This window comes from Coloeus monedula, assembly GCF_965178545.1.
Source record: "Coloeus monedula genome assembly, chromosome: 1".
Lineage (NCBI taxonomy): Eukaryota > Metazoa > Chordata > Aves > Passeriformes > Corvidae > Coloeus > Coloeus monedula.
In genome coordinates this window covers 117,055,008-117,199,186 of record NC_138781.1, presented here as the reverse complement: position 1 = coordinate 117,199,186, position 144,179 = coordinate 117,055,008, and the positions used below count along the sequence as shown (strand labels likewise).

The following is a 144,179-nucleotide window of genomic DNA, read 5'->3' as shown; positions in this document are numbered from 1 at the left end:
CAGAAAGACATCTCCAGGGGCATTTTTAAAAATGTCCAGCTACCTGAGTAAGGGCCCACCTGTACCACTGGAAACCTGAATGCTTTAAAGTTCTTCACTTCTCCCCATGTCAATTCCCTACAGGCAAACTTGGGAAGATAACATTTTCCTCCATCCAAAAGTATGTTACAAAGAGAAATGTATTCAAGATTGGGATGTGCTGAAATCCCACAGCAAGGAAGAAAGCTAATAAAGAAGAGAAAATCTGCTTGGCCCTCTATTTCTAAATGCATTCAGGCAACTGTCCATTACACTGACTCAGCTGAACAGCAGGACTTTACTACAGCAAGAAACACAGAATTCCACCCTTATTCTGGAAGAGTGAAAACTGAAGTAAATGCTCCGCATAAGTTCATAGTCATGGCCAACTGTGTCCTAATTTTCCAACAGTTGTGTATATAACAATTGGCCTAGGACCTTAAATCTATCAGTCTCCAGAGACAAAAGACTACTTCTGCATATAAAAAACTATAGGATTTTTATTGCTAGCTGTTCAGCTCTACCCTTTAAACATGTACCTGCCCTACAGAAGATATATGCAAAAATACAGAGAAAGGAAATGGAAAGGACTTCCAGAGTAGTGCTGTAAAATAGAGAAAACTGGGAAAGAAGCCTTTTCTGTCCATATCATTTTTAATTTTAAGATCATTCATACCTCTCTTCAGCCTTTTTCTGTCACATCCAGGTCAGTATCTACTGGCATGAAAACCTGCAGAAAGCATATGTCACTCTTGCCATCCTAAGGAATAAGAGAAAGTATCCAATCTATCCACACAGGATTATGGAAGTCAGCCATGCTGTGAACTTGTCCCAGCTCAATCAGAAACATAATCTTGACAGGCCTCATACCTAGCTGCAAATAAGTAATCAAGAAGCCTGGTGATGCTTACAGAATGGTTAATAATCAACATATAGAGAAAAAATCTGTGAAAGACAGCTTTTTAAAATATGTAAAATAATGGATATGAAAAAAATATGACCTGCTCATGCATATCTCATTTTTATTATATGCCTGCCAATAAAAGATAATGCATCAACTTTGCTCGGAACTCTTTGCTCAATTGTTTGAGCAGGTGAGCAGGTGAGCAGCACCACTGTCAGTATCAGCACTGTCCTACTGTGGGTACAGCCTGCTAAACTCAGCCATGGGGTGAAGGAAGGGATTGCCTAGGCTGTAGTTGTGAAATGTAGGATCCCAGGGTCATACAGTAATTCAGGCTGGAAGGGGCCTCAGAAGGTACAATCAGCTCCTGCGAGGTAAGTCGCTCAGGCATGCCTGCTTTGTACATCTCAGCACCCAAAACTCACAGCTCTGTCCAGCCAGGACACCACTTGGCTGCAGTACAGCACAGTGTGATGCAGAGACAAGGAAAAGTTCTCTCTCAGATCTGGTAGCAAGAAAGCTCCCAGTCCCAGCACATCCCTGAGAAATCTAGGATTCTTCTCAGGAGGATCAGTTAATTTGGTACAATGTGGCAGTGATTGAAATACATTGCTCCTGGATACCGAGTCATTATTGCTTTCTCTGTACTCCATACCTGCAGTGCCCATAAACCCTTACCTCTCAGTACTTCCCCTTCCCATCAATAAAGTCTTCTAGACTGCTCTAAGAACTAAATTTAACCTTTTGACAGCCTCAAACCCTCTAAGGAGACGACTCCTGTAGGTGCCTAAGACAGATAGATGTGTGGGAGTGGGTTAGGTAAATAAGTTCCAAATGAAATCCCACAAACTGTGGCTCAGGACTACTGAAGCATTGTTTTTGATTGCCACTTTATTACCTCCTTTATTGCCTCTCAAATAGATTGCAGAGAGCATGGTATGCCAAGAGAGAAGAATGAGCCTCCCTGTCCTAGTAAAATCGTGGGTTTCTTCCAACTAGAAATCCTAACCCTGATCTCTTTTATATAAATAAAAGCCAGAGCAGGTCTTGCACTGGAGCAATTTCTTACAATGTCATTTTAAAAGTGCTCTGCTGCAAACTTCCCTGCAAATGAAAACAATCAGTCTTCCTAAGGCATCCTGCAGTGTGTGACTTCTCAGGCAAGGTGGGAGTGGGTGATGTTGAAATGAAGATGGAACAGGGTGACACAGTACACCAGGACTTCAAGAGATCTGTTTTCTGCATACTGACCCTTACTAATGAGAAAAAAGCTCTGCTGTGTCTTAAACATCATGAAATCACAGACAAAAACAACTAGCTGGTGATGGCTGCCAACAGCACTTCTGTTCTGTCTCTGTACCTCGACACCTAGCAGTGAGTGCTGGGCTTCAGTAACACATGTAACAGGGACTAAAGACATGGAGCACCCAAGCAGCTCAGCAGCCGATCTGCCAACCTTTGGGTGTTCTGCTGTAATGGTAAGTCCCAACCACACAATGTAGGACAATAATATTTTGTGTTGGAAGATACTGCTGTCATAAAGTTTCCCATGTAAAAAATACTTGAAGGGCACTAAAAGTGGGGAGAGTCACAGGATGAACAGTTTTCATGCTTGCCTGAGTCAGAGCTGATACCAAGGTTCTAGTCAGTCCTAGTGAAAAAAAAAATATTTTGTCCTGGTTTTAATAATAGAGACAAACAGGAAAGCTGCTACCTTTGCACCATAGCTATTCTGCTTTATCTTTCACTCACCCTCACCATCCACCATCATTTTAATGCAATATGTTGAATCTATATATATTTTATATATATACACATAAAGCTGCCGAGAATCTAACAAATAAAATAAAATTTTTAAACATACACCAAACCCATGAATCATATCTGTTCTATACATCTTATGTCACGTCCACATCACTGTGATGAGAAGCATTTCTAACACACAAGCTGAACCAGTGAGCCCTAATGACACCAGTGTCAAGGCTTCACTGTATAACTCACCTAGTGCCCCAGAAGCCTCCATCACCACCAAAACACAACCACTGCCAGTCTGGAAGTCAAGGACTGATTCCAATCTTGCTGCACCGTGGTTACTGTGGGACATAATTATAGGCAAGAACTCTGCAACTACTCCTAGGAAAGAGCATAGTGGCATCTTTAATGTGAGCACAGAGCAGATGGGGACAGGGTGCTGGGCCCTGCAAGGTTGACCGAGCACATGGGTAAGGCTGTGAGCCATGACACGAAGCTTCCAGGAACAGTGGGGGCAGAAAGGATGACAGTGAGTTGTGAGGAGCTGAATTAGGAGTATGGCCCCCTGGCACTGCGAGCCTGTAGGTACCACCATAATGCACACTCACTTGGAAGGCCCTTCCCCTTTGCCAAACTGGGAACAGTATAAATAGGACTCAGGATACAGGGCTTGGAAGAATGAACCATTGTTTTTCTTAAGGCCATGTTAAAAAAAAAAAAAATAGTAATCCCCCTAAGTTTTTCTTCTGCACTTTGCATTCTAGTCAGAATGAATTTTCCTGGGAAAAGCATTATAATAACAGGCAATGTTTAGCATCACATTTGAAGTGAGCACATCCCAGTGATTAAAATCCAGGCAACGGAACTAAACACATCAGCAGGACATGCTGCACAGTACTGAATTGGGACTTCTTTGTTTTATGACTTTCTTGAGCGTTAAATACTGTGTGAGAAAAACATTGTTCATACTTAACCATCTGTATTTGGTTTCTTTTGAGTACATTACAATCATTAGTAAACATTTTAAACCTAGAATCAGAAAACCTGCTTGTACTTGTGGGAGAATAATTGTGACAGTAAAAGGTGTTTTTGTAGCAATAGAATTGTTTTATTTCTTTTTAAAGTGACTTTATTATAAATTTGTTGTTTTTAAATGGGGCTAGTTCATGTTAAAGTGGCATAGTCCATTATGTTGAGCTGAGAGAGACACAATTTCCCTGTAAACAGTTTTCTGCATATCAATATCCCACTTCAAAGTGGGAGGAAAGTTTTAAATTATTGCAATTTTCAAAGCTAAAGACCTGGAGCAAATAAAAAAACCCTGGAGTTCAAGGCCAGCATTTTGCTTTGACAATTTCAAAACATACCTTTTAATGCAACTTCTTAAATATGTTATTAGGTTTAATTTTCAAAACAAAAACTATTTTAAAATGAGAAAGCTGTTCAGTTAGAAACTACCAAAACATTCTGACCGTTCCAAAATTTTATTTCCACAAGAGTTTTCAAGTCAAGATATTCGTGAAAGCCAACTCTTTCCCACAAACAGTCTCAATTTCTGTGAATCAGCATGTTCTGTCTCTGAAGACTTTATTACCAGCATGACACAAAGGCTCCCACCTCACAAGACCTCTTCTCCAAGAGCCTGTTACTCTCCACCCTCCTGGGAGGTGCCACTGCAGCAAGAGTGCAGGGTTTGGCTTCTACCCCTCTCTGAGAGACACCATCCTGCTGCCAGCTGTGGTTCTCAGCATAAGTCTTATGTCCCTGCAGAAGTCTGCTCTCTCTCCAGCCAAACTCCAGAAGATAACAGGAAGAGCACAGGGTAAGAGAAACACTGCACCTGCACGCATCTCCTCACACCTTCCTCTTGGGTAAGCTTCAGATCCTTGAAAGCTCACTTGGAAAAGATGAGCGTGAAGAGGAAGAAGCTGGCCACTCCACCCACAGCTGCTTGAAATCTCACAGTAGCCTGTACAGAAGTACAGCAGTAGCCATCAGGACACAGGGCGGTATCAGAATTATATTGTAATCAGCCATGTTGAAAAGCACTGAAATGGTCTCGCTCATCATTTGTTCTGCCTCACTGGAAAATGCAACTCTGGCTTCCAACTCATCCTCTGGGCCACTCTGGCCAAGCCCATGGTCACAGAATATCTGTTACCCCAGATACATCACCTCAAGGCTCCCGAGCCTCAGCTTCAGCACAGACCCCCTCAGCAGTCCAGCTTACAGCACTGCTGGGATCCTCTCATTCTCCCAGTTCCTGGCTCTCCATACTAGAGTTAGCAGATGCTCTCATTGCTCTTGAGCTCTACTCATGGAAATCCCAGCCCAGGCACAGGGGCTGGAAAAAACTGCCTTGATCCAGGGTAAGACTTTCTGCTCCACTCGTTAAATATACTTGGGTGCTGAACTAGCTGGTTGGATGTGCCAGCATCATTCTGCAGTCTTAGTAGGTTAACCAGCTGAGGCCAGAAAAGGCATGCAGGAGATACAGGCAGTTCCATACCCAAATAGGATAAAATCAAAGCTTGGTTTCTAAACTGTATGCAGAAAGACTGCCCACATGATCCTACTCTTCCTTTCTCTAGCACTCTCAGCATCAGGGGCTTTCTGTGCCTCTTGGATGATTAAAGTCATCCAACCTTTGGCCTCATGCCTTATAACTCCACCCAAGGCATGCTGTAATTTCCTAGAAATGCACTGTTTGTCATGTTCTATTATTTAATTACACTCTGGCCTTATTTGATTTGATACATGTCTGTTTCTTGACTAGCTACATGAGAATTTTAAGCCCTTGAAGCCAAGACTGCGAGCACAGATGCCCTGCAAACCTTGCTGATACCAGAACTGGTGCACTCAGCACCTGTCCTCTTTCATTTGCTGGCCTTGCTCATGCTCCCCCTAGGATAAGCACAGCCCTCCCAACCAGCACAGTGCCAACAGCAAAGTCTACGTTGTTCATATCTCAGAGTGGACGATGTCGTCATGTCATGTTGTACATCCCCAGATTGCCAATTATGAGTTATCCTTTACAACACCTTTGTAATTCCTTAAATAAAGAGAAGTGAGCAAAGGGAGAAAATGAGCACTTATGGGAAAAAATTATCAAGCAGGGAGGTATTTCTCTTCGTAGATTTTTGTCCCAAGAAGTGACAACAACAGATGCCAAGAAGGACTAATGAACAACACACCTAGAATGTTAATCAAAAAAAGAAAAGGGGAAGAAAAGAAGAAGAAAGGTGAGTGATTTGGTCATTCCCAGGTCTAGACATGAATTTTGCTCTTTCTAGAAGTATACAGTCCTTTCCTAGAGGAAAAGCAAAGCACCTTAATGTAGTTTTATTTCTCAAGGCTTGGCCTACCTTAGCACACGCAAAAATCTGTGCTAGTACTAGACAGGCTGACAAGCCATGCAGTACAACAATAATTATTTCCATATCATGAATCTCGAGGTAATAATTCACATGAATTCCCATGGAAGTTAGTTGAGCAAAAGTTTGGAGAATTTCCCCCAACATATGAAAATACCGTAAGGGTATTTACAGTAAATTGCAAAATATAATTAAAGTTGGCTGGTATGCACTAGAATTCCTCTCATTCTCACTAGCCCCACTGATCTTTTCCTCTCTTTTTTTTTCCTCTGTTTTAGCACTTGCTAGAAATATAAGTCATACCTAGCTAAGAAATCCTTCCAAATAGGAAACTGCATATTTGGATGTGCGTAAGGAAGAAGGAATAACAAGCACTGTCTGTAAACATCCCTTACCTACTTTCATTTGCGCTTCCAGATAAGGGAATTTGCCATTTGGAACCAGCAAAGTCTTTTTGTTGCCTCTTTCTGGGTCTCAGTTGATCAGTATTTCCCAAAACACAGCACTGCTGTTTGAGAGTTTCATGTTAGGCACCTTGAGTTCAATAATAACAGAATTCTTTCTGTTTTGGCAGAGCTTGTCTCAGTTTGGAAACTTTCTGCCTGAGTTTGATGTCACTTTAAGCAGTCAATGTGGCCATCCAAAAAAGTAATGCTAAGTAAATAGAGTTACTGCAACCTCTGCTAAAGCAACAGACATCATTATGTGTTTCCAAATTTTTTAGCCCAGGGTTAACAAACAAGAGACACAGATCTTGCTATTTCTATATGCATATATAGATATATATATTTATTTAATTTAACTGATGGATACTCCTAAATTTGTGTAACAGTCAGCTGAAGCACAGGGCAGGCCAATTGTCCTTGCCATTTCTGCCAGAGCCGATGGAATCTATGCTGACATTAAGGAAGTGGTAATAATAATCTAATCCTTCTGGCTAATTCAAATCCTTCAAGTCTGAAACGGCCAAATATCATCCAGGACAATTTTGTGTGTCTGCAGAAGGAGATGCTGAAACAATAATTGACATGGTGTCCCTCCTATGTTAATTGTTAACTCAAAGGACTGCCCCAGGACAATGAAAATGTCCATGTTCTTAACTATTTATTGCACAGGAAGGAGGGGGAGACATGACCCTTCCTCTTCAAACCCTCAGAAGCATGGGAATGAGAAAACAAAGCTAAGGTAACTGTTGATAAACTTCTGGCTAATATGCATGACATTTGCATGACTATATGCCTCTGTTCCCTCACAAGAAAAACTTACTGCTGTTTTTCACCTTGCATCTTCGTTATCTTTCATCCCTAATAAAAATTAACATTGAAATTCGCTGTCTTTAAACTAATGATTTGCACATGAAGTGTCATTTGCCACAAACCAATTTTAAGATTTAGCTTGTAACCTGTAACATAAACCATTATTAAACATCACTCCATACCATTACATGTCAAAAAATCCAGGGATGTGAGCCTGTTTGGTAGATCACAGACAATTTTACATGCTGAGAGATATTGAAATGGCTCTGTAAGGATTGTCAGCTGCTCATTAGACTATTTTCCCAAAAGTTTGATGTTTCGTGGTAGTTATGGAATGACACATCAATAAGAATTCTTTTTAAGTAGGAGGTTGTGAATCCCACAGCTGCGAGGACTTGGAGAATGAACTTGCAATGTGACTTCAAAAAACTTCATTTTTGAGGGGGTAAAGTTTCATTTAGACATTTTGACACTTCTGTCATTCTTTGGGACTGCTGTTTTTAAATTGGATTGGCTTCCTTCCTGTTTTCTGTTTAGTTGTCTGTCCCCTTTCTATTCATTCAGCAGCAGCTTATGTGGAGCCTAGCGCTGCATAACATACAGTCACAGCTGGCTTTCCACCCTATGTGGATTATTTTGCATTTATTAACATAAAATTTCATCTGCTACTTTATAGTTCAGTCTTTAAGTGTTATGAGCTTTCTTCTGTCGACCTGTAAAGGACCTTGCTTCTTGAACAGGCCTACCTTGTCCTTCATCCTCTCATAAATACAATAGCAATAGGCCCACGTATGCAGACTAAACTAGTAAGACTTTAGCAGAAAAATCCCTTTACTCTGCAAAGTCAAATTTTTACTTCTCACATCATTCTGAGAAGGAAACTTTCCCACTTACTGAACAACACCATAATTTTATAAGAGGAATGGTGATGCCTTTAGATCATGTTTCTTGGAGCAGCACACAGCATCCAGCCAGCCTATGTTAACTCCTTCCAAAAAATTGGTAGAATAGCGAGGCAGGGCGAAAAAAACCACAATGTCAATTTTTCAGAATGCATATGCCGGTGCCTTCTCACCTAATCTTTATTACTTAGCTTCTAAAAGTCTGCCTACCACAAAGCCAAAGACTCTAGACTGGTAGCACAACATCCACTTGCCACCCCCAAACAGCTAGGATGCATATTGCAGTTAACAATTTGGCAATTTCATATTTGTGTCATTTAAACTACTCAGTAAGCAGTGCTTTTACTTAAAATAATATAAAAAATATGCTATACTTAGCCTAAAACTATTCTGCCTCAATTAGAATATATTTTCTTTCCTCCCCCCTGAAAAAAAAGTTACAATAGCTGTAAGCTCCTCCATAGTGAGTATCAGTACACTGCTATCACACTTTTATCATATTCCATAGATTTAGAAGTAGAGTTTCAACTTCAAATGTATTTGAGATAGAAAAGTGAATTTATTTACTCTTCCATCTTTCGTAATTTTCTTCAAAATCTTTTTGGTGTACCTTACTATGTTTTGGCATGTATCTTGTGAAAGTTAATTCTTCTTTGTGTGTTCCTTATTTGTAATGACTTTCACATATTCAATTATGTCTTTTTATTTCTTTTATTCTTTTTTGGTCTGTTTAGAAGCTAATTTTCAGAGAAAAAAAGCCCACTACCTCTCAAAAAGACCCTAAACCCACCCCTTATACTTCATGAAATTTCAAGGAATTTAACATTTTGGCTGTTTTAATTTCCTTTCAGAGAGATTTCCTCAGTTTTATCTAACATCTCTATGTCTCTTTCACTCCCACAAGGATGTTGAGCTTCAGTACATGACAATCACTACTGCGTTGACTGTTTGACAGTTACCTTTTGAGTTGTGTCTGGCACAGGAACTCAGACATAAATTTCAAGCTGTTTCTCTTCTTGCTTCTTCTGTGGCCATTTACCCTAATTTCATTCACAGTGTAACAAAAAAAAAGTTCTCTTATGCATCCATATGATGTTTGCACTCCCTATACAGAACCAAAGTTTTTCATTATTATTGTAATTTTTTACCCTCTCTTATCATGCCACTTTCATTATTAGTTGTCCAAGCAAGCGATCAATATTGTAACCACAACACTATAATATTTCTTTTAATTGGAATCCACACCACAGGCACATTGGGGTACAGTTAATTTATTTAGTTTGCTTGAGCATGAATTTCAATGTATCAAGCCACTTATCCACCAGCAACTATTTTGTCACTCCTGTACATTTTCTAATCTAATATTATAGCTATTTTTGTTCCTTCGACCTATTGACATATGTATATTAATATAATTTCTGAGCTTCTAAGTATGCCCAACACTAACAGGATGCTTCCAGAGGGCTGAATAAATTTAGGGTACTTCACTGTAGCTGATGAAGGCCAATGTGCCAACTCTGCCTACATTCCCTAGAAGTGAGAGAGGTCAGGTCCAGCCCCGCAGCCATCCCAGTGGTACCAGCTAGGATAATGTTAGGTCCTTCCCATCTGGAAGGGAAGGCAATTTCACAAGCAAAATCCCATACTAACATTGTTGGCATCATTCAGGAGATCCCTTATTCCTGATTCCTGAACTGACAGTGGAAGCGAAGAAAGGGTGAAGTCTTTGATTTCTGAACAGCAAGGCCTGAGGTCAGGACCTGGACAATTTAAAGAAAAGAGAGGGAAGGAACTTTCCTCACCTACACAACAACCTAAGTCTTTCAACAGTGCTAACTAGCACATTTGAACAATTAGAAGTCATTAACATGGCTGTTTTTCCTGAGGAGAGCCTACTCTTCAGTTAAGAATGAAATACGGCAAAAAACCATAGAGTTTAAATGATTATTATTCTTGTCAAGTTGCAACCCATATTTCACCTATTTGACAGAAAAGTAAGGAGGTATTAGTTACTTTAAAAGAAGCAACTTCCCTTTTTACTTACTGCTTTCCTGTGGTACAACCTAGAAATTCAACAGAAATCACCATCTACATTTGGACCAGCCTCCTGATCACACAGACTGTAACTTCTGGTTGATTTACAGCTCATATCTTTTGGATATCTTGTTTTAAAGGCATCCTTATAGACAATCTACTATACACCTTAGCATTTTTCCACTAACTACTTACCCTTGCACAACTTATTTTTCAGTTTATTCCCAGGTTAAACCTGATTAGCTTTAAATGTCCAGTACTTAGATTTTGTAAGACCACTTTGCCAAAGAGCCCTAAAGTTTCACCTATATTCATTAAGAAACATACTTGAAAAATGGAGACCAAGCCATTTTCAGTATTTTGGTTTTTTCTGCACAGACTGAATTATGATGGTCTCCTGCTGCTGCATTGAGGGAAAGAAGTGAGAAGCTAAAAGAAATCAGAGCATAATCAAAGTGGGAGTGAAGATGAACACTGATTATTCCAGTGTTGATTTTCTCTTGCTTCCCTGAAGCAACTACTGTCCCAGTGTCCCACGACACTGTGAGATGTGGAACACAACCAAACCCTCCAGCTGCTTCACTAAGTCCTTTAGGTATCAAAGCCAAGAACAACATCATGGGTGTGTCAACTTCATTAGCAATGATTAAAACGATCACACAATTGAAGTGTTTTGCGTGACTCAGCAAAGTACTCTTTGACAACTTAAATCCAAATCAAAACCATTTTGTTTTACTGTTAACTGTTTGGCTATTAATAATTGCTTATGTGATTACACCAGTGAATGTAGGGTTTAAAAAATACAAACAGCATAAGACCTACTCTTTACAATGAAACATAATTTTAGCAAAACACCTGCAAAACAGAAATGCTTCTGCATTCAAGGGAATTAGTAATGAACCTGGCAACTTAACAGAGCAGATTCTAGATATAAAAGCAAACACAGAATCTCATTTCCCCCAACCCTACAGCACATGCATTATGTGCACACGTGAAAAGGACATCTCCACATTCCATCATTTGAATAAAGAAGGCACCTTTCACCCACTGAAGCAACACAAAAGGAAAAAAACAATAGTGGACTTGTTTGACTCTGTCCCAAATTACCTTCCTATGCCTCCTTCTTTGGGCTCTGAAAGGAGGGCATGAACTTTGCAGTCTCCCTTTACGGCTCTTCTCATCATGCACGTAGTTCAACGAGACTTCAGTAAGAGCAAGCTCAAAGAGCAGTTCTGGAGGTCCTGATTGGCGATAAAGATTTTGGCATACAATTTGAGGTTGTACCTGGACAAAGAAGCACGGTGATTTCAGCTTCAGTTCTCTGAAAGACAGTGCACACAATATGGCAAAACCCAAGAGGTTTCAACAGAACATCACCTGTTGAAGACATGAAGGCTTTTTTCCAAAGTAAAGACTAAACAGGAACTGCAAGATTGACCCAAGGTGAGAAAAAAAAAAAAAAAAAAACCTAAGAAGAAACTGATGACTATAAAATCTGCAGATTTGGGAGAAAAAAACAGTAAAATAAGGTGGGAGAAAGTGATGAGAATATAAGCAAAATGACAGAAATGTACCACAATAAACAAAATAACCTTACACATGTTCCCAGTAGCAAAAATGTGTTTCCTTCTCTATCAGTAATGCTCCAGCAACCAACAAAACAAAGCAGATAAAATGTCCTATAAGATCTGTACTGATTTATTTCTTTGATTTGTTGTTTTTTAAAAAATAGGCATCCACAAATAAACCCAAATCAAGTCTGTTATTGCTCTTCAGCAGCAGGAGGGCAGACTGTAGGATTGGGAACTTTTCAGATGTTATTTCCCTGCAATGCCGGTGGTCTCAGGTTCCTGGCCTTTTTAAACTCTTTGCGCAAGCCAGACCAGCAAAACAGAGACTGGGAAGAATTAACACCATTACAATAGTAAGAGTCCAGAGCATTATTAGCTAGACTTCAAGAAATGGATCATATTTCCAAGCTACATTGACATATAAGAATATTTCAAGGCAATGTGTAGAATCAGCTTAAATGAAAATCACCAGTCACCATAAAGCATGCTGGTGTTTTCAAAAACTGTAAATTCAGTTAAAAAAATAACACATAAGAACATGAAATTTGGCTAAACAAAAAAGAAACCAAGAAGAAAACATAATCAGGGCTTCTGAAACCGCTCTTTAAGAACAAGATCTAATTTACAGAGCACAGAGATAATACATTCATCTGTTAATTATCTGCTCATGAAAGCTTAATTCTGCTTGGCTTCTGCATATGCAATTCCCAACAAGAGTGGCGAGCTGCAACAATATATTGAGAGGACACTATTGTAAATAAAATGTTGATACAAATGTTCAGTTTTCTAATAATTTCTGCCATCAAGAAACTAAGTTTTATGAACTTCTTTAATTGACTATATTCATTCTTGGATATATGGCAGATTTTAAGGACTGCAAAAATATAAAACTAAGGAAATTAAATTCTTGAGCATAAACCACGTGTGCCAAGGTTGTAAGAATGATATAAAAGATAACCAGTATATACCAATGCCTTACAATATCACCATAACTTCAGGGCTATCATTTGTTTTCTAAGTACATACCTCTTTCTAACAATACATGCAAGTTGTGCTGAAGCAGCACTGCTTATCTTATGTGCATTCTGCAACTCTAAAACTGTCATTTTATCCTGCTTAAAATGCAACGTAAGAAAAATTTATTTTCACACTCTGCACTCCTAGACCTAAAATGATGTGTACTGAAATAAGGACACGCGTTATTACTTCTACATGCAGGGATGTCTTCGAAAAAAGATGAACAAATATTGAAATTATATTGCAAATTCTTGGTATCTTAAACTGTAGTTTCCTTCTCTTCGTTGAACAGGTTTATGTTTTAGGCAGATGGGATTCTGGCTTTCCTATTTCACATCATGAAAACTGCATATTTTACCAGATCTTCAGGTCTTAGGCAAAGATTTGATAAAATGTCAGTGATTTAATTTTGTTAATTATTCACAAGTATTTTAATGAACTTTCATATAGGTGATTACCGTTAGAAAATAATAATCTGACATTTCTCTCATTTAAGATGTAGTTCAAAGTTAAAATACCAGTTCACTAATAATAACCATAATTATAATAACCTCATGCTCATGTTTTCAAAGGCTCTTTAGAGCATATGGCCCAAACAGATATGATTTGGTTTTCCCACCTTGGTCACAGAATACCAGTAACTGATTCACATTTGGAGTTAATCCACTCAGAAATGTACCAGCAAGCCTTCTCAGAATTTTTCTGCTATCCTTATCCCACATAAACATCCTAATCATGATGTATTACTACTAAAAGCTAGACAATGCTGAATTATTTTCTGTCCAACATGTACAAATAGATGACAGACTAATAGTTAAGGCATTCTTAAGTCCTCTCTAAATCAATGCCTGTTTTAAACACAGATTTCCACAGTCAAACTGGGGATCATTTTTCTTGTCTGTGGAAAGCTTCTGTCCATCCACTGTAGGGAGAGTCCAGACGAGTGAGATAAAATAGAAGATAGTGAACTCCCCTGTGGAAGCCGGGGGAATAAAAGCTGTGTTTTGCCATATCAGCCAGAAAACATTGCCGAATCTGGATCTGCGTACGCTACTTTCTCCAAATAAGGTAGTTTCCTCAAAAGGGAGGTTAAGCAGCAAATGCAGAAAGTTGACACAGGAATCAGAATCCTGTGGTCTTCTCTTACATCATCAGCACCAGAAAAAGGGCTTCATAACTGTCCTGTCAAGAATATGAATGAACTATATCTGTACAGTCAGTGGAAGTGAGACTAGCCACGAAAGTGTCAGCAAAATAAGAGAGATTCAGTGGAACTTTATTTCCATAATTTTCCTCAAAACATTTGGGCTTTTTGGAAGTTTCTTGTGTTTTGCTTCTTTTAAACACAAAGAGAAACATGCATCTCATAGAACTGCCTGTTTATCTGATAACAAGAAACCACTGAATTCAGACAACTTCAAATATGCAGTTTTAGTGATCACCTGCATCTAAGCAGGTGTTACCACAGAATCATAAAATATCCTGAGTTGGAAGAGGTCCACAAGGATGATCGAAGTCCAACTCCTGCCCTTGCACAGAACAAGCCCCACGAATCACATCATGTGCCTCAGATCATTATCCAAACGCTTCTTGAACTCTGTCAGGTTTGGTGCTGTCACCACTTTCCTGGGGAGCCTATTCCAGTGCCCAACCACCCTCTGGGCGAAGAACCTTTTCCTGATACTAAATCTAAACCTCTGTGACTTAGCTTAATGCCGTCTCCTCAATTCCTGTCGCTGGCCACAAGAGGGAAGAGATCAGTACCTGCCCCCCCACTTCCCCTAATGGGGAAGTTCCAGACTGCAATGAGGTCTCCCCTCAGTCTCCTCAAGGCTGAGCACACCAAGTGACCTCAGCTGCTTCTTGTATGGCTTCCCCTCCAGACCCTCCACCATCTTCAAAGCCTTCCTTTAGAAGTCTCCGATAGCTTTAAATCTTTTCTTTTACTGTGGCATCCAGACCTGCCCCCAGCACTCGAGGTGAGGCTGCCCCAGTGCAGAGCAGAGCGGGACAATCCCCTCCCTTGCCCAGCTGGCGATGCTGTGCCTGATGCCCCCCAGGACAGGGCTCCTGGCTGCCAGGGCACTGCTGACTCACATTCAACTTTCCACCAACCAGGACCCCCAGGTCCCTTTCCACAGTGCTGCTCTCCAGCATCTCATTCCCCAGTCTGTGTGCGCATCCAGGGTTGCCCCCTCCCAGGTGCACAATCTGGCACTTGTCTTTGTTACACTTCGTACAGTTGCTGATAATCTACTAATTTAGATACATATAAACAATGTTACTCTTATCTTGTCCTCCTTTCTTGGTCAGATGACTAACACCAGACTCCAGTCCCACAAGGAATGGGACTGCCTTTGAGTTTTTCCTTCAGTGTTTACAGCACAGAAAAATTCATTAGAAATTACAATAAAAATTTCATTAAAATCATCTTCCTTACTTCTAAGACACCTCAAGGGGGAAAATACTAAAAATATTGAAATTCAGCATCAGGAAAATGACGTTTTCTTGTTCACATGCAAAGATTCACTAGCTCTCTAAAAAAAAGTGCGTGTCAGAGGTCCTAAGCACCAGCAGAACCACCACAAAACACACCAGCCTGCCAAAGCCCTTGAAGAATACAAGAAAGCAAGAAGCTCCTTGTTCTGCTTTTCATAATCAAGCTTCCTCCTCCTTATTCTTCTGGATACCCAGAATTGGTTTTTTCTGCATTACAACTGGTGAGACAGAGCAGATCTCCCTGAGCTGCCCTGCCCACTGCAGCTGGGGAGCAGCCCCGTGACTCCGTGGTGGGCTTGTGGAGGGCTCACCCAGGGACCAAGGTCTCCCGGGCTGCTGGCCTCTGCCAGTTCTCCAGACGGGCAGCTAAGGCCAGCAGGGCAGACCACACAGGCTGCTGCAAGCACTGCCACAGAAAACATCGCCACTCTTGCAACACACAAGATTCCCATGCCTGGGGAGTTGCTGGTGTAAATAGGCAGTCGCTTTTCATCCCTAGACCCTACCTCAGCACAACATTATTATACATAAAGAAGAGCACACTTAAATACACTGCTATGCTGTGAAGAAATGCATTAAAGTCTTGCTCAATCAAAGATTTACTTAGAAGTAGGTTAAAGTTTCAAACCTTTTGGTTGTTTTTTTTTTTTTTTCTGGAAAGATTAAAACTCAGCAAACAGTGAAAACAGCATAGGGAAAAAAAAAATCCATAAAACTACACAAACCAGAGTATTGCAGTAATTATTTCAATATTGATTGAAATACTTCACTGGATACTGGTAACTGGCGTGAATATGTAGTTGTATGCAGTTGGTCCCATAAGCTTGTCCACGTAAATTAAGCTTTAATTTGTAAAAAATCTGGCTTTTAGGATGAATATCCTAAAAAGCTCTGGTTGTTTTGCAGTCTCAGAATAAATTAGCTCTTCATCTGCCCCAAGTACTCCTTGAACACCTTGGGTGAGCTGAAGGCATGCCTCTTATTTGTTTTTTACTCCGGGCAATTATAAAAGGAGACAAAAATCAAAGTACTGATGCTACTTAGCACTTTACGGTTTTAGTTATAAGAGACTTGAAAGTATTTTATATTTGCTATGTGAACTCTTTCATTTTTATATATTTGTCTTATCATACACCACACATCATTTCATGCCTACAACTGCACATGGAATCCACAATTATCATAAACCATTGCTCTTTGTCTGCAAACTGATGTGTGCCAACTACAGCGTATAAGATAATGAAACACTTCACATATTATTGGCAAAGTATATGAGCTGTTAAATATGGGACCTCACAGTCTTACAGCCAAACACCTGGCAAAGTTGAAATGAATTCCACAGGTTTGGTAAAAGCTCATGTTTTTGTCACTTATTCCGTGTCTACTCAGAGGAATTTTGGTTGTATAAAAGTCAAATATTTATGGTTCAGTGCCTGGAGAGGAGCATCTTTCCCATCAGCCTCCCCAAATAAAAAGCAGTCCAAAAAGCATTGCTTAACATTCTGCCAAAACAAGCCTTCCTTGGAGGCTGAAAAGGTTTGGCAAGAATGGCATCGCACAACCAGCTTTTTCTCTCCTGTTTTTGCCCAGTCACTGAACTCAGCTTGGATCAGCAGAATATGAAAAGGGTCTTTCTAAACTCCTTCTGGTCAAGGCAAGACAGAAAGCTCTGTCATATTTTAACCTGCTCATTGCTTCCTTTCTTCAGTCTGAGAAGTTCAGACAGCCTGGATGAGTCACAGAGAAGTTAATGATGCCTTCTGGGGTATTCAGCCAAATAAATCCCAAATTTCAAGTCCTGAAGCCTAACCTCTTCAATGAGGCTGTTTCTCTAACTTCAGAATGAACATTCCTAGGCTCTTCCATATACATGAGACTGATTTGCAGGATCAAGTGTTTTGAAATTCTCATTTAACCTCAGAAGGCCTGGTGAGTGTTAAATGTATACTAACCTTTGTGAAAAGCACTCTTTTTCCAAACCAAACATTTCCAAGTCAACAGTATATTTTGTCGCACAGGTATTCTCACTCATACCTCACTGTCACCTTGAAAGCAACACACATGTCCATGCCGACAGAATATAATTCCCAGAGATTTCACCTCATCTGCCACTACGGTTGCTTGTACCGCCATCCTGAAAATCCCCTCTTCATAGTTTTATGGTTTTCAGACATAACCTTGAACAGCATAATGCATCCCGTCAAAACTAATATCATAAAGTCTCTTACAGATATAACTCTACTGGTTAGGAGATGCATTGAAGAACTGAGTGGATCCATAGCAATCCAATGAACTCGATGCTCCTGTCTAATCTACTTGAGCTTTGTAGGAGGATAACATCCAGCATATTCTTGGGGGTTATTTAAAGGCCTATTAAGGCAGTGAAAACATATCGTTCAGAAGGATCCAGTCAAAAAACACGTAAGTCAGGCAAGGACAAAGGCATTCAGAACCTCTTTAATCTAGAATATTGGTTAAGATATGGGATAACCCAAGTTATTCCCATCTGACAGCTGTTTATTAGCCCACACAAAATGAAACAGTGGCTTCAGTCAGTTGGCAGACAGATGTTTACAGTATAGCTGGAACTATGTGGCAAGCTCAGCAGAGAAGCCAAGCAGTTTTGCTAGGTTAACACACCAGCAACAACGGAAGAAAGCATCCAAGTCCAATACTGCTCACCCTGACTTGCTGTTCATGGGGTCAGTCCAGGTCACAGCCAAGAAGCTGTGCAGGAAGTGCTTGTGCTTCTGCTATCTGCTCTGATTGCAAATACAGCAGTCCAGACAATACAGCATTCCACACAGATGCTAAATTAGCAATGGTAAGCAATTTTTAAGTAATACAAACCTCTCTCATAAAAAATCCCTAACAACTACACGTGACAATTGTTTACATTCCTTTAGCTCCTAAACAATTTTGTATTGCAAACTGCCTTTGAAATATGAATAATCCCAAAATCTCAGTGGCCTTGGCTTCCTTGAGAGCCAGTCTGGAAGTGTGGTCTAACTGCTCTCGACTTTTTCCCCAATGAATGCACACAGTCAGCCGGCTGTTACAGCACAGGGCTGTGTTCTTCAGACGGTTTTGCTCCAAAAAACCATGCAGTCAATGTATTAGTTCTTTTAAGGAGAATGCTCAATGAGGGAAAACCGAAACACACAAGGTTCAAAAGGGCAACACAGTCAATTGCTACTGAAATTCAACATCCAAGTTACTTGCTGTTTGGTTTTGATTTGTCTTTAAGAAAGATCATTTGAGAGCACCTGTAATGAACAGAGCGCTTGGTTTCAGTCACTGGCACCTACCCCTCTGTCACCATAAGATAACCCCACTGCTGGTGGCTCTGCTCTCCCTGAAGAAGCCTGATGAATCCTGGCCAGTGCCAGGGTCCTGAGTGCTTGAATTTAGTGGCTCACCCAGCCTCATTAGCAGCCACCCCCAACCTGCCTGTAGCCCAGGAGAACCATTTCACCAAGATGATGAGGGGTCTGGAACATCTCTATTATGAGGAGAGACTGTGGGAGCTGGGTCTGTTCAGTCTAGAGAAGACTGAGAGGGGATCTCATTAATGCATGTAAACATCTCAAAGGCAGATATAAAGAGGATGGTGCAAGACTCTTTTCGGTGGTGCCCAGGGGCAGGACTAGGAGCAATGACCATAAACTGCAACAGAGTGTCTGGGCATTGGAACAGGCTCCTCAGGGAAGTGGTAACAGTACCAGCCTGACAGAGTTCAAGAAGCGATTGGACAACACTTTCAGGCACATGGTGTGACTCTTGGGGACGGTGCTGTGCAGGGACAGGGGTTGGACTCGATGGTCCTTGTGGGTCCCTTCCAACTCAGCGTATTCTGTTAACTTCTTTACATTTAGGGTCGCAGGAGATATGGAACAGGCTGCCCATGGAGTCTCCGTCTCTGGAACATTCAAAACCCTCCTGGACGCCTTCCTGTGTCACCTGCTCTAGGGGACACTGCCTTGTCAGGGGGGTTTCGACTGGATGCTCTCGGGAGGCCCCTTCCAACCCCAGCAATTCTGAGGTTCTGTCAGCGGAGCTGGACACGGTGCCTCCTCCGGATAACAGCGGGAGGCAGCGCGGCCGGCTGCGCTGCGCCCCGGGAAGGCGGCACTGCGGCGGCGGGGCCCCGCACAGGCGGCGGGGAGGGCACTCCGCGGGCGGCCGCGCAGGGCCCGGGGCGGCAGCCGCGGCCGCCAAGGCGTTGGGCAGGGCGGCATCTTGCGGCCGCTGCCGGCGCTGCCGCTGCCGCCCCCGCCGGAGGGGCCCGCCCGGCGCCGCCGCGGGCGGCCGGCGGCAGCTCCGGGCCCGGCGGGGGCCGCGGCCCAGGCGCCGGGAGGCGGCGGGCGGGCGTCTGCCGGGAACGGGGGGCGGGAGCAGGTGGCGCCTTTCCGCCCCGTCGGCGCGTTTCGCTCGGGGGTCTCCCGCCAGCCCCGGCTGCTGTCAGGCTGCTCTGGGCCGTAATTCGGCACAAAGCGTAACCCCGGTCCTGTCAATTAACAGCGGCGAGTTAAGAGGTGCGAGCACGGCGCGCGTTCCAGCCGAGGTGCCTGTTGCCAGCTGCGATCTGACCGGCGGCCTCAGCCTTGCTGCTGCCCGCCTGCGCAGCCACAGAATCACGGAATCGCAGAATGGATCAACTTGGAAGGGACCACATGTGGTCCAAACTCCCTCCTCGAGCAGAGTCGTCCTAGAACACATGGCACAGAATTACATCCAGATGGTTCTGGAGTATCTTCAGTGAGGGAGACTGCACGACCTCTCTGGACAATCTGTTCCATTGCATGGTCACTGCACAATAAAGAAGTTCTTCCTCACAGTCAGGTGGAGCTTCCTGTGCCTCAGTTTCTGCCCATTATCTCTTGTCCTATTGCTTGGCACCACCGAGAAGAGCATGGCTCCATCTTCTTGCCCCCCCCTCTTTAGATACTTACAGACATTGAGAAAGAAAGTCACCCCAAGTACCCTTATAGTGAGCACGGCTGCAGCCACCAAATACTGCCACTGGCTCCCTAGCAGATAGCTCTTCTGCTTTTGGCAAGCCAGTCAAGCACTATAGAGTAATGTGTATTTGACAGAAAAATACAGCTATTTTGCAGCCGTGGAAGACACCTCCGGTTCACCAGCCATGCAGTGACTTTGACAAGAAGCAAGGCGGCTGTGTAACAGGGCTCACAGCACCAGGACAGAGAGCAGGGCCAGGAGGGAGGCATGGAACATCTGCCCCTGCAGAGAGGGGCAGCTACAGAGCACAGGCAGCCACCCATGCTAGGGATCAGAGCAGATGCAGGATCTGAAATCCATGCTCTCAAGGAGAAACTGCACGTAACACTTGACAACATCGAATGGTCACGACCCAAGTTTGAAATCTCTTTTGAAGGAACAGCATCTCTACTAATTCAATTCCCACTCTGAGCACACCAGGGCAGTGGTTCAAGGATGACTCGGAGGGAAGGCTGCCATTTCCTGACTCACCATCCCCATTTCCTGTAGCCTGGCCTTTCAAGTCTCCGTCCCGTTACCAGCTCCTGAAGTGAACCCTCTTATCGTGTGAAGTGTGATGAAGTCACATCCCCCCCCAGACTGTGTCTATACATACTCTCCCTCCTCCATGTTTTTGTCTGGGAATTTGTTGCTCATACTGTTAACAAGAACATTTTTCTCACTAAGATCCAAGTAAAATTATTCATAAAATGAATCAGGTTTGCCAGTAACTGCATGGACTATGAAAGTGGATTAAATTATTTTGTACTTAATGATGCACTGATGCTGTGAAAAGGTTTCCTATCAGGCTTTATTCATAGAAAATTGAAAAGTCACCTGGTAGTGCTCCTCCTGTCAAAAACACAAGTAGAATGAAGACAGGTATTCAGTAAAGAAACCTCCCATTAACAACAGCAGTTTTGAGATAGGGACGATACTCCCCAAAGTATTCCTCACTATCTCAGTGATACCATGCATGCTTTATCTTCCTCCTCCAAAAAAAACACAGAAGAACGGACCTGAACAAGAACATACACTGAGAGATTTCACAGTGAGAGGTCACAATCTTATAGCTATAAACTTAACCAATTAGCTGTGTCTGTTTTGGTCTGTTCAGGCAAACCTAATTAACAGCTTCAAGCAGCATTTTGCAAAATTCCAGACCTAATCTTAAAATACATAAATCACATGGGAATACTGCACTTAGCCCCTGATCTGCTCTGTTAATTTCTGCAGAGACCTTTTATGCAGCTCTACTCAGCTTCATTCAAGTCTACAAAACTCTAATAAAAAAGGTGACATTTTCTGGGGTACATGTCACCCCCAGCAAACTGTGAGCTTGCCTTGAGTAGCCTTAAGGAGATGTACTCTGAGCCCAGCGAATGGGCAGGAAAGGCAACCACTCTGACCATACCTGCAGTGCCAGGCAATGGAAATTCAGAGCCCTCTGTTTTAAAAAGAAAGACAGGACCACTCAAAGCTTTGCACAAGTCTGGAAGAATTACCTTGGAACAAGGGAAAACAAGGGGAGATAAAAAGTGATTCATTTTCTATGCCAATATCCTGGCTGTGAAGTAAAGCGAGCAAAATTTCCGGAATTTCTGCAAACAAAAGTATTCTTATGCAAAACAGTCGGTTGCAAGGGTGAAGAAATAATGTCCAACAGAAAAGAAAATAGAAGGGGAAAGGGAAAGGGAAAGAGAAAGAGAAAGGGAAAGGGAAAGGGAAAGGGAGAGGGAAAGGGAAAGGGAAAGGGAAAAGGAAAGGGAGCAGAAATATGGAGAGAAAATACTGCAGTGAAATTCATTGTGGAAAAACGCTCTTAATAAAACTGCATTGCAACTAATATATAACTAATAGGAAATAAAAGGGTGCTGTATGAGAAAGAGCAAATGTTCACAATACTGAAGAGGGAGCCACAAATGAACTATAACCTGGTGGGACATTAAAGGCATCTGGCCTGCAGTACGCAAGAATAGTTTCAGCAGCCTGGCCCTGCTGCTAAGACCTATCTTAGCAATATCCCAAATCCATGCCATGGGCAACTTTAGTGACCACCAACCCTGCACAATAATTTGGACTCATAGGAAGGAAATGCAGACACAGGGGCCAAAAGGGCCCTGCATATCCTCTTGATCTGGCCTCCATCTATGCCAGTGGCTTACTTTTCAGAGAAACGGCCTTACGGAATGCAGATGGAGACACAGGTCTGCTTCCTCTTGAGGTGCTCTGTAAACTCTTCTGGCTTGCAATGCTGCAGTCACCCAACTGGAGATCTCCCTAGTGGTGCTTGCAGCTTTATTTTCCATGCCACACACTGGATGGACCTCATTTTCAACATTTACTGTGGATCTCTTCTTTATTTTCTTTGGTCTTCCATCTCTGTTGCCACCAACATACAAACAATTTAAGAAGAATTCTTTCTGGCTGAGGGAAGCAACATAACAAAGCAGGGAATAATAGATGCAAAATGAACTTCTGTGGCTGAGAAGGTGTCTCGGTTTTGGAGACAAAACTTCAGGAGGAAACACTCTGGAGTCAGTGTCTCCTCCAAAGGGAAAATGGCCTCCCCTTTTCCTCCACCAATAAGACGTGGGTCACAGCAAGTGAGAGTGGAAAAAAAAAACCCAACTGTTTATTAACACACAAACAAAACAGGGTAGAACAAGATTAAAAAACCCTCAAAATACAACAAATTCCCGGAGAGGGAACAGACATGCAGGTTCAGACCAGCCAGGGCCACCCCGCGGGCCTGGCAGGGCTGTCCCCGCAGGCTCCGCGGATCAGCGAGGAGGGAAGTGAGTCAGTGAGGCAAGCGGAAGGAAAGGGAAAAAAGAACAAGAAAAAAAAAAAACCAACAGAACCTTTTCCCAGCTAGCTGGAACACAAAGGAAACCCAAAAAAACCAGCACAGAGCTCCCGGTGCACTCCCTCCCAAGCCCTGCCCAGACCCCCAGAGCCCTGAGCCGCTGGGCTGAGCCGTTCAACTGCCCCGCACTCGGTCCCATGGCCCCGCCCCCGGGGCCATCTTAAAGGCACGGAGTCCTTGGGCATTGAGCGGACGGTTAAGGAATAAAGCAGCTTCATAACATCACCCCAGGACAGAAGGGTTCCATGTTGGGCAGCCATAATAACAGCAGCAAGCAAATACAAAATCAATTAACCCGTACCAAAAAAATTACTGGGGACTACATGGGAAACAAGTTGCAGAGGTACAAAGCTCAGTCTGCCCTAAGAAAGCCAGAAAGGCTGTTGACAAGTAAGTTTATCATTCTGTGTCCTGCCAACCTCCTATTACAGCATCCAGCAACCATCAGCCCACCCAAGTCCTACTGTCAAAAGAGCTGTATGTTCTCGCTGACAAATGTAAAGAGTCGTGGAAAAATACGTCCAAACCCCAAAGCCTCACACACAGCACCTTACAGTTTTTAACTGTTATAAAACCACCCTGAGTAATTTCCAAAATCACAGCCAGACCCTAATGAATAACTTTTCATAACAATGTTGTGGATGTTTCTGTTAACATGTTGAGTGTATAATTTCTAATTTCTTTGTTTGGAGCTGCTCTGTGCTAGCAGACATTATGTTCCTTTCAGGAGACAGCAGACAACAATGTGGCTGTACTCAGGGGGCATCTTCGGGAAGGAGGAGGAAATTGTGCTTTTCCAAGAGCAGTTGAGCAACTGTTCGGGGAAAAAGTTTCTGGAGTACAGAACAAATCTTGACAGAGTGGTGAAACACACAAGGTGTGGGCTTCAGCAGAAGCAGAAGGGAGAGCTCTGAGAGGCAGAGAAGACATCACAACCAAGAGCCCAAGCCGATGCAAATACTTCTCTCAAGATGCTGAGAGGGCATTGTGGAGACTTCCTCACAGTGCAGGAAGCCACTGAAAATTGTGGGCTGAGAAAAAGACCAGAACATAAGGACACATTGCTTAATAGAGGGGAAGGTAGAAATGGGTTAAAAGCCTTGCATTTCCATTGTCCCCAGGTTTCTTCCTTTAAAAAAAAAAAAGAATGTTCTGGCTTATCTTCTAATGAAATCATGGTTTTTTGGCAGCATATATGCTAAAACTTGAGTGATAGAGAGGATTAGCATGATGCCTGCACAAGTCGGTTTGGGGATGAAAAGAAGTCTCCACAGCAGAGCAAAGATACTGATATACTGTAGCAAATCCAGCAGCAGGCCACCAGACTGGTCAGGGGGCTGGAGCACAGGCATATGAGAAGATGCCTAGAGGGCTAAGTCCATTCAGCTTGGAGAAGAGGAGGGTCAGAGAAGACCTGACTGCTGAAACTACCTGGCCTTGGGCTACAGATAAGACAGAGCCAGATTCTCTTGCATGTGTCCAATATAGGCAATGGACTTAAGATGGAGCATGGGAAACTTTAATTAAGTATAAGAAAAATGTTTTACCATAAAGATGGTCAAATACTGGAGTTGGGGATGTGGGCTTTCCATCTTTGAGGGTATAAAGGGCTTGACTAGTCATGGCCTTGAGCTAGCTGATCTAGCTGGACCTCCATGGAGCAGGAGGATGGACTAGATGACCCCCCAGAGGACCCTTCTAATGTAAATTGTTCTGTGATTCTGTGAAACTCAGCTTTCTAGGTTCAAAGAGCTGATGTTTTCGGATGTTCTTCACCTTAAAGACGAGATGTAAGAAAGATCCCTACCAGAGAGACAACCTGCCTAGGCTAATTAAAAAATATCATGTCATTTTTGAGAACAGTGTTTATATTCTATGCTGTGGTTGTAATATTAGAAAAGCAATACTTCTTATTTGTATGTCCTGCAAGACACCGCTGTCTTGGGCACTTGATTCTGTCTGTTTTACCTTTGTGCCTTGCTCTCAGCCCTTAACTTGCACCAACACTTATCCCTATCCTATTGCTTACCCCTTAAGGATTGAAAAGGTTTCTAAAGGTTTCTTATATATATAGTAGTCTGTATAATTGTAGGATAATGAAGGTCCAGATACACATAATTTGTGTCCTCCTCCTTTTGTTTTTTTCTCAAAGGAAATATGTATCCTCATCCAGTGTTTAGCCCTGTCTTCTAAATTACAAATGACAGTTACAAAAGGGTTAGGTTTTTTACCTGCATATATGCACATGCACATGTTCACATCTATACACATGCACACACATACCAGACATATCAAGTCTTGTTTATTTATTTTTTTACATCTCATGCTTACACAGAAAGCATGTGCATTGTAGTGACTCAGCAGTGGTCCCATCCTTTGCTGTGCTGGCCCAGTGTGTCTTAGGAAGGCTTCCAGGATGTGTTCTCAATGAGAGAGAGAGAACTTCTGTCTACAGGACTAGAGTGCCTCCTCCACAGGGGCAGCAGTCCTTACAGTCCTCCCTGTCGCATGGGTGGCTTTGCTCTGTATACCAGGGACTGCCCTATCGCACTAGAAACACTTCTGTGTGGCAAAACTGCCAAAATGTGAGAGGACGTGGGAGTTACACAGCTTGCCATGCCCTCTCTTAGTGCTAGCATTTGGGTTCACTTTGCAAGAAAGAGATTAATACTGAGAAGGAAAGTCAGGATCTCGAAGTTCTTTTAGCTCTGCCACAGACTCACTTTCCAATCCTCAGCAGGCTACTTCCTATCCCCACCTCAGCTCCAGCTGAGATAAGAGAGGCAATTATAGCAACATCACAGCAGAAGTTGTGGGACTTCAGATCTACAGAGCTCTTTGCAAATATAAACTGCACAAAAATACAAATTTGTTTCTGTAATCCTTCAAAACAAAATATGCAGGAGCTGGTAATTCCTCATAATTTCTCAGCTGTTGTGGAGTAAGGAGTAGCCTCAGTGGCAGAATGTTAAGTCTATGATCTATGATCTCAGACAAACAAAATTCACCAGTTTAATAAGTTACTTCAAGTTAGTGAACCATTTCATTGCTTTGGCTCCTCAGAAGTGTCTAGGCATTGATTACAATCACGTAGTGTAAATAATTCTGGTCTGTTCAGTACCTCAAGTAAGCAGCAGTAACTCCTCGTGTGTTTGAACTCTGGTGCTGGCATTCCCATGCCATACCGTGTTAGACATTCAGACAACTGTGCTGATCACATATTTCCTCTTACTTTAATAGGCCTTTCAGGAATGAACAAGCATTCCCTTGTATACTACTATGGTTCCCATCACTTGATGGTCACACTTAATTAAGCACTATTTCAGTAGAGAGCTGGTTACACTTCATTTCATTAAGTGATTTCATGATCACCAGAGGTACACTGACAGCTCTGTTAGCTGAAGCTATGTGAAAAGGGGCAGCGGAGACAACAGTAACATTCTGCAGCACTTCCTCATCAGTGATTTTCCAGGCACTACTCTTGCAGAGCACAGCTACATTTCCATTAACCTTTAGATTTTTGGCTCAAGGCTATCCGAGCCTTGAGGTATGATAGACCATATCTTATTACAAGTACCTTTAGCAATGTTGGTCCCTGAATCCTTAAAGTCATCATTTTTATATAAAGTAGATACAAGAATTTCTTCATCTGTCTTCCCTCCTTTAGGTTTTACGGTTCATAGTCAGCAAATACTTATGATTAAAGGACAAAATCCCATTTAAAAAATGTAAGAAGGAATCAATTGTGAAACAATGTTGGAAAATTCTCCAGTGTGATAAATCAGACAGTTTAAAAACACTGGGCAATTAATTCTAAAGTATGTAAGTATCACATGACAGGAAAAACACAACCAATGTTACATAATGGACATTGCAGGATACCTGTAAAACCATACACTAAAGCTGAGGGCAAAAAAAAAGACTTCTCAAAACAGTTTATGTTCACTCATAGGGATACGTAATGCATAGATGGTTTAGTGTTTCTAATGTGAAGGCAATTTTCCTAATTGAATTGGGAATTTTAAACAACTGTACTTCAATCCTAGATCTAAAGTTCAGTCCACCTGTGCTTTAAGATATGTTTCACTTTAAGAGGGAAAGAAGTGTTAGGAAAACATCATCACTCTCCAGAGTGTGGTGAAAGAGGTATAGATATGTAGTAAAAGCCAAAAATAGTGCCAAAGACTGGAATTTTGTTGTGAAGACCTTTGTTACTGAGGTTTGTGTTAAAAAATTGTGAAAATTGATAAACTGTATCTTATATAAAAATAGCATCTTTATCTAGCCTTTAGTTCAAATTATACGAAGAAATAGCAGAACATTTACCACACACTAAAGCAGACAAGAAGAAAAACAAAAGTATCTTATGCCTAAGAGTCAAATGATACAAGTACTTGTTGCTGTCATTCCCTAGAGACCTGTTCTATATAAAGATCATGAGCATGACATATTAATGAAAAGGTTCCTACCAATTTCACCTCTTTTCACTTTCCTGTTACGTATTAGGCTATTATCATTTGTGATGAGATGAGTTTGTCACTGGAGTCCAGAATATAAAGGAGCCACTCCTTTCAGTCCTGGGAGGAATTCTCTTTTGTGTGTCTTCACAAACACACATACACTACAAAAAAAACCCAAAACAAACAAATGAACAAGCAAAAACCTCTCATCTAGGAATGAACCTATATATATAATAATGTATGGAAAAATGCAGCATGCATGCCCCACCCAGTTCACAGCACAGTTATAAGAAGTTCCATGTAAATTGTGTGAAATTTGCTTAGAAATTACACTTGTACTAAAAGGGGGCGGGGGGGGAAAGGCAACCTCATGTTGACTGGACAGCCCAAAATACTCTTATAAATAGTTTATATTCCTATAATATCTTGCACACATATACTCTTCACAGTGCCTATGGTGGATTCATATCACTGTTGCAGATTTAAAGGCAGAGTAAATGACATGCCAAGCATTTAAGTCACCAGTTCAAAGTTGTGTAATGAGTTACTGTTATCCTGGCTGTCTCATGCTCTCATACTCTGCAAACTACACCCCAACTACAATTTGTACTGAGTAATTTAGCCACAGACACAGTAAGCAAAAAAAAAATTACATTACTCTTAGGAAGGTGATACTTTGTGTACTCAATAAATCAAGGAAAAGGAAATCAGCAATGGGCTTTGAACCAAAAATGCAAATTCATGGCAAGGTTACTCAGATTTCACAATCCCAGAGTCACACAGAATAAGCTGAGTTGGAAAGAACCCACAAGGATCATCAAGTCCAACTCCCAGCCCTGCACAGCACCATCCCCAAGGGTCACACCATGTTCCCAAGAGTAGATTTGGTTATCAAGAGAAGAGGTTCTCACTGCCTTAAGAGGAAATCACTAGGGGTTTCTAGCTAGTTCTGCTATCACACAAACCCTAATTCCTTGAAGAAGAGTTTGGCATTTTCCAGGTAGGTGAGGCATAGCTCAGTAGTGACAATGCTAAAGATTATGAACTGTAACAGGATCTAAATAAACATCTATATCCATATCTCTTGGATGGATGATTTGCAAAGCATTTCTCATCCTGCATATGACATATTTTAAATGACCATTTAAAGAGCCTACCTCATGTACCTCTGGGCATTTTTGGGCTGCCAGTTATATGCATTGACTGGACACTTCAGCGTTAAAGTCTGTGCATTCTCTGTGGTGCTACAAAAACAACATTAATAATAAAGACAAATTCCTAAAAGGAAAACTAGAGAACATCCAAAAAATATTTGATTTATAGGAGAGTCAGAGCTGCATGATTCAAATACCAGAAATTCACTTTCAGGAATTTTGGCAAATTTTTATAACTAATAAATTATTACTAGTTTTCCTTGGTATTCATTATAACATTAATAGTGGTAGATTCATTCATACATGTTTGATTTTAATGTCCAAATCTGTGGGAATCCCTCTGGTATTTAACAGAACAAAATTAAACATCAAAATCATAGGAGGAAATCTAAAACATTTTCCTTTTTAATAGGCAGATACTCAGAGGCTGAAGATTTAGTCTTCACTGAAAGGCTTTGCCAACATAGCTGCTGCTGATGGTTATGATATTTTTTCTTTGAGAGGAATACACACAGCATGACAAAAGCATTCTTGACATCTGTCTTTCACATGTGTTTTTTATATGTCTCCCATAAACACATGAATTCTCGTTTTGTCTCACAAGCATTTAAATTAATGAATTTTGCAATCACCAAGCAGCTGAAGGGACACAGTTCTGGGGTTACAACCCCTCGTGTCAAGATACTACACCTTTTAAGCATCTCTTCTCTGGAAGGAGTCGAGTGGAAAAGCTCTGATTACGTGTTCCTGAAGAAGAACATGGCCTCCAAAAGAAACGACAGAGCCTAAGAATGCATGCATAGCCTTGAATCTAGGGGCTGCTCACTGGCATCAGGGCTCTGTAGTGCCATCTGGAACCTGAGCTTCTCCTCCAGGGGGAAAGGCATCAAGTCCTTCCTGCTGATCACCCCAAACATTTGGTTCTGCTTCTGCAGGATCCAATAAGAATATAGATTCTTCTCTCCCTGCTCCCCATCCTCAGTTATACCTAAAACATCAGGAAATACCATAGTTAAAGAACAACTTTATTTTTTGGTAAACCATCAGGTTCAATCTAAATAAACTATTATGACTGGAATGTACTCAAATTTCACAGACTGGAAAAGCAAAGCTGAGGTCCACTTTCTAAGTCTAAGACTTTTCTAGTCTAAGAGTCTACGTGAAAATAGTCAGTGACCCCAATGTTTATTAAGTTTTAATTTTTTTTTTTATTGCTGCTATCTCATTACACAACCATTTATGACATTCTATAATATTTTGTAGCACATGCTTATAAAAATCAATTCACATAGAAACATAGGCTGCATGGAAGAGGAACAATCACGTGGGTGTGAGAAGAGGGCTTACCAGTACTAAACTCTGGTCACTGAAAACTATGAGGGTTTTAATGGTTTCTTGATAGGAACAGAGCTAAAGATCATTTTATTGTCAGCCAAGCTGGTTTTTATAGAGCATGTAATGTTCACTAAGACTTTATTTTTCCCATAATTCCACAGTATTATTCCTGTGACTTGGACAGTTCTGTCAAACAAGATGTATTAGGCTTCCCAACTGTATGCTCCCCCAGACAAAGGAAGATTGAAACAAAGACATGATAAAATAATATAAATAAATGCACAGCATAGAAGGACACATCTCTTCTCCCTCTCTCATTTGCATAACAGACAAAGCATTCAAAGACATAAGGAGGAAAACAAATTAAAGAGGTTTCCTCTTTCTATACCACATGTAGTTTTCTTGTGGAACTCACCACCACAGGAAATCATTGCACCCAGGAAATTCACAATGGATATTTATATGGATATCACAAACAGAGCTTTCATGAGTGGTAATAACAAGCTGTTGAAAGGGGTACTAAACTTTGTGCTTCAGGGATCCCATCAGGTACCAATATGAAATTTAATTGAGTTCCATAGGTTTCCCATAATAAAAAAGTTGTATGGCCCAGTGGCACAAGCACTAGACTGGACCTTAACTTGAGCTAATTTCTACTGCCACATATGACCATCTCTTGAACTTTGGAAAGCCATGTGTCCTCTCTCCACCTCAGTTTCCCCATTTATTAGAAGCAAACTCTTAAACCAAACTAAATGATGCATATTAGGATCATTATGTCATTTGTAAATTTTCTCTCCTTCTAGCTATTCTCAAAGCAAGGGATTTAGACCAGATGGATCTCAAATGAAGTCTCATCATCTTCACACATGAATAAACGGGAACAGATTTTATATCTTTTTAAAGAAAACCCAACTGAATTAGGCCTCTGACCTGGATTTCTCAGTGTCCCCATCTTGGTTTCAATGACTGGAAATTCACTGGGGCAGAAACTGCATATATTTTTGTTTATAATATATTTATTTTAGGCCTTACTCTGTATACCAAACTTATTATTGCTTTTGGACCCAGTATTTTAGTACAGTATTTAGGAAATAAATGTGGCAATGTCACAGCAGGGATTAAAAAAAAAAGGAAAGGGAAAAGAAATATAGTTTTATTTATAAATTGATGTATAGGCACTGTACTGTAATGGAGTCTAAATCTCAAAAGTGTTGCTTTATATTTGCTTTATAGAACTATAAGAGCCAAATAATGACATTTAAATGATCTATTCCATTAACATTGTATCATTTTGTCAATCTGGAATGTATTTTAATCAAAAGCCCCCTTGAAATGGTCTCCTTTGTTGTATTTTCTTTTTGGCTCATTTTATCAACATCTGTTATGTTTATACAATATGAATTAAAACTTCGGAATGCTGTTTGTACTCAGCTACTTTTGTTGAGAATGTAACGTCCCAGGATTGGCAGTGTTTATGTAAATCAGTGCGGCTGACACAGCCATCATAAACAAATGAGAAAATATAACAAACACATTGTTCATGGAGGAAATGTTTGTTTTTAGAGTTGGCTTCAGTCTTACCAGATTGATGAAGAGTTGCTGATACCGGGGGTCTGTAGTGTAGCGATTCAGCAGCATGGTTGGGCGCAACAGATTGGGCAGCTTCTCCACTGTTATCTGGAACAAGCAAGAACTCATTTCTCTTTCCTTCTGTGCAGCACATTAGAACCCAAGGTTCAGAAGATTCCCAGTTTGACTCCTAACAAAAAGACTCCTAGCAAAGCTACACCAGCAGAACTTGTCCAAACTTCATAAATTCTTTTGCCAATAAGACTTAAATTAGCAACTGAAATTAAAACACTCTTTAGCTACAAATTTTTGTTTTCCTTTACTGTAACTGTATCTCTGTTAAGACAATGTAATTTGTATTGGCTTAGGGGTGAGGTTTTTCATGCTGTTAAAATTCACGCACTAAGTGGTAATTATGTGATAGCATAGTGCAGAAAAATGCAGCAAAACCGGTATCAGCCATCAGCTGAGCTTCAACCATTTTCCATGGGAATACCTATTTGTGTATTGGCACCTCATCATACATAACTGCACTGCTCTTTCTCAACATTGTTTTGCCAGCCACATTCCCATGTGTAGACCAAGTTCAAGTTACATATGATGACTTTCCAGTTGGGCCTGTATAAATTCCTAAAACTACATTACTAGTCTTGCCTTAGTAACTCACAGTTTTCTTCCACTACACTTCACTTAATGTTTACTATTCCTAAAAATCCTTTAGTCATCTATCAAAAGGAAGAATGCTACATGCTTTTCAAGTTTGAAAGCTTTTATAAACACTCATCATTCAGAAAGCTGCTATCCCATACTGAATTAAATATTTTAACAATTCTGCTATCCGTATAGAAGTTGAGAAAGAGAGTACTGGAATGGCCTATCTGAGCAAAGAAATTCTTTACCAGCAGTCTTGCACAACTTCCAGACTCTGAGTGGCATTATAGGTTATGAGAGCTGTCCCTGTAAGATCTCTGGTCATCCTTAAATTTAAATTGCACCTGATCACTTCTTTACCTCAACCACATGTATCACATAATCTCTTCATTGAGTACATAATCTATTCATGGAGTACTCGTCCTAAATCACCCAAATATGCATGCTTATTAAACAAGGCAAGAACTGAAAGAAAAGAGGTTACCTTCTCATAGGAGAGGGGAAGAGAGGGGCGATAAAGACTCATCATTTGTCTCTGGTTCAGAGATGTGCTCATTCTCCAGCACCATGCAAAACCCTAACTCAAAGTTAGAGCAGACAATTACATTCATTATAATGGGCAAATTTTAAACAGCAAGTACACCATGTTTTAGCATCAGAGATATGATGACATCACAAGTACTGTGTGTAGTTTTGGGTTCTTGATATAAGGACAGCAAACTATTAGAATGTGTCCAGAGGAGAGCAACCAATACTGTAAAAGGCCTCAAGGACAAGATGTAGGAGCAGTGGCTGAGGCTGCTTGTTTTGTTCAGCTTGGAGAAGGCTGAGGGGTGGACTCATCTTAGTCCACAACTTCCCCAAGGACAGCCGTGGAGCAGGAGGTGCACCCAACAAGTCAATACCTGTAATAAGCAAATGCGATTGTCTGGATACAAGTAGGTAGACTGTTGTTGCTTTCCTCGTCCTTCTTAAATAACATCTTCATTAAAACAAGATCTACCAAAAAATTATGTCCTATTTTAAATCATCAGTGAAACCTTCTCTCACAGTACTGCACTCAAGTTCATTAAGACATCTAATATTATCGTTGATTTAGTAATGTTAAAATGGATATTTTTATAAATTATTATATAACTTCAAACCTTTCTTTAGAGTTCTACCTTTCTGCATTACACATATGAAGACTTGACAAGCAATATGCTTAAAATTGTCATTTTTATTTTAGTATTTGTTTGCTACACTCACACACACGTACACACACTCCATCCATACTATCCACTTCTCAACTTTTAACTTGTACTTTGATAAGAGACACCTTGGGGACCACCACAGATCTTTTGGTTTGTAACATACTTGACATTGTGTTAGCCCTATTCTGTGATTACAACTAGGAGCTAGCAGCTAATACAGTAGTACAAAGCTGTGCAACACACTGCTACATTATGTGCTTGATGAACTCAGAGGAGAGCAGACATGTAATCCTTATTAGGGCATCAGAAAAAATAAAAACAACATAACAAGTGGCTTTTGTGACTGGAACACCAAGTATAAGCTTGGAAATTTTCAACTGAATATTTCTGTGTCCAAAAATATTGCTTTATTCAAATCAAAATATGTTATAGGAATTTACTAGTTTTAACATAAATGTCTCCGAGGAAAGATTAGTCTGCTTCAAGGTGTTATTAACACTCCACAGCAGAAGACTTACACTGAGGTCTTTAGCAATTTTAATGATTCTGTGACTCTATTATTCTAAGAAAACATGCCTGCCTGATCCAAAAGATCCTAGGGACTGGATATGGATGAACTAGGTTCAAGTCCTTTATTATGAAATACCACTTAAAGCAAGATATTCTGTAAGAATGTACCTCTGCATTTTTGTACAGATCTGGAACACACATTGGAAGAAAACTATCCTATCACCTCTACCTCCCATGAGTTAACATTGGAGAGAAGTCCCCTTTCTCCTGAAATGGTCAGTTGTTTCATCATGTAGTCTTGAAGTCTGCAATTTTTCAATGGCTTTGGTCTCTCATCTAAGGTTCTCAATGGGATTTTTATCAATAAGTATGCCTGTGTGAGTATAACTTGTGGAAAAACATCAGTTCTGAAGGAAATTAGTGGCACAGCCACCAGGAGTCTGTCACCTGCTCCTACCTTTAGCGCTCATCCCGTTCACAGAACGAAGAAGGAATTGGGTATTTTTCCTAACTATCAAAACTTTATTTGTCTCAATTTAATATCTGACTGGCTTTGGTTTTAATAAAACCTCTTCCAGATATTAAGGTAAGTGCAACACTGCAGTGGAGCTAATGGCTGAGAAAACACTTTGCCCTGGGCTCATATCTCCTGAGAAAGTCACTGATCCTCCCAAGCCTCTTACCACACGCATGCCAGCATATGGACATGTAGCATAGACAATTAATGGACTTGGTTTTGAGGACAGTGATGAAAACTCACTAAAAAGGTGTGCTACAACAGGCAAGACTTATTCTGCTCAGACTACATTTGGAGGAGGAAATGTAGGAAAACACAATATACTCACAATATATTCACTGCAGCAGAGGATATAGAGAAGAAACTAATCCAGTCATTCCCTATGAATTACCTTTTGTGCATTACACACTTTGTTCTGTGGGACTCTCTAAAGGTTCACATTCTACAGTCTTTCACAAAAAAAGTCTGTAATCATTCTAAGTGAGACAGATAAATACACAGATCTAAGTTCTGCTACAAGATCATCATGCACAGCTCCAAGAAGTCTACTTCAAGAATGATCACTGGGCCAGGAATACTCCCAAGACTTTAATCCTAACATATATAGACAGCAAGTGTGAAAGTTATGATCCACCCTGATCCTTAGCCAGGCTCTGTATGCTCAGGTCCAAAACACTGTTCAGGTCTGTCTATAGTCCAGACTGCACCATTTTCCACTTGAACATGATGCTGGAATTAAAAAAACAGCAACATTCACCAGGAGCTGAAAGAGCAGAAACATTTGCTCATCACCAGTGGTTTGTTGGCTGGTTTTGGCAGCTTGCAATTTGCTCGGCACCGCTCTTAACTAAACCCAGCAGGGAGTCACTTAACAGAACTTTGAAAAGTGTGAGAGAAATCTGGATAGTCAAAAAAAGCACACACAAACACAATGAAGGAAATCGTTGGAACATTTCTGATAAGAATCCAAGCCTATTAAAAACTGCCATATTCAGGAGAAAAATGAGCATACATTATTTCACTTGGACTTCCAGAAGTCAGGCTTCAGAGGTATAACAACATCATTCTTTGATGTTACATACAACATCCTTCCTATCACATCATCAAGCCTTAGAAAGCAGACCAAACATGTTTCTTGCACTATTTTGTGAGGTTTAACAGGAAGTGCTAGGATTCAGACTTGGACTCTGCAATTGTTCGTTTACTCTTTATTTATTTAAGAAGGAAGAAAACTCTTAAGTAGGGAATCTCATTTCAAAGATACCCTGGCAAGGCATTGCAGTAGTTTCATAGGCTCTATCTGTTATAAAGCATGTATCATGGAGATTCACCTAATTAAGATAACACATTATTATCCCAATATCTATATGTCAGTTTTGGCATGGAATCCAGGAATGAAAAGTATCTGACAGCTGATTGTGTCACTCTTCTTGTCATGATGGCCAATTATCTGAGGAAACTACAAATTCTAAATATTGGGTGAGTGACATAAAAGGAACTGCAGCTCCAAAGTAGCTGCAAATGAACAGAAGGAACATTAAGAGGTGATGCAACTGGTGAAAGCATTCAGGGCAGGACTCTCCTAAACTGAATGGGTAAAATAGCTACACAATGGACAGGGAGAGAAGGAAGGATTAAAGAACCTGAAGCATCATTTTTAGTTTACTTTAGAAAGCTTTAGGCTTATTTCTCCTGCATTAATCAATCAAAAGTACCTGCTGGTTTGGGGGGCTTTTTGTTGGTTTTTTGGATCGTTGTTTGGTTGGGTTTTTTTAAGCAGATTTTATCTGTTGCTTGGCCAATGTCCAATGCAATCATTTGCCTGACTTCAAATAGTGTTGTGCTTTTTTAAACTTGTAAAAAAAAAGTATTCTGCATATGGTGAGCTAGACAGTAGATAGGGACTAGGTCATCACATACCAGGAACTGGTTTAAATCAACCAGTTCTTCGTCTTACACAATAAAATCTCAGGGTTACAAGGTTGTTTCAGGTTAGGCAGACTAAATCATTACTGTTTACTTAATATTTCATTCTTCAAATGAAGAGGGAGCGTTGCATGAATTTTTGGCATTTTACCTAGAAGATGATAAAAAGGTCATTATCAAGTACTGGGCTGAGGTTTTCCAGAGTAAAGATCAAATTCTGTCTATGCCACAGCTTTTCAAAGGACACTGAGCAAATATTTAATCTCTGTACCTCAGTTTTCAAATCTACAATCCAGACATTTCTTCTACCTCAGAAGTTATTACCCATGTTTTGAATTTACTCATTACTTAAGTTGCCAGTGGTCAGGTTTTACAGGCAACATCATGAGGGTGAATGAGCAGACAGGAAGTCCACAGCCTCAACAAGAAAATGCAAAGGCAATTGTTAATAAATTGCAAATGCAAACCTTATTTTTCAAACCTGAAGAAAGGCTGGATTTTAGAAAAGGATGAAGACTTCAAATCAGATTTGTATTTCCCTAAAAGCTGGCTTGCTACTAGGCAGACTTTCAATTTCAGAGGAGCCTACCACACATTTAAACGGCAGGACAAGTATGTGATCAGTCTTTCCATTCACACACCAGTTTTCCCCATGCCTATATTTGATTTCGACATTTAACAACACTCTGCACTTGCCTAAAAGCCACCCACATGCTGCAGTGTGGCTGCATACGTTTTTAATTTGGCTTTTTGGGTTAGCACACAGCCTCTGCAACACTCTGGTTTTCCCTGCAAAGGGCTCCATCACAAAGTCTTACAGCACCTGCACAATTATTTGTAAGGCCAAACAGGCCTACTTATTTTAAAAGTATCATATAATGTTGTTCTTTGGAAGAAACTTTTCACACTTCGGATATGAAATAAAACCACTGCCACAGACTCTATAAACCTTCTGCCATCTGTGTTATTCATGAGCTACAGTGCCCCAGGACCCTGACAATGCATGGGAGGATCATAACGTCCAGGGCTTTTGTTGAAAGTACTGAATTCCATTTATTTTAATAGGCAAGATTACTGTACAGTGTATCATTGAAATTAACTAGAGCAGCTCTTCAAAAGCAGGAGGCTGGACAGTAAAAACAATCAATGTGCTGACAGTTCTCCCTCTAACATGAAAACCAAGTAATCACAAAGGCACTTTGGTATTGCCATCAGATATTGCTGTCAGCTCCCTAGTCTGCACACCTAAAAATAGTTTTCAAGTCCTTAATGTACTTCCCCTCCCCTTTTTATTTCTTTGCTGGCTGAGTTCAGATGAAGCCTTCAAACCACTGCCAAAGGTGTTTCTAGCTTTGATCAGACCTGGTAGAATCACCATTGCCCAGAACTTTCAGCAAAGGCACTGTGAGAAGGAAGAGGGGAAGTTGACCATGATCCTCTGGTAAGAAACAAAACCCCATTTTTATCTCCATTTATTGCATGAACTTTGCAGACTTCTGTGTTTGATTGAGTAACTTTGCATTCTTGTGATCTAAACTTAGCAATCTCTGCACAACAGTGCCAGAAGGAAAAGGCTCTCCAACAACCTTTCAAACCCATATCAGTTGTTTTGAAAGTGCCAGCAGCAAGGCTGTCACAATATTAAGGTAGATATCACTAGCTCAGTAATTAATTTATGAATTAAATGTTTCAGATCTCCACTCATCTTTAGCTTTCCTTTCTCTAAGCTGTTGTACCGCATCACTACGGAAGGCGAGTACCTCTCCTCTTGCTAAGGAAAATAAAAGTATTACCTTATTAAAACAGTGTGTGAGGACTCTCTGAATGCATGTGCATGCACACGCCTTGAGAGCAGCATTTCATTAGTCCCAGCTGGGAGTGCAGATTAAAGAAAAATGCCAGAAAACATACCTACAGTCTGACATATCTATGATATGTTGCAATGCCTGATATGTTCTGTGGGAAAGGAGATCTAAATGTTATGCTCAGTTTCACTGAAGTGCTTGGCAGAAAGCATTCCTTACTCACAACAGTGTCTGCTCACTGGACTGGCCAGAGGCAAGTCATACCTAATAAACTGCCATAAAATACACATACACACACCACTTTGGATCATTGATTTCACTGCTAAAGGATGTTACTGTGTATTACAGCTTTAAGTTTTCAACTTTGTCATATTTTCTAAACTCTGATCTCTTCAATTTACTTTCAGTTATGTGACATTCCCCTTTAGCAGAGCGAAAGCATGCATTAGCTAAACAATGTGGTTTGGATTTAGCGTTCCCATGCATCATTGTGAAAATGTTTGTCTCAGCAATAGTGTCATTATTGTTACTGGGAACAGCTGCTCTACTATGTCTTCTGATTGAGGAGGGCAGAGTATCTCCCTTCCCATACCAACTCACAAGCAGGGAATCTAAAGCAGGACCGTTGAGTAGAAGTAGTTCTCGAGCACACACTGTTCTGTACCTGGCTTCCTTCTACCACAAAGGAAGCAGAAAGTGCAGGAGTGCAGCAAAAAACAGCAGCAAAATAAATATTACAAACAGAAATGAAGTTTGGCTCCCTCCTCTGGCAGTTCTTCTGGATCTGGACCGGGGGCTAACCTGAGGCAGAAATCCTCCTCACTCAGGTGCAGCTTTCTGGCAGTTCAGCTCTATTAGACATGACATCCTTTGAGCGAGAATTGGAGCAGGGAGTTTGCTGCTGATCAAGCGGATGTTTAATATCTCCCTTGAGTTTCTGAAGTGGAAAGATGTAACTCTCAGAGTTCTTGCCAGTGCTCCCAGCCCCACTGAAGTCAGTTTCCACATCCAGCTCTACGATAGCGCTGGAGTCCCACCGGGTTCACTGGGAGCATCCCAGCAGCAGTGCTGTGCTCGGCAGGCCTGAGCAGCTTGGCTCAGGCCAGCTGGACATTTTTAAGGAAAGCTTACAAAACATATTTATGTGATTACACGGAACAGCAGGCTTTAACTCACCTTTCAGAACAAGATCTTCAGAAGTAATTAGGTTTTCTTTTTCGATGGATTGAATCTGTTTTCCAGGTTGTTAGACCTTTTGAAATGTCTTTGAATGAGAAGCCATGTTTTCAGTCAGTAGGCATTTCTGCAAGTCCAGCCTCTTGCAACCTGTTAGCAACATGAAGACCACAGCTTTTGGATATATTTTATCTTTTGAAAGGATCTTGGATTCCCAACTGCGTTCTGAAAATGCAAATTAAGTACTCTGAACACTGCATTTGTATCAAACAAACTTGAGTAAGGCAATTACATAGTCGATACACTCTTACATAGCATATCCATAATGTACAATCATAAAACCATAGAATGGTTTGGATTGCAAGGGACCTTAAAGACAATCTAGTTCCAACCCTGCATAGCATGGACATCTCCCATAGACCAAGTTGCTCAAGGCCCCATCCAGCCTGGCCTTAAATGCTTCCAGGGGTGGGGCATCCAACTGTAATAAAACAGTTCAAACAAACATGGTGAACTACAAGGATTTTTGACAACTTTACCTACAATATTTTTATTTAAATTTCTTTTGGGCCTCAAAGTACCAATTTCAATCAACCACAAATGCTGAAGTTTCAGTAAACTTGATGGGTGGGAAGAGATGGGGTTTCCTAGGTGAAAAAATACACGCAAAAATGCAGACGCGATGCCAAAAATGTCACATCCCCTACAGAAGTAGCATAGAACCAAGTTTTACCCATTTTTGCTTAGACAGTTATATTCTGTACAGTCTGCTTACCATCAGAGATATCGTGGTTTCTGCATAATTACTTTATCCTAGTCAAATTAAATCCAGCAAAAAAAATTTTCCTTCAGCTAAAAGATAGGCAAACAGAATGCAGAGTAATGGCTAACAGCTGTGTAGGTAAGAGTACAGAGGCAAACACAGGGAATCCAACCAAAGCCTGACAAGAGGAGAGGTGCATATTGTACATATCTGAGAGCCTCAGGCGTGAACAAAATGGCTTATTTGTTATGTTAGAATTCCCAAACAGGCTACTCAGTGGTATTTGTCAACCTAGTAGTTTCTCCAGGAAAATTGTCTCACAGCTGTGTTCAAGGCAGAAATTAAGATTGCTGGGCTGCGCTTCAGCTTTTGACTCTCTGCACCATTTTTCCTCAAAGGACACAGAGGGGACAGATCCTGGTCTGACAAGACACCAGCATGCACCTGCTTTACTTCAATGGACACCAGGAGGATTTAACCACAGCACAGAAAAGCTGCTCCCTAATTTTCCTTAGCAAAAGTGGAGGGAAAGGCAAAAAAAGCCACCAACACCAGAACAGTCCCTGGGAGGAATATCATTAGTCACAAATACGCAGGAAACCTACATAAAACAAGGATTAAACAGCATCTCAGAAAAAAAGCACCTAGGTAGAGAGCACACTGTCATCCATTACACATGCCTGTGGAGGGAAGCAATCAGAGGATGCAATGCATGGCAGCAAAGGTGTTGCTGCTGACCATGGAGTATCAACACACTCCATGTTATATCCCAGACATGTCCACAGACAGGGAAAATAAATTCATTACCTACAGCTTTTCTCCTCAAATCCTCCACGTCTTCTGGTTTTACTGTGCTTTACATTATAAAGCAACCTCTGGGAAAGAAGATGGAGTAGCCAAACACAAGTGATGATATGTCTAATCTCTTCATCATGTCAAAGAACCTCTTCATTGCCCCACAATGGCCCTCCACCAGTACATATGTGGAAATGAAAAAATAGCTCTTTTTTCAGATTTGGTCTCACAGAAATTAAGCAGAAGCATAACTCTATCTTTTCACACTGGAGGAGGATCTGGAGCCACAGTCTAGAGCAGCCAAGACAAAAGAGAGCCAAGGGACCTCCCAATGACTCCTCAATATGCATTTACAGCCTCATACTGTTTCTCTGGCAGAAACAGCCTGGGAAGGAAGGCAGTGGTCCTATCCTCAGGTCACTCTGAAGAATTAATTCCACCTAGCCAGGAGGGCATGTCATTGAGGGCATGACATTTATAGCTCTCAGCAAACTCAGCAGACACATTCATAATGGCTCAGCTCAGCTGCAGTCACTGGGGGGCAACAGGGGAGGCATTCCAGCTGCAGTGTGAAAGAATAGCCTGTTTAATTCTGATGTTCAAGTATCATCACTACTGTGGGAGAAATGAAGGGGGCCAGCCAGTCCCTCAACCCTCTGCACTGCACACAGTAAGTCGATCATCCCCCATCAATGCATCAAGTTCACCAGCCACATGTTCCTCAAACTGAGCTCTGCAAGGGTTTCCCAGGCAAGCACAGAGCTCTGACTGTGGCAAAGTGTCAAATGTATTACTCTAAGGAGATCTTTGTTTTGGAAACTTGCTTCTCAGCTACAGCTTGCTTCCTCTTTAACAATTTTAAAGCCAAGAAATTTTCTTTAGTACTTGCTTTTGTTTTTATTTTCTACTGCTTGCTCAGCTGGGGAAGATAACAGCTTCAGATTTAGGTCACCCATGGCAAAACATGTTTGGTGATCTCATCTTGATCCCCAGTCGGTAACCATCCAGATCACAAAGAGAGGAGAAAAATCTAGCCCCGCTCAGCAGATCTGGAAGATTTGGGGAAGAGGGGGAGGCATGTCTGTGTTTTTCTTTAATAAAATTGGAATATCTATGTGTTTGCTACAGGCCAACACTAAGGTGCATCTGTTGGCCCATGCAATTTCCAGCCAACATCACTTGACCACAGTCCTTGCTTTTGTAAGAACTGGCATTGACCTTTTCTCTTCAAAGGGTCAGAATCGTTCATATGTGTTATGAAACATAACAACACATCATCCGTGTACGGCAACTCTCATTGCTACGGTTTCCAAGTGTGGGCAGGTACTGAATAACTTTTACATTTGGACCAAATTTACAGTGTTTTGTTCATGCTTTTTTCATGAGAAAAAAATGGTACAAAAAAATATATAAATGAGAAACAGTATTAAAAAATTATGAACTGTTGCTGCCTTCATGCGAGCTTAGCAGATTGTTTGTTTCTTTCCCTTCATTAGCTTGTTGCTCCATTCTTTTCAACCTAATAACAACATTTTTGTTCCAGGAGAAAAAGAAAACAACCACATTTGAGAATCAATAATTACATCCAAGGCAACTCTCAACAAAAAACATCATGGCAATTATTTTTTACATCTTCCCCAAGCCACCTTTTTAAGATATGTCAGGCAAGCCACAAATCCTCCACTTTAACATTATTGATGTACAAGGTGGATAAGTAACTCATCGTTTTCCTGCCTGTGGTCATTTCACCTCCATAAGGGACTTCACTGGATCTCATAGGGTAAGAGGTTGAAGAGCATCCTTCTCCCTTAAGGAGTTCACAGCATTTGTCATCTTGGTCTTAAGAGTTACGTGCTGCATGAGCTGTAATTGTATGAGTAAGATGGAAAACCTAAACCCCAACTGCTTCTGGTCATGAATACACAAATTCCATGACACATCACATTTCTGGAGATTTGTTTCAGAGGTTGACTGCAGAGCATTCCCTTCCCAGTGTTGGTGAGAACAGCAGAACAGCAAAGTCACCAGTGGTCCCTGCTGGGGACAAGGCACTCAGAATTCATCATGAAAGTACTCAAGCCGCTGGGTAAGCACTGGGACAAGAAGGGGTGTTTTCAGAGCACCCCAGAACACTATGCTTGTTCCCAGACAACCTCTCTGTGTGTGTTTCACTGGAGTGAACTACCAACTAGCCAAAAAAAGCTATTTGATGCTTCTTTGTCAACCATTTATAATAATATCTTGGTTTTATTCAAAACAGTCTAACAACAGCTCATTTATGCTGAAAGTGACAAACTTCTTCCTCCATCCCTTTTAAAAGGCTCTAACAGAATGTATCATGAAAGAGCCCTGAGGATTAAGACAGCAACAAGCCTAACAAAATTTTTAGGGAGCATCAGCTTTTCTCTACAGGCACCTTTCTTTGGGGTGTCCTAGTATCAGCCTTCCTTTCCCCCTTTTTGCTTCCTCCAACACCACTTTGCTCTGCGTTATAAAGCATGACAGTATTTACATGAACTCTGCATATGCTTCAGCAGCCTGGGCCTGTAAACTGAATTTTAAGGAACTTTAGCTGTAGCTGTTGTTAGTGTGCTTTCTAGTTTTATTGCTGTGAATAGCTGAGAACTAAAAAAGCACATTAGTTTATGCTCTATAATATCTTCAGATTGGTACACACTGCAGACTATCACTCAGAAATTTAGGTTTTAGGGCCTTAGCACATTTTGTATTATGTTTATGATAGGATCACTGTGAGGAAACAAGTATATGTATCATACACAAGTATACAATACTGCACTTATTGATGTCATTACTCCTGCAGACCACTGAAACCCAAACAATTTCCACTGTACAGTTCTCATTGCAAGCAAATATTTGTCTTCCTAAAATATTTATACAAACTGTTTCACTTGTCACTGAAGCAAGTTCACATTTTTTATGAAATATTCACTCAGCTGCCAGTAGTTCATCCTTGAAAATTTGTTATAAAGTAGGTAAGTAGGAAAGTCCTAACCAAATCTCCACCAAAAATGCACAGATAGTTTTTTTCCATCATCCAGACTGACAGAAGAAAATAGTTTTATCCTTGTTTGCTCACAGGTAGCTCCAACTGCCACAGAGTTAAGGCAATAAAACAGAAGTGGATAAAAAACAAACTCTGTACAAGAAAAGATGTAGAATACTACAGCCATTCAGGACAAAAGAAACCATAAAAATTATGAGAAATTATAATATTTAAAAACTGGCCATGTGTTTTTATTACACATGTCCACTTTTATTGTTGTTGGAAGCAGAATTCCTAGGGCTTTGCTGTGTGAACTCCAATGCAGTAGGAGGTGCATATGCATCTTCTCCTTTCCTCTAGGATACTCGAGGTGGAAATTAAGTCACTGCCTTCGCACTCATGACCCACCACTCAAAGGACAGTCTTAATATCCCTTCCTAAAAGGATGAATTCACTCTTGCTGTCATATGAAATACAGTACCATAAATACTTCATTTATCAGGAGATTTTATATGCCTTTTGAGAGTGCCCCATATGGCAAGGATTTCTTTAGTCTGATTCTTGTTTACCTTAGCATGTTACTTCCAGTGACTTTGTTGCTTATCTTGTCTGTGATATGATTTATGTTAACTCATTTCCTGTAAAAGCATGCACCAATAAAATGAAAAAAAAAAAGTGAAGAAAGACCAGGCCAGCTTTGAATTGGCATGGGAAATGTCACGAGTAACTGGATTCAAATCCTTTTATATTACTGTTTCAGTGAACCTTTAAGGCTCCGAAGGGCATTCTTCCCTTTATCTGCTGTTCCCATAAGATCATTTCACTGTTGCTATTTCCATAAAATCCTGATGCAATAGATGACCTTGTGCTAGAAAAGACCTGGGTCCTTTCTTTAAAGGACACCTGCTGTTCATGCTAAAGAAAATAAGAACAAGTTTCATATACATCCCAAATAATCTTCACAAACAGATGCTTAAAGAAAAAAAAATCTGATAAATAGCCAGAAATATCATATGACATGAATTTGATAGCATTTTTACCTTTTAATAGTTCCCTGAAACACCTATGCAGGTTCTGGCTTGGGCCGGCAAACCACTGGGAATCCACCGTGGCCTGTATTTGCAAGAAGTCAAGCCAAGGAGGCAATGTTTTCCTTCAGGTGGAGGGCTCTCACGCCAGGCTCCATGACATCCCTGGCAGAGAACAATTCCAGGCTCAACCTGAAAGACACAAAGCAGACAGCCAAAGGATTACTTAGTAAACAGGAAATGGCATACTGTACCACGTTAGCGTTTGACGAGTTTATAATGTGTTAGTAAATTACTTCAAGATGGAAATCAATCTGATTTATTTGCAAATGTAAAAATAAAAAGTAATTACCCAATAAAAGTGCTTATCAAGCATTGCCTTGCTTTGTGTGAGATACGTGATAAACTCTACCATATGCATGACTTGGTCATCCTAGGCAGGATGTCGTAAGACCCATTTATCAATTTGCATGACTTTTCATGTTAAAAAAAAGATTTTTAATCTGAGCTGAAATCCTCTGGAATTCTGGATGATATCAAATAGATTAAAGTTAAGCACTTTGGAGAAATTCAGGTTTATGCTTATCATTGCAATAGGATTGTTTTTTTGCAGCGGTGGCAGCTAGAAAAATTTCCCTTTCAAAGATAGCTCACAGATTCTTCCAGTATTTTCTAACACTTTTCAGGTTCTAGAAGTTTTGGGAAATATGAACATACAAAATTGAAAAACACGTGTACTCACTATTTCTGACAGTTGGGTGAAACAGAAAATAAAGGTACTTTCTGCAAAATCCAAGAGTAATTTCTATGGAATTATAGTAGCCCAGAATCCTACAACTGAAATCAATGAACTGCTCTAGTTGTAAGCTTGTTTTATAGTTTCTATTTTCAAAAAAAAACCCCATTAATTATTCCGACTATCATCTGGACACACCATAAGCCAGAACCTCCTGGTCAGACACAGGCTGACACAAACCACAGACAGAGACAACTGGAGCGTACATTTGCCCACATCCTGTTTTACCATGGTACCTTTCATCCCTGTGGTAAAAGCAACTCTTTCCATATGTTGTTAATTATTGTCTTCCCTCCTGACAGACACGAGGTTCTTTTTTCAAGCCAATTATTCTGACGGTTTGTTATGTGACCACCTGCCTAACAGTAAATGAGCTGAGAAGACAATGCACTTCATACACGGCACCTACAAAGCTATGAGACAAGTTTCTTCTTCTAAACTGGGATGGATTTAAATGAATCCCAAAAAAGAATACGTCTTATGTGCATCAAAACACGTCATACCCATCCCCAATTATATGAAACAGACTGCACGCAATGAAAATTTGGAACATCATCTTATTACAGATCCACATTTCAAGGGACCAAGAACACCAATTTATGGAAAAATGTACCTCTCTGAACTGCATTTGGTTTCTGAGTTAAAATGAGCTGTAATTTACCTTGCAAATCAAAGTGGCTGGATGCAGAATTTAGTATCAACTACTGAAAACAAAATTGAAAAATCCTCAAGAGATGGGTTTTTTTTCATTCTTAACCTCACTGAGTGCTACCAATTAATGAAGTACAAGCAGTGGAACGCAAAGGGAACCATAGATGCTGACAAGCTGCTGTCAGAACTGTGCCACTGTGGCTGCTTGTTGTGTAAAACACTCCACCAAAGGAACTTCGTTGCTCCTAAATGAGGAGATTCCTGCTAGTCCTCTGTCTCTTTTCCATTTCCATGGGTCAGATAAAAATCTGTATTTGCCTGCCTTAAGCTTTGTCTAGAAATACGCTAGACCTAGCGTAGACAGTGAATACAATGTGAAAACATGATTAACGATAATAGCAACTTCTTGAATCACATGAACTATGTACAAACCCCAAATGGTTTTTAAATAAGAGTAATGTGAATACTGTCTCATTTCAGCAATTTCTAGAGTGTATTTCTTAGCAGTATGTGTATTTTCAGTCTTCACAACTTCACAGTTTTGCTCTGTTGCACGGAAAGCAAATATTCCACATTATTGCAGAAACTTATGAAATATCCTTTTGTTTTGTCAAACCATTCATTTATAAAAATGTGAGGGGTATGCTTCTGTGATCCTGGTTTTGTCTGGGATTATGAAGTGTGTGTATTGCCTACATCCACTATACCCCTTGCATTATCATCAGTGACTTTTTCAGCGGTAAGAACACACTAAGGACTGTGCTGATTCACTGCTCATCATCAGTGACATTTCTTTCTTCTGTCTGTTGGTGTAAAGAATAACCTTGCCTTTGGGGGTGTAGGAAACAAGCAGGCAAAAGAGTTGTTTTATGAAAGACTGTTACAAGGTTAAGGCATCTTTAAAAAGAATTGGCTAAAGAAAGCCTTTACCAATGTATATCTTCTCAGAAAAACACCAAGCCAAACTGTAGTTGTACCTATAGGATCATAAGAATCAAGGATTGTTCAAGTCAGAAGGGGTCTCAGCAGTCCTCTGGACCACCCTCCTGCTGAAGGTGCTCTCATCCATGAGCTCAAACCATGAGCTTGGGCATTTCTTCTGTCAGGTCTTAAGGACTTCCAAAGGATGGAGGCTGTGCAACCACCCTGGCAGCCTGTGCCACTACCCCACTGTCCTTACGGTGGGAAGGTATTTCCTCATATCCAGTATGAACATCTCATTTCAACTTGTGCCATTTTTCCTTGTCTATCACGCCCTGTTGTGGAGACCATGGCTCCATCTCCTCAATAATCTCCAGTAGTTATGGGGCTGAGCAGGAGGGGACACACTGTTAGGGGCCTCCAAAGCCACTTCGTCTCCAGGATGAACAAGCCCCAGTTGTGCAGCCTCACAGCATGAGTGGTCCAGCCCTGACCATTCCAGTTTGTCAACGTCTGCAATGCTGTTGAAAGCACACTCCATTGTCTCCTCCAAGTCATTTATGGAAATGCTCAACAGGCCAGTTCTAGCAATAGACCCTGCAGTGCTCCCCTTTTTAGGCCTCCAGCAGTGCATGACCCATTAATCAGCACCCTCCAAGGCAAACCACCCCACCAGGTATTTTACCACCTGGTTGTTCAGCCTCTAAACTGAATGAACACATTGGCTATAAGAATATGGTGCAAGACAGTGTCAAAACCCTTGCTAACCTTCACAACCACGAGCCTGCCCAGATGCCTCCCGAAGGACACTTCACTCAGCTGGTGAGTGCCACTGCTGCTGCACACTTGTGTTGATGCAACAAAGGCCTTGGTTTCAAAATGCAATTTCAAGCAAGGACATTTTATTTACCATGCTGAAAATGCCTTTTTATGGAATAATGCAGGGTACTTACATTTGGATTTTATCAAGTCAGCCTGTCTTACTTTAATAAATTTACCTCAAGGAGAGACACAGAGCTGTAGCCACACTACAGAAGTAGATCTAGTGTAAATTTTTCTTTTATAGGACATGTGAGAACATTTTCTCCCAAAACATAATTCACTGTAGTAGCATAATGTGTTAAAGTATTAAGGCTATTTCACCAAAGTTAGGATTTCCAGGTTTCAGGTTGCTTTCAAGACCACATCTATGAGACTGGATATAACATGGAACAAAGACAATCTGCCCTATGATCTAACTAAGAAAGTCATTTGGTAAGAAGCCAATATCCCTGAATGGCAAACTGTCTTGAAATGATTCATGAAAATGTAGTTCAGACCCTGTTGCTATTAAATCAAATGGAAGTTTTCCCACTGAAATAAATTGTTAAGGATCTAACCATAACATATCTAATCATAACATGGAGGTTTCCTTAGACAACACGCAGTACAAGAGAACTTTTCTTCAAATAGATTTATTCCATATTTTATATAAGTTTCAGATGATTAAATGGACTTAAAGGTGGGTGGGAGAGAAGCATAATCCTAATTCAAACACATGACAAGGATTAAGGTGCATGAGAACACAGGCAATGCTTCCTGCTCGGATTTATTCACAGACTTGCCTTCATCTGTTTTAGGCTGTTGCTCCCCTTTTTCTCTTTCTGCACTGAGAATGTTTACCCATGGACTCGCCACAGGCCATCCTGCTCAGGACAGCCCTAGGTTTTATTTGGGCTTCTTGTAAACCACTGTTTTACTGCCCAGACTGACCACTGCATCTTGTATAAATAGTTCTCAGGAGGATGTTTTGGGGGTTGCTTAATGCTTGTGGTGTTTTTTTTGTCTGAATATAGTCAGAAGTTTGAGCAATTAAGAGGACAGGCTCATTAGCTGACGGGAACCTCTCAGACTGGAGGATGTTAAAATTACTTACCTGTGTTATGAACATTGGCACGCATTTCAGTTATTCAGTCTCCACTATTCATGCATTTTCTGAGACTAGAAAGTTCTTTTTTTTAATACTTTTCATTTGCTGGAAGAACTGAATAGTCATTCCAGTACTGAACAAGCCACACTGCTGTGACAACCTGTAGCTACTACTACATTATAAATACAGTTTATTTATATTAGCTTTCTTACTATCTATCACCTTTAAGGTTACCCCACTGTGAACAAACTCACAACATCGCAGGAAATTGCTTACATTTAAATAAAAATTCTTTTTGTCCTTGCCTTAAAAGTCATAAAAAAGATTTCTACATACTTGTCACAGGCCCACCAATTTTCTTTTCAACAAGATATTTAGTGAAAACAAACTATGAAAAAGCTTATCCAAAAATTACATGCCAATATGGATTTCACTATGTAACAGAATAGTACATATATACTGCAAAAATGTTAATCATATGCAGATGACTGAATTTAGTAGTTTTGCAAGTAAGTTATGTGGAAAATAAAAGGGTTTTTTAGCATGTTCATAGAATATCATTGAGATCAATATAGGGAAACAGAAAGGCCTGTAAGACCTCCTTGCATTGGAAAAGAACACCACTTAAATTAAATTTAAAATTGATTTGCTCCACTCAGTGCTAGCCCATGAAATAGACACATTTAAACTGATTTAAAGTTAAATTAAACCTATAAAATCCCTGTGTGCTTTGATGTAAGTGCATGCATGCTAGTGACATGCTTTTGTTAATTAGCTCTATTGAAAATCACTCCTCGGCAGAACTTTGCACGGCAGACCAGGCCTATGACTCCTTGCTGTCTCTATTTTAGTTGAACACTGAAGTGAGTGAGAAATCCTTATGGTTAATTCAGGAGCCAAAAAGTTTTGCAGGGCTCATACTCCTTTCAGAATATCTACAAATATTTACATTGACTGTAAGACAACAAGCTTCCCAGCATCCCCTGATCCTGGCTCCCTCAATATCCTTAAATGAGGGGACATTTAGCTATTCAGTCTAAAGGCCTTTTGGTAGAACAGCACTTACTGCGAAATGCATTGTTTGGGTTAGCTGAATGTCTCCCTGTCACTTATTTCCCAGAGAGGATTTAAAAGTTATATATGTTTAGCAACTACTGTACACGAAAGGAAAATGGATTTCCACAAGGTCTCATAATCTACTGGTAACTTGTCTCTCTCTAATGCTTGAAAAAATTGCAGAACAAAAAAGAAACAAAGGTCAGAGATAAAAAGGCTTTTGTGTTTTAGAAAAGGGATGGACTAGGGCAAGGAGGGTGAGGGGTAGGAAAAATGGGGAAAATGTTGAATGTTTGGGGATTTTCTTCCAAGAGTTTGCTTTTCTGTTCCTTTAGCTTTCTTTTCTTCTTTCTTACGAATTTTTTCCCACCAGCACCATCAGTATAAAACACTACTAAGTTAGAAGAACAGCAGCTTTTACCCACTTTGTATAGATGCAGTTGTTTATGCAAGGGCATTTAGCTGCAAATAAATGAATTAGGATGTGCATGTGACCTTGGAGAGATAAAAAAACACATAAAGGATCGTAGAAGTGGATCCACATGCTTGAACTAGACAAACAGCAACATAAACACTACAGCCTCAACTCACCACATGCAAAACCACAGGTAAAAACATTAAACTAACAGTCCTTGACAAAGTTTTCACACTGCAAGTCCAAAAACAAATTACAAATTGTAATTAGCAGCCTTTGTTAGCCATGTCAGTATTAAGGGGAGTAGAGGCATCAGAGCTATTGTCAGTGCCTGCTCACTGCTTCCACCCAAACCTGAAGGCATCTAAACTCAGTTGGTGTTTCTGTCCAGAACTGTGCATTTCCCTACATGATTTGTAGCAGGTGTGGAAGTGTCTCATTTCCAACAAGCAGCTGTCTGGCACACATGCGCTCTCAGCATCTCTGCAAGTCCAACATAAGGTGCTGCACCATGGCCTCGAAGAGTGCCATCCAGCAGATATCACCTGTAAAAGGCGACATTTGGTAGAAACATGAGAGAATCCAAAATGGGTTCTCAGCTTGTGGTGATTATGAGCCCTCACCTGGCATCTCCAAGGCACAGGGGATACTGCAGCAGCCAGGCTCTCAAGGGGCCAGGAGCAAACAGCCTCCTGCCAAGGGTGCTAAGCTGAGTGGTCAGGAGAGGAGGACCCCTGCAAGCAATGCAGAGCCAGCTCTAGAGAGAGCATACATGAATGTGTATAAATGTACACAGACAGAAGGATCCAATGTCAGATTAGCCGTCTCGATGTCTAGTGGGCTAACCCTGGAACACATTACTGATTATTACTGTATTAAGAATGGCAATGATTCAGCTATCCTTATACTTTCCAAGTTATTATCTAAGCCTGTACTAATCTTTTCCAAAAACAAAAGGGTTAAGCTCGTGTTAAATCCATCTGCCCTGGCATTATAACCAACCAGAGGCAAAGAAAGTAATTTCTCAAGATGACACCAGTACAAGCTATCTAAATTCAAAGAAATATTTCAAACAAACTTCCATAGGAATGGAGAAGAGAGAAGTGAGAGAAGCGAGTAAATTGAGCACTAAAATAAATGCCTCATGATCTTGCTTATAACCAAACAAACAGGGAAATGCATCTTCTCTGGATGGAGCATTGCAGAGCAATTTTCAAGGGAAATTTGCTTACTACTAAGCTGGCTTTTGCAGTTTGAATGCAGTGACATGATGAGTTTCTTGCAAACGTATGCCAAAAAACCTAATCCAAGCTGGAAAGAGGAGAGGAAATCTCCTATGAGACAGTTTTTATAAAAGCTTCATTCAGGGCCTCCACCCTCATGTACTGCACCAGCCACCTTAGTTTTTCCACTCTCCCTGGTCCAAGAAAGCACCGACTAGTATATTAAAAATACTGGCTTTAAAATGTTTGGGAAAGGACAGTGACAGCTGTATATGTTTTAATAATCAGGAACAGATTATCAGATGATGTTTTAGTCAAAATGGGTACCGAGATTTAGGTGTAATAGATTACAAAACAAGTAAACTAAAGTAATACAGATGGAAAAAAAATATGACAAATATTTCAAATTTCTCAGTCCCTCCGAGAATCAGGCACTTTGTAGTGGAAAAGTGTAGTCAGGTTATTAAAACATAATATTAGTTACCTAGAGATACTGATTACACCCTGTTCCCAGTCCAGTAAATAGAAGGTTTTGACATTTTTAACCAGAATTTCAAGCAAAAGCACTTCTCCTTCCAGCTGTACAATCAGCTTCCTTGGGAAAGGCATTTAACCCCTCAAACTTCAGCATTCCCTTTTCTAAAACAAATATATCTCTTATATTTCTTATCTATCTTTCACATTAGGAACCATAATTAATTTTTCATAAAAATACTTTCAGCTACAAATATCTTCAAACTTTCATAATTTTAAAAAAGATTCCTTTAACTAATTTTCTTGCTTTCTACATACCATTCATGTGCAGTACATGTTTTTTCCTCAGTTGTGATTTATGGCAAGGACCCTCCACTACAAGTGCAGAATGTGTTAAAAATAAGACCCTGGTATTACTTTCTGCTCCTCCAGGAAACAAGTGGCTGTCTCTCTGCACCTGACAGCGTATTTATAGTGAAATGTGGTTGATATATGCACCTACCAATTCTGGGAACAGATTTTGTGTATGTGTAACTTGGTTTCTCTTTCTCCTTCCTTCTTTCTTCCCAACACCAGGATTCAGCTTCCTCAGGCTTTTTCTGTCTGACATGGCTTTCGTGTTCCTTTCACCTACTGTCAGAACTCCATGTATTTGAATGGCAGCAGCTAATAAAACTATGCTCATCTCTTTATGGCTGTTCATAAAACTACTCCACTCTGTGCCTTTTTATTTCGCCTTACTTCTGCTGTGTCTCTGTGTACACCCAGTGTACTGAAAAAAACTCCCTTGAAATTGTGTGAAATAGCATTTAACAGCATCAAAAAACTGATATTTCTGAAAAGGGTATTTCATTTCTCAAACATGCTGAAACTTACTGAAGTATTTTTTGCCATCTCTTTCTTCTTTTTAAATAAATAACTCTTTTCATCGTGGCAACCATTATGACAAGCTACCAATATTTATGAGGATGTAGCAACACTCGTAGGAACAGAAACAGTGACATATATGTGAACAGCAAAGAGAATCTCTTTCAGCTTAAGGTGAACTTGGAATGAGTCCCTGGTGCCAGAATGAAGCTGATGTCCTTACATGTAACTCAGGAACACTGAGGTGCAACTATTACGTCAATGGATGCCTGTATACCAACATCCAGCAAAGACCCCCAGGGGATCCCAGCCTGCCTCAAATCAGACCCACTATTTCTTGAATGAGTTCAAACAGTTGTTCAATGACATCTTCATGAGATCAGCCGCACAGCTGGCTTTCTGGTGAGGTTGGCTGGTTTTAAGTGGAAACTGTCAGTATCTGCCAAATGGTGGCCAGACACCAGAACAGACTTTCCAATTAGTGGAATACCCCATTTGATGGCGGGATGTGATTTTCTTGTGTGTGTATGTGCATGCTCCACCTGCATGCTACCACATCTGAAGGCTGTGGTGATGTCCTTGCAGGGAGCCTGTCGTCCCAGGTGAACCAAAAGGGAGTCAGGCAGTCTCCTCCTTGCTGGGCCAGCAGAAGCCGTTTCGAGTTTCCCACAGCTGAAAATCACTGTGTTGCAGCTTTTACGTAAGGGCCTGTCGGAGCTGGAGCGGCTCCCTTGCTGCCCACCAGTGAGCTGTGAAACACAGGTTATTAGTTCCAGATGCTGCTTCAGCGCCTTTCCTTCTGCACAAAGTATGCAGAAGTCACTTCTTTTGGTTTCTCAGGACTCCCCAGAAATAGAAAACACCACCAAAAGTCACTGTGGATTTGTTATCCCTCCCTCAACATCAAGCAGAAAGTCTTGTCCCTGAGCCAAAAGGGATCTGTGTTACACTCACTATGGACCTTACAGCCGATTCACAATGGACCTCACAGCAAGAACCAGAGCCTCATATTAAGTACCAATCCATTGTCACTGCATGTCTAATACATGCAGCAGGTGTGCCAGCTCCATGACAGTCCCATTCACACTCTAACAGGAACTTTGTTTTGGAGAGAAAAGGGAAGCGCCTTGTGACAGAAACCAGAGGAACACGTCAGCTGCTTCAAAATTCACTACACTTGATCTATGTCTTCAGGCCTCCTAACTTTCACCCTAAGGTTTTAAAGAACTGCATTAAATCTTTCAAACTTCTTATACGTTTGTTCCTCTCAAAAATCTCACTACAGAAAAGTCATTTTTCTTATCACTTCTTAATCATAATAGAGGTAAATCCTGTAGATGCATCTTTTTGCCAATTTATGGTACAACATTCCCTTGTAAATTCAAACCATTTTCTTCTTACCACATTGTGATCATAATCAATACATAATTTTGGTAGAACTCACCATTTACATTTTGCATATTTGGGGGTAAAAAGGAATCCAGCTTTAATTGCTCATGAGAAAATATGGGCCAATAGAGAAGCTGAGTCTGCAGTTTTCAGACATATCAGAAAATATAGTTTCTTAAGGCCTGAAAATGTTCCAGTGTAAAGCATTCTGGGCTCATGGAAAGGTAATTGTGAAAATATACAGGCCCTGTGTAAACATTAAAGTATTTACGAGGTCCTTCAAGGATTTCGGTCTGACAGATTGTTGGCTCGTCTTCACTATCCCTGTATCCGTAACTTCTATTGTATATCTTTGGTTATGAGGACTGCAGTAACCACCAGTGCACTTCCAAGGGCAGTAGGTCAGCAGTGTGCTATTACTCAGCTTCCAACCCTTCCTATCAAAGGGAGGTGCTGCCAGCTGGGTCTCCAGGATCCCTAACCTCAGCCAGCTCCACACTTGCTCCTCACCCACCACTCTGTGGAAGCCTGCAGCTCCAAACCTGAAGAGCACAGTGACAGCTCTCATCCTGGACATTTTAGGAAAGGGAATGGCTAAGATTGGGAAAAGTTTATTTTAGATTGGAGGAAGGGTTATATCTGTTGGCATTCACTGTAGCATGGGAAAGGCAATTTGTTTTATTTGTTCAGAGTCTAAAAATAAACAGCAATGCAATTGGAATCTTGGGCTTCCTTTTATGGTTTCACCAATCTAAACAAATAAAATCATCTTGATTCATGTAGTACCTTTATGTAGTAGCTTCATTAAATAGTCAAAATGAGAGCAAGTAAAAATCATCTTCTAGGGTTCGCAAGAAATGTTGCCTTTACATAAGGCCTTTTGTTTAAGAAATTGGCAATACTGGGCAAAGACAACAGACACGGAAGGCTGCATGAGGTGTGGAGGCATTGTTTTCCCCCCTGTAACTGAGAATATTGAAAAATGAATTGGTTTGGCCAAAGCAACATGAGGAAATGGGGCAGGCCTGAAAACAGAAGTCCTCCTGTGTCCCTCCATACAGCCTTCCTCTCCCTGTCTCCTTTGAATATTCACAATAATACGATTACACTGTTTGCATGTGACTTTTTTCTCCTAATAGATTTGGACACTGAAATCACTTCATTAAAAATTTGAAATTTGGGGTGAAATTTAACAGCAGAAAACAGTGTCTCTGTTCTCTGAGGATTAAAGCTGAAAAGGCCCATTAGTTCATCTTTGTAGGTCATTCAGTGTCACTAAGTTTTGGGTTTTTTTCCAAAAATCCTATAAAGAGAGAAAATCAGGTCTCCTGAAAACTACAAAGCTAAGTAGCCTTTTTTACCACCACCTGTCAGAAAAGCATGCCTCCGTAACTTAAATACTTGGGTTAATATACAGCAGTAACTCTGCCCAGCTGGAAGTTTGCCCTCCATTCATGTTCAGATTAACCTTCTTCACACAGACTCATGAGCACCAATCCTTCACTCTGTTTTGTTGTTTTCAGGAGTAGTTCTGGATAACCTGGTTGCAAGCACAGCCTGAAAGCTGGTGTACAGTGAAGCAAGCTGGCATCAGCCCCTGGTTAAGAAGATCATGAAGAGAGACACACTGGACTGTCCCACAGAGAGCTGCTGTAGGTACAGGAGGCAGCAATGTGTCTTTTCACCCATCCCACATGGGCACCACCAACAGCACCACACTGGAACCACGGCAGGGCTGTGCTGCTGCTCTTCCATGCACATAAAGCAGCATCTGGTTCTGCCATAACATTTTTGTCAGGGGGTCAGTTCTACTGTTTATGGCTCCTACAGCTGCTTCTCGGGTAATGTGATCACACCAAACTCAAAACCGAGCACAGGAGAATAGGCACAAAAAAGGGAATAAAAATGGTTCTTTGCCATGTTTTCTTAAACTTGACATAGGCTTAAAGCCCAAACATAATTTTAATAAATCTCACCCACATCTCAACACCTTCCCTCCATCTTTTCTGTGGTAGCCAGGATTCTCCCGAGACAAAGCATGGCCTTGTTACAGCAGCTCCCTTTTTCCTTTGTGCAGCCAGGAAAGGATCCAGGGTCTACCACAAACACTCTAGAAAAGATGGGCTGGATGCCCTCTGATTCAAAATCATTGCCAAGTCCACACTACCTATTGATATCTCTCAGTATGAAAGCACCGAGCAGTCATAAAACACACAGCTTCTCAAAGAGTCAAGACAGGATGCAGCACATGTTGCACCATGTTGGTGAGCTGTCTTTGGGTGAATACTTGTGTCAGCAAGACAAGAAAGGAATCTTTTCATCTTTGCTAGTGTAGGCCCAAACCAAAAGCACCCTCCCAAAAGTCTGGTGATTTTCAAAATCCAAGGCATAATCTGAAAAAAAAAAATCACTAATTACCCCAAATTTTATTACAGGCCAAACCAAGACCTTGGATCCCAAATAACCCTCAAACTTGGATTGGCTCAAATTCTGGATGCAATATCTGCGGTGTGAGCTAAGGCAAAACTAGAAGGGAGAAAGAAAAAAAAATCAGCCTTGCTCCATGGATCTTTAATATAGGGCCACCTCTGATACACTTAAGAAAAATATAATGAGACCACTATAATATATATTCCAGCCAAAATTCTTGGCTCCCAAAACCAGCTTTATATGGTATGCAATACAGAAACACCCAGGAGACACCATAAGAGCTTTGACAAGGCTAATATTAAGCTAGAACAAAACAGAACTACTGGCACCAACTCCACTCAGCTCTTAAGTAAACTTGTCCCATTAAAAAGTAGCCTCTAAGATATTTTCTCTCTGAAGTGTATAGTAGCTTATAAAAAACAGGAAGGGTTGCCAAGTCATAGATGTGTTCAAGTACTCCTTACCCTCATTAAGGAACATTCCCTGGCAGCCAGCAGCTTTGAGTGTTCCAGCGAACCAGATTTTATAAGGGGGGGTGTTTACAGTGGTGTGCAATGTAGCTGGAAATCACAGTGCACTTTAGCAGCCCTGTACTAGATACAGCTGTGTTTGGAGCCTTATCACCCAGAGCACAGAATAAAACAGGCAGGGTGATCAATGAGGTTCCAAAAATAAAATGAGTATCAAGAAAACAAATCTTAAACTTCCCTGCTCCATAGGAAGCAGAGCATCCAGAGATGACAGTGCTAAATACAAATTAGGCAGTGAAATACCACTGAAGATCCAGGTCTCGCTTCCACCAGTTTTGTGTATAACAGTATTTACAGAGATGTCTTCATAGTCAGCATGTACATAATGCAGCTTCTCAGTGCACCCACTGACTGCTGCAGCAGTTAGGAGTTACATTCCTTTCTGGAGCTGGACCTTAATGCTGCCCCCCACCTTGTTCATCATGGGGCTGGTTTTGCTTCTCATTCAGTGTCTAACATATCTTCTGCCTAGGGATATTATCCAGACATATAAGAGGAACAACAAAATGATCAAATACAGAAGGTCTTTCCATCCTTAACACTGATGAAGAACTGGGAAAGAGAAGATCCATACTTTCTAACAGTACCAGTGCTGAGGACCTAAAATCACATGATCTCTTGAGTCTCTCACTTTTCCTCTCTGCTACCAACCAGGCACTGTTTTCCAAAGGTTTTTCGGTTTCCATTGAAGAAGGATCCAGATTTATGTGGCATTTAAGCAAGCTGCTAGTTATCTGAATCTTTCACTCTGCAAATATAATTTATCACCTGTTTATAAGAACATGCTAGCTACCAGTTCCCACAAAGCTGACCCCTATCCCTGTTTTGATTTGGGGGATCCAGCAACACACAGTTTATACATTTTGTGATCTTTCAGAATAATACTGAACAAAGAAGATGCAGAACCTGGCACAAATATAACTGTGTCACCCACTCTTTCCCAGAGCAGCAAACCCCCAACCAAGCTGACACAATCAGAGGAAGAGGACAGTCTCTGCAAAATGACATCTGTGTGTAGGCATTTGAAGATAAAAATACTACCAAAGTGTAACAAACAAGTGGAATTTTAAAACAGCAGAGCTTTACATACACTGGGTGGCCACTGAGATAAAAGGAAGACTAAAGAAGCAAATAGACAGGCTCCCACAGCATCTTGTTAGCTGCAGGATCACTTAGAGAGAAAAAAGAGAAACCTTGGTCCACAGGGAAAACACATGGAAAGATAAGTTCATGGCCAGACACCTTTCTGTAGAATTTCTGCTCAAGAACTTCTGCTCAAGTTTCAAGGATGCTCAGAAGTAAGGAGGAAAGAGATAAGGTAACATGTAAAGAGACTAATTTTTTTTTACTGTCTTGTCTTAATCTGTTTATTTCCCATGCTAGGTGAAGTAACAAGATCTAGGGCTTGGAATTCTTACAAAGACAGCATGTTAGTCCTCATAATTTGTTTCAATTATTATATTTTTTACTTTAAGAGGCAGACCAGAAATCCCTTGAGTCACTATTCAGGGTTTAGGATGCCCAAGGTGTAAGAGAGCTGGGGATCAGTCCAAATCCGAGAGGTCTAAGGTGGCTGAATGGTGAAGCTTCATTTGTTTGAGAGGATAACAAGGTAACAGAGCATCCAGGAAGTATGCTGGAGAGACCAGGGTCATAGAGTCATATAGAATGGTTTGGGCTAGAAGGACCCTTAAAGATCAGCTAGTTCCAGCTCCTGCCATGAGCAGGGACACCTTCCACCAGACCAGGTTGCTCCATCCAACCTGGTCTTGAGCACTGCCAGGGAGGCACTTTCATCATAATAAATATCTTCCTTATGCCCAATCTAAACCTATTCTCTTTTAGTTTGAGACTGTTGACCCTTATCATATCACTACAGGCCCTGACAAAAAGTCTCTCTCCATCTTTCCTATAAGCCCCTTTAAGCTTATAGGAAAAGCTGCAACAAGGTGTCCCCAGAGCCTTCGTTTTTCCAGGCTGAACAACCACAACTCTTTCAGCCTTTCTCCACAGGAGAGGTGTTCCAGCTATCTGATCATTTTTGTGGGCCTTCTCTGGACCTGCTCCAGAGAAGAGATCCATGTACTGAGGATTCCAGAGCTGGATGCAGTGTGCCAGGTGGGGTGTCACAAGAGCAGAGTAAACCTGCTGGTCACACTTCTTTTTACACAGCCCAGGATACAATTGGCTTTCTGGGCTGCAATTACCCATTGCCAGCTCATATCTAATATTTTGTCAGCCAATATCCCCTAGTCTGCAGGGCTGCTCTCAGTCTATATTCGTTACCTTGTCTGTACAGATGCCAGAGACTGCCCCAGGGCAGGTGCAGGACCTTACTGAACTTCATGAGGTTCACAATGGCCCACTCCTCAAATCTCTCAAGGTTCCCATGGATGGCATCCTTTTCCTCAGGCAGATAAAGACTGCTCAGCTTTTTGTCATCCACAAACTTGCTGAGGTTACAATCTCACTGTCCATGATAGTTGCTGGGGTCTGCCTTCGTATCCTTCTTAAAAAATGGGTGTGAAGTTTCCCTTTTTCCAGTCACTGAAGGCTTCACCTAACTGTCATGACTTTTTAAATATGATGGAGAGAAGCTTAGCAACTACATCTGCTACTTCAGATATATGTCAGCCTATTCAGACTATATCTAAGAGGATTTAGGCTAAAACTTGGCAGTCTGTAAAGTGTCTGGCTATAAAATACTTACCAAGTTGTGATGCTATGTATTTTGCTTTAGAGTATTGGTATAGTCTGCCATCAGGTTATCCAGAAACTTTCTTTAATGTGCTTGGAGAGAAAAAAAGGAGTGGGAGGAAAACGAAATTTTATATATATATGAATGTGTATGTATATATATATATGTCCTTCAAGTGAACAGAACCTCACTCTGAACCAGGAAAGCAGTTATAATTCTTTCCATGGGCTTGTCATCTAATTGGAATACCATGGGAAACTTTATGGCTTCTTCCCCTCTGTTTTATCTGCCATGGTACATATAGAAGTCATCCATAATGTCACAGATTGTTTTTATTTCCTCCTACTGAATTGCTGGCAATTTTTCCTCTCATGATAAATGCAGTTAGATTATACCCAGCGTTCCATGTGCTTGTTAAAACCTTTCAGACATGGCTACATTTGGAAGAAAGTGTGGACAGAGTCAGTTGCCAACATTTTATTCTTCTAGAGGGTCATTTGAAGCTGAAAGTTTGTCCAGTAGACCTCAATACTGGGAGAAAATTGAAGTGCCCTGCAAATAGCTTTGGCTGTGGATGTATGCTACCCTAATGTGCCTTAAGGAAAACAAAAGCCTTTCTATGGAAAATAGATTTATTCATTTTTCTTTCTATTTCTTCACCACATTACCTAATTAATTCCTAGAGAACATCTCAAAGAATCAGCATTTCTGCTAATTATTTTATAGAAGACAGTAGTACAGAGTTCTCACTACCTGGGGATAAATATAGACCCAGCACCTACACCTAGGAGAGGAAATGGTTCTTATTACCTGTCATAAATGCTATGAAAAAAATGAAGTTTTGGATACTGGTTCACACCCTGGAAAGATACACAGGACAGGTTGGATTAATGTAGATTGAAACATAAAGGATGTAACTTCTTTCCATTTAGTCTTTAGTTAATAATGCAGGCACTTCCAGAAAACAATTCTTATCTGCCTTAAATTGCTGTCCTTGGATGGCAGGAATCACCACCTGAAAGTGCACATCTTATGGTACCCAGCATACAGGAAGCCCAGAGTAGTCATCCAAACCAAACTCCACCATACTGTGTTGTTGTTCCTCTCTTCTACGGCTTTCACTCACAAGAAACAGTGACAACTGTCTGTGAAAACCTCCACTGGATTCTCCACTGGACCACTAACAAACAGCATCCAGCTGGGCATTATGGGGCATTTACTGCTCTCATGACACCAATGGCAGTGGTAATTCAGATCCTACCATAAACCTGAAGAGAAAGGGAGTCTCTTCCGTTCTGTTTGTACAGCACATCACACCATGGGGACCTTGTTCAGGAACAAGGTCTCCATTTTCCCCTTTTTCTCTCTAAGCTCCAGGTCTCAGAGAACCCACACGCCTCTGCAAAGAACACAACACAGAAAAATTACAGATCAGCAACATGAGAAACCTCACCATTTTCTCTTGTAATGAACAAAAGGTTCCACATCCAAGCAGGGAATGAATTTCAGCTTCATGAGGGAACCCTACAGGGAGATGTTAAACAAGTCACCAACCTTCTTGGCCGGCATGACAGCCAGCACTATCAGTGGGGAGGACTGGACATCATTTGTGAACTCTACCTAAGGAAAAAATAGAACAAAGGGCTTTGCCTCTGTTTCATATACCTGGCGACGAAGGCAGTGGTTGCACAGGACTACCTACTTCTTTCACAGGGGAACGGAATGCAATCCAGCCACTGAAGGCAGAAAGGTGCTCTCTCTCCTTTCTCAGGGATAGGTTATCAATCAACACTTCCACCAGAGAGTCTTGGCTGATGCAGTGACAGTTCCCCCTCCCATCCCTGTCAGCTTGAAGCATGACACTTACATTAAAAGTCACATTTGATTCCCATATTTCAGGTGGCTTGTGATAATTCTGATGTAGAAGAGGACAGTAAGTGGAGATGAAGTAGCCAGATTGCTTAAAATAGCTTGGCATTGTGACAAATATTTAAAAATGCAAACAAATCCAAGTATTTTTTCTTATTTGCTGAGCTCAGGAGATATAAAATTGTTTTCCCATACTTACGCTTCCTGATAAAACAAGCTCCTTATACAAACACTGTCCCTAATGTTGGGGAAGATGAAACAGGAAAGCCTTATAAATATGATTGCCTGACAAAAGATTTTGGGAATATGAAAACTATAAGCGACATCGAAATGAAAGCCACCTTTGAGATACCAAGTCTTAGTTACTGAACAACTGGAAAACAATGGTATGGCCGACTGAAGGTAATCCCCTCTTGATTGAACAATACCCTCTGCTTGCAGGCAGGTCCAAGGGTCAGAGCAGACCCTACTAGCTCAGCAGAAGGGGTCCAAAGAGTAGTTTTTAGAAGTTAAGATGTAACACTTTATGGTAATATAAGAACTCTTATAGGCTGTATGTAAATGCTATAGGATTTGTATCTTGTATTAGATTGGTTAGTGACAATTAGAATATTCAGTACAGAAGATGATTTATTGTATTGTAACCAGGACTTCAGACACTCTCACACTCACTCTTACTCCACTCTTACTCTACTCTCACACACACTCTTATTCCTCTCTCTCTCTTTTTACTTACTTGCTTACACTCTTGCTCTCTTGGGCCTGCTCAGAGCTGCCAGCTGCAGCTCTAAGCAGTGCCCCTGTACCCACGCCCTTTGCAATAAACCGCATGTTCCAAGATCTGACTTCAGAGATCTCGTGTCTCCGTCCGTCCCGACCGTCCGACCCACCCAAGCTCCCACAGTCTGGCGCCCAACGTGATTGAAGGCCCTGACCAACCCACCCCAGCACCCACACCCTAAGGATGTCAGAAAAGGGATGAAGCAGCTTCCAACAGAAGTCCAGCTCAGGAGATCAAGCAGCAGGAACATCAGTTACCATGCAGAGCAATGCTCAACAGTACAAGGCAAGGTGCAGGCATCCCTGTCCCCACAATCACAAACCCATGAACTGGAATGAAGTGCTGGTTGTAGAAAATCATATGCAAAAGGATCATCAAAAGGATGGTATCTCACCCAGAACATCTTTCCTAAGCTGGCTTGTCCTTTCTCCCTGTGTAGTGAGGGTATGGTCAGATGAGTGGCGAAGAATGTAGTATGTTTTAACACTCGATTACCCTTGAGCTAATTGGTTTTACCTCCATAGTTGCATACAGCCACTATCACTAAGCTCAAAGGTAGACCAAGTTCACCTGCCCTGCTACTCAAATGTCAAACACCTGTGGTGGAAGTGACTCAAGGCACACCAGTAAACTGCCTTTAAATAAAGGATTAAGAGTGAATCCTCCTATACAAAACAGAGAGTAATGGGAATGTAATTAATGTTGTTTAGACCCAGGTCACAATGAAGTGAAATATTTTTCATTGTGAAAACCACTGCACAGAAATATTCTCCTTACAATACCTTACTAAGGCCTTTTGGTAAAAACTGCTGTCTCCTTCCACATCCCACTATTTCCCCTATCACTGCATCCTGTTAAACAGGTATATTCATTAGCAATTACCCTGGGACTAAGTATGCAACCCTTCCTCTTAACACTAAGAGGCTTTTGCCCAGAAACTTTTCTCCAATTCAAAGTGAATTACAGAACATGGCCATTTTATAGACCTCATCAGTTAGAGATTGTTAAGTACTCCAAATATCTACATTCAAAGAATGCCAATAAGCACATTTCTGCATGATGAGCTGTAGGAAATTTATCCAGACTTAAATTTTCACCCTCCTTCTGTCTCTGTTCTTTGAAAAGATACCATTCAGGATGATTTACGTGGTTTACAGCATATCCCAACAAGGGACCCATATGGCATAGTCAGCCACGTACGACGGAGTCATGCAACTGTCCTTTCTGCTTGGACATAGCCAGGGATTCCTAATACCACCACAGCATTCTTTGACTGTCTCTTTAAACCTAGCATTCAACTGTTTTATTTTCAAACAGGAACATGTCAGTTGAAAGGAAAACAGCAACTGTGGGATTTTAAGAATTGCTTCATCATATCTGCTGCAACTCATTCACGCAGATGGATACTCCTTTACTGTGGATTCCTTTTAAGGTTTTCTTAAGTATCTTGCTACAGGGAACTCTTCTGGAATAAAACCAACATTAAAAATTACTATAAAAAGCTATAAAAGCACTCTGAAACTCTAAATATAAAAACTCTTGAAACTTAAACTCTAAAAAATACTTTCAAGTGATTGTTTTAACCTACACAGAATATCTTCAGAACAGCAAGAACCAGAGCCTGGCTTTCCAGTCACCTCTTCTTGTTTTTCATCCCATTTTATCCCTTCCTCCTACCCTTCTATCCTCAGTCAAGCTGACCTGGCGCAGACCCTCATCCTTTATTGTCAGAAACATCCAGCCAGCATTTTACATCTGTGACTGAGAAACTCTGAGGCTTGTGCTGATTTTCCCCAGCCCTGCAGCCTTCCTGAGTGCTGGGATCTGGAGAGAGGATGGCTCCTCTCTACAACAGCACACTGAATGCTTGGAGCAAGTGCCTCTGCATTCAGTGTTGGACTTCACTTCCTCCAAGGGTTAACGCCTGTCAAGCAGAAATGCTGTTTATCTTTGGCAGGCTAGGATGGCTGAGGTCATTTTTAAAAAGACATGTTAAAAGCATTTTGAGCAATATCTTTTGTATGTAAGTAGATTTAAACTTTGGCCACAATAGTGCTGGTGGAGTTGTGCTGAACTCTCACTGTAGATGGAAACTGGAGAGGCAATTTCTGTGATACAAATTTTCTTGCAAATAGGCTATACTGGAGCAAAAACATAAAGAAAAGATGCAGATGACTTAGAAAACAATGATATATTTGAAGCATAAGCATAAAAAACTGATAGAATCATTTATAACATTTCAAGAAAACTTTGCATGAAAATTTAACCCATTATGTGATCTTAAGTTAAAGTGAAGTTGTACACTAATTATAGATGAAGTTATTTATGAACCCCAGCCTAAAGCAAAGTCTTATCTAAAAATCGACTTGATTTTACATCCAAGTACTTAAAAACCTAGAGAAAAGCATTAATCGATAGTTCAAATAAATTCTCGGAAAGGGAATTGCAACAAAGAAAGATTCACACACAAAAGATGCTGTCATTCATACAAAAAAAAGAAAAAGTATGCCGTCTTAGTGCTGAAGAAGAAGGAAGAAATCATCAAAACCTGCAGCTAAAACCCCGGTCTATTAATGAGAAGGATGATGGTACTTCAGCAGCAAAGTTCTCCTTAGGGTATCTTAACAGAAATCACAGAAGCAGAAGTTAATGCAAGAACTGTGATAGATTCAAGTGACCTCACAGAAGCACATGGACAGGCACGAACCTACAGGCACACATATCTGTGCTCTTCATAAGGCTTTATTGGTATTCCCTGTTTAGAGAAGGGCCATCTGCTCCCTGCTGAGAGAGACAAAGTGCAGAGCCTCAGGATTCAGCTGCATGAGGAAGTTCATGCTCAGTGAGCTTGGGTGTGAATTTACTGCATATTAGCTGCTCTGCACTAACTGCCCATTTGGGTACCCTTGGTGCTTGGGAAGTGAAAAACAGCCTATTTGACCTTCAGAAAGAAGCCCGCCTAACTCACACAAAAGCACTCTTGAAGCTAACCTGCACAAAAGCACTCTTAGTAGCTACTAGAATCACCCACCCAAGGGAATTAGTGCCAAGTAACTAGCAAGCTGTAAATCCATCCTGGAGCTCCCTGCGTGCCCAGGGAGCAGCAGACAGGCCCTTGTGTGCCCATAGCAGCAGTCAAGCAAGCCCAGCCACAGCCCAGCACCATCAGGAGCCCATGTGGTCCAGGGCTGGAAGATTATACAGCTTCTCCTTTAAAAATACCTGTGTGTACAAACCAGTTCCTAAAGATTCTCAGAAACGAACAAGTTATATAGAGTATTACAGAGGGAGAGAGAAAATACTGGTGACAACAGCAGAGAAAGGAGGGAGGGAAGCTGAGGGCAGTCGCCAAACGCCTACAACTCTTCAGCCATAAAACGTGATGCTTCATTTATCGATATTCATTCCAAGACTGCATTCTAGGGGCTGCTCTTTAGGATGCAATTTACTCTCTGTGCATATTGCCAGATTTTTTTTGTTGTTCCTTTTGATCCTACGGGTGAGGCAGGCTGTGCCAAAAATGTCTTTGCCTAGGGCACCCGTCTATGCAAAGCCAGCAGCTCTAATAGGCACTGGAAGCACTCGGCACTGACACTTCATACATCAGCAGCCTAGTAAATTGTACCTATTTTTTTTTCCAATAATCTCTCTATATATAAAATCCTGAAAAATGTTGTTTACACACAGAGAGACCACAATTAATTTATCAGCACAGTTATTCAAACCTCTTTAGACATCATCTTTGTCACCAGAGGAACTTTTCAACAACCCCCAGTAGTCTTTAGTTTCTCAGGCCTCCACATCATTATAATCTATTAGGCACCTTCATGTTAGCTCTGTTTTATTATATAACACATAATTATGCATTTCATTAACAGCATCACCAGGCACAGTACATCAAAGAGAGAAAGGCAGCTGCCCAGGAAATTCAAAAAGATGCAGTTTACTTAAAGCTCACTGTTAAAAACCTCCCCCACTTTCAGTTAAATTTTGACTAATGTTTCAAAGATTTTACTCTGGCTCAGAGAGCAGAGTCCAAACAACCTCATTAGACACAAGGCTGCTGACACAGTGAATATTCCCTGAACCCTTGATATTTCCAATCATATAAAAGAAAAAATCATCAGCTAGCTACATAGTGCAAATCAATTTTCCTTCTTCTACTGAAAACCCACTTAGCCAGAGATCTCTCTTGCTACTTGCAGCCTACAAGGAGAAATGCAGAGATGAGGGCCTATCAAAAAGAGAAAAAAGATGTGTTTATTTTGTATTTTAATTAATTTTTCAAGATTTGTTCAAACAGAAGGTCTGTCTGGCCAACTGTACAAAGAAAAGGCAAAATCTTTGTCCTTCAGATGATATAAAAATTATCATCCTTGGGAGAAGCAAACTCCCCAGAAGAAATAATTTTGTCATTTTTCACAAGGTTACACTGAACTAAAAGGCTTGGAATTAAGAAAACATTTAGGAAAAAAAAACCAAAACAGGTAGCTGCTTGACAAAGGTACAAGGCAGTACATATGAGAGCAAGTTTAAAAAGGGGGTGGATGGGAAGGGACATGAAGTCTCAGTACTACCAGCCAAATCAAATAGTTTTGGTGTTGAATCTGCAGCTGGCACAATACACCAGCTCTGGGCACAGTTTCCCAGTCTTCTCCCAGATTTTGTGGAAGAGCACACACTCCCCCTGGAAAGCACCTTTCAGTTCTCGCACATAAAACCAGAACTTCCCTCACTGGAAATTTTTGCTACTATTTATAAAAGACACCAAGAAAAATTTGTTCATGGTCAAGAGAACATTTCCAAAGGGCGGAGGGCTTGCAGCCAGCAGAAAGCTTTTGATCATTCTTCTCTTGGAGCAAATATGAACAAGGTTGCAAGCTAATCATTTGATATAAAGAATGGAAGGAGACTACAATTCCCTATTCACAGCAGTAAAAGAGCTGTTCATGCAGCTTTCTTGAGAATAGGAGTTTATGGAAGTAACATCAAACAGGATTAAGTTACTTGTATGGTCACAGCCATTTCATAGACAATGCAGAACTGCATTTCAATTTCTTTAATCTTGGTTTTATCATCTGCTGGCCCTCAGCAGCCTGTGTGTTGGAACACTTGATTCATTTTAATTGCCACTTAATAATGTCCTGACAAACTATGAATTGAAATGCTGTTATCACGATCCACTATTTCCATCTGGGATTATGCCAAAAGAGGCACCTTCTTCACATATCGATACAACCAAATACTCCCTTCCTGAACTTGCCTTAATCTTTCGCTTTAAAACAAAGTGAAAAATGTTCCTTTCCTGTGCACTTCACCTTTAAAGAAATCCTTTATAGTCTTAGGACTACATTCATTAACTCAACTCGCTTTACTGTCTCCTTATCACTCACCACCATCACTGCTGAAAATTTTTGGAAAAGTGGGATGCTGCACTACGGTACACATAAATCTCCTAAAAAGGCACGATTGTCATGCTAGCCCTGAAAAGTTATGCACTAAAGTTCCCTCACCCTGCTGAAAATTATTATTTCTTGCAGCCTGAGGCACACGAAGCTCTGCATCACACTCTACAAAGGGCGGCACACCCAGCGTAGGTTCACTGTGACGACGTCCTGCCAAATTCTACTGCCAGGAGGATTGCATAATTAGTGGGATTCTTCCTCTTCCAGAACTCAACACCATTAACTATTCCAAGCCATTACAAGGAGTAGGCAGCCTCTAGTACCCTAGAGCTTAATTGCTGCCAAGACAGAGCACGAAAACATATCTTAGCACAAGGCACAAACCTTTTAAGCAAAGTAGTTCTAATGAATCACACTCGTGCACTACTTCCTAATTTAACTTAATTCACAGTGTTAAGTGAGCTCTCATCCCAGTTTTCTCTAATGTGAATTTAAATATTTGTGTGAGTTTTTCTGAAGCCAATGTTGATGATTTCCTCGGTAGAAGAGAGAACTTTTTTTCTAAGACCTAGTACAGAAACGGGACATTGATTGCTGAAGAGAACATAGAAATATCCAGCACAGCTAAGTAATCTCTGGAAACATATCAAAATCCTTTGAGTCTCAGTCCTTGGGAACTTGATGGAAAATGCTATGCAAATGTTTGATATCTTGTTTCAGTCCCTCAAGGCCTATAAATACACCTGTTTTGACATGTTGTGGCAATGGATGCAAGTGGTATCAGGAACAGTATTGGTGATAGCAGTGACTCTTGCCAAGATCCCTGGAAAGATATCTATCAGTGACTTTTTCTGTAATCTGGCTCTTCATCTTACGTACACAGCAGACACGAAACCCTGAAAGGAGGTTTCAAAGATGCCTAAATCTGTGTCAGAAAGGTAACACTGGTGCATGTTGTGCCAAGTGAACATTCTGTTAATAAAAATAGCAGCACTGTGTATTTTGTGTGTTGCTGAATATGCCCAAACATTCAGCAGGCTCACATGTTAAATCTTTTCAAAACAAGCTCTGTACTGTATAATAACCCAGCTAAGCAACCTGGTGCTTTTTTAGCTCACAGTATTGCAGAATGCTTTTAGTTATAATTCATGAGCGTTTTTTCAAATAAAGTAAACAAGTGCAGTGAATCTCTGTCATATTTAAGTGATGCTAAAACCAACATCTCCAGAATTCCAGAATTCTTATGTCCCTAGCTCCTGAGGTCTAGAAAATGCTGGAGAAGAAAGAGACAATTGACTACAGACAGCTGTAGACTACACGAGGTTTTTACCAGGGCTTTTTGATAAACGCTCTATGCCACAGGCTGAGAAGCTCATTTCAACTTTAACTTCAGTGGGAGATTAGACCTTAAATAACAGAAAACTTACAAAATCTTGCTGTTGTCAAAACAAGCATAGGTATTCATTCACTGCCAGTTTCTTAAAGAACTGCATTACAAAATCTGAAGTCTTGAAACCATTCCCCATCCCCTTCTCTGTGAGAAGAGTTTCACTTATTTCATTTTCCAGAAAAGCTACTGCCAAAAAACACACAGTGCTCTTCCCCTAGTTGGAGAAAATTCAACAGAAAATAGTAGGTAGGACCTAGTGTATTTAACAGTTTGCTGATTATGCATTGTTACTCCAATTATTTTGGGACTAATTTGAATAAGACTAGAATCTGTACAACACTACTCTGCATCTCCTTTCTAAAAAGGTTGCAATCTGAAATAGTGTTAAACATACCATTTGAACACACTGGGCTCCTCCCAACAGGCAGGGGAAGGAGAGGAAACACTTACCCTGTTAGGAATATCTGCAGGCTTGAAGATTTGAAAAATTGTTTTACTAGGGTTTAATCTTTTCATTAGAAAAAAAAAAAATCAGGCAGTTTAGTAACAGAAAGCTAGGCCCTGTCAGAACAACTTCTGTGGACCATCTCAGGTGTAATCAAAAACAGTATGTGAGCCCTAAACTGTTTAAGCATGATGGGCTGATACATTAAACAGCCTAGCACTGGGAAGAACCTGCCAAATTAATTTCCAAGTAATTATGCACTTCATCTGCCTTCTTTGAAGTAAACATGATGTGAAAAATCTTGAATACTACCCATTTGTCCCAGATTCTGCAAAAGATTTTCCTTTCCTCACCAAAATCAGATGGAAAAGCAGCCATGTGACATTCTCTCATGAGGAGTTAAAATGAAGACTGTGGCCATGGAGAGAATCCAAAAGCTAAATTCAGTACTGAGTAACCCTGCTGGAGTAACAGCATTTAAGGCATCTATTTTTGAACTATTTTTAAACAACTAAGGAGGAGACAATCTGAACTTGCTTGTTGGTGGGCACATATGCCTCCCTGCCCTTTCAGTAAGGACTCTGTAGCACATGCCTTGTTAGCCAGCAGTGCAAAAAAATGCTCCCTGATCCAGAGCATGCAGATGTGTACTCACTCTAAAGCAAGGGTCAAAGCTTTCTCTCATCTACACCTATGTAGCACAACATGACCTGTCATGAGCCTCTGCTGCATTCTCACACAGCAATGCCTCTCCTGACAGAGGGTGTGCTCCTTATCATTTTCTCTCCATGTTTGCTCCAGGAACCCAGTGTCCCTTTCACGCCCTTCCGTCTTGAGCAAGTCAGAGGAAGGCATGATCAGAAATCTCCCAAGGTCTGTGCTGCCAAAGTGTGCCTTGAGGATGTGGTCATTTGTTACAGCCAGTTCTCTCCCCTGTCTTCGTCTGTTCCCTCCCGAGTATTGCATACACTCTGCTAAACAAGTGGGAGAAAGGGAAAAGCATGACTCAAGCCTTCCAAGTAAGTTATCTTTCCTTTAAACAAGGGTCAGACTGAGGAACAGGGTGAAATGGGAGCAATATAACCAGAGTGACCTGACATCAACCATTAGATACAGGATCTGAAGCACCAGACAACACAACTCCAATTATCTCCACAGTCTATGCAACTTCATCCTCTCTAAAGTCAGGCACTGCTCTTTTATATGTTGCACCAGCAACTTCAGAAATCACCCTGCTGCTGCACAACTCACCAGCGGATAACAACCTGGTTGGCCACTGGCAGGCTGGGGTCTTAGTGGGGTTTTATTTTAGAGATACAAGAAAAGAGGTCAGGTCTGGCTCTGCAAGCTTGCCTGAGACATCTGTCAGGCACTCAAGAGTTTTTCCATCACCACTCTTTCATATTGCATGTTGAAAGAAGAGCCACTATAAGAACGGGTCCCACTGGATACCATGTATGCTCCTCTTTCCCTCAATGCTTCTACTTCTCCATGTGCTTTCACAGCTTCCCCTTGATGCCCGTCTCCATTCAGTCTTGCTCTGACAGCAGCACACCTTGCACCCACCTTCACTGCCATCACCATTTGCGTCCTGGACCCAGTCTTACTCCTCTTCCAAAAAAACAGATGACATGTAGAAACAAAACATGTTGCTCTGCCCAAGGGGAGACCATGGTCCTTCCTTAGGGATTTAGCTCTCTCAGGACCTACAGAAGGACCCTCCATCCCACTGACAGACCGTGTCCAGCCCAGCAGCTGCTGTGTTGTGTAACCACTTGCTCCTGTTTCAGCAGGGTCAAATAATCAAATGGGGATCTCTGGCCCTAAGCCCCCATTCATTAGAGCACTCGGTTACATGGGGAGTTTAATTCAAAATTATTATCAACCCCTCAGGCCAGGAAAAAAAAAAAAAAGATAGGTTTATTGTGGTAGCTTTGGTCCCGGAGATAAATAATTTTCTCAAAATTTGGAAAAAACCCACTATTGGCAGCATTATGAAGGTTTTAAAGTTAAAAATATAACAAAATTTAATGGTTTCAGATGCTTTTCATGTCAATGTAACTAGAAAATGCCTTTAATATGGAAACAAATTAAATTTGGCAAAGAATTAGTACATAAGACATCCCAATTGCATTTTGTAATTCAAAAAGCCTGAAAACAGATAAGATACTGTGAATTTAAAATAACTCTGCATGTTAAATTCTCATGAACTTTCATTAAGGCTTGTGTTGCATGTCCCAAATGTACCATTGTATGTTGTAATACACTACATCCCTTTATTTATAAAATACTTTTAAAGCTACCGATAGCTAGAGCCAGAAAAGTGACTATATAAAAATGTTATCTTCTCAAATTACAACTTCATTTCCAATGTGTGTATTTAAAAGAGAGATGCAATCTCAATTTCAATATTTCAGATGCACAGCTGAACTTTCTAAGAGTTCAGTGCCAATTGAATCCATGTACAATTCAGTCGTATCTGTTTATTTTACTGATAAAACCTGGTACCAAAGCTGACACAGCTATATTAGAGATAGAGCTGGATTCTCTTCTAGTTTGGGAATTACCTGCAGGCTAACCAACTGTCCCATAGTTTCAGTTCTTCTTTACAAATGATGAATGAAGTAATCAGAGGGGACTTGTTCTGACTTTCTTGGGCTGGGTTCACAAGGCCGCCATCCAGAAAGAAAAAAGGGGTATATTTCATTTTCCCTACAAGCACTCATCTTTTATTGAATGTTCCAGTGACCTGACAAATTGTTTATCATCCCTATAGAGCAGTATTTTTTAGGTTAGAACCCAAGAAGCTTTCATCTGGAATGCTATATTGTCATCCCTTGAGAATTTTAAAATTGGATTTGGCTTGGCCCCTCAGATTAAACTACGTCTCCCACGATGCACCATGTATTGGGCCTCCTTCTTGAACATACCAAGAAAGTTTCTTTGGTGTTTCATGACAAATATTTCATTCCCTAAAGAAAAATGTTAACATGGAACAACAAAGTTTGTAGCAAGACAAGTTTGGGGGGGTTTTTTTGTGTTTTTCAGATGTTCAGCTTTCTGATGAAATGTCCAAGGTTTTTGTAAAAAAAAATCTGAAGTCCTCATTTTCAGTCAAAAATAAAGGAGAAGCAAATTTTTGAAATCATTCTAAACAGGGTGGTGGTGGATAAACAAGCTCTTGCAGACTTCAACGTCTACCATCACTCCAACCAGCGTTATTTTACTATATTTGACCATAAGATCATATTAATCTTACTTGACCAGTAAGATCTTTCAGATGAACAAGAAATTCATGTATTTTAAATCAGCCTGTTCTCCTGCTTCCTGGTATGCCAAAAGCATATTCAGCTCTCAGAGAATTTTTCTTCTCACACCTCAGCCAACTATAATCCTTATCAAGGAAAGGATCGCACTTTGGATGGCACTACGAGTTTGGATGGGAAGTCCCTTCTCTTCAACTGGCCAAATGTAACACCATGTTTTATGTGCTGAAAACAAGACTGGTTTCTTTTAAGACCAAAAGGACTGATTAAATAATTTAACTTGACATCTTGCAAAATATCCTGCTTCCTGTAATTACTCATGCCATAAGACCTGCCCTGGAAACCTGTGATGGACCAAGATCCAGTGGTCTCCATTTTCTGAGTCTCACAGCATGGCTGTTCCACAGCTCTTGACCCCCATCACTTCAGGGTCAGCTGCTACTCCGTTTGCAAGAACGTAAGGGCACTGGTACAGAAGCCCAGCTTTGTGCCAGCACTCATTTTGACCATTTAATAATTTACAAAAAAAAACCAAAAAACAAACTTAAGAAAAACTAGGTGGAAACTGTACATTACAGAAAGGCATCTGCAAGCTAGTTGACTCTAAAGTTAGCTGTTTCAAGAGTATTTTTATTGTTTCCTTCATGGAATCATAGAATGGTTTGGATTGGAAGGGACCTTAAAAATCATCTAGTTCAAGTAGACCAGGCTGCTCAAAGCCCCATCCAACCTGACCTTGGCCTTTCTCTTACCATATCAAGTTCCAAGGCAGCAAGTGCATGAACACGTCTCACATAAGACATAGTTTGCACTGAAAACCTTTTGTATCTCTAAGTCCAGCCAGCTCTGCCAGAGCACCTCCTGGAGTAACACCAGCTCCTCGTTGCAGGTTCTCCTTGTTTTCTATACAACATAGCAAGTACCAGCAGGCACTTGTAAACCAGGGAGGGACAAACCATTTCATACTGTGAGCTGCTTTCATCCTTTCCAGCTCAAGGAGCAGAAGGGAAGAGGGAAAAACAGGAGGTAAAGGTGACAGAAACAGCCCCCACCCAAAGGGAGGTAGGGGCTGCTCAAGGGTGTTAAAAGGCACAGCTACACAGACTTTTTCTAGCATCCCATTAGTCAAGAAGAAACCTGAGAATTTACACCCAATTAATATTCACATTTAATCCAAGCCTGATACATATCACTATTTTGTTGCCCAGTTAATTTATCCATCTTCACCTGTAGAATAGAGCTCTCACCCATTAGATCTGGACTCCCTCAAGAGAAATTTCATTTAAGTCAATGAGGATTCTTGGCCCTTGATGGTGTCTTTAGGGGCCAGAGACTGTTTTCACTGTTTGGTCTTCAAACACCAGCTATGTACTATTACCCAACTCTACTCAAGAAGGAAAGACTCAGAATTTATATTTGTGTTAGCATTTTCAAAAACATCCCTTCTGCTTGCATCATCATTACTGCAGAGGGTTTCAGATTGAGCATCTTGCATCCTACAATCACTGGGCAACACAGCTCTCTGGTGAAAAACCTGCACTGGTACCAGGGAGATTGGACATGCATTTTAGAAGTCTTGTGCTCATTTTTCTAACATCTTATATCATCATTTTGATTTTGTTATAACTTCCCTCTAGTTGCCTGGATTGGGTGGTCATGCTGTATCCTCACATCACATCTGTAAAACAATGCTCTACTTAAATTTCTCATGAAAGGACTTAAGCTTGTTGAGAGTCTCTCTCAGAGGAACTGAGAAGGGTAACCCCAGAACGTGCAACAATGCATCCTGCCTATAATTTCAGGTAAGTACATTTTGCCTAAATTAGAAGTACTGAAGGAATACATAGAGAGGGGGGAGGTAAGAATTTAGTTGTTACTACGTGCTGTTAGAGCTATTTCATCACACTTACTCCAGATGACCTGTAGCAATACTGTGAAACATGTCAGAACTATACATTACAAGTGAGGTATTCAAATTACGAAAAAAGAAAGTTAATTTTCCTTACTAATGGAATGTGTATAGAAAGTATATACCAAATTTCCTACCTGTAGGACAGTGGTCACTTACAGCAGTGTAGTTTATTACATACAGTGCTCTGCCAGTGTGCCTGTTTTAATGTAGGCATCAAACAACAGAAAGCACAAACAAACCTCATTTCTGAGCCTTCATTACTGTCTTAAGAACCAGGTGATTTTAGACACAGCTTTTTATTTCTGCCATATTGCAGACTCAGACAGATGTTAACAAGGGGCTCTGAAGCCCCATCAGATGGTCATATTCCAGTACCAACATCGTGCCCATTGGCATGAACCATTCATTCACAGCAGTCACACCCACCATTCACAGGAGACTCTGGGACAGACTTTGGGAGATTTAATCCCTGAGGATATTTCCCTTTGGTTTATAAAATGACATTGCATTTCCACTTCCAAATCCTAAGGAATAACCTATTTTCTCCTTTAGTTTACGTCTGTCAAAAGCCTGATATTCCAGTGTTTCACACTCGGAGAAAGGTTTAAGAGTCTTAACCTTTTCAGAATTAATTGCATTTCCCATATTCATCAGATCAGATTTCTTGGAGAAAGAAATTTGGCCAATAAACTGATATGCTGCTTTAATTCTGTTTGAAGAGAATAGGCAAGAAAGGTGTGAGAGTCAGGCTTTTTCTATCACGTGTAACAGAGAGAAAGACAACTCATGGGACAAGGGATCCAAATTGGTGCAGATGAAACTTCTCTCAGCTTGCACATAGGCACATCAACAGTACTGGACACAGACACTAATACTAGGCTAGCCCAGAGCCACCTTTCCTCTTTAACACTTGTGAGACATTTTAATTGAGAAGTAAAAATAAAAGGAATGTTAAAAATACAGAATTAGCCAGAGAGCAAGCACACTGTAGAAAGATGCTACTCCCCTGCCACGTCTAGAGCACCCTGAGGCCTGCGAGCTCAGGACACATGACACTTAAAAAGACATGGGAAACAGAAGGCTGTGGGAAGGCAAGTCATAAGGCTTTTCCTTGTACATGCCAAAAAAAATGTCACCACATCTACCCTTTGCCACAAAAAGCTGAGGATGAGGGTCAAGTGTCAGCATGGGGGGTAGAAACAGGCAGCCAAGAAAGAAGAGGTGGGCAGATGACTGTAGGGTCTGCCATGAAGGAAAAAAAAAAAAGGCATCTTACAAACCTGTTCACTACAAGTCCCACATTCATAACTGTTTCCAAATGGAAGGCTGTGAAAAGCCAAAACAAACATTCCCAATTCTTTTTGAACCCATCAGACAATATAGGAAAAATATGTGCATTTTATGGTTTGAGGGCACAACCTTTTAATTATGTGTTTGCATTGTCATGTCCAAGACCTTTTTTCTCCTCAAAAATTAATATTTCCTCAAGCAGTGCAGCTATTTATCTTGGATGAACATAAATTGAAACAGAATCCGCCTGTGCAGAGACAGGCACAGAAGGGCTAGAACATGACACCTAGGGGAATTCAGAACACACTGCAATGCAATCCTCGTCATTTTTCTAGGGCCTTTTCAACTCGGTTTCCTACAGTTCTTTGAGAGTTTCCAGATATTGTTTTGCATACGCGGTATGTGCAGAGGCACTTACAAAACAGAGAACAAGTACAGGTAGTGGGGAAGGTAGGGAGAAACTGAAGAAAATAAAATGTAGACATTTCCTCTGTACTGGAGCTGAATGAAAAGCAGTTCTGGCGTCCAAGACCAGCAAGTGTTCTGGCATATAATCACCTCTCTCTTCTCTGTGATAAAGCACAGCCTCGTGAGCTGAGGAAAATGTCAATCAACTGCTTTTGCCACTAAAGACTTGTATCTGCAGAAATACTGTAAAGTAATAGTTTACAAATGATACTTAAATTAAAATATATTGAGCCATTACAAGAAAATCCAGGCCTACTTTGGAAAAGACATTACATTTAGTCATAATTGGGGTTCTCAGAAAACTTACATCTAGTGTTCAGGCATCAACTTTTCCCCCTTCAAGTCTTACAGACTTAGTAGTTGGCCTACAATTCACACAGTAACATCCAAAATGTGCATAACAGCAATTACAGAAGCAGAAATAGCAGAGTCCATTTTTACTTACTTACGTAATGGATAAGTAAGTGCTAAAGCATCAAGAGGACACGGAAGGAGTACTTTTTCCATAATCAATCTAATTATTATTTCACAATAGAAGTTTTTTTGGTCACACACCACCTTTCAAGCTAGAACATAAAAAAAAAGCTTCCTACACAATTTACACAACCTATCACTAACATGGACCCAATTTGGTGTGAGTGCCAATAAACAGCTACTTTATCAAACACTATGCAACAGCGTACTAGGAGGGAAAATCCAGGCTTAGTCACTCCATGTGAATTCTGACATCTGCAAAGATTTTAATGAGATACTTTTGGGCAAAACCCATTGGGCAGCCAATTCTGGGTTTAGTCATGGGTGAAATTTCCACACACGCTAATACTCACAGGCCTTGAATATCCTGCCATGGAAGGGTGAAAACCTCCCCCTTGTGACCTCAACTTCACTTGTCTGTTGATTAAGCTGAATTTCAGCTGCGCCTTACAGCTCACTGTCCCCAGGTGTTGCAATCAGGGAGAGCAAAGAACACCCTCTCTATTATTTGCAAGTACTTTAGCTTTCAGAAGTTTGACTGGAAAGCATTGTAGTGCAGACTCAAGATGTTCTGTTACGAAAGGAGGGGGAAACAGAAATATGAAATGTGTTCCTAATGAATCCCAAAATTTTGAAATCTATGAGGCATAACTTGACCAGAGAGACCTGTGAGGTTTCCCATTAGATCACTTGCCTATACTGTAAATCCTTCGCTTACTCCATCCAGGCAGCCATACTCAAACCCAGCATTAAAAGGTGAATTGTAGAAGGCCCTCATCCCCCACAGAAGTGAATTCGGGCAAGCAGTGCGACCTGCTACTGTTTTGTAACCCAGCAGAAACATCCCTTTTCTTGTCGGTAAACCACTGAAGGCATTATCTTTTCTGCAACCTCAAAAGATTTAAAAATAGGAAAAGAGATGGTCAGATTTCTTAGTCAAAGTGTTATTTCCAAACTTACACTCCACAGGTAAAAGTTCTTAGATAAAAGGAAACAAAACAAAAAACCCTCTCCAGGCAAACTACAAACAGCCAGGCCAATAATTTTTTTCTCTCTCTGGTTCAATGTGCATGGGACACCAGTGCTTTATTTAGCTGCAGCAGCAAAAGCTCAACTCAACCTTGGTTACAAAAATACTTGAAAACTCAACATACTCACCATCATCACAATGAGGGGGGTGGTTAATCTTAAAACACCACTGAAAAATGAGGCAGCTCCAGTGGCAGCAAAGACCTGTATCAATCCATACTCCATTAGTTTGAACACCAAAAAAAAAAAACAAGGATCAATCCTATTATTCTGCCATACAAAGCTCCTGTGTACCTGTATACAAGAAGAAAAAGAGCAAACCTTTTGCCAGTGATGGTGTTTTCTGGAAATCCTTTAATATTCTGTTCATCCCAGATTAATTTTGTAAGCTTCTGTAGAGAGCCCTTTCCCACAAAAAGCTCTAGCAACCTTCCTTAGTATGAACACTTGCTTAATGCCAATCACAAGCACGAAGCTGACGGATTTACCATACTTTAAAGAAAAAGGACTAACAGCATGTCTGTCTTCATGTCCTTCAAAGCAAAATGAGAATTAACCTTACAGCGAAAGTCAAAAGTAGAGGTCACAGAATACACACTGGGGTATTTCAGATTAAAAGGCCTCACTTCTAGAACTTCAGCCTTATATAATTTCTCAAAATTAAGTCTGCATTCACCCCATAAACCTGACAAGTAAAATATTACAGTCATATAAGAAATGGGCAGAAAGGTCCAATAGGTACTAATGACCTGCCCAAAACTAACCAGGAATGAAGTTGTGAAGAGAACCCAGGAGTCTTCAAACTAACCTACACTGAAGAGCTAAACCAAAATGTAGCACAGTTGTGCAGGTAATTGCTGATGCGATACGCAGCATTCCATTCCACATGCAAGGAATTAGATACACAGACTCAAGTGTCAGACAAGGAACTGGATTTGTACCTTCACTTTCCAGAAATGGTGAATTATTATTATTATTCATACTACAGCCATTTTTATGATATATGTTATATGGTTATTTCTCTTCTGACTGTGCATGGGGGAATTAGCTCAAATGGTAGAGCGCTCGCTTAGCATGCGAGAGGTAGCGGGATCGATGCCCGCATTCTCCAGTGTTGTATTTTGCTGAACAAGAGGCTGGAGAGCAGAGCTGCAGAAAGGGCCCCAGGGGTCACTGGCAAGTTGGACACGAGTCAGCAGTGCCCTGGCATCCAGGAGGGCCAGCCCTGTCCTGGGGGGCATCAGGCACAGCATCGCCAGCTGGGCAAGGGAGGGGATTGTCCTGCTCTGCTCTGCACTGGGGCGCTGATCTCTTCTCTGTGGTGACCAGTGACAGAACTTGAGGGAATGGCCTGAAGCTGTGTCAGTGGAGGTTTAGGGTTGGATATTAGGAAAAGGTTTTTCACACAGAGAGTGGTTGGGTGCTGGAACAGGCTCCCCAGGGAAGTGGTCACAGCACCAAACCTGACAGAGTCCATGATGCATTTGGAAAATACTCTCAGGCACATGGTGTGATTCTTGGGCTCTCCAGTCCAGGGCCAGGACGTGGACTTAGATCATCTTAGTGGGCCCGTTCTAGCCAGGGATATTCTATGATTCTATGATTTGAGGAGCATCTTCTTGCACCATTATGCAACTTTTTCCCATTTATTCACGCAACTGATCTATTTGATTGATGAACACAGTTCTGGAATGGTTTTTAAAACTATATGTAGTTCTAAAATGGTTATAAAAGTCAGGTTATCAGGTCAAAAACATGAGTGCTGACTGATAGACTTAACTATCTATATCTATTCAGCCAAGTACACCACGTTTCAACAAACATTGCATATTAAAAATTGATTTAGACAATATTTTGGGGAGGGCAGGAGGTGAATACACAGGGGTAGGGCAAAGGCAGAAGGTTGTGCACACAACTAATTCTTTTTATATTTTTTCAATATTTTTGAATGGCATTATGCACTCTCCAGCCAAGTCTCCTTGCTTGCTGAACATTAAGCCTCACAGCATTACTGCAAGAACCTTGCTCTAGTCTACAACAACTTTCTAAAAACTACAGCTAAAGACAGCAGTTTTTTCCAAAGTTCAGGGTGTTATGTCCAAGATTCAGGTTCAGGCTGTTACGTACATAAGAAACAGATGAAAAGTCTGGATCTGAACCCGTATTCCTACAGTTACAGAGATGGAGCCAGAAGCCAAGACTCTTTCTGGATCCCCAAAGGATTCAAAAGATCTACACTTGGAAAGTCCACAGTTTTGGCTATGGTCCTTCCACAGCTATTCTCAGATTATATTTCTTCATTCTTTTCCCCAATTTTAGCATCTCTTTCCAAGCAAACCATCCTGTTCTACCTATACATCCTCCTCCAAGCACTTGGTGCTTTGCTGTTGCCAAGTTTCAACCTACAATGCAGATTGTTGCTACTTGACACAGGCCTTTCGTACAGGAAGCACAAACCAGGACTGAAGGGAAGCATAGGAATAACCAGGCCACTGGCAACCCCAGAACCTGCTGTTCAACAGCTAAGGATGAAATAAAACACCAAAGCAATGCAGAGGGATGTGTATCCAGGTTCTTCATGAGTCCCACATTTAAAAGTATATGTGATCCTTTGCTTCCCACCTTCAACTGGAAGCACAGCATCTGCAACACAGAGGAGGAGACATGCAAAGATACAAATCATTAAAAGGTCCTTTTACAAAAATGCAGTTTGTAGTAGTTCCCATTTGCCTAAACCTTATTTAAAAGAATGCAATGAGTTTACATTACAGCTTCAGCATCTGGGGCACTTCCAGGAAAACAAGGAATATATATTCTCTCCAGCCGGGTTTGTGTGATGTTAATCCTGATCTAAATAAGGAGAAACTGCAGCGATTTAAGCCAAAGAAAGGCAACTGGACTACTTCAGCAGGACTCCTTCCCCCCTTCCTTTCAGAGGTAGCAGCTCAGGATGTTCCCAGCATATGTCTCAATTAGTTCTGATATATCAGATGGGAGCATTACATTACTTTAAAAAAACCCCTACCTTATGAGCAAATATGCTTCAATACACCCTCCAGTTATTTCAGTTTCTTCTCAAGTATCAATCACGTAACTCCCCTTACCTTGACTGAAGGCCTGATTAGAATATCTGACTCCATCTGGACCAATCCATGCACTTCATGAATAGCTTGTTTCTGAAATGTCCCTCTTGAGCTGATTTATGCTTGAATATTAAAAACAAAACCAAAAAAATTTATTAAAAGGATGAATATAATTTGCCTTGCTGCCTGTACAGAATGTGTCTATTTACACAAAAAAGCCAACTTTCCCTTACTAAGTTGCTTTGTTAACTAATAAATCTAGTTTACTAGATCAGTTTGTTATTTATTCTACTAATCTATCTGGTTTACTAATGCTTATATTCCCCTACATAATCGTCTGGCTGCTGAAACCTAAAATTCCCAAAACCAGGAATTATTTTATGCTGTCTAAACCCAGAAAACAAGAAAAAAAAATTAAAATCCATAGCCTGGCCTTGACCGCTTTGCCCACAGAACATTGTAACTCTACAAAATGGGATTAGCTGACCAAGAATGTATCATTCCTGAGGATCATTCCTGAGGAGCACTTCGGTGGATAAGCACAGCACTTGGAGTTGATGGATTCATTTGCAATTATACAGCTTTTCACTGAAGAGCACCATGGAGAGCTGGAAGGACTTAGAGGTTTCCCCCTTCACAGCAGCACAGGCTATACTCAAACCACACTGTCATAGGTTAGCAAGCATAGTCCCGGAAGGGACGTCCTTGCTAAGGGCTGCTTACAGTTTCCTCTGGGAACTGATAGAACCTATCAGCTGGCCAGTTTGAATATGGACAATTCTCTAAGCCACTTAAAGTTGTGAACACCTCTGTGATCCACATTTAAGAATAGGCAAACTCCCTCTCCAAGCTCTCTCTCGTTTCCGGCGCTGGCACAGGTGGCTGCAGGCCCCGTGTGGGGGCCAGCGGGCCCGGCCAGGCCCTGCTTGGGCCAGGCTGGGCTGGGCCACGGCCATCCTGGAGCCATGGACCTGTTCCAGCCATGGAACCCCCCCCACTGCCTTGCCGTGGGCAGCCGGAGCGGCTCGGCTCTCCACTGCGATAAGGAAAATTCAACATTCCAGCTGCAAAGCTGCAAGGCCGAGGTGAGATTAACCCTTTTACTGCTGTGAAGAGCTGAAACCTGAGGGAAGAGAGAGAGGAGATGCTTAAAGCTGAAATTCTGTTGTGAAGCTATGATATATCAGAGTATCCTGTTGTAATTTCATGAAGATATTGGGGGTGGAGTGTTCAACTCGTAAGCAAAAGCACCTGCACTGAGATAGGCAGATGCTGACGCAGCTGTAATTTCATGAGAAGTTTGGACAGGGAGAGATGAACCAGATGAGGACTTTTGCTCCAAACGGGAAAGGAGAAACCTCAGTCCCTAGAGATGCTCCCAGAGATAGTCTTAACGATGAAGATGAGGAAGATCCTTTGCTCCCAGGGAAGGAGAAGGGCCTCTGTTTTTGTTTCTGAACGGCTCAACCTTAAAATTGTACCCCAAGAAACTTCAAGAGTGGACCCTCGAAAGCAGTTGCGGGAAAAGCTGCAAGTCGGGGGAAGGGACTCACACGCAGGCAGAGAGACTCCTCTTCCTAAATGGACTGAACAATATTTGGAAGTGGGCAGCTGTCTCGTTGTGATAATGTTTTCATAGCATGAGCAAGAAGAGACTTCTCTTTCTAAATGGACTAAGCAAGGTTATTATGGAAGTGGTAAACAGACTGAACATCTTAAGGGTTGTCTTTTTACATTGTCAGTGGGAGAAGGGAGGAAGGTGGGGGGAAGAGGAGAGTTCTGAAGGTGGTATTTTTTTTTTTTTCCTCTTTTAGGTCTGTTAATAAACTTCTTTATATTCTTTCAAGTTTGGTTCCTGCTTTGCATTTCTCCTAATTCTTATCTCACAGCAGATAAACAGTAATGAGTATTTTAGACCAAACCACTACACACACCTAAAAAGATGTTTATCCCACAAGTTCTTTAAGCTCTCCTTTGGTAAATGCTGGCACCAGTTATTTCAACATTTTGCAGCTTAGACTGCCAGTTATCATGCTGACCACAACCAGCCTTCCTGTACAGCTCTACTGTTCCTGGACACTTTCTCAATCTCTATCATCCGGAACGGTTGAACTCTCCAAGCAGGTACAACTTCCTTCTTCCAGTCTGGAAAGCAGCTGGCATATTTTGGACATCACCACAACCTAAACAGTAACAATATGAACTCTGTTCCTGGAACAAAGAGCAGGAGATCTGTGGTATTTGACCCACCTGATCCCTGCTCAGAACTACAAGGAAAAATTAAAATGTATCCAACATCTAGTGCTAGAAAATTTCTTCCAGACTCCAGATTGGCAACCAATGGGATACAAGATACTTCCCAATCTTGTATTTGCTTTTTACATTACTCCTACCTCTCAAACAAGAATATATTCCAAATTCATAATGGTCAAGAAAAGAATAAAAACCTGCTTAGTCTGCCCTGCTTTAGAAGCCACATGATTGTGTAACTCACTTATATCAGGTTCTATACATATGTCTTTGCTACCAGTAAAGGAATGCACACAAAAAACCAGCACGTCTGAGAATCAATTTGAAGCTTATAGCAATGCCAAAATACCTGAGAGAGAAACAACAGAAGAAAGTGGGTTTTTACAATTAAAGTACAAATGGTTGAGCAAGAAGAGCAAAGCACAGAGAATGGAGGTGTAGGACTTGTTTACACACAGGATTTTGTACCACTAACTCCTCCTGTTCGAAATCAGTGCCTTTGGTGGAGACAGATTTCTCCCTGGTGGCAGCAGGAGGACTGCACTGCCACACTGCAGCGATACATGTGCAGTACTGAGACTTGCTGATGAAAGAAGCCCATTGCTTCTCTACCTCCTTCTCTTGCCTTCCCATGACCTCCTACTCCTCCTTCTCCAAGGAATATCAATGCCTGCTGGAAGAGCTACAAAACACTACTGAAAGCACTGTTCAGTGTAAATGTGTGAGGATAAGCTATGATAGAAGGAAGTGCTGTCAAACTGGCATAGCCACATACAGCCCCATCTGGAGATACAGTCTTTCACTATCACAGTTTAAAAGAAAAACCATACACTTGACTGAGTTGAATCAGTACACAAGGCAAAATTCAGCATCTTACAATTTTTTTTATTTGCTTCTTATTCCATCTCTTAAAGTGGCGAGGGTGCTTATTACTAATCTGTTGGATCTCAAAAGGGTAATGATTTTTATCAGCTTCTGGAGCACTGACTGATAATCTCACATTAAGCTGAGATGAACCAAATCTAAATGATCCTAACTAAAGTCTTACAGCTGCAATCATAATTCCCTTTTTCAATTCCTAAGAACAAGAGAACAGTGAACAAGCTTCTTTTCCACATTTAGTCTTATTACAAGCTTATTAGAGACATCATCACTACCTTCCACAGGTGCATGACCTTACAAAGTCCAGAACAATTTAATGCTTAATTCCTTTCAGATCTATCCAGTTTCAACATGATGTACTCTTTATAACTTGTAGCCACACCAAATGAAAAATTGGCACTAAGACCCCAGCCTCTAGGTTAGATCAGCCTGACTATTTTTGACTCAGAAACAGACAGACAAAAAAAGCCATGAAATTATCGTTTCAGATGTTTTATCTTAACAGCAAAAAATTGTCTTGTCTTGAAAAATAACATTTTGCAAGCATTTAGTCCTTAAAACAAAACAAAACAAAACAAAAAAAAAACAACAAAAAAACCAAAAACAACAACAACAAAAAAAAAGTCAGAGTGAGGGAAAAGGCTTTTCCTGTAGCAACCCAAATAGCCATAGGTACCAAGTCCAGGTACTAAGTGACAAAGGCTGCTTTTATAAAGAAAATGTAAATACATGTTACAGCAGACAATACTGAATCAAGTATTGCAAGTCAAATAACAGACTAGAATCGGTGGCAAGCACAGGAAAGTATGTCTGCTTTCTATATACTTAAATAAGCAGTTTGGAATCGTCCTGGTTCCGGCCCAGATCAGTGGGAGGGGGTGTGGCCAAGACCTTGTGGAATTCAATACCATTTTATATCGTGGCCAGGGACAGGGGTGAGGGGCTCTTTTTCTTCAAAGAAGCGTGGCAGGCAGAGGGTCTGTCCACCATTGTTTTACATTGTCTTGGGCTTCCTGAGCATTTGGTATGTAAATCACCCTCTCTTTGTATATCTTTATTACTGTTGTTGCTGTTACTGTTTGTTTCCTTATCTCAGTGCTATTTCCAGTAAATTGTTCTTATCTCAATCTGTGATTTCTGCCTTTTTTCTCCCACCAGAGAGGGGAGGAGACTGGCTTCTGGTTTTTAATGGGAACACTAAATTGGGGAATACCATTCCTAAACCACGACATGAGTCCGGTCACTAATGGCAAGCTAGTCAGTATTTACAGTTCATTTTATGCAGTGTGTATATCATGCTGCCCACATGGAAGGACAAATTAATACATTTTACAAACTTAGGAATTTGTAAAACTAGAAGCTGGCAGTGGCCATTTGCAATGGCTGTGAAGTCAAGCAGTCATTTAACCTCGGTCTGAGCAATTCTTTCTCTAGTTCCTCTGGATTCCTCATATGTATTTCTCAAGAAAGACACTTGAACTGCAAAGCCCGTATCAGATTCAAGGATCTCTTCAGCTGTTTAACCACAAAATCCCAAGCCATTCAGCCACATATTCCCTGCCTCTTTATTAACACAATACTTGCCATTTTAAGTTCCCGGATGACAGTTTGTGTTTACCTATTTGTGTTCCCATAGAGAGGATTGATCAAATCATGTCCCTCAGCCAACTGGAGCGGAGAATAACAAAGATTTTTCATCAGTTTCCATTACAGATTTCCAGTTCAAGCACAGCCGGTCTCCTATAGACTTATATACCTATCTACAAGGCCTGTACATTTTGTAAATCAGAATTAGGATTCCAAATTGAAGAAGAGCTTGTATAATACATACAGCCACGTTTCATGCTGGTTTAGATGTTTAGCTCCCTTTCATTTTTTTCTTTCTCCTTTTTTTCCCCTTATTATGACATGTCGGCAAATGCCTCTCACTGGAAAAGTTTAAATGTGATTAAAAGATTAAGTGTGACTTTTGCCTCTACATGAATTCATTTTAAGTACTCAGGTCTGACACACCTTTGAATTTTTTCCATCTGAAATCCTTTTAACAGCTAACTGGAAGACATGGTTAATAATTGTATTCACATAGATATGCTCATGGTGATCTTCCCCACTTACATTTCTGAGTTGTTTCTCATCTGGCAGTTTCTCCCACTCAGGACAAGAGTGCAAGGAAAGAAATACAGAAAATATACTCTAATAGTTGTCATACATACCTGCAGGCATTAAGTAAACAGTCCATTGTGAGATGTAAAGAAAGAAAGGTGTCTAATCCCACTAATGCCATCTCTTACCACAAGAAAATTGCCCTTTTGTGCTGCCCACGTATCCCAAATTTGCTCATATGCAATGACTAAGGCCTAGATTTGTCCAGTCTAACTTTAGGGACCCAACTGTTCCAACCAGCTAATTGGCCTCTGACTGTGGCCACCAGAGAGCACAGGTACCTCCAGGAAGATTTGGAGCACATGGAATGCTCTACACACAGCCAGCTTGCCCACCCTGCACTGTGGCAGGTGGTGGAGATGCAGCCATATGCAGAGTTCTTTGCAGGCTGCCACTTGTGCACAGCAGGGACTTGGGATCTGTGCATCTTTCATTAAGGTTTTTTCCATTGGAACTTGAAATTTCACTGTGTGTCAGAAAGGGTCCACTGTTTCAATTTGAATTCCTCCCCGTTTACACAAATTTGAAGTCCCTGGTCAGTATGAACAGTTAGAAACAGTGACTTGTTTCTAACTTGCAAACTTATTGCTTCCCTTCTCTCATGAGGGTGTTATGGAAGGATTAATACTCAGTTAATCAACAGAAAGAAGTTCCTAGATTTACTAGCAATACTAGGCTATAAAGCCTAAAGCTAATTAGATGCTACATGGTGGAGACACAGACATTGCAATCCAAATAGCTGAAGATACTTTATCAGATCCTTCTAGTTTTCCATATGTCCATTTTGATGTAAACATGAATGAAACCAAAAACATTTGGAATAGAACACAGCAGAAGGTGTTTTCACCGGCTGCTTTGCATTCACCAAAAGGGAGTTGTTACATGAGATGACTGCGCTGCATTTCAGTGATGCATATTTTTCATCATAATATATGTTCAGTATAACAGTTATATTTCATTCAAATCTAATGTTCATGTTTTTATCTTAATTGAGATTAATTTACATTTCTATACAAATGAAGATACGCCCAAAATAAAAAAATATTTAGAAAATATTTCAGTAGACTTCTGGAGAAAAATTACAGGAACACACAACCAGAGTAATAATATATTTTCCAAGCACAAGGTTTCATCCCCTCTGTGGACAGCTATTAAGCAACTCAGATAGTACATTTATGGAAACCTTTAAGCCAAGATTCAGCTGTGTGCAGTTGTGACGAGTTGTTAGATTATTGTATCTCAAGCCTTTGTTTCCCTGTATCTCAAAATTTATAAGTTTATGGGCAGAACACATCTACAACAGACAGATGAAACTGGGAGTAGTTCAGTCCTCACAAAGCTTAGGTCAGGTTTTGGTTTTGAGAACTTGACTCTGGGACAGTTCAAACCCAGGTCAACTTTTTGCCAAAACTCCAAAGTCCAAAGGGAGCTAGAAGGACAGCTAGCCTGGAGCCAGTGGCTACACATTTAAAGCAGTAGCCTATCTTCACAGCTAGGTAGAAAGGAAAATAATCCTCTCAAGTATCCTCTTAAAGTTTTGACAGCTTATATATTAAGTATATACGCATATAAATACTTAAATTGTCCACCCTGCCCATGGAAACACTGAGCTTTTGGAAGAGAAGCATTAGTCAACGTGATTTTTTAAAAAAATAGAAAAAGAAAGATAGCTCTGCCAGATTCTTGGAAAAACATTATCTACATTGTGATTTCCTCACAGAGAGAAAGGTGATGAATTGAGGAGAAGCAAATGCAGGCCAAGGGGCAGAAGGGCACTTAGAAGACAGCTTCGTCTAATCTATGGGCTGAAGATTAGATATTCAATTCCAGTCAAAGGAATGGTACTCTGGGTTATGTTGTGGGTGTGGAAGATACTGTGATGGGTTCTTTCCAAGTTTAAATGCAAACTGGTTTATACAAGATTATTTTTGGTTAAAGTCACTGTGACATAGTTTCTTTCAGCTGCCTCATTATGTGAGCTTATTAAAAAAAAAAAAAAAGGTATGGTTCTCTCTCAGATCAAACAGTTTCTTTCCTGCCTTTTTCTGCCAAGTTATAATAAAATAAGGACTGTGACCTGAGCAGGATCTTCTAGAGCTAACAGAAAAGGAAAAACACTCTGAATAAGAGTTCATGCTACAGAGCTAAGGTAAAAAAAAAAAAAAAAAGCAGAATTTAAAAAAATACAGGATTAAGGCAAAAATGTATATACAGAAAAGCTCTTTAAGCACCACAGCCCTACAAAACACATGCTGTTCTCCCATCTTCAGGTATGAGCTGGCAAGGTGCTAACCACTCCGTGAACTTTTGGAGTCAGCAAGACACCACTCTTAAACAACATAAAATAACCCTTAGGAGTTTTCTTAGTGTTTTCTTTATGTCTGGCACTAAATCTTTGCTAGATGATCTTACATTTAATTCTGCAGTGTCTTCTAACGTACTGGCTCTTACTGGCTTATGTTGAAGCATGTTTTGGTTTTTATTCCAGAGAGTAATAAGCAGTGTTTTTTATGTGCTTAAGCAGTTTGTGCAAGGTTTCTGTAATGCACCATGAGAAAGCCAAAGGTTTCCCAGTGGTAGGGGAAATGGCTGTCAAACATAGCACTCCAGCTCCAAATTGTTAAAACAATAATTGTTACAAACCCGACCTCTTGCAAACGGAGGTCCTTTGGAAACCATGGCATTTCCACAAGAGTAATGGGAGTCACACACCGGACTCCGCTCCTCGTCCTGCTGGATTGAAAACTGGATTTTAGTTAAGACATCTCATTGCCATTCTCAACGGCACAAAGGCACAAACCTGCAGCGAGATGGGGGAGCGAAGCTGTAGCAAAACGTGAGAAGGCTGCGCAGGGGAAAGGCTCTCCCTAAAGCTGAGAAATCCTGTTTTCCCTACAGACCTTACTCACTCCTTCAAACCTGGAAGCAAAAAGCTAGAAGAGAGCTTCATCGGGGTGTGTTCCCTCCGCAGATGGTGAGCAAACACAGCTGCCAACAGAAATGCCAGCATCCTGCCACTAAGAGGAGCTGAAATTCAGCTGTCATCAACAGCACGGGCATGCTGCAGCACAGTCCTTTCACCAGGATCCCTCCTCCTCCTCTTCCTCCTACCCAGGTCAGATTTCACCTCTGATGTGCCAACAGAGAACCCAAAAAGCAGACTGCTGCTCTGACACCAAGAGCAGGACTAGGCAGAGGAGGTGGTGGACTGCCAGAGCACACACAGAACCTCCAATGACTAAATGAAATGCGCTCCTTCTGACCCTACGGAGAGATAAACCAATGGGAAACGTGGATCTGTACCAGTCTGTGGAGAGCTTGCAGAGACTTGGCCACGTGCCTCAACCTGCAGTTATTTACACTTGTAGCTCCAAAAGTTTCCTCTCTCATATTTAAAATATTAATTGTTTTCCTCCCAGTATCATGCAGGCTGTTGATGCAGTCAAGGTGATTGTCTTTCCCTGAAACTTAGGTATTTTTTTCTGGCTCTGAGTGGAAGCTGCTGAAGGGATGTCTGGGCTGATGGGAGGAGGTGGCCAGCTCCTTGGTCTACAGTTGAGCAACCCCCACTCCAAGAGGGAGAGAAGAGAAAGCAGGATATATTAAAAACAGATATGGCATACATAAAGCGTACTGGCAAGTCTGCCTACAAGAGGGCAGAAGAAAGGGGTTTCAATGTGCACCAATTTCCCTAAAGATCTCAACACTTTAAAAGACCGGAAAACTCCTCAGAAACAATTTCTCAAAAATAATGGAAATAAAGAAAAATTACAACAAGTAGGTCTTCACTAAAGAAACTTGCAGAGAATGTCAAATTTGCACAATTTCCTGAAAGCCCAGTAGAAAAGTTCTGAAGATTTTCTTTCTTCCCATTTAATCATAGAATGGTTTGCATTGAAAGGGACCTGAAAGATCATCTAGTTCCAATACCCCTGCCATGAGCAGGGGCACCTTCCACTAGACCACAGGTTGCTCAAAGCCCCATCCAACCTGGCCTTGAACACTTCCAGGGATGTGGAATACACAACTCCCCTGGGCAACCTTGTCCAGTGTCTCACCACCTTCACAGTCAAGAATTTCTTTCTAATATCTAATCTAAACCCGCCCTCTTTCAGTTTGAAGCCATTCCCCCCATCCTGTCACTACATGCTCTTGTAAAAAGTCCCTCTCCAGCCTTTCTGCACTCCCCTTTAGGTACTGGAAGACGCCCTAAGATCTCACCAGACCCTGTTCTGCTCCAGGCTGAACAACCCCAACTCTCTCAGCTTGTCTTTATAGGATTATTAAGGTCATAATATTCTTCATAACAACCAAAGCATAAAACTGAAAAGCATTAAAATGTTCAAAATACAGGAACACTTTGCCTATACGCCTTTTTTTCCAACAGCATGACTCTCCCCAAAAACATATGATATCAAATGGAAACTCCAAAGCCTACATGTAAATCCATCATGCCGTCATGTCTTATAAGGACATTTGAGCTCTCCATAGATTGCAAATAAATGCAAAAGCACACCAACACAACTGCTACATGTCACTAAGCTGATAAATGTAATCAGAGTAGAACAGCAGTGGGAGAGCGACTCCACAGGTAAAATACTTCAAGCATAAAAACCAAACCAAACAAATAAAAAAACATCTTCTCTATTCTTATATACCTACCAACATTAAATACATATCTGTGTTTTGGGAATCCACGTGTTTGCTTTACTCTGTTGCACGTTATTAAGTACCAGCAGGTCAGATTCACTTTTCCATCCAGCAATTTGTGACCTGCCCTCATTAGTCACTGTAAATGTTAGATAATTCAGAGAACCATATTATTTACTTACAAAGATAAGCACAGTCTCCAACAGGTTGCTTGTTTTTCTAAGGGATGATTTTGGAATTGAATTAAAGAGCTGCATACATAATTGATTAATCATTAAATTTAGGGGAAAAAAGAAACCCCCCAGAAGACCTCTGAACACTCCAAGGAGGATGGTTGGAATGAAGGCCAAGATGTTCATGTCCAGCAAGTTCTTAATCTGAGTCAGAGAAAGGAGTAAAAAATGTTCTGAGCATCCTGCCAGTGACATGAATTATTGCATCCTTTCTCACAAAACCTGATACCTCAATAATTTCCATAGAGGAAATAAATCTTTCCTTTTGATTTAAAGAACTCAGCTAATTCATTTAAAGCCGATCTCTTCTTGCACTCCTCACAGGAGTGGAACCACGCAGGTTGACACTGGTGTCAGCACACATAGCAGAAAGCTATGGTGTACTGCACTTACCACTGGCACTCAGCACTTGGGGTTACATCTAAATAACACAATATAATGGCTTCAATGAGCACTTCAAAAGACTTTGCTGAATCAGAGCTTTGCTGAATGTTCATTTCTTAAGTGTCAATCTGCATCCATGTGCATTGAGATCATTTAAAAGTAAATTTATTTAAGTAAAACTGTGGAAATTCAGGCTGAGCTAGAACGACTCGCAGAACAACGGATCACAGGAACAGAACATAATCTGGCAGCTGTAATAGTAATTGAATTTTCTGCTTGACTCCTCAGCAAGCAGCAAGGATGAAAGCAATATCACGTTTTAATTTTATCTTCCAGGCAACAAAACGGGGTCAACAGGTCAGTGATAATCTGTTAAAAGATGTGAGGATATTATTTCCCTAGCCCAGGGTTAGAGTTTTGTCATTATTAGGATCTGAACAGAGTAAGAGATCATAAAATGCATAAAAAGCTACCTGCCAAGATGCAGGAAGATCTCATGCCAAGAGTTGCCTGTAAAAAACCCTAATCTGGTATAATCTTGGGGTTAGTGGACTGGACAAATGGTCAGCTGTCAGCCTGCCTTAAATTGATGAAGCTTGAGGTCCTCTTATTGTTCAAATTCTTTTTTCTCCTTTCTTCTCTTCTTGTTGACTCTTAATCTTCTTCTTGTTCTTGCTACAAATAGCCTAGAGTTTAACAAATTCACCAGGTGGCTGTACTAAACACGGGTGGCTATTTCCTGGGAAGAAAAATGCCAGGGTCAAAATACATCCAGGCTTAAAGAGCTGGTCCACAGGGTGCTGCAGACAGAGAAAGTGGGTCTGGAAGAGGGAGAATCCCAGCAGCCATTCCTAGGCACCAGACGCTCAACACCCACATGTACACTCACAGGGAGTAGGGACAGACTCAAGGTATATCATGCCTTAGAACCAGAATTACAACAATCACCTAGGTAGGTACTCTGTGTACTAAGCAAAATTTTAATAATGTTGTTTTTACCAATAGCTGTAACAAAATCCATCTTTTTCCAAAGGATTTAAAGAGATCTAATATTTGAGGTGTTGGAATTCAGAGGGAATGAGCTTAATTTGAAGTAGAAAAAAAAATCTGGTTTATTTACTTCAGGATCCAAATATCTTGCATTATATTCTACTTAATTCCAATCCTGCACTAAAACTAAAAATAGACATATGTGATTTTATTGTTTTTTCTTCCTACCTCCATTTTTTCTAAGGAAAAGATATACTGAGATATTTGCTTTCAAGTCAAATATGCACATTACACTGTATGTGTGTGGCAGTGAAGGTAAAGTCTAGAGTACTCCACAGGCTGGAAATGAAAGGTGGCATGGTATACTTTTTGTTTTTGTTGTAATATAAACCACAAGCTTTGGCCAGTCATCAAGAAAAAAATGGTACCTACAGAGCAAGTTTCACCTTTAGAATTAATCCTATGGTCTATGTAAAAATAAAGTGAAGTTTCCTGAAAATCTCATGCTCCGGAGTACAATAAATTCCCCTAGTTACATTATGCTAGGTAGAATGAAACTAAAAAAAACCAAATCATTTCTTGAGAAACATAACCCACAAGCTTTCAACTCAGTTTATCCACCGTAAACTGTGTTTTGTTAATGCCACAAAAAATACGAGGAACAAAATTTCCCCTGAGCCTCATGTTCAGTGAAATGAAAATGTTTCTACTTATCTGTACCACATTGAGAGCCAAAACCTTATTGAACCCTGCCTGAAGTTATGTTGTTAATAATTTTAACTAACTTTTCCCTCTAGTAACACTAAGAGACGATAGAAGGAGACAGAATCCACTGCTCTTTTTAGAAAACATCCTCAACTGAGTGCTAAAAGAGCAAACTTTATTGTAAAATAACAACTGAAGTGAATCCACTTTCCCCTGTGCATGCAGCTGTTCATTACACAATGCTTTGGTTTCAGCAATGAATCTGGCTTCAGAAGGCTTGACCTCTTCCCTGCCCACGGAGTCTCACCTTTCTGCCACAAACTTTTATCTTCTTGGTGTGTAACTGCAGCTGTTTGGGGACCTGTACTATGAGTTAGTCCACAAAAAGGATTTGGGTGGAAACCCAATGCCTTCTCTGCTTTCCCCAGCTAAACTTGTGGTAAAGCAAATATGTCAGGGAGCATGCACACAAAAAACTTTGCCCATTTTCCCAGCAAAGGTATAGCTACATGTGGAAAATGCCACAATCTTCTGTTTCTGCATTGCTAGAGTGATACAAGCCAGAATAAATTCAGAGATAAATGAAAGCAATCAGACAACTACTTTACTTGTATTAAAAAGTAGCAAAAAGTGGATTGGGATTCAGAATGCCAGGAGTTTATTTCCAGCTCTCTACTTGATCTCCAAGTCAATACAAAGAAGGGTATTCAGGCCAGAAGAAGTGAAGATCCTGATACTTGCACATTGTTATTGAATAATCATCATCATGAGCAATAAAAATTAATAAAAGACATGAAAATAAAAGCAACTACTTTTAGGTGGACATAAGGTTAAAAAGTTGTGTCATGCCAGAAAGACTAAAGCAAAGGCAGCTGAGACTGAAGGTCACCTCCGTTTTGCAACTAGGAACAAACAGTGATTGCATCTTTTCAAATGTTTAATCTGTAAGCACCAAGGAACAGGGGCACAGTACAGCAAGGCTGGCAGCAACAACAGAGAGCTCGAGCCAGCTACAGAGGGAGAGGACAGCCTATTTAAGAGCTTCTCTGCTTTTTTCCTTTACTTCAAAGTATCTTCTTCTATCCAGCACCAACACAGGAAAATTACCCTATGAATAGCTAATAAGCAAACAGTAGATGCTTTGTCTGCTATACTTTAGAACAAAACAATCTGTGTTGTATTTAAGTGATTTCCAGGCGTAAAGTCCGAAGGCTTCCACACCCACTGATCTGGTAACTGCTCGTATCCCAGCTTTCCCCCTTCTCAGTCCCCCTTCCCTAATACTCCCCCAGCAAAAACACTGAATGAGGCAAGCCTGACCCCCTGCATCTATTTCTTCACACATCTGCACAGTACATACCCATAGCAGAATTCTTTCTCTGCTTCAAAAAATCCCAAATGCCCCCTGTAAACAAACCCATAGAAAGAAGAGAACAGTAAAAGCATGGTGAAAATGCAGGCCACCAAGCAGCAGCAGCAGCAGCAGCAGGTTTTTCAGGCCAGCCTGATATCCCAATTCTTCTAAGAAGAACAAGAGTCTGCCAATGACAGCACAAAATACCAAAGCTATGCCTGCTCCTGCACCAGCTGTAATGAAACTGTGCCTGCAACAGGTAGAAGAAACAAAATTTGGGTAATAGGGGTAAAAAAGAGGAGAAAAAACCACCATAAACATAATTTCCTCTCAAAGGCTGCAGGTACATTATGGGGTTATTTTAGTGCCTTGCATCTCTAGGATGTGAGTTCAGACATCTTTGTCTTGACAAAATCCTCAGCCCTGTAGCATCATTTGGGTACCACGGGTATCATGTGATAGTGAGCTGCTGAACTAGCACCAAATAGCCCAAGAGCAGGCAGATATGCCACTTCCCATCCTGGAACAGTGCACTCACAGGAGTGAACTATTGCAGTGAAAAAATGGGATTCACTAGAGAATAAGAGTACAGTCCTGGAGCCTGAAGGCTCAACATGCTGCCTCAGTCTGTAAATGCCCGAGAAACCCACGTGGAACATATATGCCTTGTCTCCCTCCCTGTAAAGGTGTGGAGCCCGCATATGCCCCAAGGAGCAACTCCATTGCTGTAAGCAGCACTAGGAGCTCAAATAGCAGAGATCTGCACTGTGAGCCAGTTCCAGTAAGGAAAAAAAAGGAGGAAAAAGATGGAGGAAAATAATTATAGTATTGTAAAAAAGGCATTACTGGACAGTCTTCCTTTAAACATTTATATGATATATTTTCACTCACACAACATAATTTTCTTTCCCAAACACTCGTTTTTTTCTATTAAAACAACATCCTGCATCAGACAAATGTTACATTTTTAAAGGAGGCCACAGTGTACAAAACAGAGGGAAGGATTTAGAAGGAGGAAATAAAATTATGCTTGAATTCTGTCTTAGAAAAATAGACTCAAGTCCAGCCTTTGTGGGGGTTACTGGAGTGATGCTGATACATCTAATGAACTAATCAATAGTGCTCAAAAGCTTATAAAACTTGCATCCTCTGGATGTGCTACCTGACACCTCAGGGGTAATTTGTAGACATGCTGAGAATTCGGTACCAGCTGAAGTCAATGAGTGTAAAAAACACTTGAGTATTTTAAATAGTAGCAAACAGCAAGTTCTCAGAAAAAAACCAAACATCAGAGTAATCTCTGAACATCTGTAAGCCCTTTTAACTTCTCATAGCGTTCACAAGTTTTATGGGTACATGGACAGGTGGCAGTGAGCATAATGGAGAGAAAATAAAGGAAAAAAATAAAGAGGTCATGTGCCAAAGCCCTTAACAAAGCTCACCAGTAAGGTTACACAGGTAACTTCATGTCTGATACTTCCCAGCTCACAAAGGTTAAGACACTTCTGTGCATAGATTGTTACTTACATGTGGTACCTTCCCAGTGACATTGTTTCCAGCAGCAGGGAACTCAAGAGGTACTGCACACCTCAGTAAAAGCTGAGGACAGCCCCATCTTCTTGCTCCAGCCAGCTGTACATGCTACATGTCCCACCAGTGGTATCAGCCCTGAAATTGGACCCTTCCAACACATCCAGTAGGGCTCCTCCATGGAGGAATGCCTTAAGTGCCTTCAACAGCCTAATGCTTGCTGAGCTACTGCTCTGCCTGTGACTGTACCTGGAGTGGGTACATCACATGAGCCTACTCAGCACCAGAAGGTACCAGGGGAGTGGGATTTTGTCATCCTGGTCTTTGTAAAGAAGTGAAGTCTCACTTAGACTGACATTTGTCTCTGCTGCTCAGCAACAACTCTCTCTGTGAAGAGGACTTCCACACAACCTGCTTCCCCCAGGACAGTTCCTGACTGCAAGATAGTGCTTCTTTCAAGTTATACTACAAGTGGATCCTGCACAGCAAAACAAACATTTTTTTCTTCTTTTCTTACCACAATTGCTGATTTCTCCCATGAGTATAATTTTTTTTTAACCAGCACATCTCAGATTTATTTAAATGACTGATCTTCAAAGGCAAAAGGCAAAGGAGATCCCACACCTTCCCTTTGATGCTTTTTTATTTACTTGTAAGCTACAGGTAGTTCACAAGTGACTGTTCATTTGAATTCTATTTCTTGAGGAAATTAACACACGGGATACTTTTTTTTTAATCCTTACTTTAAAACACCAAACAGGGTTTTGTATGTCAACATGACAATAAATACCATCCAGAAGACATAAAGTATTTGCAAATTCATTTCCTGGAAATTAATCTCAATAATTTCAGTAAACTGTTCACAAGAGAGAGTTTACCAGCATTATCTCATAGACACATTTGAGCAGAGAAGAGCCAGACTAAAAAAGTGTCACAAACAATTTACTTTTTCAAAACTCGAAAAATAAATCAAGGACTCCCTGTGCACATTGGGAAATCTCCATAATCTCTTTTTTCCTGGGACAGCATCGTTATTTTAAGGATAAAATACAGGTGTAAAACTCTCACATTTTTCTCCCTCCTTATAAAACCCAGAAAGCAATGGGAAAAGGTCTTCTGTATTAATGTATTAAACAACTTGTGAACTTTCTTTTAATTAAAGAATTTTAAAGTTGTTTAATTAAACAACTTTCCTTTAATTAGAGTGGGTGGCTTTTTCCCCATTCCAAAGTGACAGGCAGCAGGAACGCTGAAAGATTGCTGGTGCAGCATCTCCGTTTCCCTTCCAGATGCAATGGGCTCACCAGTGACTCACCAGACACCCCTGGGGCATTGAGGGCAGTGATGGGATGGCCCTCACAGAGCCCCACATCTCTGCCTATCACTTGCTTATCAGCTGAATTCCAAAACCTGGTGAAGATCGGGAGGTGGATGCCAATGGTGTCCAACTGCAGCTGGCTCAGGCCATGACCCAGGAGAGCACTAAAAGTGATGTTGTATAATTGAAAGCACTCTTTGGTAAATTATTCATAAATCAGTTAAAGGCAGAGGAGGACAGAGCCTTAGCTGGCATGCAGCAGCAAAGCTAGATTGGTTTCAACAAATTTAAACATGGAAAATGCTGAACACATCTTTTAAACATGCAAAGTCCCATTGACATAAAGGAGGAAGCTACTAAAGACTTTCAGGTTCTTGACTCAGAGACTTAAATGTCTCTTTTCCAAAGAGTGTTATGATGGTTGCCCATGAATTGCCTTTGAAGAATTGCATGTTAATGTCTGCTCTAGTGTGGTGACACATCAGACTAGAGCCCATCATTTCAGTCATCTGTTCCCAGGTTAACAACCATGGCAGCCAGAACAGCCCTACTTCTAACAGAAGACGTGTGATGATTTAAATTATTACAGTGTGTTCCCAGGCAGCACTTCAAATTACATTTAAATGGGGGGGAAAAAATCTAAACCCTTAGTGGAATGAAAAATCTATTCATTGTATAATCTTGGAAGACTTTTCTACAAGACTTAAATTAGGAGCCTTAATAAATCTCTCAGAGGCTTTTAGCAACTTACGTGTGTTTATGTTTAATAAAAATGGTGGAGGGTTCCAACTAAATTAAATTAAACTAGCTCTTAATTCCTATGTTTTGAAAAGGCATCACGTTGATACTGTGATGACTTTATTCATGGAAATATGATTCAACTCTTTGGCTCACAAATGACTGTTACCAACCCAGCACAAAGGAAAAAAAGAAATCACAGCTGCAGTCTCTGAGCTCCTGGAGACAAATGTCTGAAAGCAAAGAAAACAAAAGAAACCAAAAGGGAGAGCTAACCCTTGGGAAGCATTTTCTAGAAGGTTTGTGGCCACCTCCGACTAGCCATATGCTCCTATTTTTGAACATCTGAGTCATCCCCTAGGGTGCTGCACCTCTGTGCAAATAAATAAATAAGTATAAACCCACAGAGCAACAGAAAATGCGAATGGTTGGTGGGAAGGAAGATATGTTTGGTCAGGGTGGTGAAGAGGGGAGAAAAACCTCAAGGAGGAATACTTTCCAAACCCAAAAAGGATCAGACATAAAACAGCAAAACAGCAACAAACGATCTATATCCTATTAGCAGAGACCAATTTTAGCATCTCTTTTCAAGGTATGGTTCCAGATAGATAATAAAGGGCAGCAGAATTCTCCTCTAAATGATGAATAAAGGAAATTATGTCACTTTCCAAAACAAACAAAAAAACCGAAAATCTGGCCTGCAGTTACCAAGTTTGGCTGTATTGCAACATAGTAAATTTTAAGATCTGACCTACAGAGGAGGGCCAGGCAAGCCTCCTCTATCCCCGTCACAAGGCCAAGGACAACAGCAGGATGATAGGGATTCTCTTCCTTTGTGCATAAGAAGGTGGTATAAAAACATTATCCTTCAAAAAGGCTATAAAGTCTACTTTTCCCCACCTAGAAACATAGTGTAACACTACTGCGTGAACAACACGCAGCTCCAACCCAACCTGCCATCTGCCACCTGCAGAGCAGCACCGAGTTCCTGCGGCTGCCCTCAGCTGGCACTGGTGGCTGCCGTGTTCCCAAGCTGGAAGCACAAACCCATCAGTCCATGCCTTGCACAGCCACTTATGGCACTTCTGCAGGTGGCTGTAAAATAACTGTCCCTGTTGTGTGAAACCACTTGACACTGGCTTTGTTTTTATACAGACTTTGCTCAAGTAAAAGCAGTTACAGGAGATGTAAAGCAGCCAGCAGGCCATGGCTGCACAGCAGGTGGCTTTTCAGAAACAAAACTGACTGCAGTTGTCCAGATAACTGCTTGCCGAGCATCACTCAGGGAATCATACTGGGGAACCAAGCCAGGATTTAAAACACGCAGCAAACAAATCCTTTCCTTTGCTGCATGGCATGAATAGTTGAGCTAACGCAAAAGGGGTGGAGAGCAGCACAGGTGAAAAGAGCTCCTAGTGCAGGGTATTTTTTAAGCCAGCGCTGCCACCAAGACAGATGTTGCAAAGCCATACCCACAGCCTGATAACTTTAGCATTGTCTGCTATTTCTCACCCCAAATGGAATTTGGGACCTTCTTCTCACAGAGGAGCCCGAAGGCTACAGCCAGCATACATGAGACAGATGTCCTTAAAAATGTCTTGATGTTAAAAAGATGTTGAATAGAAGTGCCATTCAAATACCCAGTGCTTTCTGGCAAGTCAGACAGCGAAGCTGCTGCCGAAAGAACTGCAAGGGGAAGAAAAAAAAGAGAAACAGGGTCAACAATTATTAGATGTGTGTTAGATGTGTCTATGGACAATTTTCCAGTGTGACCCTCACCTTGCTCTGTTCACAAACAAACTTTTCCAGAATTAACAGACAATACAGATGCCCATATAGCTTCTCACAATGCACAAAAATTCAAGCTCCTGACAGTGTTGCTATACACATACTGGGGCTAATGAGAGAGGAAAATGACTGAGGAGGGCCCCTGTCCTAACCCCCAGCCTCCACCTGATGCCTGAAGCCCATCAGCCTCTCATCTTTGCTCAGGCTGTCTGTGGGGCAGGGTGTACATATGAACTTCAGTGATTTGTGCAGTCAGTTCAGTCTTTAGAAAGCTTAAACCTGGTTGGTTATTGTATGCATAACAGCAAACTCCCTTTTCCTACTGTTGCTGGATTTCGGGGTAAGTCTAGCAAAACATTCACTTTTTCTCTCACCTATGCTGTTAATTGCCTGTCTATAATTAAATGGAACACAGCAGGATAGTAAATGACAGAAAGGCTCAATTTTGTAGCTTTGGTGCCTCATAAAAGTACTAACCTGGGCCACATGCAATATCCACATAGCACAGCTAAATGATCAATCTAAAACCAACAGGAACTTTTATATGGACTGATGGTCTTTGGCTTAGGCCCCTTCCAAACACCGAGTTTTCATGAGTTATACCAGCTGCCACTTGTATTTATTTTATAAACACCACATGCTAAGTGTCAATTACATCGCCACCACCACCAATTTCACCCCAGACACTTTTATACAAATTACGGGTGGTGGAATCCAGGTTTAGGCTGAAGGCCAAGAAAGACCTCTCCAATGGGGTTGTATAATTGTATAATTTTTTTTTTCCCCCATAAAATACTGAAACAACCAGTATATGGAAGAGTAAGAGATTTGGTTTATCACAGTGTTATTGACTTGTTGCATAGGAGACCTAACACTTGCCAGCACAGAACCCGGAGAGAGAACCACCAGCCCAGACAGAAGCACACGCAGCCAGGTCATCAGCACCCACAGACCAGGTCCCGCTCTTCAGTGTTCTTTTGTACTCCAAATTTCTGCAGGCAGAAGGTATATGATAGGGAAAGACCAAAACAAGCAATGCAGGTTCTTTAGAAAAAAGGGAGTGAATAAGTGTAAGGCGAATGATGACTTTTGGAGTCAAGTCGTGGGTTTTTTCCAGGACTTCCTGCCCATCTCTAAAAACACTATAAAGGAAACATTGTTACTCCTCAAAGCCCTTTTCAGGTCAGAAGCAGGGTTCAAGGACCTTAAGAATATTCACAAAAAAACATTTTCTGGGGTCTTCTGGCATTTTGCCTGAATGGAGCCTTCAAAGTTTGAGATCAGTAATTACCTTCATGGATTTGCAGCTATTATTAGTGGACAGAATATATGTGAGCAAGTGTTTCCTGCTTTATTTTAAACAGAAGGACATCTCTCACACTGGGCATTCTCACATTCAAAACACATGTTTTGGTCACCCTGGGTTTTTGGTTTGTTTGTTTGCGTTTGGGCTGACCACAGCTGTGCTGTCTCCAGAACTCCTCAACTCCCACGTCCTTCGCTGCCTTCCGCAGGGCTCAGCTGTGATACTTTGTGGGTGCAGATCAAGCACATCCCTGGTGTTTCTGAGGTCACAGTGCTACAGCCTTCCGAGCAGCCTGTCCCACCAATGTTTTGTAAATGCATTGTGCAGCACAGCCAAACAGCAAAGTGCACAAAAAAAGTTTTGCTCAGCTGCAGCTAAAGGAGGTATTTAGATGGGAAGATCTTCCAGGGCAGGAGTTACATGTTTGTACTGATGTCAGAACTTACCTCCTGACCTTCTGTATTAATAATACAATAGGACAGATTTATAATTGAACAGGACCAACAGTGTGTGTAACAGTTGTTGTGATGACCTGGAGTCAAAGTGTGGTTTCTTTCTGTGTATTACATACTTATATTTTAGTGTATATATATGCACACATGCTTGTATATACATACAAATGCATATATACACATTTGCATGTGTATTTATCCACTGTTTATATATTTTATAAACATATGCATAGTTTGTATATAAGAAAAAAGGGAAATAATATTCTAAGAGGATTATATATGCTTTCCTCATGTTAAACCTAAACTGGTTCATTTTTTTAATATTTACCTCTGATATATTCAGCTTCCATCTGTTCTGCAGAATAACTCTTCCCTTGCATTTCTGTGAAGCGACTGAGATCTGTCCTTCAGCAGCTGCCAGTATCGTTCCATAGTCTTGATTCCAAGAGGACACATCCATGTCTCCATTGCACTGGAGAGCCCAGAACTGGACCCAGTACTCCAGATGTGGCCTCACCAATGCTGAAGAGAGGGGAAGGATCACTTCCCTCAGCCTGCTGCTAACACTCTGAATGCAGCCCAGGAGGCTTTGGCACCACAGCTGTGGCCTGTCAAGCACTGCTTCCTTTTATTTTTACTTTTGTCTGCAAGTTTGCTGAGGGTGCACCAAAACATTGTCCCATCATCCAGGTCATTAGTGAAGATATCCAACAGTATTTGACTCCAGGACTGACCCTACACTTGAGGACCAGCCTCTGGCTGGACTTCATGCCATTGATCATAATGCTTTGAGCCCAGCAGTTCTGCCGCATAAATCCATCTCACTGTCCAAACATCTAAACCATACACCATTAGTTTGTCTATGAGACTGTTATAGGAGACAGTGATGAAAGCCTTGCTAAAGCTGAAATAAAGAACAGCCACTGTTCCTGACATGTTATTGTAGAAGGTTGTTGTCCACTGTAAATCCATGCTTGATTTTCTCATTGGAATGGACAACTCCTCACCATGGATGAGATAATTCCTGAAAACCAATCAGCCCTCTTGGACCTCATTTCTCTCCAGGATGATCTCCTCTGGGACTCTTCCAAGCAGATCCCTGAAGAGATCAAAGTGCTCTCCTGAAGTCCTGTCCTTCACCTTTTCCCCCTCATCTCAGGATCCTACACACCCCAATTGCATGGTTACTGCTGCCCTTAACCCTCACATCCCTGATCAGTCTTTCCTTCTCTGCAAGTACAAGGTCCAGCAGAGTATGTCCCCTCACCTTCTTCTTGATCACCTATCAGGAAGTTGCTATCAATGCACTCCAGAAACCTCATGGATTGCTTGTGCCCTGATGTGTTGTACTTCCAGCAGATACTGGGGTGTTTGACTGGACTCCCACAGGGATCTGGGCCAGCGACCAAAAGACTTCTTCCAAATACCTGAAGACAGTTTTGTCTAATTCCGCACAGTTTACAGCACACATCCACAACACCACCCCACGTGTTGGTGTGCCCTCTAATGCTGATCTGCAAGCTCGAAGCTGACTCTCATCTCTCTCAAAGCAGAGCTCCAACCATTCCCACTTCTCTGACAAGTAAAGAACAACTCCCACTTCTAACTATGGTGTGGCCTTCCTAAGGAGCCTCTATCCCGCCACTGCAGTGCTGCAGCAGTGTCAGCTATCCCACCACATCTGTGCAGACAAGGAGCTCATCTGCCTTGCTCTAGCCCCAAATCTGCAGAGCTGCGCCCTCCTCAGCCGCTTGCTCTGGACTGTGGCCTCGGCTGAGTCAGGGAGTCAGGGGTAATTTCTCTGCGAGTGCTGGGGACCACCTCTGGCAGCTCCCTGCCACTGCTGCGGAGCACAAAAGCACTGTCAGCCCAGACCCTTGCCTCCTCCTGCACAAAGTGCTGCTGGCTGCGTACCATGCTTGATGGTTTTACAGGCTTCCTCCAGCACCAGCTGACAGGATTCCTGACCCTCCCTAGCCAAGATTCAGCTGGAACAAAAGCTCAAAACCCCTTCTCACAAGAAGCTCTTCGACAGTTATACAATCTACCACAGATATCACAAGCCAAGTGAAAATTTTACCACCTACTTCCTTATACAGGTGAGGAAAAGCAAGCAGTCAGGGTCAGAGATCCCTAAACACTTACGTTGGGTTTAGCCATTCAGTGATTTTTACCACCACCATTCCAATTATCACAGAGATAATGACAGCCATCAAGGGCAAATTAATAATTCCACAATAATCTATTACTGAAAATGTAGCTGCCCCAGCCATTGAAAGAAATAACTTCTCTGATACCCAGTCCACACTCACTAAGTACCTTAATGAAGGTTAATCCCTTCCCTTGGATATCACCCAGACCTAAAGCAGCACATGCCTCCAGTGTACAGGGAGGAAGAGGAAGGCCATGGTATATTAAATGTTGCTTTCATCAATCCCATACCAGGAACAAAATCAGGTATTATACTGTACCATAGGCCAGGCTGTAGCAAAGGACACCAATATGTGTGTACACAAAGGACCACAGGGGGATCTGATCTCCACACTCACCTCTACAGGCAGCACCTTCAGGCAGTTAAAACTTGACACTGCATTTTCTAATAAACACACACAGAAAATGTCACTCTGACTTTCTCTTGCTCACCTGCAAGTAATTTTCCACCAGGTTCCATTTCAATTTGATGAGAGAGTTAATTATCTGATGAATCAAAAACCCCAGCACCCCCACTGCTGTTCCGATTAGCCCCATCAGCAGCCATCGATCCCGCTCTGTTCTAGAAACAGGAAGGCACAGTTGCCTCTCAGACCATAACACAGGATTATTTGCCATGCTGCCTCTCACAAACACACAAATTCCATTTTTAGAGCATTTTGATTATTAACCGTGACTGCCTGAACAACAGGCTACTCTTGCCAATATCTCTTTTTAAAGTGTACACTCAACAAAGGTCTACACTCAGGTGAAAGCCATTTTCATTTGGGTAAGGAATACGGCTGGATTTTTTGGTTTTGGATCTGGGGGTTTTTTTATATAAAAGTACCGGTGCAGTCTGCTCTCAGATGTTGACTGCTTGATGTCATATCAAAATCAATTACGTGGCCCAATAATTAAGCATTTAGTAGAGCACTCTGGACACATTTCTAAGTAATCCCCATTTCCTTTGACTGAAAGTAATGCACTGAGCACCCATCACGTAAATGTGCAAACTTTTACCTCCAGTTTCTGTCTTTCCTAAACTTACACTTCTAATAATAACTGTGCACCAATTATAATGACCGATTTATTTTGAGTATCATCTAGGACTAGAGCAGGCCTACTGAGATCCAAACACCATGGTTCCTGCAGATTATGCTAAGAGGAAAAAAATTACATGTTAATTACTTTTTAATAGTAATTTTTAAAATTAATTGTAATTTTAAAATTAATTAAAATTAATTTCAAGAAATCTCAGTAACAGAACATTTGCCCAAACTTCTGCAAAGTCTCTTCCTTTTCAGTTGTATACATGAGAAGCTAATATTTTAATTCTTTTTTGCATATTCAATAATTGTGAAGAGCATAAGCACTTACAAAATATTCTTTTAATCCCTTGGCCCCCGTACATTAAAAATATTCTCCTGTGTACAGAAACTGTAAATAACTATTTCTTAATTCTTTCTGCTATCAGGCATCTCCCTGGAGTGTCCAAATTACACATAGTTTTAGAGGCAACTTAACACTATTTAAGGTAAGTTTACCTGTATGTTTTTTCTTGTAGCTGCTTCTTAAAAACCTTTTTGTGTGAAGGCAAATAATCCAAACTGTCATGAGCTATAAGGTGTTCCCTCTACCAAAGGTACTACAGCTTGGATGCTTTACTCGAGGCAGTTTGCAAGTTGGCAGCTCAGTTAAAGGAGAAAAAGACTCAATGCACATAAAATGTTTACTGTAAATCAAAATCAGCAGCATGCTGTGTGTTTGCCACCTCCAAGACATGACTTTGGTAACCAAAGAAAGAGTACAAAAGCATTTCTGCTGCTCTCCACTAACTGGCACTTGGACAAATTTGGCAAGATCTCATCTCAAATAATCACAGAATCACAGAGCGATAGAATGGTTCAGGTTGGAAGGGACCTTAAAGACCATCTAGTGCCAACCCCTCTGCCATGGACAGGGACATCTTCCACCAGACCAGGCTGCTCAGAGCCCCATCCAACCTGGCCTTGAGCACTTCCAGGGATGGGGCAACTACAACTTCTCTGGGCAACCTTGTCCAGGGCCTCACCACGCTCAAAGTGAAAAATTTCTTCCTAGTAGCTAATCTAAACCTACTTTCTGTCAGTTTGAAGCCATTCCCCCTTGTCCTGTCACCACATGCCCTTGTAAACAGTCTCTCTCCATCTTTCTTTTAGGCTCCCTTCAGGTACTGGAAGGCCGCAACTGGGTCACCCCAAAGCCTTCTCTTTTCCAGGGAGTGAAGAAACATAAATAGTTCCTGGTTGTGAATTAGTGAGTACTAAAGGTCAAGAGAAAAGTTCTTTACACAAGCCACATGCAAATTACCCAAAATAAAGTCTTTCGGACCTGTGGTTTTGCAATGCAGAAAGTTTCCTTGAACCCCCTACTCACACTTCCCAAACGTAACAACACACATCATGAAGGAAATACTGCCCAGGGCAGGGGGGCACATCCATGTCAAGATATAGCAATGGCCTAAGTCCAATTTCTCACACTGTGATGGGGTTTTTTTTGCCAGCTCAATCAGGCATTTAATTCTAGAGATTTCAAAAGTACTATGCAAATTGCAGACCTGGCAACAATCAATGTGACAAAATAGAGAACGAGTTAAAGAGAATTGATCTAGGTGGAAATCAAAGACCGCAGAAAATAATTGTTGCTGGAAACTGTGTGAATAGCTAAAAGCAACAGAAAATGCATTAGAAAACTTAATGTTACTTTCCTTCAGATACGGGGAAATAAATGTATCTGCCACCAATACAGCCATAGTGAAGTTATCTGACAACAAATACACGCTGTGTGATCAATCAAATCCCTCCAGTCAAAGGTGAATTACGGAACAGCAGGAGTCTGACTATTATGTACACTAATAATGTAAAAAGTGCTAAGTGCTTCACAAATGGAAGCTCAGACCTTAGTTTTGTGTTTAAGCACAAAAATGTTTTGAGATTAGACTGCTAACTTCTGCTTGCACAAAAGTTGGGTTTAACTAGTTCTACTCCAAGTTTAAAATGGAGCAAAGGAAACAGAACCCAGGCAAAAGCAGACACCTGAGCAGAGCTCCTGGCTGGGACCCCATCACCATTTCATTCAGATATGCCAGACTGGCTACCCTAAGGTCTCCATTTAGCCCATATATTTCTGGAACATGGGAATTTGTGTGATGTCATTTTCTAGCTGTGTTAGACCAAATGGTATATGTGACTAGATCTGGGTATTATAAAGATTGCAGCACAAACAAAAATACAAAATCCACTGAATAATACAGATGGGGGTTGGGGGAGGAACACTAAAACCAAAGCTACATTTCTAAGGGAAACAAATGAGGCCAAGTCACACTGCTCACAGACAACACAGATATTCCTCATTCCACGTCACAATGATTTGTTACATAAACAGGATGGCTGATTTTCCCCAAACAGGAATATCATTCCCATCCATAAGAGCACACCTAAGCATTTGCTTTGCTGGCCCTAGTTGCCAGAAAGCCAACTAGCCTTCCATCAGACTCGGTCTCTGCAGCAGTGGCTCCGCTGTACTGCAAACTCTCACAATCACCCACTCGTGCATTCAAATTATAAAAAACATAATAGAGTAAGAATGAGGTTTCAAACTTTGACCCCTAATTATTTTTTCACCATGAACTCCTCTATAGTCAAAGCCACCAGTACAGTCACTAATCTGAAATATATTTCACAAACCTCTGAGAAGCAGTGCACAAATGGCCAGGGTTAGAAAGCTAGATGGTGAAAAACAAAGCAAGATTTGAGATTGCAGGGAGGCATTGCTGCATCCCTGAGATGCAGGAGTTGAGACAACTCTCCAGAGGACAGACAAGGCCTTACAAAACACATACACATACAGAGCTTTGTTTGTTTACAATGAAACCTGAAGACTGAGAGACATGAAGATGAAGGCAAATGCAGACTGGGCTTGTAAAAGCTTTTGCACCAGACATTCCTCTGCTAGGAATACATACTGCTTAATTAGCCTGTAAGAATTTGACCCAAAACCTATGCATTTTGGCTGTCACTTTTACATACAGAACACCTCCCAGTGCAGAACGTGAGTCTTCATCTTTCTTTTGAAAAGTATTTCAGATGGTATATTTTCAGTTCTGTAAAGTCTGCATAAGGATTGTCCTGCTTTCTGCAATGTTTTTATCTCCAAACATCACACAAGGATCTTTCTGCTTACTCAAGACCTTCCAAAACACAAGTTTTGCCATGGATAAAGAAAATCAGAGGCAATGATGAAAAAATACTTTCTTCTCAATACGGGAAGATAAAATGCCCCCACCTATGTGAGGAGACCAGAGAATCCAAACTGCAACCAGTTCCCAGGTTCTTCACTAATTTCTGAGTTCTGCAAGGTGTGCTACCTGTAAAAGTGTTCTTACCTCATCGCAGCCTAACCGGGAATGGCTGCTTTGGAGACAAGGAAGGAAGAAGAAATCTGTGTTCATCACCACTAAAAGCTACCTACACACTTCTTTGTGTAAATGCTTCGAGGAGTCAACTTATAAATTGAATTTTACTCAGTTAGGAAAGAGTTTTGAAAGGCCAGTGTGGGGGAAACCATGCTTTTAAGCTGCCAAGACCCCATTTGGGAGCCACAGAGCTCCTTGTTCCACTCCCAAGCAGCTTCCGTGGGGCTCCTTGCAAAAGGGCAGTGGCAGAATAAAGAGGGTGGGTAGACACTGGAACAGTTCTCTCCTCCTTGGTAAACATAAGCAGGCTGAGCCAGGCTGCCTCCAGTAGCAGCTCCCCTGAAACTAGAAAGATAATCAAACGATTGGACCTCTGCTACCTGGTGATCTGGAAGACAGGTGAGATGTGTTGCACAGCAGAAATGCAGCTACCACATATCAGCAGCTGGCCATTCCAATAAAAAGTTTTGGGCTAGCTCATCTAACTCCCTTCCCAAACAATGGAGAAGGAACAACACAATTTTATTTGCCTAAATGTTTTGTGAGCGTAAGAGTATGTGCATGCATGCATCATATGAGTTCTTCATCCCTTAAATGACCAGGATGGAATAACCCCAACCAATACAACAAAAATACAGAGATGCTAAACTGGAAGCCAGAGAAAATAAGAACTACCCACCAAACGGCAGTAGAGATACAGCATGAATTTAATACTGAAATATTTTGCTACTTGTCTTTAAATAGTACAGACATAAATCAGATTCCAGCTATTACACATAAAAGCACCTACCATAGAACTCTAATTCTTGCTATGGTTGTACTAAGCCTCTCCTACCTGAGCACAAATTCCTGGTCACCCTTCTATCTAGATAGCTACATATAATGTAATTTTACCTCTGCAGTGGCAAGCATGTACAAAGCCAGGCAAGTACTTAGTTGGCATCTCAGTTTTAAGTAGACAGAGAACCATGTACTTTTTGAATGGTGTCAGGAGTTGTATATACTTAAATGATAAGACTTTCTTCCCTCTCCACTGCCCTTCTGTCTTCAGCCACAGGCTCGTTTAGTGCAGCACATGTAATTTGTCCATCTGTCAAGTAAAGCAGTGCACCATTCTTGTTGGCTTCAGTTTTAATACAAGAATCATACAGGTATTACAGGATCATACAATCACAAAAATACAATAAAGGATTAGAGACTGTGAGTTAACGCAGTTAACACTGCATGAGTAACACACCAGTTCCAAACAAATCTGAAGGTAAAAGTGAAGAGGTTTTGCAATGCCAGAAGAAATAGTTTCTACTCTAAGGAACATGAGCAGTTCAGAATGTATTTTTCAACAGATTGAAAGCAGGGTGATAGAATGAAGAGCTTCCAAAGCAGTACTCTATTCACAGCATCCCACTTCAAAGATCAAAAACCATTACACTACTAATTGAGGTGACACTCAAAGACTTCAACTAACGAGTGTTTAATGCGCAACCTGAATGACAGCCCAAGGAAGCAAATAATTATCACAGTCATTGAACAGAGATAGAAAGACATTGTTAACTAGAAACGTCATGGCTATCAACTTTCATTTCACATTATTTCAGTATTTCAAAGTTACAGCATTTAAGGAATGAAAGTATAGTACTAACTTGGCATGAGAATTTTCCTATAAACGCAACGACTCACACATATGATGTTGGCATAAAGGATATAGATGTTGAAACATTTTCTGGTAATGCTGTAATAAATCTCACACAGTGCAATAGGTTAGTAGCATCATACATGATACAGCAAATTTAATCTGCAAATCTTCAGACAGAAAAAAAATGTACATATAACAGGAAATCATTTCAGAAAACACAACCCAAGATGACTATGACCATCTCCACAAATCCTCAAATTGTGATGCTGTGGCAAGGAATTATTTTAGATTTCTCAGAAGCAGACAGTCCCAGAGTTCAAAGTGCAACATACCTCCCAGAGATGGGAAATAATGCTCTCTCCCAGAACTGCAGTCAAGCAAACAACAAACACTGGAGGAATCTGTTGGCCAGAAAAGGTCACGGCTGCTGGCAATTTGCCTGATACCATTACCAAAGAGGAGCTTTTAGTACAGACTTTTCTCAGTAATAGTATAGATTTTTCTCCGATTAGTATTGACACTCTTAACTACACACACATATTTAACCCAAAACTGCTGATCACCAACCACTTAGATAATGTGGGAACTGAAGAGCCAGCTGCCACCACCACACATTTCCATGTTTTTGGTCTACACAGCTCGCATGGTGGCAAGTATTGCCAAAACTTAAGAGAAACAAAGTCATCTCAACCTGCTATACTTCACCAGAATGTTTTAACAATTGTAAATGCAGGAATATTCTACCTTTAAAAAGTGAAACAGATGAGGAGAATTGGGTTAAGTCCTGCCAGGCTGACTTTAAGGAGTTCCAAACACTACATCATTTCCCAAAGCCATTCTGCAAAGCTGAACCCTCACTCCATATTAACCCAATTTTCAGGATGCTGGAAAAGCTGCTAGAAATACCCTCTTCTGTATCTTCATGACAACTTCACAGCTCTACTGTTTGAGCTGCTCTCATCCTAATTGAAACAGCTTTTATTTCCACGACAATTGGAAAAAATACAGAAAATTCTTAATGGGCTATTCTCAAGTCAAGTCAGTAAGAGATGTGTTTACCTCTAACAGGTTACTTTTCTTGGTAATTTTTTAGTAGAAATTGCAGAGGGAAATCAAACACTTCCCCTCTTCCTTTCTCATTCCCACTTGCTTAAAAATAATAGGATATAATAATAATAGTAATATTAATTAAAATTGAAATAGCCAATATGTTAAATCAGCATACCTACACATCTGTAACAATCAGCAGGGAGCAGGGTGGGAACAAGCACAAATCAGCTTAGGAAAACCTTCATAGTATGACTGCACAGCCATTCCTTCAGTACTTCTGATTTAACAAATACACAGTTTGGGGTTTTCTAACCCAAACTACATAGTTTATAGATTATAAAACCATGTTTACATTTTATCCATACTGCTTATATTAAAAGCAGAAGGCTGGGATGCTGCTGTTAAGAAATGGTGAAAAGTCATAAATTAGTATCGAAAACATGAATTTTATCAAGAGATCCAAAACACTGGTTATATTTGCATTATCTCAACATCTTCCATTAAGTTATCCATTTATACAGTTTGTGTCTCATATAAATAATGTTTTTTATATTTATCACTGTTTTAAAATAGTAAAGACTGAAAAACTTTATAGAACTGCTTGAATATGGAAATGCTACTTGAGAGTTGGGTTATGATTTGTATTTTAAAGAACAGAATTGACCGTACATAAACTTAGAGTTGTTTACAAATTGAGCTGAAAGTATACATCCATTTAGTTAAAAAAAAAAAAAAAGAAAAAACCCAACAAAATTATAAACCACTATGACCACTATGATAGTAACACTATGGTAATGTAAGAAGGTATTTTGTGGGGAGTTTTTAAAGCATCAAGTATGTTATTTTTATACTTCCAGCATTACATCCTTCATACTTTAGTCCATGATCAGTTGGGTCTGCAACAGAAAAGGTACAGCACATTGTTTCAGGGAATAAGGCAATCAGCGTAACAGGGAATAGAAAAAACCATCTCCCGCAATTGTTTCAACAGAGAGAGTTAACACAGATGGATTAACAAGTTTTAAAGCTTTTTTTTTTTTTAATTTATTATCATTATTATTAAATAAAGACTACAGACATTCACGTTCCTTCAATACCTCCCCACCTCAGAAATCTTTCAAGCTTCACAAGAGAGTTCTGAACATGTTATTTAGAAACACTGATGAGAAACATGTTTTGTCCCACTGCTTCACATCTACCTGGAATTTTACTCATATAAAAGACCAATAGTAGTTTTAAGTCATCCTTCTTTGGTACAGTAATGCATATGCAGACTTGCTCAGTACCAGTTTACTCCTCCTCTAGCAATTGAAACTCGCCACACCAGGGCAATCTGGCTGAGTTTTTATAAACTAGAAGCCAGAACTAAAGCAAGTAGTAGTCAGACATCCTGCCTCTGCTGCAGAACAGTTATTGTGTGGCCTACTAAGTGTGCCTTCTGCATCAAAAGATACCATAAGAGAAGTGTAACAAATACTTTTAGGCCTTGAGTATCATCCCAAAAGCTACTAAATAGGAAATACATCTCCACAAACGCACCACATTAAGTACCACGTAAAGCACAAACACTTGTCTATATTATACAGTTGTTAATCATTATAGATGATCAACTGTCATAATACATACTAGACTTTTTCTTTAGGTATCTCCTACAAACATTTAGGAGGAATGTGCATTATGCATATATTTGATAATGGCTGAAGGATTCACTGCTGACTCGGTCTTGCTTGATAAAAAGTATTCCCAGCTTGCATTCAGGAAGAGGAGAGCAATCAAGGCCAGTGTTAGGTTCACACCTTGCAATGTTTTCTGTACTATATCTATGAGTAAGGCACATCATTTGTAATGTGGCTATTTCCATAGGCTTGCTCATTGTATCTTAAGGTTTAACAAAGTATGAATCATACCATCTTTGGCTTTTTTTCTCTGCTTCATAGAAAACATATTCCTGCCTCCAACAACCAAAACACAAGAACTTTGGCAATGCTTCAGAGCGCAAAGCTAGTTTAAATCTCAGCCAATGACCACTGACATGAAAAGAATTATATATTCAGAGCTCTTCCACTTTGTCCCTCACTCAACTGGCTTCAAATTGTGCTCTGCTTTGCAAGGTGTTCAAATATGGGGTTGAAAAGAAAAAAAAAATACACATTTGGTAACAGTGGCAAATTCAAATCTTGCCAAAAGAACGTAACACAAATTAAATACTTGTGAGAGGAAAATTAAAAGTCTGTCATTAGGTTACCTAAGAGAGACTGTAAAAATATGAGAAAGCAAATTCGAAGAAAACATTGATCAGACATAGATACCTGTAAAACATAACGCTTTCTGAAGGAGAGCAAGCACAGTGCTTCAAAATCTTCTTCAGGTAGTAGAAGAGTTTCGAGGAGGCTCTCAACTTTATGCCGTAGTTGAAGACATTTTAAAATTTCGTAATTAATTATACTTCAGACTTGTCCCAGTGTGAGCAAAATGGAAAGCCAACAAACCTAGGATCACTGCAGGAATATTTTTATAGTCATCCATATATTACATACTCCAAGCGTCAGAGATCACGTCAACTCCCTCCAGCACTGGTTTTTCCTTCTGCAAAATGTATCTGTTTACAGCTGGATATGCAGATTCTCACCGATACAAATGGACAGGATTACAGGATCACCTCGCACCACACACAACCATGCGAACAACAGGCCCTTCTTGATGCTCTGTGAATAAGCCAGTCTCTTAAATTATGTTACCAACCATATAATAGTCTACAAGCATTCTCTCAATAGTTTATGTTGAAATCTTCCCAAAAATTCACATTCCAGAACCATACAGTTCCATTATTTTAATTGATTAAATATAGATTAGCAGTGTTAGTGTAAGAAAGAAGATTTAATGGCATCAAAATCATTCAAATTAAATCAAGGAAAAAAAAATGTTGCAATGCACTTCAGCCAAACCATCACAAATGATATGTTATATAAAAATACACACACGAGGTAGCTGGCAGCTATAAATCCACCAATTCTGTAAGTGCCCAATTTGTCTAAAAAGTATAAATTGACAAATATCAATTAAACCTTTCCATTAAAAAAAAAAAAGAACACCTAGTTTATTGCTTTTGAAGGTACATTGTTTACATCAGAAACAGGCAAAGGCTTATCAAAGAAAGTTATCTAGCTGTTGATGGCTTTTGATTATATCCACTTTTTCAAAAGAACCACTAAATAAAACTCTGAATGCAAACAGCTGACTCACTCCCAGTGTTACATATTCTCACCAAAATGAACAAAGGTTTGCATTCTCCAAGGTGAAGGGCAGGGAAAGAAAGCGTAATATCCAAAAGAATCGCATTAACTACTTGCTTATGAGAAATCAGTAAAAGAAATAAAACCAGTGTTCCCACCAGACAGAATACATTGAAAAACAGACCAAGGACTGCAGGAAAGGCAGAAAGCTTCTAGCTACAAACACAGTGGCATCACACCAAATGATTCATGTCAAGCAGAAGGAAATATGATGATCTGAAGCACAGGTGTACCTTTTCATAAAGCTTCCTGAAGTTTCTTTTTTGTGTGTTTCAGAAAAGGCAAAAGCGGAACAGACAAGAAAAGACGTCAAGTAACATAAAAGAGGAAAAGATGCAAGAAAGCAAGACAAAGGACTGAGAAGTAGGACAGACTACAGCAATGTGATCTGAAAACTGCTTAGAGGTCAAGTAAGCAAAGTGAAAGGTATGCTCATTTCTCAAAAGAATCTGCAGGGGAACTAAAGGGAAGGGTAGGCAAGGGGTTTTTTTGTTTGTTTTTATTTTGGGGTTGGTCTGGTGTTCGGGGGTTTTTTTAAAATATATTTATATACACACACACAGAGTGCAAGTTTGTCTAAAGAAGTGATACTACAGATGACAGAATTTACTCCCCTGCAACATATGGAATATCTTGACCTCTCAAGTAAACTAAGCATACAGAAGTGATAAGAACAAAAGGTGCATGTAACACCAGCAGCAATATTACGTTTGGCTTTCCACTACTTATGCCAGTTACTGTACATATATTACATGACTATTATAGAAATGGCACAGCCTCAGACACTTTCCACATTTTATTTACATTTTAAGACTAACTTTAATCTCAATCACATATCCATACATTTCCTTTGTTTCACTAAAACTTAAATGCATGGTTTATTAGAACAAAGACTGTAAACAAATATTTGCCATGTCCAATACATGTAACACAGGAGCTGCTTAACAGAAATTAATCCCCCCATTTTATAAATACAGGTATCAAAACAATCCTGAACATACTTTGTGACACTACTAGTAGTCGGCACCCACACCCTTGCAAAATTAAACAAGATGAGCAACGGTATTCACTGTACCTGCTACCTTAAAACAAATTTAACTGCAGCTCTTTTACTAAGCAAGATGGATAAAGCATGCCATTTATATTTTGCCTTCTCCAGAAATTATTTTCAGTAACATATATTATTCCACAGCAATCTGACACTTTCTGTCATGCTTTCATCTTGTAAAACCTGAATTCCAATTATAGGCTATTTCAGGCTTATGCTTAAATGACAGTGCCTCAATAAGAGAAAAAAAAAAAATTGTGCTGCCTTTTTCTCCCATAGTGCCTGAAAACATATTGGGCATACATATATTATATATATTCTTACAAATGTCCAGGTCATGTATACCAGCTGAAATTCTTTAATGTGTGGGTGTTTGCATTGTGAGATTTAATCAAGACATTAACATGAGTAGAAGGTTGTTGTTTTAAGACAGAAGTTTGAGAATCAGCTAAAATTAATTATTGTAAGTTTGTCCCTCTGGAGGTTGTGGAAGCTTCATATTTTCTTTGGACATCATTAGACGTCTTAGCTCTTGAAGTACAACTTTAATGCTATATGAATTTTGCCATTTTGCTAACACTGGTATGCTCCTTGCATCCACCTGGAAAAAGAAGAGAGAAGTCTAATTTATGATGGAACACAAAATCTCTACATAAATAACTGTTATCAACCTAATTGCTCTAAGAAACAGTCTAAGCATTCCCTGACACCTTCTCTGTGTTCCGAAAATATTTTAAGGAAAACAATCACATACTTACACACAGATACAGATTCTGCAATAAAATCCATGCAGGTGGACCCTTCCATCTGTGCTGCTACTTATATTAGTGGGAAGGAAAAGAGGAGGGGAGGAGGACATCAGCAAACTGTTCACTGCAAAACTGGAGCTGCTATCTCGCAAAATTTATAGTTTTTTTCAAATTACCCCAAAAAAAGAAAAGTCATCACCTTCACTATGCTAATATATGCACCTGGGTGTTCCTCAGTTCTTTAAAAGAACCTGCCACACAAGAGTCCATCGAATACCTCTCTAAAGGAATATTTCCCTTATTATGTCTTTGCTACAAGTATTATTAGTGATTTCTTTCACATCCATGGTGCTTCTGATACATCTAGAGCCACTACATGTACTAAGAAATGTCTTGAAATACTGAAATAACTGATTTGTAATGCTTGGACATTTCTTAGTTCCTTGCATCCTTCTCACAGTAAGTCATCTTATGGAGCCGTGAAGATTACTGTACATCACTTACCAATTGGAATATGAACTGAAAGGAAAGGACATGGGACTTCTCCTATGCGTTTATAAAACCTGTGGGACAATTTACACAATTATATTATAACAGGAGGTTTCCATATGAAAGTCAGCAATTGAAAGTCATCCTGGGAATTGTTTTGGCAGCAGGTTAAGTCCCAGCCCCTGCATAGGGGAACTTAAGAGCACAGAGGGGCCTACAGCTGTGCAACTGCAAAGCAGGCCCTGGGGCAGGAATAGGGCTATTGTATGCTACTGGATTCCTTTGCTAGAATAGCACGGGCAGCCCACATGGCTACAAGAGTGCTGGAAACTACTGCTTTCTGATTTAGGCAGCATAAAACATCAAGAAGTTTCTTATCCCATCTTAATTAGGGCAAGCTGAAAGAAAAAAACCTGGAATCAGAAATAAGAATATTAACACAGATGTTTTATTTCTAGATTATTTGAAGTGAGGCTGTCTATTTTCAGAACACCAGACGAGACTAAACCTTTTTGTAGGAGAAAACTGAGGCCAAGGTTTAACAACATGCTGGCTTGGGCAGCAGTACTATCCCAAGAAACTTCTGCTCCCTTTCTTGTTCCTTTAACAGTGCTACTGCCTATCAGCTCAGGTAAACCACATACGGGGAAATATTTTCTGAACTGAACTGACAGAACCCACCCAGTTTAAAACAACACCTTCCAAAGAAGTCCCTAAGCAGGATCCTTGACCTTATTCATAGCTCAGCACTATAAGCATTTCTTTTCACACAATTTGTCCTCAGAGTCAGAAAGCCCTTAAAGTCAGTAGAGTTGCCAACGACAGTGTATCATCAAGCCACACTACAAAAGGCAGTCAGATTACTTAATAATTACAGCAAATGTTCAAAAAAAAGTAAAACAGCATCAAAAGAAAAGCTCTATTATGCAGCAACATCATATAAGTTTAAAATACACGAGTGTATGAGCTAACACAGAAAGGTTTTGAAAGTTAGCACTGGTGAAATAATCATTGTTATTCCTGTACTATTACTACTTTTTTAAAGGTGTATTTGGGTTAACGTGGTAAATAGGAGGCAAAATGGCTGGAAAGGAAGTTGCTCTGTGACTACAGAAACAAACATCTAACTTCAGTCAGGAAATTCTTTTCACACCATCTTCCTTCTCCATGCTCCTCCCCGATTTTGCCTTTGTCAGCTCCCTCAGGTCTGGATGTTTGCCTCACTTACAGCACACAGCAGCCAGTCACCACTGCTGTTCAAATAATACAGTTCTACAAAGACTGGAACATGAGAGCTGATCACTTAAGAGAATCTCCTCCTGCTTTTCTTTTTTGCTGGGAATTTGCAACAAAAAACTCACAGACTGTAAACTCTGCTTTAACATTGCTATGAATGTTTTCTGACTAAAGACTGCTGCAACGTGACATTTTTGTTGCTTGTTTATCTCAAGTCTCTTTTCTGCAAGTCACCCACTTCTTTCATAACATCTTGCAGTGATGCCTTTTTCTGGTCTTAAAATCAAGAATCAAACACGGTTAGAAGGGAAAGAGGGATTTTACCTTGGTATTTATTTTAAGGATCCTTAGGTGCACCATGTCCAGGTCAAATGCACCAAAATGCACACCACAATGCACACCCCCAAAAGATCTGGTATAACATTATAGGTCTTACTAATTAGCATACCTATCAAAAATTCCCCAATGAGAAGCTTGAATGAGCTCCCCTCCCCAAGGAACCTTCCCCTGCATGGTTCTATCTTAGTTTACAGAATGTGTTCTGGAGAGGACCTTAGGGTGTAGGGCACACTATCCTCTACCTACGAAGCTTCTAAAATGTTTAGTCTTCTAGCTGAACAAGCAAGTCCAAGAATGTAGGCAAAAAGCACTAAGAATACAGAAGTTGTAAGAAAGTATAACAGGGGTATAAAAGAAAAGGCAAAAATCTTCATGGCATCAGCAGCAGTAAAGATTTTGGCTCAGGTTCTGTTGTCTATGTTGCAGAATTGATTTCCAAGTTAGTGCAAAATAAACTCACTTTATGAAGAGCAATGAGAAGACAGTTAAAGACATTTAAGAGAGTAACACAAACTATGTTCAAATCATACAAAAGCATTAGGTAATATTCAAATGTGCACCCTGGAACACAGAGGGAGACATTTCAAGGTCGCATAAAAGCTAATAAAGCTGCAAACTACAATCTGAAGACTATTTTATTTAGACTATTTTATTGGGGGAGTACACCACTGTGGAACCTTGAACAATAGCAAGAGAAGCAATATATATAATGCATCATCTTTTTCTAAACAGTTGAAAATAAAACAAATTATTTTACACAGTGATGCAAAGTATACAGTGTTTATAATGTTCCCAGTAACTTCAACAAGTAGCAAGGTCTACAGCAAACATACTCAAAGCAGTAACTGGACAGCAGCTTACAGATTTATAGCTGAGACTCCCAAGTGGTTTAAAGGAAACAAGTACTTCCAGCTGTAAATGGTATCTAAATGAACAGAAGTGATTGCAAATCCTGCAAGATAGACTGCTGAGGAGCACTATCACAGATGCAAAAATCAGACAACCTTATAAGACAATGGGAAAGCAAACAGCACATCAGAATGCAACCTGGGTTTTATCAATATGGGATACATAAGTCTCCAAGAGAAAAAACCCTGTAGCATCAGGAACGATAATTTACAGTTTTAGAACAGTGATGCCATTAACACATAAAGGCATTTTGTCCAGCTCTACACAAGTACTTGGACTAATTTTTCTGACCTTAGTAATCTAATTCTGTATACAAATACAGCAGCTCCATAGGTAAATTAAAAAGAACAAACCCACAAAAAACTAACTTGCAGATAAGAAAAGAAAGACAATTTAACAGGGTGCCTCAGAGCACCTAAATCTTCTGAGATAAAATACTCCTGAACTAGTTCTCTCCTTTCCTGCACTAAATTTACCAAACAGTGATTCCTGAAGATACGCTGCTGGCAGAAAAGTTACTTACAAACTCCTCTCTCATAGAATAATCAAACAAAAAGTCAATCAAGTTGTACCTGTCAGTACTGATAAATTCATTACACACGCACACTTTTCATGAAAAGTGTAAAAGGATTTTTAAGTCAAGAAAGCTGAGAACCACTGCCCACAGGGCAGTATGAGACTAGTTTCCTTAGATCCCTAGTAACTGCACTTATCCATCTTTCCCCTCCACCACTCACACTCTAACTCAACAGAAATTACCACCCTCTAACACTCCCAGTGTGGGCCCTACTTTTCCACAGATGTTAACTGGCACACATCTCCTGCAAAGCCTACCTTAACAACATTAAAATATTTTGAGTATAACCTGCTAAGATACACAATTTCAGCTGCTGTTTGCCTCAGGTCTCTTTCTGGCAAGTCACCAACTTCCTCCCGACATCTATAAGCAATGTGACCAAAAGCTGGCCACATGTCAAAAACCAGGGTGCCTGCAGAAGCACGGATAGTAGAGGATATCTGCAGATGAAACCCTGCCATTAATTCAAAGAATGCAGCCAACCACTTATGATCTATTAAATGAAAGATGACCAGAAAGTGGGAGAACAGCTTGGAAGAAACACGAAGGAACTATCAGGAAGCAGCAATATTAACTGCTCCAGGATGCTGAACATGCCCCCACAGTTTACCTCACAGCTTCTCTAACAAGCACAAAGACAAGATAAAATGCAAGACACCGTGACAATGGCTACATTAAAAATTACATAATAAATGTGTTTTAAATTCATTACTTATGAAAATTCTTTTCATTAAAAATACTATTTAGTCCTATTTAAATCCATTAAAAAAGAAGTTATGCATTTGCATAGTGAATCCTTCATAAGATACACAAGTTTATCTTTTGGGGGGAAAAAGTAATGACTGTTTTATGTAAGAATATTAACTGTTTAAAATCAATTTTTCCTGTAGCAATGACTCAATTTGAACAGTGCTTTTAAAATGACCAGGCAGATTTCCTGTCACAGCAGTCACCTTGTTCCTCAGCAAGCTGAGGGAGTGTAGACTTTTCCAAACAAAAGCTCAAGCTGACCGGCTTCAGTAAACACAAGCGTTCAGGCTCTGCTAGTCGAGGTCCTGCTTCTGAAAACCAACACCTATACCTTGAGGTATGCAGAGATGAAGCCATGAGAGCATACTTCTTCAGTGAATCACAATAGTACAGGTTCCTACAGTACTAGGAAGAGGTAAGAAAATTGTCTTCCAAACATACCTTAAGCAGCTTTTGCTTCTCACACCTTCTCAACAAACACATACCTTTAGACAACAAGCCACAGTTGTGATTAAGTGCATGAGCCAATTTGCAGTAGCAATTTTAACAGGCTCTTCAGGTAGAGTAAGATTGTTAGCTACATAAAAGTATTTTCAGAGTCATTTTAGATTATTTCTGAAGCATTAGTGCACTGGTTTTGGACAACCAACCTGAACACTACTCTACAACCCCAAAAAAGTGCAAAAGAACCCCTGAGAACCTCTCCCTCTGCTACTGTCATTGAGACACTTAAGCTTCACATTTCAGTAGTGTTAATTACAGAAATGCAAGTCCACCTTTCTTTTAAATCTTACAAATTATTTAAAATCCAAAGATGCTGATGCACCTTTAGATATTACCTTAACCCAATTAGTCTGCATTCACTGAAGACAAACGCACACACAAATGTGATTGTGCTTCCTGCTGATATATGCAGGTACCACTGTAAATGCTCACACCTCCTCCCATGGAGCAACCAAGCACCCCCCTTGCTCACAGTACTTCAGTACCCAGTGAACAACAGAGTAACAAACTTGCACGAGCTGCTGCCATGGCTTATATCTCTGAACTCATCCCACTCTAACTGCGGGATAAGTGAAAGCAACTTACTGCAAATTGATCTTTGAAATGAAAGTGATTACCATCTGTATCTATTAAGACCGAAGCTCAGAATCACCTCGAATTTGAATAAATCCAGTATAAAGGAAACAAGAGTATAAATACACCAGTTCATTACAGGTGAATTAATACATCCAGAGTGAGTCTCATCAGAAATAACCTCCATTTTTACTCAGTGGAAACATCAGAAAGAGTTTGTAATATTCCTGCTACAATATGAAACTAATCCCCTTTTATAAAAGTATTATGAGGGAAATACCTACACACAGCTTAAATACTTGTTGTTTTCCTGCTCAAAACTAAAACTTTCATTTTCATTTGAAAGAAACAACTGTGTCAATATTATAAATAATGCTCGTCTTATTGGTAAGCCACAAAAAGTCACAAAGATTTGAAGTAGTACGCCACCAAAACTCAATTTACATCTGTACTTGTATTATAAAAATTAAATGCAAAAGCTCTGTCCAACATGCATATTCCTCACCTGATTTTCACAGAATTATTTTTTAGTATAAATTAACAACATGGTTGATCTTACCATTTCAACTTACCATTCCATTGGAATTATTTATTCCATTCATATTAATTTTAGTTACAAATCTAACTGTAGGAGGTGCTTCTGGATATTTAGGTCCACACTCTACTTTCAGACTGTATATTCTGTTTTCATAGTTTGTCTAGAAAGCAAAAAGACAGACTAATGCATTTCACTGAAAGCTAAATATTAATAAATCTTTTAAAACCAGAGCAAAGGCAAGAGGAACAATGATTAAGAAATATGAAATAAATATAATTTTTTTAATATTGTGTACCAACTGAAGGTCTTGGATTACTGACCAATTTCCACTGTTTTGGTTATATTGATTACTTCGTAATTATGCATACATTACACTGCTTATTGACTATGCCATACACAAGTTTTAACACAATTCTTTTTTTAATTCACATTTGCTCTCATCCTTTCTATCTGCCTGCATCCTCAAAACAACAGTGGCACAGTACAGGATTAGCTTTAGGAAAATTACCACCTTCCCCTATAATGAAATACCTAACACTGTAGAAAAACTGAAAATGGACAAAGATGAAGATGCCAGTAACTCAACAGTTAAGATACAACCAAAAACAAAATAAAAATAGGACCTGCAAAAGAAATATATTCTGGAAGTAGTTAGCACTACAGAAAATACCTGAAATTTCTGCAGCTGAGAATTACTTGGTTTACTGGAGGATTTATGGGCTTGGACAGTAAAGCGACTGCTAGTTTGCAGATGTCATTCCAAAGTGACCATGGAACAGATAATTCTAAGCGCAAGTACACTTTGAGAAAGTTAAAGGCCAGATAAAAGTCATCTTGTCCTGCTACAGGTAACATAGCTGGTACCGCAGGCAAGAAAATACACTAACAAAAATTCTCATTATTCATTCAGCCAAAACAATTGACTTCCCCAGAGAAGGATGCTGTCAGTTATAGTGAAAATATGCCAAAATGTATATAACTCTACTCACAACTCAGGAAAATCCCAAGAACAGCACTAATTCTCATTCCCTTATTCCTATCCAGGTGGCTTCTCAATTTTGCTCAGTTTATCAAGTCATTGTTTTACTGCAAGCCAAGCATCCCTGGCCAGCTTCCCAAAAATACTAAAATCCCATTTTCTGGAAGTCAGAAAAATGTTTCCTTTAACCCAAAACAAATCTTACTCTCCTCTCTCTCTATTGGGTCACCTTTCAAATGAAGCAAAAAAAAAACCTGGTAAGCAATTTTTTGCACAGCTCTAGGGAAGCCACATGTGAACTTCACAGACAGTATTAGCAACTTTCTCTATGTTTTTCCTAACTGCACCATCTACATAACTCAGTCAATTCCAAAAAACACTCATCTTCTACAGACCCTGAAACTAGATATGCAATTCTTCTCAAGGTGCTGCCACTGGCTTGGGAGCTGGTGGCTTCCACTTTCTACAGCCCCTACATATTGCAAGTCATTCTACCTGCAAGACTGCATGTCCCTGAAATGGCACAAGACATATTATTTGCATGCACTCTCAATCATAAAGAAAATAAAATTACAGAACTACAAATTGACCAGGACTAAAAGTGTATCCCATGCCGGGTTGAGTACTTTTATTATTTTTTTAAAACACATGGGACCTTACATAGTAGTATTGTAAGTATAGTATTAAACACATCATAATCTCTTTTCAAAGGTGTAGTAGTCCACCTTAGGTTGAACAAGAAAGCAGTCACAGACAGTTCTGGTGGGCTTTTGGAGAGCCAGGGAGACCCTATGACAGCTAGGTCAAATTTTCAAGTTTTTATCCCAACACATTAGACTACAAACTTTCTTCAAAGTGTACACAAACACTGATTCCACAGAAGCTAATATCTCAAGCATACAGTCATCATGATTAGATTTTAAACCTGCCCTCTCCCAACTGCACCCAAATCTGAGGAGCTCAGCAAAGTCATTCAGGTGCTCAAAGCAGCCTACTGCAAGTTGCAACGGATTTCCAAAAGAAGCTTGAATTACACTGACTCTATCTCTGGAACTCTGCTGCTTTGGAAGACATTATCTGCACTGAGGCAGAGTTCTGATGTCTGTCTTGGACAGTTCATTCCATAAGCCCTGCAGCACCAAGGGACATACAAAAAAGTTCCCATTCTAGCAGTGAAAGCCATGTGCTAACTTAGGGCTACTTAGACAGCTTCGTTTAAAGGTCTCAGTTACACACTGATCTTTTGCATCATACTGTAACTTATGAGAAAGTGTGCAGTAACTTAAGTACAGATGTCTCCACTCATATCTGATGTGCCTGATACACACAAGAGGTGATTACTTGTCTTGCAGGTTGTAACAGGCTAAATGACATTCTATAGAACTTCAAAGGTCAGGATTGAGATAACTAAAAGCTGCTTAGTCTTTAAGCACGATTCAACTGAAATTCTGAAAGTGTTATACTGAAAGACTATTTGATAAAACTTGTGGAAGTTGAAAATAAATTGCCAGTTTACTACAAAACTGAAATTGCCAGGCACATATGATAAAATGGGGAAAGACAGTTACCTGTTTATTTTTACTATCAGTGTATACTTATGTGCAGTAACAGTGGAAATACAGAATGAATATACTCATAACTCAGTAAAATACACCTCAGATCACAACTGGCTTTTACACACAGCAGCCGAAACAGGGGAACCTAAACTGAAACACTTACATGCCAGAAAGTGAGGAATTATACACTATTTCTACAATTTCATGCACTGAATTTTAACTAATTCCTTTACACTGTAGAACACTAACATATTTTAGCATTTTGTATTGCCTAAAAACCTAACAAAAATGTTTTAATTCATCACACTTACCCTTGGTGGCCCAATAATCATTCCTGTCCATCTGGTAAGTGTCATATCTTCATCATCTTCAAGGCCCCAGCTTACTGTACCATCACCTACTCCCTTCTGCCCTTCTTCAAGTTCTTCCAACAAGCGAAAATTACGAGGTACTTTAACTAGAGAAAATGGAATAGTGTAATTAATACTGCTCACATTAAGGAAAAGGTAAACAAATTCATTGCTTTTATATGTTACATACTGGCAAGTGCTGAATGTATTTTCCAAGTCAAACAAATATTGCCTGAACAAATTTATTTAGCACTCTAATTGCTTTGAAGCAACTAACTGCTTCACTGGAAGTTAATCACTACCAAGTAATACCAATACAAGCCATAAAATATAAAAATAGGACAGCTCTCTTTAGTCTAAGATGGCTTAACTCAGATTCTCTTTCCCAAGCACAATACTGTTTAGATCCAGTACATTTCAAAATCAACTGACCGTCTGTCAAGTTCTAATCAAGCAGAATCCACATAAAATCAATATGGCAAATTTACTCCAAAACATAATTAAAGAATGTAACATTTAACACAGATTATCCTAATAAATGTAAACTGTAAGGCTGAAATATTTTCACTTGATTTCACTTGTTTTTAAAAAACACAACAAAAGACTAATATCTGAAAACAAATTGAAAATTAAGTCTTTTTTAATCTAGTGATTAATACTGCTACTTGCCAGAGGAGAGAAAATAACACAGAAGCATTGATTAAATTGTTAAAGAGAGATAGACATATTCACAACAGACTATGAAGATGCCTTTAGAGAGCACCAACTAATAGTCACTAACTGAACTAAAATTACTGGATTTTTATTATTATGCATGAAAACAGGCAGATATTGATAGATATTAAACAACTGGATTCTTAATTCCTTTACAGTATAGAAGCTACAATGGTACTTCAGCACTGATGGAGGGAAGAAAGCTAATTAACACTTGTGCACACAATCAAGGAATGCTTTCATTTTTAAATAAAATATGCACAATGATGTAGTAACAATATTATAATACCAGTAAACTTCCATTTACTTATAGCTGCTTATTGTTACGTATTTTTTCTTATACCTTCTTACAACTATAGTATATTCCATGATTTTCATTAAAAATCTTTTCCTGTACTGTAAGAATCCAGGTGCTCCATAAAACTAAAACTTAAGACTGGGAACACACGATGTTATTAGCAAGTTTGAAAAAGATGAGGGTCAAAGAAAACCATTTTTCGTATCAGTTATTCAGTCACTGAAATTTCAGGTTTTACATTACATTAGTCTGTACGCTGTCAGGGTCCTTCCCCCCCGTGCCATGTGGTCCTGGGAGAGGGGCCCTGGGGGGGAGACACGGGGTTTCCCTGCCCCTGGTCAGCCTCGTTCCCCCTTGGTTGTTTTGTGTTCCCCTGCACGGGCAAGGACCCTCGGGTCCCGTGATTGCCGCAGTTCCTCGGCAGAGCCCCGGCCATGCGGCTGGAGAAATAAACATCTCTGAAACAGCTATCAAGAATTAATCCATAGATATTCTTTTCCACGGACCTCGCTGATTGATACGCATGTTGCAGTTTCCCCACTGGAACAAATGGTGGGTAATGCAGGCAGAACAATCCCTGATCCCTAAGGACAGCGACTGATTTGTGAGTAAACTCTGGATTTCTCTTCTTGTTTTTGTTTTGCTGTTCCATCTCTGAACTATGGAGGAACCGTGGAAAGACCCTTGGCTCTCCGAGCCACATATGGACATTTATCTTAAACTTGAAAAGATTCTTGAACGATTTGTAAATTATAGCTTAATTCAAGCTCAAAAGGAACTGAAACACTTCCTGGCATGGTTGTTCAAGAACTTTTTCTACGTTTCTTGGGATTTGATTCTTACCGAAGACATTTGGAACACCGTTTGGACACAGTTAATTTTTGAGTCAAAATATATGCCGATGGAAGAATACTTTCATGAATATTATTTAATTACCGAGACTGTTGAACAATGTCAGCTGTGTCCTGGCGAAGTTAAAAGTGCCTCAGGGACCGTGCAGCCTCGGCCACGTGGACCGAGCGCTCTGCGATCTGTTTGGACATTCAAAGACTCGGGAGGGTGGCTTGTTTTATTTTGAAACAATCCTACAGGTGAAATGTCAGGGTCCCTTCCCCCCACCATGTGGTCCTGGGAGAGGGGCCTTGGGGGAAGACACGGGGTTTCCCTGCCCCTGGTCAGCCTCGTTCCCCCTTGGTTGTTTTGTGTTCCCCTGCACAGGCAGAAGGACCCTCGGGTCCCGTGATTGCCTCAGTTCCTCGGCAGAGCCCCGGCCATGCGGCTGGAGAAATAAACATCTCTGAAACAGCTATCAAGAATCAGTCCATAGATATTTCTTTTCCACAGGCCTCGTCTGATACAAGTGTTGCAGTATCCCCACTGTGACAGTACTCCAAGCAGTCTCCATGCAAGAAACAAAGAGCTTTATATAATATACAATAACATTATACAATATTATTATTTAGTCAGTATGCAAATATATGGACCAGTATAGATACATATACCTTTTAGTAACTCTTCAACTAGCTTATCTTGCAGAACTGTAACCTCTCTTAAACAGTGTTTAAAACTTTTTTTTCAGTAACACACACTCAGGAGAGGCTTCCGAAAATTGCAGAAACTATGGTCTCCAAGTCCTCCAAATTCCCAGGGAAAAGCATTAAGAGTACAGTATCAGAACAGTGCAAGGAAATTAAGTCATTCATGTAATGCCTCACCTTCCTTCCTTCCTTGGTACTGCTGCTCATCTGAGCCCATAATGAGCTACTTCAGCTTGCTAACGGAGCAGAAAATTACACATTTTGGCCAGTCTTCTGACAGCTTAACAAACCAGCCCAGCCAGCACACGTACTATTACCCAAAAGCACCAGCAGAGTACATCAAGAAGTAGATCATTTCTCAGTATTTCTGCATAGATCTTTTTATAAAGCTTCACTGAAATGCATTTGCCCATTCCTCTGGTCCCATCCTGATTTGTGATTAACATTATGACAGTACATTTACATATCTAATTCAGACTAGAGATGAGAAATTACAATCACACTTCAATCACATTATAGAGCACAAAGTTTTCACTTTTACTCCAGATTCATACATGTTCTGGAGTTGAGTGTGCCAGTAAAAATAAAAAATAAACCAGAACGATCAACTTCTACTTTGCATCACATGACTGATTAGATTCTGACTGGTATGTGCAGTCTCAAATAAAAAAAAACCACAACAACCTCCACCCACAAACCCCATGTACTTCAGCATTCACACATTACTTGAGGCTTTCCCAGTATCTTAAATCCACCATTTCTCAGAAGTCCTGCTCTGACTGCAGAACTTCTGAATCACAGTTTAGCTCTTTAAAAAGAACATAAAAGATGGTACCAAACAGGCTTTAAGTTTATTTCTGATCATGTGCTATCACCTTTCAGTACAGCTGAGATGACCCAACTGCTCATTGTCCAGATGTTCCATGCCTTCTCCCAGAACTCTGTTGCTCTTGCACTAACCAGGCTCCTCTCTTAGTCAAATTGTCACACTAATTTAGCAAAAAAAGTTGGTTTTCCTTCAGGCAAAAATCAAATCCAACCAGTTAATCAACTGAATTGACTCAGGAAAAAAGAACAACAAATGCCAGAGCTGACTGCTGTGTCTCTCAGTGCCTTCCTTTGCAAAATCATGGGTGTGAGGATAAAGGAGCTTTTTGTGACAAAAAGCCACTGCACTGACTCAGCTGTATCATAAAATTGTACTCAGCACATTAAACTGTAGAAGATGACACTAGAAAATAACAACCCCTTATGATGAACTGACCTGTGTTCATCACATTTTTTCCATTACATTATGTGTGCTCACTGGTTCCCATAACTGCCCAAGGGGAGCAGTGAAGGACTTGGGAAACCTCCAGAACATCTCCAGAAAATAATTTAGATGTGCTCTGAAAGAGACAAAAACATCTGAGAGCAAGTGCCAGGTTTCCCACACTAACATTCTTGTCAGTGATAGAACTAAATAGCAAAACACTTTTCTGAAGTTAAAAATAAGAGTAAAAAAACCCCTTGTGTTAAAAAAAAATACACAAAAACCCCAACAAAAAACCCAACACACATGCACACAAAACCCTGTCAACATCAACAAAACTCTCCCCCTCCAAACCCACTAAACTGCTTCTATGTCCCTGGCATATAGGATTAATGTTTTATCATCAATACTTCCAATTTAACTGAAGTAATTACTGAATGTTTTAATAGAAAACCATTATTGCTAGATTTCTGACAAGTGACATGGAATACTTAAAAATAAACAGAGGGGATGTAAAAAAAAAACAAACAAAAAACAAACAACCAAACCAACGAAAAACAAGCCCTTATTGTAATTTATAATTACAGTATTAGAAACTTCCAGCAAAACTAACTCAAATTAAATATTGTCTTGAGCATCCACTCATGCCCTTGTGCACACTATTACACTCTACATGCTTGTTTTGATCATGCTATAACCTTCACACAAAACAAATTTACCTAGCTTGAAGAATGGAACACATGTGCAACATTGTGCCATCTTTCCAGTAAAAAACAACAAGAACTTCTGTCTAGAAGTCCAGTCAAGGATGATCTGGATTTTCCGGAAATTAAGTTTGCTCCTAGTATAAATAGAAAGTTAAAACATTCTTTTTCTTCTCACTATTTCACATATTTCAGAAGGCACACTCTAAACTGCATGTTAATAGTGCATATATAACTCGCAGTTTTGTGTCTAATCCAGACAATGCAATTCATCAAATATTTGCTAAGAACTTTGAAATACTCCTGACTGAATTTGAATAAGAATCGTTATTTCATTTACAGAATTTGGGCAATGAAACAACATCTTTCTGTTTTTATGTGCAGGTCACTAGCAGTATGAAATCACAGAAACCAGCACCATTCTTCAGCTGACTACCAGACCTCAGGTGTTCTCCCCAATGCCACTTGCTGATGGGACCACTGAGCAGCTTCACAGGGGCACAGACAGGTTGGGTTTACTCTCTGTAACAGGCACGCCTCAGCTAAAAGCTCACATTTCCAAGTGAAGGGGATTAAAGCTGTCGATTTTATCACTGGCAGAGCTATAGGAGTGGTAAATTCCCCTCAGCAGGCTGTGCTTTACAGCTCAGTACAATACTGCATCCAGCACAGCTCTTTAGCAGGACTAAAGCTCTGCATGTGAAAACATACTTGGGTTCATCCAGATTAAGGAAACAAAAAGCGAAAGCAACACCCCCACCCAGCCTCTCTTCATTTTATCTGCGAAGTTCACCGCACTTGTGGATTTTACTGACAAATAGCCTCCTGACAACCCTGCCCACAAACTGTCACAGAAACTGCCAAACAACTTTTTACCAAATTCTCACAAACAGCTGAACTAAGTATATTTCACATAAACAAGCAAAACATCACTCGTGCTTACATATACCAATAGTTTTTAATTTAAAAATTTCATCATGAAACTGGACTACAGAAATCCGTGAAATTATCAGTGAATTTAATACCTTGGAATTAGAAGAGAATGAAAGAAGTCTCAATAAATAAAGCCCTTAATTTAAGCATGAGGGTCTACTTTCATATATATGGAGCTACTTCAGACATTACATTCTAAATCTCCTTAGAAATAAGAAACACACTACCACAAAGGACAAGTCAGGAAAAAAGTTATAGCTATGCTTTTATCCAGAATCTGCATAACCTGGGGAAAAAAAATCAGGAAACAAAATAAAAAGGAATCTTCCGTGTCCATTAGTAGCACCAACAACTTTCATTGGAGTAACAAATGAGAATTGCCTGGATGGACCTGTTCTTGCTAGTGTGTTGACACAGTTCCACAGTTGGCCATGTCATGTCACCCAGTGATACGGGGATTTAATCAGCAGCATCAAGACAGAACACACAAGCATACTTATGTGAACTTATGTCAGATTTGACAGAGCTCACTGAATACATTAAATCACATTTTTAAACAATTCATATGGACACACTCCTGCAAATAGAATTGGCAGACCAAGCTCCTCACACATCAAATGATGCTTTGCTGTGTAACAGGCAAGAGTGGGATAACCTACACTCTGCTCTTCTCCCTGCAGGTTATAAAAGGGAACCATAACCCAAATTTTTCGTAGATTGGCTCAGAGCCTAAAGTGTGAAATTTTCTGTTACACCCAGAACTATGTTTTTTAGAGTAATTGTCCATAACAATATCCACACCCACATTCGGTTTCTCTTAAAATCTCCCCCAGCTCTTGACTTCAATCACTCCTGAAAGTTACATCAGTACCAGGACCATTTTATCATAGTTAAACCAGCACACCCCACACCACCAACACTCCAAAAGACAGCTCCATAAACAAATCCTGATAAGGACACAAGAACAAGTTATATCAAAAAATCATATGTTAACACAGTTAGGATACTGTCAGGGACGCTATTCTTCCTGATTGAGATAGCTATGTCAGGGAAACTCTGTAGTATGAACAATTTTGAATATATGAGTTAGCTCTTGCCCACTGACTTCCAACAAAACAGAAATTCAAAAGTATGTTCAGCTTGGTAACAAAAACCTCTCAAACCCCATTTATCAGCTTCAGGCTCACAGTGAAGTAAGTATTTCCTAAGGACAGGGAAACAGGGGAAGCGTGTCAGTCTTGCAAATTTCAACCCATAATACAATTTCTCCTGGGGCAAGGAGAGGAAGAAAAAAAATACACAGAGAAACACAGAGAAAACAACTTCCTTTCAGTTTCTGAACAATTCATCTTGCTCTGGACAAAATGAAGTAAAAACCTGAAATGCTGTACTAACAACAGTCCACACACCCACAAAAAGAACATAAAATTACAAAAGCCTCAAATAGGCCCTGAAATGGCCAATACATTAAAAACAAAAAAAAACACAAAACAAACAAAAAAAATAAGGAGAGAGGGAAGAGGGCCAGGGCATGTGCAATACTAACATATTATATTTTGGGCTGCAGAAGATATTCCTCTGAAAAAAGCTTTTTTTTTTGTAAACTTGATGTGTATTCTTGTTTGCCAGTTACCCTGCTCACATCACATACTCTTAGACCTAGTAAATATTCTAAAAATACATGCAAGAAAAGCCTTACTATCGGGAACCTACTATCAAGAAATATTACCAGGTGTACCATAATGATATTGCAGTTATCTGAGGTTGATCACAGTAACCAGGCTCCAAAACCCTGAAATATTTCTAGTAACCCGCCTAGTTACTACAACAACCAAGTTGGACATGGCAGTTTAGTCTACAATAGAACTCCATTGCTGGCATTAGTAGTGGAATGCAGCAATTCAATAATGGACTTTGCCATTCTTGTTGCTCTTGTTTTAGAATCAAGTATGTTACTACACACACAGTAAAAATCACTGTTTCCAATAACCAAGACAACATTATTCTTATTCAAGATAAACAGACATTTGCAACTGCTTTCCAGGAAAGTTTTAATACATTTCAGTAAAATTCAAGTTCATAATTTTTCAAATCAGTCATATTCTTAAAGCTGCACTTACTCTATGCTATTTTTCTCTACTTTCCTCCAGCAAGTATGTCCCAAAGCACTGAAATTAGAGCAACAGAAGATTCTGCATCAACAGTTTTGAGTTTAAATTGGGAAAGTTCTGTATTATACTAACTCAAATGGTGAAACCAAAGTATTTAGCAGCAATAGGTGGCCCATGCACATTGATTAGGATGAGGAATAAGGTACTAATCAAGACTGCACCTCACAGAGCTGTAACCAATACCAGTTTAGGTTAGTCTTAATGATTTTGCAGATTTAACTATGCTTACCTGTGGAAATTTTCTAAGAATCTAAGTTCAAGAAGAAAAACAAGTCTGACATAATCAAATAAAACTTCATTTCCATGTAGAAAGAAATTATTCATCCCAAAAGAAAGAAACACAACAAGTAACTTGAAGAATTAATAAGAGAAGAGATGAGTAGAAGGTAAGACTCCACAGCTCAAGTAAGCAAATGTACATCAATGACCATTATAGAGCAAATGGCCATTTATTCACTGTGTTCAATGCTCAGTGTAATGCAGAGCCAGTTTTGCTACAATATGGAACAGCTATGAACTGGTAAGAACTAAGCGGGTTATTGCACTTCTCTGCAGGACTAAAACCATATACACACATATGTATATGGATATATATGGCTATATTTATATAAAAGACTATGTAGGAGCCCTGTAACTGGTAAACCTCTTTTTCCTTTTATAATATTTGAAATTAAGTAAGTTGAAAGCACACAGGATGGAAGACTTCAAGGAAGAGGTACAATTCTAGGAAACACATTGAAGTTAAAGAATGCATTTCATCAGGTTTTTGGGGTTTGCTTTTTTCATATGAAGATACGTCACTTGCTGAGAAACATTTCTCAGCATGAGCCAATCAAGAGTCACAGCAGTGTGAAAGCTATAACCCTTTATCTTAAAACCTAATTTTTGGTTAAAGCTAAGCAAAGTAATATTTGTTTTCAGAATTACATTGGTGAAAATTTCTATTTATTTCACCTAAGTGAAATCTTACATTTGCTAGTATCTTAATAGACACAGTCCAGACCTAAAGTTAGGCTGCATGAAAATAACTTTCATAGGAATTTCCTTTATATTTGAGTCCAGCCACAGCCATAAAAGTTCTAAATATGGCTTATATTAAGAAGGCAGCTAATGAGAAACTGTTAATACAGCAGAAGTCTTGGTCATTTACTGCAACTCAGCATTCAGATTTTGATGGAGGGGAAAAGGGCTGGACAAGTATAGAGGTATTTATTTCTTTAGGGTAGGGCACTAACTTTAATTTAAAAAAAAAAAAAAACAAACCAAAACAGTAAAGACAACATAGATTTACAGAAGCAGGGTTTTTTCACCTGGCTTTCCACTTCATATGCATATTCATAACATTAAGACACTATCAACTATCTAATAGTGATAATAATTGAAAATGATAAATTCTGAACAGAACAACGTTTTCAGTAGTAGCTTTAGTTTCACTGGGGTGGGAAGGGAAGAAATTAATTTCTAGAGAACTAGCCATTAGTAGCTGGATTGTCAGACACATACCTGATTTACAAACACGTTAAAATGGCTTAAACCACAAATCTTGATGCTGGAGTAAGAAATCTCAGCGGATCAAAACTGCAAAAGCAACATCAATTTATTCAATATGTTTCAGTTGCTGATGGTTTCACACCAAGAATGACAAGACCTCAAACTTGACTTCTCCAGCAGAGTGCACATTCCAAATACAAAACTTCTTAGGGAAAAGTTTGTACAATTTGAGGTTTCATTAATTATGTTTTTAAGTGTGATAAATTACTAGCAAAACAAATTGCTACATTAACAAGGCATCTTCATCTAAGTCTTCCCTTCTTTTATATTGCCTCCAGAGTAACCAGAAGGAAGTGAGTTAACTCCTTCTAGTAACTTTGATTTCTACCAATTCTGTTCCATAATCCATTGGATTATTTACTGAAGGCAGCCCTGTGGACACAACTCTTCCTGTGACAGTCAATGTCCCCCAGGAAAACATATCATACCTGTTCAGTTTTTATTCACTTCTAACCATGCTCATGGCCCGTCCTCTCTTCCCCTTTCCCCTTATACACCCTTCTCAGAGGAGCAGCAGATGGGGATGCAGCTGCCATTAACCACCTGATTCATCAGAGCTGCTCTACCCTCTGAACAGCACCCATGGAGGAGCCAATCTCTCAAAAATTCCATCAAGTTTTTCCCATTCTGCACCATCTCTCCTTACCAAGGTTCATGCCTCACTGAAAACCTCCATTCCTCCACTCCTGCAGCCCAACTTCCAAATGGCCTCTCCACTCCCCTGATTTTTTATGGAACAACACCCTACATGTCCTAAAGTTGCACAAGGTACAACAGTAAATAAGAGCAAGAGTCATCATAAGCACACCAGCGAGCAGAAGCACAGAGTAGTCACTGGTTACGTGCACACACAGAATAATGTCCAGACCTGAGAGCAACTCCAGCTGAACCCAGCCTTGTTAGCAAGGAAGCAACAACATCGCTAGGTCCTTACATTTTCATGCAAATACGATCATCCTGAGTACTGCTGCTGGCATGGAATGACTAATGGTGCTCAAAAAAATTACACTAATGAAGAAGCCTGCTCCACTACAGATATAAACGTTGTTAAGACTACAAAATAGAGAAGGCATAAGGAAACTCTTAGCAAAAACAAAGAGGGGGGAAAAAAAAAGAAAGAAACCCCTACCTTCAAAAATTCCCACAAATGTTTTAAGTAATCAAAATACCTCATCCAAAGAAACTTTTTTAAAAAGTTACCACACCAACAGAAAACTATAGTATAAAACCCACTAAACTGGACTGCAATCCCAAAAGAAAACTGGTGTAAATTGTTAAAAGTAATTTTACAAATTTGCATGAATATTAGTGACATTTCTTTATCAGTCTATATTATATCTCAGTGTAATTTTTTGTTATAAACAAGACCAGTGTAGACTCAGACACTGCATGACCAGTGGTGCCTCACGCTATAAGAAAAACCATACAGGTATTAAACAGTTAAGTCACTAAACAACTCAATTGACATCCGGGCTGTTTCGGTGAAGGATGGAAATGCACAAGCTGACTACGGGTTTAAAACTTAACTCTTTACAGGCAACCACTGAATGAAACACATGAGGTATTAAATAGTTCAACCACCTTCCCATATGTTTCAGTGTATGAAATGACAGATAATGAAAAGTGACATGTTGTGATGCTTAATAAATTGAGAATTACTATTTCAATTTTGTACAAAACAATGTAAGGCAGGAAGCCAGCAAGCAGGAGTTAGAAAAGATATCTGTCACTTCAAAAACCACCAGCAATATCAACTGTGATTTAACAGTCTAAGGAATCAAGATTTTACCAGGCAAAGAAATGTTTCTAATTTCTACCCTCAGAAGTTAAAAACTAACCCCCACACTTGTTTAGTACAAATTACCCCACTATTAAAAGCACAAAGCTAAATAACGGAAGAAAAAGTTAACAAAAGGTAAAATTGATCGTTTTTTGAAAGTTTCATATTAAACCTGACATTGTGTTGGCAGAGAGAAAAAATTATTTAAAACACACTTTCAAAGTTACCTTTTAAATTACAATGACATAGAACCTTTTTTTTTTCCCCAGATAAAGGGATAGAAGAAGCAGGAAACTAGAAGAACCCAGCAGAGCCCAATATCTTGTCACGAAACAGCTTTCCCAGGGTCTGCTTTAAAAGCTAAGAATACAATGTGTGACCCAGATAACCTGAGTAGCATCAAGGATTTAGTCTAGCAAAGCTGTAAAGCTGCCTTAAACGGGTTACAAGTCATTGATTAGCAAACAGTTGCTCTAACACTTGCACAAAGGTCCTTTCCAACATGACTCAGCACCTATCCACAGTCCAAAGCATAATAAATAGATAAATATCCTTTATCTATGTAAAACAAATAATGTTATTCTTTCAGTTATACACGTAAGCATACATCTATGGATATAATCAGCAAATGTACCAATCATCACATATTTAGTAAAAAGAATTGCCATTAAATTATTTTCCTACGTTATTTTCGTAAGTCATACTTCAACCTGCTATTTTCTATACGCTGTGCTACTCAAAAGTTCAAATTATTTAATATTTACATGATCACACATTCCATTTCAGTGAGAAGAAAGAAAACTTACAATTCCTCCTCTGGAAAAGTTCTAAGTTATATGAATAAAACTGGACATTTTACTAAGACTATACGGAATAAAGGACACTCCTTTCATATGTATTGGGCAAAATGTTTTGATTTACTCAAGCAAATTGCAAACACACTTAACTATCCAGTTTATGAATAGTCAAAAATGCAGTGGAGGGAAGTGATTTTTTTCTTTATGCTGTTAAATATGTCTAATGCAAGAATTTTTTAAAAGGCCATACCGAATCTATAATTTTTCTGACAATTTTTTTTATCTAGTTGAAGCATCTCATCCTTCTGAAATAAAGACTTTAGAGCTCTGAAGTTCTAAGTGTTGAAGATTCCACTCGTTCCAAAATGCTAACTAGAAATGGTTTAGAGTCACAGACTGAAATCATCACACGTTTTTGAAAATGCTGTAAACCAGAAGCTCATGTTATTCATAATCAGTCTGACAGCTTCACAGTCATAAGTTTCTGCACTGATTTAATTCAAAATATTGTTTGAATTGTATCTCATTAGTGTATTCCAAATGACAAATACAAAGAAAAACATTCTTTGGGCAGGACAGCATACAGTAAAACCCTTCCAAATACTTAAATCAAGGCTACTTTGAATGCTTTCCCCACAGCACTTTCTTGTCTTTCCATGATCTCTGTTGAGGTTCCCACAGGATAACTGAGACAACAAGGCAACAAAACCTAACAGGAGTAGCTGAAGCTGATGTAATACTTTACATTAAGTTTCAGTCAAGATGAAGTACAAGCTATACTGTAGATAACAAGAGTTAATAGTGCAGATAATAATAAAAGATAAAAGATAACAGATAGAAGAGATAATAGGGTAGAAAAAAGAGCAGGGGCAAAGAGAGAGGAAAGGTCTGTTAACAAAAAGAGGCTGAATAGTTTCACAGCATGTATTTAACACTGCCTCTGGAAAAATCTTCCATAAGGCAAAATACAAACACTAACAAATACATACGTAATTCAATTCCACCAACTACTCATAAGACTTGGAAATCTAATTCTTACATGAGAAGTCTTCTCATGCATGCTTAGGTTTATAGTATGGACCATCTGCTTCCAACTGCTGAGAAGCGTATCTTCCTGAAACTCTGGGTTATACCTTTATCCAGGCTAGAATTTTCCAGGATTGTACAGAATAGTTTAGATAATGGGCTTTGATACTATGTCTGATAACATCTTTGAATTTCAAACAAGCTCTGAAACACATAGATTACAAAGTAGGCCACTTTTTTATTGCAGAGGTAAGTTGCTTTGCTGTGAGCACTCTAACACAGCTATTGTGGCAGAAAGACGTAAGTGGGTTTGTATTTAAAGACAGAGTTATAAAACACCAGGAACAAAGAAAGGAAAATTATACAGGCAAAGCTCTGAGAAGAAACAGAGTATCTTGCCTATATATGCCCCAAAGTTGGAAAAGAACTGATGGTCTATATATAGTTTAAAAGCCATTTGTAATCTAGACTTTTCTCAACCCAGATGAAATTATTTGTGGTTTGTCAAGATGTTTTTAAGCAGGCAGAACAATCACAGTCGCAATTCCTTGTGCATAGGACAGGATATAAAAACGCTCCACACAGAGTGCTTGCTGCCTCACAGAACTCAGTATTTTACTTCTTTTGTTTTGTTTGATTACTTTCAGCTTCAAGAAATCTGTGCTTACAGAGCTAACACTGTAAACCCACAGAACAAACGTGGAGGACTGTAAAATTCTAAAAAGCTCTTAAACTAACTTCTTGGCCCAGTTCTGGATAAATGAACAATGTGGTGGAGGCGTAAAAGAGAAAATGGGAGGGAGTAATACATCCTTCAAGGTAGAACACAGCAGATAAAAAACAGACAACTATTTGCTCCACAAAGAGAAAAAAAGAGGAAGGAAACGAACATTCAACAGGTCAGAGGAAAAGAGAAGCCTACCTGTGCAGAGTTTGACACAAGACTTTTCCAGACACACATGGAAAAAATTATCTTTAAAACGTTGCTTCTACAACCCACTTATGAATATATCCCTTTATTACTCCTCTGAACGGCCCTTAATCTCTAGGTGTCTCCACACAGGGTGTAAATCTTTACCCTACTAAGCACAGAACAGACATCAGCCTGATTCAGAATGAAGAAGAAAAGAGTTTCAAGGCATTTAAGAGAAAGTGTTGCAAAAGATTTCACATTATGGAATATTTTGCAATTGAGGATTTTAAGAGGGGAAGGAAAAAAACCCCAAGTTTCAAAGCGAAATAAACCAAAACCAACAACAACAACAAAAGCCCCAACCATTAGGAATGGTACACTTAGTCCATACTTCACAGCTCAGGGAGTCTAGAATGCACTCAAGACCACTTCCAGCCCTGCACTTTTAATACCAGCTTCCTTACTGCTGTAGTCATGCACACTTAAAACTGCTTCCACAACTACCAAATGTTTGCAAATAGAAGTAAAAAACAAAGTTAAGAAAATAAGGCACTGGCATTGTGCACTGTGCCATTTCCACTCACAGAATCAATCATCTATAAAATCAAAGGGAAAGACATTTTTGCACGGGCAACTCAAGTTACACAATGAAGCTGTTTCATCCTTATAGAGTAGAATAGCTGGAAATGAAAAGTATGGATTTTACAGAAAGAAATATTTCACAGCCATCTAGCCACGTACCTTCAAAAATATTAGGGACACTTTCAAAAAAGGATGCTCATGACTACATACTAGAAGTAAATCAGGAATCTCACATACAATTTTGATTGTAGATCAGTCCATTTTTCTTCCCCGAGCACATGGTTTCAGCAAACCAAGGGGAATTTTCATTAGCACAGCCCTATTCACCCTCCCCCAAGCTACTGAAGCTCTTGGTTGAAGAGGAAGGAGACAAAAGCATTAGCAGCCCATAGTTACAGCACCATATTTGACACTGCTTCCTTGATTCTCGTATTTTCCCACATAAATTCTAACCACTTAGTGACACCATCACTGCCTTTAGGAAACATTTCCATTTTAGAGAGACATATATACGTATAACCTTACATATAAGGTCATATTATGTGAAACCCCAATTATCTAAATGCAGAAATTAACTCCTGAATTAATTCCTTATAATGATGTTTTTCATCTGCTTCTTTTTTCTTGAGATATGCAAGAGATATTTAAATGGTATGCCTTAGGGAATTATTTCTTTTAACTTGAAATTATATCTATTTACATTTGCTACTTTGTATTTTCAAACAGATTAACAGAATGAATCTCCACCAAAGCAACATGAAACTGGATGATTATATTAATAGCTGCTCTCTTCTCTAAAAAATTGACTTGTTCAACTCCAGACCTCCAGCAGTACCCACACAAATAACCTAGATCCAGCTTCAAGGAGAAGCAGTTGTAATATCAGATCTATCAAACTGCAGCTTACAAATGCCCATTTCTAGCATATGCAATATCCCCATGTACAACTTACTCGTTACAGGTGATTTTAGAAAGCAGGTAAGATACTTATTAAACAGAAATGTAACACTGATATATACAATTTCTTTAGCACACATTAAAGAACAGCTATTTTCAAACTAAATTCTCTGCTGTTAAGTGCACATAATTTGTTACATGATTGCTCAAAGAATTAGCAAGCCCAGGAAAGGAATTTCTGGGATAAAAGTAAGACAGTTGACCTTAGTAGAAGTTTTGCTGTTGACTTCCTTGGGGCTAGAATTTCATTCCTGAACTTTATGCAATCAAAATATTCTTTTTTTTTTTTTTTTTCTGAAATAGATAATGATGAAGTTGAACTTTACCGCAAGAGCAGATTAAAGTCACAGAGCTACATACATTTAAATCTTAAGTCTATGAAAAAGGTAAGCCTATAGCAAATCATTTCCTTCCCTCCTCCACAAATGATTATAACACAGCTTCCTGGCAAGAGCAGTTCAGGGTGAAGTCTGAATTTCTGCATACTATGTGGAAAGAGCAAAACAAACACCCCTCACCCCCCCACCATGTGTACACCAATAAAAAGTCACAGTATTTTCTCCACAAGAATATGTTGGTTTAGAAGCCCTGACTAATTTTCCCAGCAGTTTTGATGATTCAGTCTGCTTGCTGCATTTTACTACAACAAATGAGTTTAATTTAATTTCTTCAACAAGGTGTACATGTAGTACTGGCCCTTTACATTGTATGGAGCAGTCACAGGTATTAAGAGTTTTCCACATCTCCGGCTTTTTATGAACTTTAAGAGTGGCTGTATTTCTGAGTCAAAAACAACCCCCTTGAATAAATGTATATAGATTTTAAAATAACTCCTGTAAGACTGCAAAGAACACTTACGGCAGTAAAACCATCAAAGTTCAGTCAAAAAATATTTATTCTTATAGGGTTGAACTAGAAAGAAAATAGCTTTTTTCACTACACAGATTTTTAGTAACTGATATTCTACATTAAACAGATTGAATGGACTCTGATGCCAAATGCCAGTACTCAATACACAACCTGAAGCAACTGCACTTCCTAGTGTATTACAGGAAATCTCCAGCCAGAGCCTAGACATAAGCTGAAGTCTTTCAGTGTTGCTCCATAATAAAACTCTTTTAAACTTAGACACCAGGAAAAAAAGTAAAAACAAAACCCTAACAAAATAAAATGCAGTAATTCCCAAATGACAAATACTTGGGTTTCTCTAAATATATCCATTCTAGCTCAGTTTATCACAGGCAATACCTGTCTTTTTGGACTGTTCTTCCACATAGTTAGTTGCAAAAGCTATTCCACAGCCCAGATTGGTGCAACTTTATCAAATTCCACTGTGGAAATCCCACATCCCCAAACTTATTACCAACTGGAGATAACTCCTTCCTCTTGCAAAAAAAAAAAAAAAAAAAAAAAAACAACAACCCAAAACCTGCCCAAGCTCTCTTCACAGAATTAACAGCAAGGTACCAAGACCAGTTTAAATATACAGATGTTTCTTCTGTTTTGTTATAGTCCCAAACCCCAGTGATCCAGTAGATTGGCAGCAGAAATAAATTAGTGGCCAACATTCACCCTAGACTGGCTGCTGAGGTCTATTCACTCCCTTACCCTGAGATCCATCAATCCCACTTACAAAGTCTCAGGGGTGAGAGAAGAGGAAACAAGGCCCTGAAGACTTCAGGTTTCAGCACTTGCGGAAAGGTCTTTTGTATTTCAAGCCTCTCATGAAATGAAACTGAGACGGTATAATTGTGCTTCTACATTTAGCACTTGAAGCAATATCCTTGTCCCTTTCTTTGCCAGTGCTTTCCACAACGTTCTGCCGCACCAACGCTCCGCACGTGGTATGCTGGTTACTGAGATCGGCTTCCTGGCATGACTGGCAGCTCTTTGCCCTTACCTCTGCCTATGAGAGACCCTTTGGCTCCAGTGGATGCCACGGGGAAGAGAGCTCCAGTCCTCCTTCCCGCTATGCTACAGTCACCACCAATGTGAGCTACCTTTGCCCCAAAATACAACACAGGCCTAAGCCCTTCTCTTCCCAATAAAGAGGGGAAAGAGACAATCCTTTATTTCAGATACCACTAGATCACGTTCTGTATTCACCCAGTGGTACACTGGGACAAATCTTCAGTACAAATCTTTCTTTCCTGCAGCATTTTTACCAGGCTAACGACATCTCCTCCATCCCTCACGTACACCAGCATCCACCCATTCCTGCCTCTTGGCAGGTCAAGTCTTCCCTCCCCCGGCACTCGGAGCCCTGTCTCCCATCACGCACCCCCAGGCCGGGCTCTCACTAGGATATCGCTGCCCCACGGATGGAAGGGATCGGGCCCGGCGCATAAGTGAATTAGGAGGAATTTCTTCACATTAGACATGGGAAGGGGCTGCCCAGGGAAGTGGTGGAGTCACCGTCCCTGGTGGTGCTTCAGGAAAGACTGGACGTGGTCTAGTTGGCAAGGTGGTGTACGGTCATAGGCTGGACTCGATGATCCCGGAGGTCTCTTCCAACGTAAGTGAATCTGGGATTCTGTGATAACCTGTCCCGGCGTCCCTGCAGCTTCCCTTTCCCCCCTGTTAGAAGGCAACTCCTCCCCACTGTCGGAGGCAGCTTGCCGCCCACCCCATCCCGGAGAAAGGAGACCCGCCCCGGGCCCTTGCGGGGGCGCCTCCCAAGCACGAGCCCAGCGCGCCGCTCTCCCGGGCCCACCGAGCCCCCCCTCACAGACCTGTGGATCCGGCCATCTTGTCCGAGCCCCCCCCACACCGCTCCGGGCCCGCACGCCACGCGCGTCACTTCCTCCTCGAGAGGCTCCGTCACTTCCCGCCAGGAAGGACGAGGCGCATCCCTGGAGCGCGCGGGGAGGGGCGGGGCCGGGGAGGGGCCGGGAGCCGTCCTCGGTCTGTTCTCCCGGAGCCTTCGGGCAGCGAGCGTCTGTCACCTGTGTATCCCTCTCGCCAGCCCCGGTCCATACGCGTCCCCCTCCAGTCGTCCGCCACATCTGTTCCCATGCGGGCTGTTACACCTGAGAAGCAAAGCCCCGTGGCTGCATCCCTACCCTGCCACCCCCGCTCAGCCCGCACCCTAATCCCCAGTAATAAGGAAGTCAGCACACAGCGGTGAAGCTTCACTTAAATTTT

The 144,179-nt window shown here is 40.3% G+C and overlaps 1 protein-coding gene and 1 pseudogene across 2 annotated transcripts; both read right to left on the bottom strand.

Annotated features, from left to right (window-relative positions):
* Positions 1-29,596: 29,596 nt before the first annotated feature.
* LOC309574542 (chloride channel protein B-like) lies at positions 29,597-109,221 on the bottom strand (annotated as a pseudogene). Its single transcript has 18 exons — positions 109,217-109,221; positions 106,338-106,400; positions 105,244-105,373; positions 103,868-104,027; positions 100,567-100,740; positions 98,384-98,480; positions 95,475-95,714; positions 91,985-92,179; positions 90,776-90,798; positions 81,879-81,931; positions 81,228-81,417; positions 78,904-79,068; positions 61,899-62,065; positions 45,099-45,278; positions 38,985-38,995; positions 32,854-32,946; positions 31,731-31,826; positions 29,597-29,740 (listed from the first exon to the last, which is right to left on the bottom strand). The product of its transcript is annotated as a chloride channel protein B-like (transcript).
* A 6,783-nt stretch (positions 109,222-116,004) lies between these two features.
* UBE2V2 (ubiquitin conjugating enzyme E2 V2) lies at positions 116,005-143,850 on the bottom strand. The gene is made up of 4 exons (XM_082294615.1): positions 143,768-143,850; positions 125,781-125,926; positions 122,969-123,094; positions 116,005-116,871 (listed from the first exon to the last, which is right to left on the bottom strand). The coding sequence occupies exons 1-4, from the start codon at positions 143,781-143,783 to the stop codon at positions 116,725-116,727; spliced, it is 435 nt and encodes a 144-aa protein (XP_082150741.1). The 5' UTR covers positions 143,784-143,850; the 3' UTR covers positions 116,005-116,724.
* Between the last annotated feature and the right edge of the window lie 329 nt (positions 143,851-144,179).

Excerpts from the sequence above, each read along its gene's own strand:
- UBE2V2 (XM_082294615.1), bottom strand. Across the intron at positions 123,095-125,780 it reads TGATTATTGGGCCACCAAGG|ACAAACTATGAAAACAGAAT; the intron begins GTAAGTGTGATG and ends TTTGCTTTCTAG. Across the intron at positions 116,872-122,968 it reads TAAATAATTCCAATGGAATG|GTGGATGCAAGGAGCATACC; the intron begins GTAAGTTGAAAT and ends TTCTTTTTCCAG.